General features: G+C 40.0%; 5 protein-coding genes and 1 long non-coding RNA gene across 9 annotated transcripts; 3 read left to right on the top strand and 3 right to left on the bottom strand.

Moving 5' to 3' along the window:
- Window positions 1-16783: 16783 nt before the first annotated feature.
- On the bottom strand, window positions 16784-27256 carry LOC122662478 (F-box/LRR-repeat protein 10). 4 transcript variants are annotated; one of them, XM_043858116.1, is made up of 4 exons: window positions 26984-27256; window positions 26624-26829; window positions 25204-25297; window positions 16784-18500 (listed from the first exon to the last, which is right to left on the bottom strand). In XM_043858116.1, the coding sequence occupies exons 1-4, from the start codon at window positions 27155-27157 to the stop codon at window positions 17055-17057; spliced, it is 1920 nt and encodes a 639-aa protein (XP_043714051.1). In that variant the 5' UTR covers window positions 27158-27256; the 3' UTR covers window positions 16784-17054. The 4 variants fall into 4 exon arrangements, with proteins under 4 accessions (XP_043714051.1, XP_043714054.1, XP_043714052.1 ...); XM_043858119.1 differs by lacking the exons at window positions 25204-25297; window positions 26984-27256 and having other exon boundaries at window positions 26624-26754; XM_043858117.1 differs by lacking the exons at window positions 25204-25297; window positions 26624-26829; window positions 26984-27256 and adding an exon at window positions 19099-19332 and having other exon boundaries at window positions 16784-18529.
- LOC122662480 lies at window positions 25399-25910 on the top strand. Its single transcript, XR_006333036.1, has 3 exons — window positions 25399-25518; window positions 25597-25598; window positions 25764-25910. It is a non-coding gene; the product is annotated as an uncharacterized LOC122662480 (long non-coding RNA).
- An 18069-nt stretch (window positions 27257-45325) lies between the features above and the next one.
- On the top strand, window positions 45326-79550 carry LOC122661658 (serine/threonine-protein kinase ATR). Its single transcript, XM_043857132.1, has 15 exons — window positions 45326-45590; window positions 45686-45830; window positions 48223-48335; window positions 48873-49207; window positions 49316-49440; window positions 59067-59211; window positions 59345-59911; window positions 60092-60167; window positions 60566-60878; window positions 70086-71342; window positions 71631-75024; window positions 75124-75693; window positions 75868-76491; window positions 76585-76779; window positions 79194-79550. Exons 1-15 carry the CDS (start codon window positions 45434-45436, stop codon window positions 79359-79361), a joined length of 8184 nt encoding a protein of 2727 aa, XP_043713067.1. The 5' UTR covers window positions 45326-45433; the 3' UTR covers window positions 79362-79550.
- Window positions 79551-109110: 29560 nt separating this feature from the next.
- LOC122662881 lies at window positions 109111-109554 on the bottom strand. The gene has a single exon (XM_043858588.1). The coding sequence runs from the start codon at window positions 109552-109554 to the stop codon at window positions 109111-109113; it is 444 nt and encodes a 147-aa protein (XP_043714523.1).
- A 1861-nt stretch (window positions 109555-111415) lies between these two features.
- On the top strand, window positions 111416-112761 carry LOC122662189 (ornithine decarboxylase-like). The gene has a single exon (XM_043857763.1). The coding sequence runs from the start codon at window positions 111437-111439 to the stop codon at window positions 112703-112705; it is 1269 nt and encodes a 422-aa protein (XP_043713698.1). The 5' UTR covers window positions 111416-111436; the 3' UTR covers window positions 112706-112761.
- A 1696-nt stretch (window positions 112762-114457) lies between these two features.
- LOC122662191 (serine/arginine-rich splicing factor SR45a) lies at window positions 114458-120220 on the bottom strand. Its single transcript, XM_043857764.1, has 7 exons — window positions 120104-120220; window positions 119932-119951; window positions 116014-116133; window positions 115835-115931; window positions 115605-115754; window positions 114944-115013; window positions 114458-114844 (listed from the first exon to the last, which is right to left on the bottom strand). Exons 1-7 carry the CDS (start codon window positions 120104-120106, stop codon window positions 114618-114620), a joined length of 687 nt encoding a protein of 228 aa, XP_043713699.1. The 5' UTR covers window positions 120107-120220; the 3' UTR covers window positions 114458-114617.
- Window positions 120221-144179: the final 23959 nt, after the last annotated feature.

Consider the following 144179-nt stretch of genomic DNA (forward strand, 5'->3'; position numbering starts at 1 on the left):
CGGGCAAAACCCACTAGTTTAGTAGGTGCTAGTTTTATCTTTCTATCCTTAGGTAAATCATACCAATCAAAATAGTCATCCAATGCAACTAACCAATCATAAAATACCTGGGGTTCATGATTGTCATCGAACTCCTTTAATTCCAGTTTGATCTTTTGAACATCAGCATATCTTCGACGAGGGACACCATTATCAACATTAAAATAAGACCTCATATGGTCTTCAAAACTCATATGATTCTCTAAAATTCTCTGTCGATCCATATCTTCTCTATCTTCTCTATACCATCTTCCCTGTGCTCTCTATACCTTTCTCTGTCTTCTCTGTAATCTTTATGTCTATTCATGCCTTCCCTATCTTCCCTGTGTCTTTTAGGAGGTTGGTGGACTTGGGATTGCACTTAATATTTGTCCTCTTCCATGGACAAATTGTTGTCACTTACAGAAGTAACCTGTCTTTGCTCAATTTATTGCAATCTATCATTCATAGTCTTCTGTTTAACAGAAATAGCTTTTATTTCTTCAAATATAGTCCTTTGTTCAGTAGAGAACTTTTGAAACATCTCAAGTAATGCAGCCATAGGATCGGGTGTTATTGGTAATGGTCTACCGTGTTCATCCATGCTCTGATACTACTTAATGTAGTCCAAGATTGGTAGGGGACCAACTAGGAGCCAGTAAACCAAGATCTGATCTGAGTAGGCATCTGAATAGGGCAAAATAGGGTTTAGGTCAAAGTTAGGGTTAGGGTTTGAAGTTTTGGTTATGCTAGGCAGGTGTAGGGGAGCCTATCAGTGAAGGTCTCGAGTTGTTTTAGTGGTTGGAAGTAGGTTCAATGGAATAGGCAGCAAGTTAGGTTTAAGGTTTGGGTTTTTAGAAAGTGTAAAGTGAGGGGATCTAGGGTTTAGAGTGGAAGTATAAGGGTGTTCTTTGGATCGAGTTTTCTTTTAGGGTAAAGGACTGCTCGATCTAATTTTGGCGTAGAACTGATGGCTAGTTTGGTCTGTGGATAATTTAGGATTTTGGGTTTTCATTTGGAGATAGGATCTAGGGTTTAGGAGGATAAAAAGGGGCAGAAGTATAGATTGAGTGTAGGGGATAGGCAGGGGGTGTTGTGATTTAAATTTGATGAATTTTTTATGGAGGGAAAGTCTAGACAGAATTGAGAGTTTGGAGAGAAGTGAAAACTAAAGGGGTATCCTTCAGGTTGGGACTGTGGAGGGTTATAAGAAGAAGTATGGGGTTGGGGATGCTTCCACACTTAATTGCTATGGTAGAAAGTATTCAGTAGTAACTTGTAGTTGTAAAAGCTTGAATAAAAATTGGATCTTAGACAGAACTTGATGACAAACCACCCGGGCTTCACACCGTAAGGTGTCAGTTGGTTTAGACACCAATCTCACCAGCTTTGATCATATTTTTTGGACTCAATGGAAGGAGTCCCGTTCGCGCCAAGCCTTCCATTTTTGTATTTCACACACATATCACATGTGATAATAGACTTATGGAAACTATATCAAATGCGATATGAATGGATTTTATTTATTGATATCTCTTTGTAATTCACATTCATGTCACATGTGATAATAGATATATCACATGCGATATGAATGGATCCTCTTTGTATTTTTTTCTATTCTTTCTTCATTGTAATCTTGTATATAATGCTACCGCAGTCTAATAAGATTTTTCACTGAGAATTCAACTCAACCTTCTATATTTTACATGGTATCACCTTGTAAAGCAAACTTTCATAGTGGAAGAGAAGTTGCAGCACCTTGCATTAAGTTTTTAATTTTCAAAAGTGGAGAGTGAGTTGCTCCTCGGTTTCTATTGCTTTAAATAATGGCCTAAGAGCTTTACTCCTATTCAGCCTAGGAATACTCCTAGTCGGCTACACTATTCCACCTCCTCTTCTAATTTTGTGGGAGTGTGGACCCAAAAGAAAAAGAAATACAATAAATTAAAAGGGGTGACTTAAGTCACTTAAATTGAACCATTGGTTCAACTAGGTTGGGCCGGTTTAATTTAGAAACATAAAACACTAGAGAAAAAAACTAAGTATAGAACTAGTACTACTACTGATTCTACTTGGGCACAGCTTCTTGTTCCTCTTCTTCATGTGGATGTAGTGCTTTAGCTCTGCATCACTACTTGGTTGCTTGGTTCCTGTGCCCATGCACGGGAGCACATGAAATTAACATTCAACCCTTTCTGAAATCAAAGATCTTGTACATGTTGATGCCCCTGCATTGCACGACCAATCAACAATCTTTTGCTCCCCAAAAAAAAATCCGAAGAGTTTTCTTTTATGGGGATTTTATTTAAGGGAAAAAGAACTCAGTCCAGGAGTGTGACCTACATCAACACTCCCATGGATCTATCTCTCTCTTCCTTATATGAAAAGACACCTCTGCCCCCTTGTTTTAAGCAGGACAGAGATAGACAAATGGGAGTGTTGGCGAATGCCACACTCTCGAACAGAAAACTATTTTCTTTACTTAATTAAGAACAAAGGGAGACAATATATTTTTTATGGTTGAAACTGTTAACAAGAATAGTAACACATGACAAATCATATGATTGAGATGGGTCAATCAAGAAGATAATTCATATAAAGGTGGGTAGAAACAATTATATAGAGGAACCTTTCTCCTTGTTTTCTTGTTGAAGATTGAAATAAGTCTCCTGAAAAGTATGGTATTAAGAACAGAATTACAGAGAAATAGCTTAATCGGAATTCAACTTCTAGAGAGAGATAGAAATAAAAAATTAGAAAAAGAGGGGAACAAATGGATTCTTTCTTCTTTTTAATCCCAATTTGCATAATGCTACTTATAGCGTACAATAATTCAGCTACAGCTAACTAGGGGTGTCAATGGTTCGGGCTGGGCCAGGCTTGGCCTTAACCCTAACCCAACCCTGGCAGCCTTAACCTAAACCCAAGCCCAGCCCGACCCTACTAGGGTCAAGCATACCCTCAACCCAGCCAGACCCTGGTAGGGTTTTCCCAAGCCCGGCCAGGCCCTGATTAGCCCTGAATAGTGAACAACACAATGAGCCTACTTAAAAAATAACAAAGCCCCAGCCCTCTTAACATATATATATAGCCCCATCCCACTTAACAAAGCCCATTGTACATATAATATATATGAATACATAGCCCCAACCCACTTAACAAAGCCCATTATACAGATAATATATTGTGTATACAGGGTCAAGCTGGCCCTGCTAGGGCTAAGGCCTCAACCCAGGCCCAGCCGGCCCTGCCAGGGCCAACAAAATACTAAACCCAGCACGACCCTGTCTAGAACACAGGCCCGGCCCAACCCTATCTGGGCTCGGGCAAGTTATCGGATCGGGATGGCCGGGTTTTTTTGACATCCCTATCGCTAACACCTGTACAATGTGGTCCCAACAATATGTAACAGGTTAAATACTATAACCTCTCAATGACTGACATAATCTTGGAGCCAACCAGTTGGCTTCTTTCTTCTAACAACTTGTGCCACCTCAACTTGTGTAACCTCAGCTTGCTCCACTTCTTTGATTGGCTCTTCCACTTGCTCCTCTTGTTGCTGATCGATGCCAATATTCACCTTAGAACTTGTAACACTTCCTTCCCCATCAAAAAGACCTTGTCCTTAAGGTGTAAGTATGGGTATAGAATCTGGGGTTCTTGGAAATTCTCCCAAGTAGCATCTTCCAATAACAATCCATCCCACTGCACGAGTACTTCAGGGACAAGCTTCGCATGTCACACCCCAGACTCGACACCGACAAGGGTTCGATAAGTGACCCAGATACCTGTTGTATCTAGTAACCTCTAGGATCCAGATGCAGTAAAATATACTTCACAAGCCCCGCAATAAAGATAAAGAATTAAATATGGTAAACAGAGTGCAGTGGAAGATTTCCCATTTACCCAAAAGATTGTATTTACAAGTGTTTATAGTTTTGTCTTCCCCATAACTTGAGTTACCTCCTATACGTAACCCATCAGAACTATAACTAGGACTTTACAATATTCACAGTGGACCTTACTCCACCAAAAAGAATGTTATAAAACATCAAAAAGAAAATATCCGTTACCAAGTCATATCACACAGTAGTACAGAAATCACAGGCACAATCCAGATCATGCCCCTCTAGGTCCAAACCAGCATAATCAATTCCACCATCATCTATCGCCTCAAAATAATCCTCCCCGACAACGTTATATCCACTTGCATAATCATCTAAAAGGAGGAATTCCACGGGATGAGCTCCATTAAGGCCCACACAAGCAGTTGCAAAGTATATGATTCTAGATGCATGAGATTCAATTTTAATCTTTATAAATCATCTAACATCAATGACTAAGTCCCTAGGCTTATGTTATTGTGACAACTCGGGAGGCATACTCGGCTTCTTCTTATCATCACCTTATATGCAACCTCAATTACCATTTGGAGCCCGCACAGATTATGACATCGCATACCACCCATTGGCAAAGTCAATCCTATCATGGGCAGATGACAACTCCTCAGACAATAGAAAGCTATAATTACCCAACACATAAACCCCTGTTAGTAAGGGTTGTAATATACAGGAGTGTCAAATCCTAACCACATACTTTCTATATGACATAGTATGAGTCAAGTGGTGCCATCCACATCCTATACTATAGGTCACCACACACCTCATTTCCAAGCCGATTACGACATCTAGTCTAGCATTTACATTGGCACGTTTCTTAACTCATTATGATATCCCAGCATTAATCATTAACAGTTTCATATATCTTAAACAAGAATAAAAGAATGATTAAACATATTAAACTAGACAGTATAATGTATGAGAGCATCGCACATGCATGTATGGAACTTAATATGAAATCAAAGAAACACTCCAAAATAAATTCAATGTTTATCCCCACTCACCTTGCTAAGTATGCAATCGCGTAATCGAGTTGGTTCTCAAGATAGTCGTAGATAGGGTCTCGTTGATCAATCGGTCCTATCCTACAATTAATAAGTCACATATATGTGTCAAATTATGTTTGAGTGAAGGTGGGACCCTAGGATGCTCATAGGGTTAGGTTAGATTAGGTTTAAATATAAGAATTAGCCTGACAACAACTCTGGTTGATGGGAGTGGTTGGTCCTAACCGACCTAAAACATCGACCAGAGAGTTGCTGTAGCTGAGCTAATAATTTTCCTAAGAAATCCATTCTCTAGTCGATGGGTGATCGATCGGAAACATCGACCAGAGATTTCGCAGTAGCATTTCAAAGGGGAAAAATAGGGTTTTGGGCTTGGATTTTACCAATTGACCATAGGGACAATGTTTATTTAACGTAAACTATGAAATTGATGACCTAATTTGGTCAATGGGATGGGACATTTGATGATTAGAAGATGGGTTATGAATATGTGAAATGGGTTGGGTCCAATTTGATCAAAACAGCCAAGCATGGCTGAAAATTGTTTCTAAATGCTTCAATTCAAGCATGCAAGTGAAGAATGGCTAGCAATTAGCCCAAATCAAAATTAGGGTTAGGCCTTGTGATATAGGTTTAGGCATGCATGCCATGAAATTGAATTTACAACTATAATTAACCAAATTGATTAACATGCAAATGAAATAATTGTTCAAACCTAAACTAAGATAGGATCATGATCTGAAATTAAGCTAGGAAGAGATAGAAGAAAGAGAATCTAAGTTGAATTAGGGAATTAGGCTTACCTAGAGTCGAATTAGCTAGTAGATTACTCCCATTTACAAAATTTTTGGTTTCTCTCACAAACTGAAATGGTAGCACAAGCATGATTTTAGCAAGAATTATGAAATCACAAGATAGAATGGAGGAGAGGGTGAGAGAGATGGGGAATTCTCTTACCTAAAACCAGTTTTGAAACCCAAGCTCTCCTTCCTCCTCAATCTCCTCTTCTTCTCCGCCTTCTTTTCTCTTCTCTCTTTCTCCTTCAACGATTTTTAGCTAAGAAAGGGTTTTGGAATGGCTTAGGCCCTTATATAGTGGGCCCAAAGGATCTGTTTGGCTAGGGGTTCTAATTGCCAAATTGCATTATATTTCCAATCCTAGTGTACACGGGTCAATACGTGGGTCTCGCTTATCTATATTGTCAGGGAAATACCTCCACTAGGTAATTGGGACACGGCAATGAGATCCCTGATTTACAGCATCGGGCCCCGCACTCACGGAACAATGATTTGTCAGTACAACACTTAGGTCGATAGAAGTGGTTGATCCTGCATTGACCTGAGTGATTCCTTTCCTGAATCAATGTCGAATCACCTCGGGTTGTTGGTGTTTTTGCGTATTAACTCCCCCAACATAATTCCCAAGCTTAATACATTAAGTTTACGGCTAGGGTTCCTCAGCTAGGGGTACTTACCATGAGCTGTAGATTTTGTGGTGGACTTTGCAGTTGCATGGAGTAGGTATCTGTATCCTTGTTGGTATATAAAGTTTTACCACTGAGGTTCCTTCTTCTTTATCAATTACCCAGTCAATGCACCACAAGGTACTGGTGGTTATGACCTCGGGTTTCGGACCTACATTCAAGGTTTGGGTTAAAACCGTGGCAGATGTAACATATCATGCTACCAAACCTGCCTCTTTCTATCAAATTCTATTGGCAAGACCACTGGTTGACCAACGACATTGACATTAGGCAATAGTTGAACAACAGTGGGTTTGGCCCCCTGAATATCTTTAATTGAGACACATGAAAAACAATATGAATCTTGGAGTGGAGCGGTAGCTGCAACTTGCAAGCTACAAGTCCCACCTTGTCCAAGACCTGAAATGGCCCATAATACCTTTTACTCAGCTTCTGGCAAAGCCTCGAAGACATAGATAATTTCCTATATAGTTGTAGTTTAAGCCATACCCAATTCCCAATCTCAAAACTCAGGACTTGTCTATGCAAATCGGCATTTTCCTGCATTCTTTGTTGAGCCATTAATAAATTATCCTTCAATTGTTGTAGTAGTTGTTCCCTGGCACTTAACTCCATGTCAATAGCTTCCACAAAATAAGTGCCTTCAAGATAAAAAGGAATTAAAGGAGGAGGTCTGCCATATAACGCCTGAAATGGAGACATTTAATACTAATATGATAAGTGGTGTTATACTAGTATCCCGCCCAAGCTAAGAAATTATGCCAACTCTTCGGCTGATCTGCCGCAAAACACCTCAAGTACTGCTCTACTATTCCATTAACCACCTCAATCTACCCATCATTTTGTGGGTGGTAGGCTGAACTACACTTCAAAGTAGTGCCACTAGAGCAAAAAGTTGGTAAACCAACAATAACCTTAGAGGTAAAGAAATGAGTTGGTAGCCCAGCAAAATGACAATACTTAGTGAGCCGATCGACCACCACTAAAATAGCTAAGAACCCATGAGATAACGGCAATCCAACAATAAAATCCATAGTTAGCTCATCCCAAATCTGTTGTGGTACACTCAATGGTTGTAATGTACTCGATGGTTTTTGTGTAGAGTACTTGACTTGTTGGTAGATTAGACAATTCTGAACATGCCTTTCTACATCACTCATATTTGGCCAATAGAACTTAGCTGCCAATTTCTGTAAGGTCTTCTTCACACCTCCATGATCTCCCATTATACTATTGTGAAACTCGTGCAGAAGCCCTTTTTTTAAGTATGAATCAGATGGAATTTTGAGTCTGTCTCTGTCATATACTATTCCACCTTGGTTAGAGTAATTACTGTCAGGCAAAGTGACTTGGTGGAGGTCCCTATGGATGACTATTAACTATAGATGAGACTGATTGGCGAGCTTCAGTTGATCAATGAAATCGAACTTAACTGCGATAAGCACAGACAAAATTGCTGCTCCATTTTTTGCACTTTCCTTGTCCTCTTCAATGGTCTCATAACAAGGTGGCCTTGACAGAGCATCAACAACTCCATTTTCACATTCGGATTTGTAAATAATGGATATACATAGCCCATCAACTTGCTAAGATATGATGTTGATTGGGAGTTTGCATGACATGGGTCATCAATTCCTTCAGACTTCGATGATTAGTTTTGATAATTAACCTCAGGCCAAGCAAATATTGCCTCCATTCTGAACAGCTTGGACTATAGCATACAATTCTCTGACATAATTGGAAGCACTCTGTAGATGTTTGTTGAGTTTCCTACTAAAGTAAGCAATGGGGTGATTAACCTGCATGAGCACTGCTCCAACTCCTACAAAGGATTCATCAGTTTCCAAAGCAAACATCAGGGAAAAATCAGGAAGAGCCAGAACATATAGAGTAACCATGGCCTGCTTAAGGAGATTAAATGTCTCGGTAGCAACATCAATCCAAACAAAAGAGTTATACTTCAATAAATTTGTTAAAGGAGTTGCAATCCTAGCATTATTTCTTACAAATTTTCGATAATAACCTGTGATGCCTAGAAAGCCTCTCAAAGCTTTGATATTTCCAAGTAAAGGCCACTAAACCATACATTGAATCGTATGTGGGTCTGGCTCCACTCCCTTAGCCGAAACAATGTGGCCTAGTTGCAGCATCTCTCTCAAATGAGCAACATGTTCAGTCACAGATTTATTAAAGATAAGTATATCATCAGAGAAAACCACCACAAACTTTCGAAGAAAAGGTTTGAACACTGCATTCATCTCGGCTTGAAATGTTGGAGGAGAATTTGTAAGGCTGAATGGAATGGCATTACCAAAAACTCATAATGTCCCTCATGTGTTCTAAATGCCTTCTTATGGATATCTTCCTCAGCAACTTTAATATGATGATACCTCGATCTGAGATCGATTTTCAAAAATACAATAGCTCTATGAAGTTTATTGAGCAATTCATCTATTGTGGGAATAGGAAACTTATATTTTATAGTGATGGCATTAAGAGCTATGTAATCAACACATAAGCGCCAAGATTCGTTCTTTTTCACCAAAAGTACTGGAGAAGAAAATGGACTTTAGGAGATTCGGATAATGCCACTTCTTAGATCGATCAAGGGTTTTGTCAAACCCGAATCCATCCCCATACAGTGATTTAGAACACGATTGAATAAAAAATAGTAGGAAAATAAAGTGTACCTGGCACCCACGTATGCTGATGAAGAACATATAAGAACGCACCCAATAAGAGCAACTATCCATCAGATAATGAATGCAAGTCCTCGAATAATCTCGGACAACCGCGATGGAGATCTTCTACAGTCTCCTAGACTCTCCCACAGAGTTCCCTTTCTTGTGGAGAAAAGAGAAAAGAGAATAGTATAGTGACTGTAGGGACCCCATCATTAGTATTTATAATACTCCCCAAAACCCTAACCCACTTCCACAATGGGTCAGGCCGGTCCGATCTATCTCAATAAAACATTAGCAAGCCACGTCAACCCTTCATATTTCTTGATCCCCATCAATGATCGACCCACTAATTAATTAAACCCACACGTCGTAATTTGGAAAATTTCTAACAATCTCCCATTTGGGCTAAATTAATTATAAGGTCATCATTATCAGATGTGGCCATGGAATCTCAATACAACAATAATGCTACTAAACCTTGATCCAGTTAGCAAATATATCGATGTCGAGCAACAGTAGAAAATATACCTCAACATACGACATATCACTTTCTGTCAGCTACAAACAAAGATTTACTTACTAACATGAACCGCCTTGAGATAATTTTGTACAAGAAATGTCGTACACGTCTGTGATCACATAAATATCGTCATCATTCCTTGTGGGTCCTCGAACGTATCATGAGCATCGTACGTGGATTACCTTTAAACATCGACATATTCGTTGGTAATCGAACGACTTGGTTTATCACCAATCGAACATCCATGGCTAGAAATAGTCGAACGACTTGGCTCGTCGCCAATCGAACATCCTTAGACCAAAATGGCCTATAACATATCAATCATATACATGCATGCAAATGCTATTCATCACATCAAGCATAAACATCATAATCAAAACGAAACATATATCTTTAAGTTCTCTCACTCAACAGTCATATCAATCAAAATGAGAAGAACTCACAATCCACAAACAGATCAATCGTATAAAGAAGTACTCCCACTGATCAAGAGAATCAAACAAACTAAATCGACCAAGTTTGAAAGTAAAAATTCAAACCACAAATTCTACACAAAGCAATCAAAACCATCAAACTACTGATTACTTCTTTTGTTCTCAGTTAGTTACCATTCTCAATACTCTTTCTTTCTTTCTTGTGCATAATTAGATATCAATTCTTTCAAGGGTATAATTGTAGTTTGTTAAGTGCATCAATTTCTTGATTATGTTCTTCATGATTTTTAATTCGCTCAGTCATTCTTTTCATGATTCCTTGTTCTATTTCAGTGTTTAGCCTCATCATTCCACATTATTAATATACTTTCAATCCATGCCACCGAAGTAGCTTCCGTCAAATGGCTCAAGGCCGGTTATACCCTATAGGTTACAAATTAATTTTAACATAATCTTTCATCATTTTAATTCTTATTGATGGATCATTTCGTTCATGGTTCATTATGCGCATTGGTTAACCATCAGTTACCATAATTATTCACTTATTATTTCATCTACCATAATAAGTCGTCATTCGTCAATAACATAATTTTTCCATCAACATATAGAAACAAAACATCACAATATTAAAGGTTTCTATATCTCATAAATCAACATGTTCTTTAACCATCGCGTGTCCATTCATCATTCAACCATGTATCAACATATCATCATAAAAGCAGTGGTTCTATACATTTATCATCAATACACCAAATACATGTATGCATACAATCTAAATGATAAATATCAATCAATAATACTTCTTCACAATATTACATTCTTGTCCTTTCGGGTCAAATGCATACGTCTTTATCGTACCGCAAGTACCGCGAGATAACAATAATTTTCAGAAATCTCCCTCCACCTGTGGGTGATAGAGAAACCCCTAGGTTATGCACCTCAATATCATAATATTTTATCGTACTGCAATTACCGAGAGATATCGATGACTTTCAAAAAATTTCCTCCACCTTTGGGCGGTAAGAAAACCCCTAGGCCACGCATCCCAAATTCTTTGAGTACACTATCTTTGGATGGACACACTGTCTTTCCATGAAAAGATTAGTAGTTTTCAGAAATCCTAGCACCTTTGGGCAATTGGAATCCTTAGACCACTATCCCTTCCAACCTATGTGCATATCACCTCGTCAATCTTTGGTAACATCGTCTTTGGGCTAATGTCACCTATTCCGCTGCCTTAACAGAACCATAAAAGGATTCAATGGGCCACTTTGGTGGATCACCATTTTACCATCTCATAATTTTTCAACCTGATATGCAGCAATATATGTGAAAGTAAACACATTGATCGTCCATGATGTGTTGTGATATGCACATTCAAGTGGCAACGGTCAACCCAAAATAGTCCAAATATGCTCAAAGTAGCATAATCGTTCAAAACAGATCCCTGACAGTATGAAACGTCCCAAAACCAGGTACCAGTAGGTAGGTCTTAAAATTACGAACGAAACAAGCCCTAATCAGAGCCCAATCAGATGCTCCACTCGCCCATACGTCACTCGAAGGTGACACAATCATCAGTAACAGGTCTCATAAATTCAATAAAAATATTCAAACAGGATACCCAAACGTCGACCTTGGAAAACACAAGTAAAATGGAGCATCCCAAGACAGAATCCAATTAAAACGGCATTCCAAAATAGAAAAAACAGCTTCTGGAACAATAAAAACGTTCTAGAATAGTTCGGAAAAACAAACAGTTGATTTGGTTCCCAAAACAATTGGAAAACGCAAAAACTACCAAAACTGTAGTCTCTGTTTATCCAAGATATGCCGAATTGCATATCAAAACGAAAAGCATGAAAAAACAGACACTAGAAAAAACCACGTCTCAAAATTCATCCAAACGAACCCACACAGTCCATTTGAAGTTTTCTGGCCATTTTCCCTTTTTTTTCTTGCTTTTTTTTTTTTGAAATAACCGCCGCCGGTGCGTGGATCTCACTCGCGGCTTCGACCGACGCGTCTGGCCGCCGGCGGTGACAATCCACCCACCAAAATTCTCATCTCTCCGAGCCTTTCGCACCCATATAAAAATATTTGATTTTTGCCGGTGGAAAAAACTGACAGCGGCCAAAACGTACGGTTTTACCAAAAATTCGATAAAAAATCCCTATTTTTGCCGTAAAAAACCTCGATTCAGTTTCTTAAACTGACAATCAATCGATCCTAGGTCTGTATGGTAGGCTCTGATGCCACTTGTTAGATCGATCAAGGGTTTTGTCAAACCCGAATCCATCCCCATACAGTGGATCTAGAACACGATTGAATAAAAAATACTAGGGAAATAAAGTGTACCTGGCACCCATGTATGCTGATGAAGAACAGATAAGAACGCACCCAATAGCAGCAACGATCCGTCAAATAATGAATGCAAGTCCTCGAATAATCTTGGACAACTGCGATGACGATCTTCTACAGCCTCCTAGACTCTCCCACAGAATTCCCTTTCTTGTGGAGAAAAGAGAAAAGAGAATAGTATAGTGACTGCAGGGACCCCATCATTAGTATTTATAATACTCCCCAATACCCTAACCCACTTGCACAATGGACCAGGCTAGGCCGGTCCGGTCCATCTCAATAAAATAGTAGCAAGCCACGTCAGCCCTTTGTATTTCTTGATCCCCATCAATGATCGATCCGATAATTAATTAAGCCCACATGTCGCAATTTGAAAAATTCCTAACACCACTATCCAACATCTGCTGCAACAGAACTTCAATCTCCCCTTTCTGAAATTGAGGATACCTGTAAGGCCTAACATTGACAAGATTAAACCCAGGCATTAAATGGATTCTATGTTCAAATTGACGTAAAGGTGGGAAGTGTGGATGGTTCTTGAAAAAGAGCAGAGAAATTTGCCAATACTACAACAATAGGTTGAGGATGTTGTTCGTCTTTAGATGTGCTATTGCCCTCGGTCATACTCATCATCTTGAAATGATAAAATGATGCCACCGTGCTACAAGAAGCTAATTTAGCCAACCGATGATGAGAAATTGGGTCATCTCTTCCGGTCAGTTCTCCTTTTAAGTTGAATCTTTTGATCTTCCCATTCAAAATTCATTGTTAAATGCTAGTAATAAGTTAGGATAGGATCCAATTTTTCTAGCCCTTGAATTTCAAGGACTATCTTTGCTCCCTCAATAGGTAATAAGATGAGTTCGATAGAAAAAAAAAAATGCCCCTGCAACTGAATAGCTATTGGCACACAATTCTTGGAACACAAAAGTTAATCACCATTACCATAAGCACCTTAAATTCTTTCATAAGAACAATATGAAACTGTAGCAGTTGAGCTACCCTTTCTTGTGCAAAATTGTGGGTGCTTCCACTATCAATAAGCACTTGCAATTGTTTGCTTGCATATAAACCAGTCAGTCTTATTGTAGAAGGAGCAAATTTACCTTATAAAGCATGCAAATTGACTTCAGATGTGCCTCCCATAGTTTCTTCAAACACCTCAATCTGCCCTTGTGGTTCCTCATCGTCTGTCATCAGCAATAAAAATCTAGTCTTGCATTTATGACCGGGAATATATCTTTCATCACAATTAAAACACAAACCCTTTTCCCTGCAGGATCGCATCTCAATTGGAGTTAGCCTTCGAACTGGAATCTGAGGTTGAGTAGCAGTGGCAGGTGTTGGTAAAATAGGAGGTAAATTGGATGGAGGTTTAAGCAGTCCTGAGGTAGTATTAGCCTTAGGCCATTAGGAATGTAAATCTGTGTACTTTTCCTCGTGCATATGTGCCATTGCCATGGCTTGAAGAAGATGTTGAGGTTGGGCAATTAACAATTCCCGCTTAAGCTCTAGTTTTAAACCAGAAACGAAGAAACTCAAAAGAAATTGCTCTGAAAGACCTGTTACCTTGTTAGATAACTGGTCAAACTGAGCTTGATATTCAGCAACACCTCCTGTTTGTTGAAGCTTAGCCAATGCCCCTCAATAATCATCAAAAGTAGTCAGTCAAGATCTCCTGAGCATGGCCTCCAAGAAGGGTCGCCAATTGCCTAACAAGTTATTGTTATGCATCCATTGGAACCAAGAAGAAGCAACTCCATCCATATGAAATGAAGCAATATATAACCAATCTCTGGTGCTCTGGTGTGTTATGATAGCTGAAGAATTGTTCAGCTTTGAAGACCCAATCTACAGGATTAGAAACATCAAAGCGTGGTACATCCACACAAATCGTTGATAGAGTCTGTGAAGGAAGAACCCCCGTTGGATCGGAGAGGTATGCTTGATTGTGTTGAAGATCATTGAAGCGAGGCTCCATTGTGGCCATGAACTGCTGCAGATTCTTGTTGATTTCCTTACTGCTTTGCTGCGGAAATACCAATTGTGACTATAGCTTTCTTGAAATCAAGCAATGAACAGACATTGTCCGCCATTTTTTGTGAATTAGCGTCGTTTGCCATTAAAGGAGAATGAAAGCACCAATGTTAAGAACAAAATTACAGAGAATACTTGAATCGGAATTCAACTCCTAGAGAGAGAGAGATAGACATCAAAATTCAGGCAAAGAGAGGAACAAATGAATTCTTTCTTCTTTTTAATCCCAATTTGCATAATGCTACTTATAGCGTACAAGAATTCAGCTACAACTAACTCAGTTACAGAGGTTTCAACTACAGCTAACACATGTATAATGTTGCCCCAACAATATGTAACAGGTTTATAACCTCTCAACGGCTGACATAATCTTGGAGTCAACCAAGTGGCTTCCTTCTTCTAACAACTTGTGCCACCTCAGCCTACTCCACTTGTTCAATTGACTCTTGCTCCTCTTGCTACTGATTGATGCCAATACTCACTTCAGAACTTGTAACATATGGTCGATCACCTATTGCGCCATTGGATCTTCAAATTTGTTTATGAGAAAAACATTTGGCTTAATTTCCGATGGTTTCGACTGTGTTTTTGAGTCATCCATCCAATATCCTAGCTTCCCTGATTCACTTTACGGACTTTTATTTTTGCTTGCTTATATATTTCACCGGGGCCTATTGCAGTCTGGCTCAATTAATTTTAGGCAAAGTAGTAGGCCAAAACAAAACCGAACCATTAGGGTGAAGTTTGATTTGGGTCCAATTCGAGGATTGTGATTTTCAATTGTTTTCCTGAACGGGTTCATCGATCCTCTGCTGATTTTAGTCCAATTCAATTTTCCATATATTTATATAAAAAGTATGGGAAAAGTTTCTTGTGTGGGATGCAAGGACCATGCCCACGCACAGTGGGTGACAGAATGACTGACATACCCCTCATGTGGCGGAAATTCTGCCGTGTGCACTCTCATTGGCTGGTGCGTATTGCATAGCCCCTGCGTTCCATGCAGAGAACGTCTTCCCAAAAAGTATAATGAAGAAAGCTTTTTTTCATAAAAATTTATGGTTTTTTTTTTAATTTTAGTGATTCAGTTTGATTTTTGGTTTTGGTCAATCCAGTTTCTACCGTTTCTAGAAAAACCAACTGTTAAGAGTGTGGTTTCATTTCAATTCGGATTTTCCAAACAGTTTCGGTCGGTCTAACCACTTCGGACTTGACACCCCTTCCCCTTAACCCCCTCCCCCAACCCAATCCCCCTATGTACATCTACAGGTAGGATTTAATCCCAATACCTGGCAACTACTAGCCGTGGTCCTTAGTCCTTTTACCAGTGCACTGGACTGGCCACCTTCCACATTTCATATTTTTTGAGGCAATTGAATTTCCACTTCCCAGCTCTAAAACTGGGTGCGAGCCTACTTCAGCAGAAATAAGCACATAGCACTCCCAGCATTCCCCGGAACAGACCTCTAGCACCTCATGGAGGACAGTGGGATGAGTCACTCTGAAACAGGCAGTAACAAGGCATCGGTTAGATCACCTTGCAAATTTGTAATGTCTACCCACCCCATGCATTGTCCTTAGTGCCCCTCATGCCCTTTCCCCTCATTCGGTATGGTCAAGTGTCCTACATAGGTCCCCTGCTTTTGATCCAAGCAAACTATCATTCAGAATCCATACAACTTACCTCATATGATGAATCTCCATTGGACAGCGAACTACACCAGGAACAACTTTAGGATTGGATCATTCATGCTATCAAGCATGAATGGGAATTTCATTCCAGCATTGACTGTGATCTACCATAATGACTAGCTCTGAATAACCTAAACCTTGCATTTTTATGGTGCTGGTGAAATTATTGCCTACTTGATTGGCAAGAATCCACTAATATCCTTGTTATCTGCCATTCTGCCAAAGAAAATGCCTTGTTAACTTCCAGGAGGATCATTCATGCTATTAACTATTAAAGCATTGAATCAATCAAATCAGAAACCCGAGATCACCTAAAATATTGACCAATGAAAATAAATCCCTACAGACACAGCACAATGCTTGGCCCTAGATATCATTCAATACAACTGTAGCTCTAGCTAATAAACAAAACAAATCATAACTCAATGGAAATAGCTGAGTTTTAATCTAGACTGACCAATAATACAAGTAATACAAACCCATATCAGTTAGGGAAAATGCTTCCGTCACACCAGGACCCTTCAGCCAGAAGAAATGAAGATTCAGTAAGCATTCTGTCGGATAGATTTGGTACTCCCTTGATTGGCCACTTGTCAAAGTTGCGGGCCATGTCAATTGTACGGGCAGTCCCCCCTTGACTTTTCAATGGTTCTTTTTGAGTTCTTCAAGTTAGTTTTCTAGATTTTTCAATCTTCTTAAAACATCTATATGACACAAGGCGATGTAAGGTTGTCTGAAATTTCGTCCTTGCTTAGTTGACGATATGGATAACATATTTACCAAATTTGGGCACCAAACAAATTGCTTTATGGTAGTAGTTGAGAGCATGACACCAGCCTTCTAGTTCATGGTGTGACGGAACCCTGCCCCCAACAAGCAATTAGTGGTGGAGAGTGAAGACAACTATTCTTCTTACAATCTAAACTTCCATATCTTCCTCACTCCCACCCTCTCCTATCTCTCCATCATCACTCTCAGTTTCCCCTTCCAGAAGCCACTGCTCAAGTTCATCCACTTCTTCTTGATCTTGACCATACAAAGCATCTGAATCCCAATGACCAGTTCCCAGCTCCTCCCCCTGGCATGCCACGTGCAAAAATGGCCGGTTCCGTCCCAGAGCATCTACCATATCTCTGTTCACGCTCCTCGTTACCCCCAAAAATCTTAACCTTGGAAAGTATGGCCTCTTGAACCATCGAAATGAAAGCGATGTAATGTGCCCGCAGTCGTAAAGATCCAACAACCGCAAGGTGCTTCCATGCCACCCACCCTCATCAACCTGCATTGAAGCTAATGCCATGATAGATGTGTCACCTATAAGTGGACACTCTCGCATGCGGAGTTCCGTGAGTGGAACACGACTTTTAGCCAGTAATAGAATCCCATTGTCAGAGAGATTTGGAAGGTTTGAGAGATCCAAATCTTGCAAATGCTTCCCAGAAGAGTCATCAAATATAGCAGAGATGCATTTGTCTGTAAGTCTCTTGCAACCTCGAACAGACAATGAAGCCAACGACCTCATCACACCATGTCTCAAGTACAATAATCCCATGTCACTGATGTCACAGCCATCCAACAGCAGAGTCTTCAGCTTAGGTAGCGTGCCAATGGCTAGCAGGGCCTCATCCCCAAGGTTCCGGCAATCTCTCAAGTCCAGATACCTGAGATCCAAGTTTGTCACCAAATGCACAATCGCACGATTGGTCAACAGATAACACCATGTCAAGCTTACATTTGTCAGAGAAAGCGAAGTAGCAGAGATGTCATGAAACACCAGATCTGTCAGCTGGGTCCCATGAGACACCCTAAGCTTTTGTAGGCTAGAGCAAGAATGTAAGATCGCCCTGAAACCTGTATCTGTAACACGACAAAAGCCTCCAAGAGAGATACTTTCCATATTTGAGCACTTGTCTGCCATCAAGAGGATACCGAGATCATTAACTCGTCTGAAGTATGTTTGGAGGAATTCTTGGCTTCGGATTAGTGATAGGTACTTCAATTTCCCATGCTGATTGACCTGTTGAAGACCGGGGTTGGTGAGGTCAAACGACAGCGATGGCTCTATAATGGGTGCATCTCGAAGATCCAAATGGGTCAAGGACATGAGACCTTTAGAAATCGTACCAACCAAAGTGTCGGTGATATAGTCTACTGATAGAGACAATCTCTGAATATGTGGGAACACCAACGGTCGCATATGACTAGGAGGTTGCTGTGGTCCCAAGGTTGGACTAAGCAGTTCAGTCACCATAACTGAAGAAATGTAACCAATCTCAAGAGCAGCTAGTTTGGCTGAAGCTGTCGCCCACACTTGAGCAAAATTATGGAGGAGGAAGATCGAGACATCAAACATTAGGCTCAGTGACTGCAAAAACATATATATGTATCAGTCAAACTGCAAAAAGGTTCCTTTCCAACATCACAGAGAACCTACAGCTATGTTACCTGATCCCCCCCCCCCCCCCCCGCCCCAATTAATTCTTTTCTTTTTTTCATTTTTTTTGAGGGGAGGGGGGTGGGGTAAGCAGGTTATATGATGTTAAAACAACAGAAAGTATCCATATTAGTTGAAGACAAATATAAACACCGGCATAACAAATCCTTAGAGGAGCAATGTTAGAAAAATTGAACTGAAGGTTGAACCATTTAGGCTGGTGGTTTGACAGTTCAATGGTCCGATTATCCAGTCCAAATGGTCTAGCTGTGACCAAAAAACAAAATAGTCCAAAATAAATATAGCACGTAAATTGCTATTACACAGCAAGCAAGCCTGTGTACTGGTGGTAAGGTTTTTTCCTATCTCTCACAAGGCTCAATCCTTGCTGAACTTGTTTGGCTAGTTAGTTTCTAAACTTTATATAGTTATTCCAGAAAAGCATGATCCGTGGTCCAACAGTCTGCCTGTCCAGTCTGGAAGTACAACTAGACAGTCCAAACAGTCTTTGAACAAGCCAACACATCAATGTTAGAAAGTCAAATCAATTTGATATGTTGGGTGAAATTTCATACAAGGTAGAAGGACCTTATCAAGAAGTAGACATAAGCCATAATTAGATAACAGATGAAAATTACACCCAAGTCTTCTTGAAAGTTAGTTTAACACTCTTTTTATCCTTTTAAGAGCTCTAGACACATTTAAAGTTGGCATATCCACAAGTTACCTTGTCTCTTTTCATCTTTTTTTTTCTTTTCCAATCGATTGACATAATTCAAGAATCATATTTTCTGCACTCGTCAGCTGAAGGGAAACCCAATTTACCTAAATTCAGTTTAATACAGCTGGTGTTACTAAGTTACTCAGTTGCTAATGCAGATTTATCACCAAACTAGGCTTCTTTGCTTAGGAATAAGTCTAGGGTTGGGTATACATGTTGGGCCTTTGATCCCATGGGTTTTCAATATAATAGGTCACTTTTATGGACCTAAAGTATGGGTAATTAGGTTGCATACGGGATTAGCTTCTATACTTAGTATAATTTCATGTTTTAGTGTTTTAAATTGAACCGGTCCAAAACTGTTTGAACTAGTGGTTCAATTTAAGTGATTTTAGTAGTTTTTCTTTTAAATGTAATGTAGTCCAAGATAGGTAGGAGACCTACTAGGAGCCAAACAACAGGACCAAACAGCCAAAGGGGTTGCTGGTTCGAATGGACAGCACTAGGACTTAGGTTAATTCTAGGTTTAGGCGGGGAATTTGGGAATGGGTCTTATATAGTTTTAATATGCAGGTCTAGGGGGTTATTATGGGATAAAAATAATAGGATTTGGTTAAGTTTGAAAAATCTGCAGAATTAGGGTTAGGGTTTCGGGTTTTAGGTTTTAGATTCTAGGCTGAAACTAGGGTTTTAAGATGGAAGTTTGGACTCAGGTTTCTGGTCGAGTTTTCCAATCAGGGGAAGAACACTCGATCAGAATATGGAGGGGAATTGATGGGCAGAAGTGACTGATCTGGGAATCCTAGGGTTTTGGGGTTTTAGAGGGATGAGAGGATTAGGGTTTAGAGTTGTAAGTTAGGGCTGAGATGGCAGTCGAGTGGAGGGTCTGCTGTGAGGGGGTTGTGTTTAAAGTTTTAAAGGGCTTGACTGTGAAATTTGGGCTGGACAGACTCTACATGGAGTTAGGGTTATGGGGGTCGATTAGGGTAAGCTGGAGGAAGAAGAAGAAGATTGTTAAATAGCAGAAACTATAAAATACTCACTGGGTTTTGTAGATCTGCAGCAACAATAGCTTGAAGAAGCTTGAATGAAGAAGAAGAAGAACCTCCCGGTACTGGACAGATGCAAGGAGTCGTGAGAGTCCACTCACCCTAGCACCTTGAGATCCACAAGGCAACACTCACACAAAGGGAGCAATGGCAGCAAAGCAACGAAATATTTTTTCAAAATAAACTGTGGGGGAGCCTCTCTCACGATTCTCTTATTAATAAGGGCCTAAGGGCCAAAACAGAATACAATTCAAACTCTCCTTCATCAATCGTGGATGGGAGTAGCTAGATTAAAATAACTTAAACTTTAAAGAAAAAGACTCATCTACCCCTAATAACTAAAGAGAACTTAAAACAACTTAAATAAAAGATACCCTAGGAACCAATAAGAATAAAACAATCTCAGCCAATTGGATTAAGTCCTTAAGGCATATAGAACTGAAATAAACTATCCTAAGGCTCCTACTAAAACCCTAGGTTTAGGGTGGCTTCCTCAATTCCAGGAGGCTTGGATCTACATCAACTCTCCCCGATTTAGAAAAATTCATCTCCGATGAATGGGTGAAATCCATGCAACACTCTTGCAACTTGGAGCTGAGCTTCTTGACATCATGAGTAGGAGTCCAAGTGCTATGTTGTTTGGAAGAAACCCGTCCACGAACTTTGTGACGAAGAGGGGGAAGCAACATGTGGGCAGTAGCTTTAACACTTCCCGGGCAGAATTCTGTTGAGGCTAGAACAGTAGGAATATAGTCTTCAAGTCGTGGAGCCTTTTCTTCAAAGAACCAAGGGGGCATCACAAAGTCTATGTGTTCAACCTCTATAGGGTCTTCAATGTTAACACCCTTCTCATCGAGCTCCACCTCTTCAAGAGCAGCAACTTGATCGTCATTGTCTTCTTGAGAAATGCTCCCAATTACCTCTTCACATTCAGCCACGTCATCCATGAAGACTGGAGTAATAATATGAACGCCTCGAACATCACCACCCAAATCTTCAAAGTAACCATCTAAGTCTTCATCATCATCAAGGGGTAATGCATATATATCATGCTCATCATCAGAGTTCTTCTCTTCCTTTTCAGCCACATTAACAGGTTTATGTTTTTGTGGGCATTCCTTGGCATGGTGGCCTAATTCATTGCAGTGATAACACCTGCGGGGGTCATTGCTGACCATAGGGGCTTTGCCCTTGTTGTCCACACGTGAGGAAGCTATAGGACGAGAAGTACTGCCATTTGAATAGCTTGATCGTGTAGGGCCAGCAGTAGTGTTGGTAGACTTGGGGGCTGGAAAAGAGGCTTTGGTATCTTCAGTGGAGGAACCGACTCTTCTATTCAATAACTCTTCAGCCTTTAATGCCTTCTCAAAACAGTCCCGCACATCTCTGACATCAGTTACTCCAATACCTCTGATAATGTCATCCCTTAATCCCAGTCGAAACCGAGACAACATCTGAGTATCACTTTCTCTGGTGTCAGTACGAGAAGAAAGAGCATCGAACTGCTGCATGTACTCAGCTACAGTCATAGTCCCTTGTCGTAGGGAGTTGAGTTGATCTTGCATTTGAGCTTTGTAATGTTTGGGCAAATATTTCTCCTTCAAGTCATACCTCATGTCCTCCCAATTAGTAGGTGCATCACCTTCGCGTTCCATGTCTCTCTCTGTCTTTCGCCACCATTCTCGGGCAGGGCCAATCAACTTGGTACGTGCTAGACTGCCAGTCTCATCTTTCGATCTTCAGGGAAGTCATACCAGTCAAAATAATCATCTAGGGCAGCAAGCCAGTCATAGAACACCTAGGGATCACGGTTCCCATCAAACTCCTTCAGCTCGAGTTTGACCTTTTGCATATCATACCTCTTATTAGTGGCTTCATCAGCAGTGAAATAGGACCTCATGTACTCCTCAAAGTTAGGTCTTCGAGGTTCTTCTCTAATTCTGTCCCTATCTTCTCTGTAACCACCTCTGTTATGTCTTCTTCTATCCCTGTGATCTCCACGGTTCCTGGAGTGATCTCTGTAGTCTCCATGTCCTCTGGAATGATCTCTGTGATGTCGGTTCCTTCCCAGAGTTCCATGAACTTCAGAGTGAACTTGAAACCTATCCTCCTCTACATACAGAGGGTTGTCTACAAGAGGCACAGTCTGCCTTTGTTCCATTACCAACATTCGATCTCTAAGAGCTTGCTGTTCTGTTGAAATTTTCTGTAACATTGCAGCAAGGGGATCGGGTGGGGGTGGGGGTGGCTGTGTGGGGTCCACAGCAAGGATGCCATGTTCAGCCATGGCTCTAATACCAATTAATGTAGTCCTAGATAGGTAGGAGACCTACTAGGAGCCAAACAATAGGACCAAACAGCCAAAGGGGTTGCTGGTTCGAATGGACAGCACTAGGACTTAGGTTAATTCTAGGGTTTAGGAGGGGAATTTGGGACTGGTCTTATATAGTTTTAATATGCAGGTCTATGGGGTTATTATAGGATAAAAATAATAGGATTTGGTTTAGTTTGAAAAATCTGCAGAATTAGGGTTAGGGTTTTGGGTTTTGGGTTTTAGGTTTTAGATTCTAGGCTGAAACTAGGGTTTTAAGATGGGAGTTTGGACTCAGGTTTCTGGTCGAGTTTTCCAATGAGGGGGAAGAACACTCGATCAGAATATGGAGGGGAATTGATGGGCAGAAGTGACTGATCTGGGAATCCTAGGGTTTTGGGGTTTTAAAGGGATGAGGGGATTAGGGTTTAGAGTTGTAAGTTGGGGCTGAGATGGCAGTCGAGTGGAGGATCTGCTGTGAGGGGGTTGTGTTTAAAGTTTTAAAGGGCTTGACTATGAAATTTGGGCTGGACAGACTCTACATGGAGTTAGGGTTATGGGGGTCGATTAGGGTAAGCTAGAGGAAGAAGAAGAAGATTGTTAAATAGCAGAAACTATAAAATACTCACTGGGTTTTGTAGATCTGCAGCAACAATAGCTTGAAGAAGCTTGAATGAAGAAGAAGAAGAACCTCCGGTACTGGACAGACGCAAGGAGTCGTGAGAGCCCACTCACCCTAGCACCTTGAGATCCACAAGGCAACACTCACACAAAGGGAGCAATGGCTGCAAAGCAACGAAATATTTTTTCAAAATAAACTGTGGGGGAGCCTCTCCCACGATTCTCTTATTAATAAGGGCCTAAGGGCCAAAACAGAATACAATTCAAACTCTCCATCAATCGTGGATGGGAGTAGCTAGATTAAAATAACTTAAACTTAAAAGGAAAAGACTCATCTACCCCTAATAACTTAAGACAACTTAAAACAACTTAAATAAAAGATACCCTAGGAACCAATAAGAATAAAACAATCTCAGGCAATAGGATTAAGTCCTTAAGGCTGCTAAAACAACTAAGTATAGAACTGAAATAAACTATCCTAAGGCTCCTACTAAAACTCTAGGTTTAGGGTGGCTTCCTCAATTCGAGAAGGCTTGAATCTACATCAAAATGTTTAGTTGGGCTGGTCAGGACTCTGTTTTGAGCCTTTCAGTTTCCTAGTCAGTTTAAATTACCTAATAGGTTAAGGACTGTTTTAGGCCTTTTCTTTTTAGTGTAGGAGTCTATTTTTGGGTCTTTTATATAAGGTTGTAAGGGGGGCAAGTATTGAATACGAATTTTGATTAATGAAAAACTTTTTGCTACTCTTCATCTCCATTGAAGATTTTTGTCTTGTGTGTGATCAAGGCTGGTGGGATTGGTGTTTGATCCAATCGACACCTTGCGGTGTGAAGCCCGGGTGGTTCTTTGAAACTCCTACTCAAGTTTTAGTTCATGTTTTGATTTTTATTCAAGACAATCAAACAAGCAGCTGCCAAGAGAATTCTGCAACTATAGTAAGTTTGAATCATCCCCAACCCCTACCATTCTTCTAACCTTCCATACACCCAAACCCTAAGATTCCCCCTTTTGTTTTCAATTTTTTCAAGACCCAAATTCTGCCCAGATCAAACCAGCGTGCCAAATCACACCAAACTTTGATAGAATTCTCCTCTCATATTAAGGAAAACTCGATCCAAGTGGTTCCATCATTTGACCATCATAAACCCTAAAACAAATCCATCTTCCACATTTCAAAACCCCAAAACCCTAAACTTAAATTGCTGCCAATCCAACTTTACACTCTTAAACCTATTACAACTTACCAAGACCTTCACTGATAGACTCCCCTACATCAACTTGACCTAACCCTACCTTTAAACCCTAGGTCCCATCAAACCCTAACCCTAATTTCACAATTTACACATATTTTGACCTAGCCGATTTACCTAGTTCATAGCAGATCCTGGTTATTGGCTTCTAGTTGGTCTCCTACTAATCTAGAATAATATTAGTTGCAGCTGAAGGTATCCAGATCTGCCACATAAATATGGAGTGTCAGTCACTCCTCCCTCTCCCCTCTCACCCTCTTTATTCTTCTTCCCCTCTTCTCAGTCACGTGCCTCCTCCTACTTCTCTTTCTTTCTCTTTCTTCTTTGGTCTTAGGCTTTTTTATTCCCCCCTTATCCTTTTCCTTTCCCCCCCCCCCCCCTATAAGGATCGAGATTTGGGAGGACTTGGGAGAGGCACAAGTCGGTGGCGTACCCATGGCCAAATCCGTATCCACACAGAAGGATACACAGTTCACAGGGCAACCCACGAATCCGGGGTAACATAGGCAGAAAATAACTCAAAGCAACCCCATCCCACCCCCCTGCACGCTCGCACATGGAGTTGACACCCTTTCAAGGTATAAATGATGAATCTCTGCCCTTCATTATCAAACAACACCAATAGCAACACTTAAGGTATAAAATTATTAGTTTGTGATAACTTTTAAGGTTCCATCCTTACTTCCAACTGAGCGCAACCACTGAGCAATTCCTCCAGATCAGAAGTATGGATTGCCCGCCCTCTTTTTTCAGCCACCGAACCCAAGTAGAGAGACCTGGAATGAAGTAATATTTCCAAAAAAAACTTAAATAGGAGTGAACACTACAATTAGTCAAGTCAGCAAAAACTTATTCAGAAGGAACAAACAAGATAACTTACAATGTGTCATCCGATTTCTACGTGTTTATTGATAACCCAATATGAAATTCTTTTTCTTTTAATATTTTTCACGGATCAATTTCTAATCCATAAAAAAAATACTAGTATTTCCAACTTGTTATTTTAGACTTTAGACACGTAAGGTAAAATCAAAAGGGTAGCTGACACCCAAAGAAAATAAAGCCCATAAACAAGATGTATGATCAGCAAAGCCAAACTTATACACTAATTCCATCAACAGAGGATCTACTCCTGCTTTCCCTGGAAAATACTACACCCAATTCCCCAAACTCCATCAAAGTGGAGACTAGAGAAGTATGGAACTGAGTATGTGGTCTACCAGCTTGGAACTTGAGCTGTAGCCATCCTAAGACTCCACTCTTTCCTTTCAAATCAACCGTGAATAGAAGCAGTGCTAGATATGCAAGACCTTCTCTCTTCCAACTGAGCCCAGCAGTCTATGAGCCCAAAAAGATCATCATAAAGAAACCTACAACACCCCAAATCAGCAAAGAGCAAAGACTGGTTCTCCTGAAAGAAAGAGCAATGAGCAAGCAAAAAAAAATTTCATCTTTGCAACCTGTTGGCACAAAAGCACCTCTGGACCATTTTGGTGCTCTAAACATCAGGTGATCAACTAAGAGGAACTTGTTTGCAGTTTCTAAAGGCTTCCCGGAAGAAAAAAAAATATTTGTGGGGGTATGGTGAATCCAGATAAAACAGTAAGAGTTGGGGATAAACCAGTGCCTACCAAGGATTGGAAACAGAATCTTACAGAGATAACAACCAAAAGTAATCCCCTGACCATCAAAAGGAGCATGGCTTAGGCACATCCCAATCATTCACTCTTTGTAACCTAGGATACACCTTCACTAGCCAATTCCCATCTCATAGGGTATGCAACAATAACCTCCATTTTAGAGCTAAATGAACGATAAAATGGAAAGCACTGATGAACAGTCTTCCCCACATTATTGGTTCCTCCAAAATCTGGCTCATGAAATCTTTTAGTTGCTCTAAGGAACCTCTTTCCAGAAAACAGAGCACAACTCCTTAACCCATACACTTTCCACCCAACAGACTCCATCCATATTTGTTGGCTATGAAAAAGCTAAAACTTCGATAGAAGTAAGACTACCGAGCAAACGACCCATATTTATTATGAAAATCGACAAAGAATTAAACAGAAGATCCAGCAAAGCAAAGGAGAAAAAACAAAAACCTTAGATCCCTACATCGCCCTCCCACCTCCGACAGTAACCTCCCACTAAAATCCTCGCAATTGTGCAGATAGAGCTCATGAAGAGAAGGCCGAATCAGATGCTCAATAGCCGAATCATCAAGCCGGCTACAATCAATCTTTAAGCTCCGAAGGAAAGGATTCGGCGGCAACAGAGGCCGCAGCAAATTTATTGGGGCACCAAGGTCCTGGAACAAAGATCCATCAAAAACATTTAAACTACGAAAAATTCCTTCTTGTGCTCTATAATAAATTGTATACATAAATCATTTTTCCTCTAATCAAATACGTAGAAAACCCAGCAGAAGACGCAATTTATGAATTAGCTTTATGATTACTTACTAGTAGATGGAAATTAGGAAGAAATGAGAGGATTTGAGATGCACAGGCATTTAACGTCTTGCAAGTGGATGCAACGGAGCAGATCGAAGCGACATCGAGCTTCGCCAGTATCGTTGCGAGAAGAGCAGAGGGCAAAAGCTCTAAACCCTCTGCATTTGAGGCACTGGTAGCCATCACTGTCGTCTTCCTTCTTCCTTCGGAAACGGCTATCAAAATTTGGGTCCGATCGTTACTCGAGTCAGAATCTAATGTCTGAATTTGACAGATTTTCTTGTCTCCCTTGCTATTTGCAAGTTGCGACCTTGCATCACGCCATCACAACATGTCGATTGTTGTCTGCAGGAGTAATCGGACAGAACCAAAACCCAAAACGCCGTTTGGTCAATGGTGAACAATTGACAAAAATACCCATATGATGCTTTTTCTCTCTACCTCATCTGGATTGAATCATAGACACCCAATCAAAAATCTGAAGCTTCAGAACTCGGAAGTCGGTAATGGGATTTCGATTTCCAAAGTACAAATATTACAGAATCATTGCTTATGGTTGCGGACTTGCATTCCGTGCAGCAGATCCAATGGTTGCTTAAGGGAGTGTCTAATGTCTATGGCGTACAACTTGATACCTTTTAATTTTTCTTTGTTTTATTTTAAAAGTTTTTTAAGTTAAAATTTAAAATTAAGGAAGCAGTTTTGTGTATGGGAGTGTGGCCTACACCAGCACTCCCATGTGTCTATCTCTCTCTTCTTTAAAATAAGGGGCAGATGTGTCTTTTCATATGGGGGAGAAGAGAGGTAAACTCATGGGAGTGCTGGCGTAGGCCACACTCCCAGACAGAAGTCTTTTTCCCTTAAAATTATAAAAGAGTTTTTTTAAATAATTTAAAAATGATTTATTATTGTATCATTGTTATTGATATTTTTTAAGTATATATGTGAAATGATAGTATTTATCTTCATTAGAAAATTTACAAATTTCAAATTATTTGACTCTTTTGAGGTGTCAATAAAAAAATCCTTTCTTTAAATTGATATAAAATATTTCTTATGTGCCATATGGCATGTGGCTTGTGGCTTGTGGCTTGTGGCATGTAGCATATGGTGTGTTTGTTGGGTTTTAAAGTTTATTGGACAGAGTTTTAAGGTCCAGTCAGAATCGATGGGGTATACATAGATGGGGTGCATGCTAATACATTAGAAGAGATATAATTGAAATTGAGTACAAATTTTGAAAAATGACTAATTTTGATAGGATTTTTTTGTGAATATATATTCATTATCAAAAGAGAAAGAAAACAGGGAAGCCCCCAAGGAGGGCAAAAGGAAATAAACAATGCTGAATAATTTTGATAGGATTTTTTTGTGAATATATATTCATTATCAAAAGAGAAAGAAAACAGGGAAGCCCCCAAGGAGGGCAAAAGGAAATAAACAATGCTACATACAAGGAGGAAAGCACTCAAGGTTAGGGGGGGAGGGGGGCAGGAGAACATAGGGAAGGCCTCAGGAGATAACAATATGACTATTCTTAGGAAAGGTAATACAAGAGGAGGGGGTCCTAGGAATTTTGCTTATGACAAAAAAAAAGATGAAATCATAAATCTGATGGATCCCCGTGGTGCTTACCTATTGCTGCAAAAACTGGGATGATCCTTCGTGGGGCTTGCGTGGCCTGAAAAGATGGAACACAAAGCATAAGAGAGGGCCGGAGGTGGCTCCAACAGGGACTCTGCGATGCCTAAGTAAGTTTCTTTAGCAACAGTGAGGAGAACGGGTAAAGCATTAGTGCAAGAAATGACTAGTAGTGAATTCGAGGTTTACTTGTGGAGTTTACCACATATTTAGACCTTGAATAGAGCGGTTGTGATCTTACCAAAAAAAAAAAAATAGAGCGATTGTGAGAGCGAGAGCCTGTGAGGATAATGGACATGGTAGGGAACCGCCACGTGTCCTCCACCTCATCCCTCTTTGGGAAGAAGATGGAGGTGTCTATGCATTGACATGCGTATTTGCCTACTATTTGGTCAAGGTTATGGTCAATGGGGTGTAGGCAAGTGGATTATTGCCAAAGTTGAAGTTTCTTAGGGCTTAAGAGAACCAAAATTCGGATCCAAGTTACTGAAATTAGGCTTGGAAGCGAGTGGAAGTGGAATCGGAGCTAAATATGGTAAGTCTGGATGTATTTTTAAATGAATTTGAAAAAATATTTTATGTCCAATCACCAGTTAAGAGTTAAGATTCTCTAATTTTGGTCGTTAGATGGATTGGAGTTTTTGGCTGCACCTATTTTGATACATGTAAGTCCATTATGTAGCTGTTATGTGGAGAGACTAAAACCTAATGAAAATTTCTATCTATTGGGTGTTAAATGGTTACATTTCACATAGATTGTCCTTATATGTGATAATGGACAAGTCATGAAATCACTCTTTTAGATCATACCACTTGGTGCAATTATAACTGTTAGTTTTAAAGACTTTCTGCTCGAAATATGATGGAATGAGAAATCCTAACGACTTTGATGAATTGAGAATTCATAAGAGAGCGAGAGAGAGAGTCTTCTCCATCAGGGTCTCTTCATTGAAGGAGGTTCTTCAATCAGGCCGTGACAAGTATAAGTGATGCATTCCATTTCGGGGTTTACCTTTGTGAATCTCAAGGTAATCTTAACCCTTCTCTATTATTTGAATCGATTCGAATGCTCTAATGTTCACTAGGATCAAATCTTGGAAATTCTTGTCTAGCTACTTTCGTAGCCATCAATCGGAGTAACTCGAATTAGCCTCCAAAACAGCCCCACATGGGACACTATGGATCCAATGGTCATAACTGCCACAGTACCCTTCTAATTGGTAGGACTAGGTGGGCCATCAAGCAAGGAAATTGATTGATAAACATTTTAACAATTAGGAAACTTAAGAAAGAATACTCTCTCTCTCTCTCTCTCTCTCTTTTTCTGTTGTAGGGCAGGGCTTCAAAAATCGATTTGCAATTAGGCAACCCTATATCTGATTAATGATGATTCTTGCAAACTCTTTTTGAATCGGCCATGAATGCTCTTTGATCTTCAATTTTTGTTATTTTTTCCATCTTTAAGTCAATAAAATAGCAAAAAATAAATGAAACTTATCTCTTGTGGCTAGATCTATAAGTCAGATGACTATAACATGGTGGCGGCTGGAACACATGAATCTCTATCTTTTTTAGGACAGACCCCCGTGGAGGTTGGGTGGTGTCAGCCCCGTGGGAAGCAGTGAAATTGTTGGGGTGGAACTGTCAAGGGCTGGGGAGTCCCTCGACATCATGTTCCCTAACTCATCTCCTCAAGTTGGAGCATCCACACATTGTTTTTTTTTATGGAAACCAAGTGTCGAGCTCAAACTATCGACAAAATTTGTAGACATGGTCGGTTCAAGGATAAAGTCTATGTTGATCCGATTGGAGTGTCGGGTGGCTTAGCACTACTATGGAAGGAGAACTTATCTATTAATGTGTTGTGTGCTGACTCTCGGCTTATTGATGTGGAGGTAACTGCCATAGACAATCCTCCTTTCTACCTCACATGTGTATATGGTGATCCTCAAAAGCATAAAAGACAACTTGTTTGGGATCGCATATCTTCCATTGGCGGTATGCGGTCTGGGAAATGGTTGTGTTTTGGTGACTTCAATGCCTACCTCTCATGGCATGAAAAGACAGGTGGCTCCCAACCATGTTCTCGCGATACTGTACCCTTTAGAAATTTCCTTGACTCATGCAATTTCATTGCCTTTGGTTTCCATGGCCCAGTCTAAACATGGAACAATAGGCGTGGTGGTGTTTCAAATATTAGAATTCGATTAGACCGTGCCCTTTCTAATCCAGAATGGCGTCAAAGTTTTGATAATGCTATTGTACATGTGAAGCCTACAGTCAGTTCTGATCACTCCCCTATTGTAATTGATATAGAAGGAGGGAAGTCTCATGGCAGGAAACCTTTCAGGTTTGAGTCTATGTGGTTACGCCACAGTGATTGTAGAAATGTTGCGGTGCAAGGTTGGTCGATTTCACCAACTGGGACAGCAACTGAGAAGATTATGAGGAAATTGAAACATTCCCAGGGGGTTTTCCAAAAATGGAACAGAGAAGTCTTTGGAAATATTTTTGAGAATATCAAGAATCTTAAGGCGGAGTTGGAGCACATTCAAGGCCTCCCTATTTAAACCTTCTCGCAACAACGAGAATCTGAACTTCAGAAGCTTCTTGACGATGAGCTTGCAAAGGAAGAGGAGTTATGTAGACAAAAATCCAGAATTACTTGCAAAGGAACACATGAATCCTTCTTCCATATCTCTACTGTGCAACGGCGGAATCGTAACAAAATCTTGAAGCTTAAAATGCCCTCTGGCCAATGGACATCTTCTATTGATGAGGTATTTGCTACATTGTGTAACCACTTTAATCATTTATATACTTCTGAACCTATTGATAATGAGGCCTTGCCAATATCAAAGCTATTTACTTTCCAACATCTCACTTTTTTCAGGCTTGCCTAGGTAATAAGCCCTCATGGGGTTGGCGTAGCCTATTAGAAGGGAGGAAATTACTATTACTTTGGCAGATCGAAATGGATCACTTGTGAATATTTGGTGTGATAGTTGGGTGCCCACCATCCTCATTTCAAGGTGAAGCACCCGAAACCAAATTCTTGTCCATTACACTTTGTTTCAGATATAATTGATCCTATCAATAGATCATGGAAGGTTGATTTGCTTCATCAATATTTCCATCCAGAGGATAGGGATGCAATTCTCAAAATAAAATTGAGCCTATATCCTAGTGAAGATAAATAAATTTGGGGTGCATCCAAAATAGGGGTGTTTACTGTAAAATCGGCATACAACCTCTTATCAAATCTAAACCTCAAGCGAGCTACCACGGATCCTTCTTCCTCTAGTATACATCAATGGGAGTCGTTCATGATTCGATGTGGAAACGCATATGGTCACTCCAAACTCTACCAAAAATTATATCATTTTATTGGAGAGTATGTGTTGAAGGCATTGCTACGGGTGAAGGACTACTCTCACGGCAAGTTCCTATTGATCCATCATGTCGTTGTTGTGGTGCAAATAGAGAGACTACAGATCACTTGCTCCTTGAGTGTCCATTTGCGAAGGTGGCTTGGTTTGGTAGTTCCTTAAGTTATATCCCCTCCAACAAATCAGGTACTCAAGTTCTCAGATTGGTTAAATAGTTGGGACTCATTATATCGCCAAAATAAGAAAGTCGCAAGTGAATCACTATCCCATGCTTCTTTCTTGTGTTGGTATCTTTGGAGAGCGAGGAACGATTATGTATTCAACACAAAAAATTGGACCCCACAAGAGGTGATCAGAGTGGCCAAGCGAGCCTTTCTTGAGTTCCATGTTGTATCTACTGGAGTAGGGCTGCAACAGGGTCGGGTTGGGCCGGGCTTTTTAAAACCCTAGCCCAACCCTGAGTCCCCTTAGCTGGGCCCAGGCCCGCCCTGACCCTGAAGGGCCAAGCCTAGCCCAAGCCCACCTTAATTGGCCCTGGCCCTGCAATAATAAAATTAAAATAGACTATGTAATATGTGAGAGAGGAGGCTTGAACCCGAGACCTTTTGATAGTAATTGGTTTTTACACAACACAAACTGCTAAGTGTGCTAAGCACTTGTTTGTATGAATAATAGCTTCTATTTTTTAATGATAAAGAAATTTCTTCATGGCCAAAATCAGGGTCAAAATCAGGGTTGGGCTGACCCGAGGTCTCAACCCTGACCCGACCCGACCCTGACTCAGGGCCAGGAATTTCTGGCCCTAACCCGCCCTCAAGGCTAGAAATCTTAGCCCAGGCCCTGTTCGGGCTCAGGGCAGGTTCGGGCCGACAGGGCCAAACTTGCAGCCCTATACTGGAGGCTATACATCAGCATCTGCACCTTCTAGTGCTCGAGTATCTTCTGTGCCTGGTGCACCTGATGTTCCCAATTGGATAGCTCCTCCGGTTGATTACTTTAAAGTTAATTATGATGCAGCACTAGAAAAAGGAACTTCAAAAGATGGTGTAGGCAAGGGTGTTAATTGGTCCGGTTTCGGTTAAACGGTTCGGTTCAGTCCGATTTTGACTGTTTGAGGGTAGAAATCGTAACCAGACTCATAATCAAAACCTGGACCGTTTAGTAAGCGATTTCGGTTAAACGATTTTTAAACGGTTTCGGTTAAATGGTTCTATACGGTTTTACACAGTTTTGGTTAGACGGTTATGTACACATTTTCTACTCTATTCGTTAATACTAGTTATTAGTTAATAGTTATTACTTATTACTTACTAAGTTATTAGTTTTTTTTTTGGAAAAAGGAAATCATTAATGAAGAAACATGGCTGCTTAGTAGTTGTTACTTGCTAGGTTTTGACTTTTTGTTTATTAAAAAAAACTTTTTGTTAAGTTTTTAAACGGTTGGACGGTTTGGTTATAATCGGTTTTAATTGGATTACACGATTTGAAATCGTTGGATTAATCGGCCTAAATCGAACCAAATCGATTAAATAAATGGTGTCATTTCTAAAACCATAACCGAACCATTTAACTAAACGGTATGTCGATTTCGGTTTAAACGGTTCAGTTCGATTTCAGTAAACGGTTTCGGTTTAGTTTTGACACCCTTAGGTGTAGGTTTCATTTTCAAAGATCATAGGGGTTATCGGTGAAGGCGATCTCATCTCTTCTTCACTTTAGATCGGTGATTCAAGGTGAAGCTATTGCAATTTGAAGTGCTCTTGTAGAAGTTGTGGCTGCTGGTTTCACTCGACTTCAACTGGAATCAGATTGCAAGGAGGTGATCTATTATATCCATGACCAGAACCGAATTCCACCTTATGAAATATCTATTGTAATTTCAGATATTAGGAGACTATCCTCTTCTTTTGGTTCTATTTCTTTTCAATGTATTCCATGGGCTATGAATGGTGTTTCAAATACCCTGGCTAGGAAGGCCTTGTCTATTATGTGTGTGACAATTTGGCCAAATTCTACTCCATGGCTTCATAATCTGTGTGAATCTGAAGCCTTAGGCTGTACACATTCAATCCTTTAATGAATTCTCTTTTCACCATAAGAAAAAAAAGATCTATAAGTCTTTTGAATAAAAAAACTTTAAAAAAAAACACATGATATAAATCTTTGCCTTTTCTTCTCAAATTTATATTTTAGGGTTTTAGACAATTCCAATCCGATACAAATTATAATTGATGGAGGCCGATCCCTACTTGATTCTCGGATTTTAAACCTTGTTGGCGGAGATGAATATAGGGCAATGGCACATTATATGCCTCAAAATTGACAAATCCGGTGTGACTCATCTCAATTCTAAATTTGCTACGAGACAATATATCTCAATGTACAAAGCAATATTCAACTAAGATCAAAATCTTGCATCTAAGGTGGCAAAAATATTCAACTAAGATCTATATGTTCTAAGAAGTGTCGTCTGTATGGATCCATCTTGGTCCCCTTCGAGGGTATTTATGTTGGCCCCTATAATAGGTCATTTTGTATGATTTTCGAGCTTTTGAACTTGCGCAATAAAAATTAAAAGGATTATCGCATAAATGATTTTTCCAATTTTATTATTTTTTCTTGGTAAAAAAACCTATAAAATAGATGGGAGACTGTTCTCTGTGCCGCAGCGCAAGCTGAATTTTTATTACCTGCGGTTCCCTGCCTGGTACGGTTTCCTAGTGCCTCTAATAAAGGGGGTGGGCCTCACCCGGGTAGTGTGTTCGATCAGAGGTGGAATGGTCATTTCAGCCCTCCTATGAGAGGAACCGCACAACTATACCAATCAGCAAATCTCAAGGGATGTGCCTGGCACATGGGCACCCTATGTAAAGGGCAGGGTGGTCATTACGCCCATCCCATGTACCTGCACTGCAGCACAAAGAACAGCGCCCCAAAATAGATACTATCGGTGAACATATGGGAGCAGGAAGCAGTTTTTGAAGGCACGTTTTTTTATTATTGGAAAGTGCATGACATACTAATAGAATGCTACAATATTGTAGAAGGGGAAAGGAATCTTTCTATTTTCTGTACATTATTTAGGAGTAATTGGAACTTGTGAAGTAAGACGAGCAGAAAAGGAAAATGAAATTTTTTAATTTTATTTTGGTAATTGAAAATGGAATTCAAAAAGACATAAGGTGCAGAGGAGGGCCAGGAGGCAATAAATATTGGGAGCATGCGAGGAGTATTAAAGAGGGAATCTTTGTTTACTGCAAAAATAAATTGTGCAGCCATTGTATTTAATACTCTCATTATATCAGAGCCATCAACCATTTTCCTACATTTACTTTCCTCAACAAACTCCAAAAACCACAAGATGCATCCATATGGTTAATAAATTAAAGGGAAAGAGAACGCCAGTTAGTCAGGCAGCGTACACCACCCTGCGCCATACACAGGGGTGGAAAATGACTATTGCACCCCTAGTCATTTCCTTCTTTCTAAGGGATGAGGTAGTCATTATGTGTGACATAGGGGCGGTGTGTGTTGCATGACCAAGTGGTTTTCTTTCTCCCTAAATTGAAAAAATGGAAAAAGGTTCTTGTCAAGCTCCGTGCAACACGTGATATGATCGTCTTACCACTTTAAAATGAAAAAATCTCATTCATATTGATGTTCTTGCGCACACTCTCATTGGCCCTCTGTTTGTGCAAAGGCCACATAGCTTGACAATGATCTTTTGGCCAAAAAAGTAAAAAGGGGGAAAGAGTTATTCACATGGGCAAGGCCACATGTTTGGCAACAATCTTTTATCCAAAAAAATTGGAAAAGAATCAACATGCCGCACCAATGGATGTTTTGAAAAAAATATTTTTTGGAGTGTGAGAAAACTGTAGGAAGGAATTTACATGAAACACCAATGGATGTGTTTTTTAAAAATTTATCACCTAAATGGGACTCATATTTTCAGAGCAAGTGAGAGAAATTAATAACAAAAATTATGTACGAGGGAAACTTAACACTAGATAACAATATTTTTTTAAAAATAGTAATAAGTGTTAAATAAATAAATTAACAAAGACATGACTCATTAAAAAAAAGTTGTGTTTTTGCCTTTGTAGTAAGTACAAGTTGTCTCAAGAATGTCAATAAAAAAGTGGGCAAAGTGCTAGTTTTAAAATTAATAATAAATGCTAAATAAATAAATTGACTGAAAAAGAGTTGTACTTTCCCATTGTAATAAATATGAGTTGTCTCAGTAAATTTAATAAAAAAGTGGAAAAGGGGTGGGCACACTCTCCACACAATATTGCAAAGGAGTGAAGGACCGAGTTTCCTTCCACCCAAGTTGGATGGAATCCCATTCACCGAGGAGTGGGAATGGGTATCGAGAGGATATTTTGAAACATACTAGAATCTTTGTGAACCCTAGGATGATGGGTGAACCGTCCCCTATCGGTGGAGCAAAACTTTGTCCATATAGCAAATGCCATGAAATTGCATGAGCATCGCATAGGAGTTATCGACCATAGCTGGAAACCCTGTTTTGGTGGGTTAACCGTCAACCCTAAGCCGGTTGGCCCTGTCCCTACTTCACAAAATGGCTGAATATTCTTTCTGGCGACACAATTCATCCACAGATGATCTTAAACCGGGTCCAATCTAACTTGGTTGAATCGTGTCCAATACAAAATTACAAACCCGCATTTACCCATATCAAAGCATAAACATATACCTTTTTCTTACCGATAATATAAATTAAAAATAAATGAATAAATAAATAAAATCAATAATTCCCAAACAAGAACCACACAACAATCTGAACGAAAAAGACGAATATCCCATTAAAGGAAAGAGGAGAAGGAGAGAAGAGAAATGGAAAGATTCCACATCTATATGAAACATGAATCATTCTTTACCCATACAAATCTGCTTTCTATTTGAGACTATAAAACATAAGAAAATACAAACCTTGTAAGTGGATTGAGAGCGATCGTTCGAAAAGAGAAGGGAATGGAAAATGAAAGAGTACTAAGATATTGGCACGGCTCAATCAGAACCAAACCAAACCAAATCCAACACAACCCAACCCAAGTAGTTGTCTGAATGAACCGAGCCAACATCACAGTAACTATTTCAATGGTATAACCAGCACGTCTCCTTCTATCGAACCTTCAATCGTCCGGGCAAATAACCAGAAAGAAAGTTTTAAAGATCAAACCGAAAGATGAAAAACTATCTTGGATAAAAGAACAACAAAAAGAGAGAGAGAGAGAGAGAAGAAGAAGAAGAAGAAGTTTAGAGGGGAGTAGTGGAAAGAGAGGAGAATATTGAGTGAATTTAAGAAGGTTGAGGGCCTAGGAAGCATTTAAAACTCTCGACTACCAAACCAGAAAAAGGGCCAGAGCATTAATAAGGAACCTGCCATGATATTCCTCTCTGCGCGTGAGAGAGAGAGAGAGAGAGAGAGAGGGAGAGAGAGAGCGTTTTGATTTCAGATGAAACAAAGATGGAGTAATCATCTCTGTATCCCTGTAGCCTCCGAAGAAAATCCCATCCTCTTCGAGTTACTGTGAATGGGACTCCATTTCGTTGTCGCAAGTTGATCATTTGAAGAGATTAATAGTCCTCCTTTGTAGTATTATAGGGTCCTCCTTTGTAGTATTATAGGATCTGCATCGTGTGCTGCCTCGATAAAACGCTTTAAAATTGATGGAACGCGTTAAATCAAGCTCTTTAACCTATTCTAGGTTAGACTGGTCTAATCTAACACTCATACATTAGATTAGGACCAGGATCCTCTGCAGTACCGTCGGATGTGTGGTGTACATCCTGCGGCACAACAGAGGCCACATGACACATATGACACACATGGCCTCTACTGTGCTGCATGATGTATACTGCACACCCGACGGTATTGTAGAGAGTTTTAATTCCATTAGATTGAGGGACCTGATTTTCCTCCAACCATAGTGGGAGCTGGAAGATCCAACCCAACCAAAAGAGAGGTATTTGGATCATTTCACAAGTGGATTGAGCCCCATTAGGTATATAATACACCCGCACTTGGTGTTAGGGCTTCCTTCATGTAGTGTCTATATGTCCCTATCAAAAACAAAAAATACATATAGTATATGTTAGGTCATCAGCCGAATATGTGGGGTTAGGCCCCCTTCTATATCAGCTCTAGTGACTTGGTAGAAAAGCGAGTGGGTCCCAATCATAGCTTGCCTTCAAGCTTTTTAGATGGACTAGCAATTGGCTACCAATTTGACGGTCCTAGCTGATCCAATCATTCGGTGTATGTGGACTTTCTTTATCTTTTCTTTTTGTCCATTTTTTTAATTTGATTTGATGTTAGTTATGGTTGGAATTGAGTGGTGGAACTCATCAAATTCATCTATTCCAATCCAACCGTGAACAAGGGCGGTCTCAACTCTCAAGAGAGCATTCCACGCCAATCGAACAAACCAAAGTGCGACGACAGAGGAGACAAGTCGGTGCTCTGGGACTGGTGAGTGTGCTCCATAAATTGCTGTACTGCTAGTCTGCTACTGCATTGACTGCAATGCCCACCAAATACATTCCTCCCAGTCCCAGCTCCAACGGAGGATCTTTTTCTTCTCCAAGGGCCTCTCGCTCTCTCTCTCTTTTTGCCTATGCGTATTTCCATTTCCATCTGACTCACTTTTTATTTTTTTAACACATACGATTATAGGTTAATTTCTCAAGGCCACGGAGGCATAAAAATGACAATGTTAAGATGAATGTACGAAAAAATTAGCAAGGAATGAGTGCATTAGAGTTCTACCCAAAAAAAAAAAAAAAAAAAGAGGCTTAGAGATGCCCCATAAGGAGGAGTGATATATATGATCCTAATTGAAGGAGTTAAAAGAGTTAGGGACATGTCTAAAATGACCATAGGAGAAATTGTGAGGAAGGACATATATAGTCTAGGTTTTATTTCATATATGTTCTCGTGTAGAGCTTATTGGAGGGAAGGGTTTCATGTAACAGACCCCATATAGTTGAGATTCTCCTAACTTGTCGGACTGTGCCTTGTTCTTCTTACACCCATTTTTCACTTTTCTTTCTAGTTCTCCATCTTTCTTTTGTCATTTTACATTTTTCTTTTTCCATCTCATGTACCATCTCTCCCTATTTTGTTTTGTTTAGATCCATGTAACCAACCCCATTAAATTGGGATAAGGCTAAGTTTGTTGTTGTTGTTGTTGTATAGGGTTATAGAGAAGCCTATGAGGTGCAATAAAATGAATTGACACATTAATGCTGATGTACCCTACACTAATGGCTCAAAGACCCTTTTCCCTTTCTCAAGCATCCTTATTGGCACCTTCTTTTGGCATCGAGATCAATGGTCAACAATGAGGTTTAATGGGCCCAATTGCTATGTCTCGCCATTTGACTTATCTGATTATCTAGTATTTATTTGAAAATGTGGCAAAGAATTTGTGTTGCCTCCTCTAAAAGAGGGGGGGGGGGGGGGAAGAAATTTCATGAGAAGGAAAAAAATCATAAATCATGTTTTTTTTTTTGTCTTTCATATGTACTCTCTTCTATTAGAGGCAAGGATTTGTGTAGCTAACCCTATATAATTGAGATAAGGCTGAGTTGTTATTGTGTATGTACTCTCTCCTGTTATCTTGGCATTTTTTGTAACACAGAGAATGTCTAATAAAAAAAAAAGTTTCCTCATAACCATAACTAACTCTTGTGCTTATATAGAGTTTGAAATATAAATATCGAAACCTATTTACTTTGCAAAAAACACAATAAACAAAAAGAAGAAACAATCACAATGCAATGATTTATGTGGTTTGGCAAACTGCCTACGACCATAGAGAGATGGGAGCAGTTTCACTAACAATGGAGAAAGGTTTACACACTCTCTTCCTCACGCCTCTCTATGTTTACAAAGCAATTCTTGTAACTCGCCTCTCTATGTTTACAAAGCAATTCTTGTAACTCTAATAGCCCACATCACAACAATTTATAGGGAAACAAAGAGATGCTAATTTACTGAATTACCCACATGTAAACCCTACAATTTTTTCTTTGAGAGTTGTCGCCTCGAATCCCCAAGTTGGTATAGCCCAAAAAATGAAGATAAACACTATGGTAGGCCAACTCCGGGATTTTAACGGCTCTTCGGAGGCATCCCACAAACACAATATACAGAATACAAGTCATCAACCATCAACATGATATTTGCTAGTTTTAGGCGGACTTTTGAATTCAATCGTGGGAATTCCAACCAAATAAACAACCAAGTGGCTAACTAGTGTAATGCTTGATTGATCAAAATTATAACTTTCCTCGTAGTTTTGGATTGCCAATAATCCAGGATGGACCTTACGAATGGGTCATATGTAAGATTAAATACATGGACAAATTAATGGCCAACTTAAATAATTTGCCATGTCTATAGTTATTTCCGCAATCTAGGCATATGCTATATTTGGTATGATTTCTATTTCAATCTCGGATTGATTTCATGAAATAGTTAACAAATAAAGTTTTGGTCGAGAAATTGAAATTGTTTTGGTTGTATCAATATGTAATATTTCAAGAATAAAAAAAATCCATTTGATAGTTCAATTTATGAGAATATATTCTCTATATTTCATTGGGAAGGGTGGTGGTGGTGGTGGTGGCGGTGGTAGGGGCGGGGCTGGGAAGGGGTGGTGGTGATGGTGGTGGCAGCAGGGTAATGACGGTGGTGGTGGTGGTGGTAGTGGTGACAGTGGTGGGTGGTGGTGGCAATGGTGGCGGTAGGGTGGTGTCATGGTGGTGGTGAGAGACCATTAGAAGAAGAAGAAGAAGGGTGGTGTTTTATTTTTAACATGAAATTACTACTTTGACCATCAAATTAAGAATGTGCTTGTTAAAAAGCAAGAGTGAAATCAAATGTGATCTAAATTTTGAACTAGCTCCTCAGTTATTTTAGAATTTCTATTTCCCTGAAATAAAGTGTAAAAATCAAGCCAAACAATTTCCGAAATAGAAATCACCTCACTAAATTGAAATAGAAATCATATCAAATCAGCCGTAAATTCAAACCACTTCAGCGACAGACCGCCATGATGGGTTACAATTCTATAAAGTGGGATTGAAATGGGAACATATTGGGATTCTTCAAATTTGGAAAATTTTATGAAATATTCCAAGCTATGGGCTGTGCTTTTTTAGGAAAGGCCCAACGTGGAGTAGGAATGGGCTGGGCATTGGATCATTCCCAGCCCATTAGTCGATGATCTGGTTGATCCAATCAATTAGCCAACATTTTTTCTGACCAGAAATATTCCCCAAGAACCATGCACCATTGGGTTTTGATCCAAATGCTGTTTAAAACAAGGGTCCTTTAAACAATACCTCTTTGTATTTGTTGTTAGAATAAATAATAGGATCAATATGACGGATCAAAGAATACAAATAATAATACTAGTAGAGATTTGATTGGAACCATACCCGGATCAATATCATTTGTCAAAGAACTCCTCGAACGCTTGCTTTTCTCCTTGTTAGTCTTGTCTACTCCCCTCTCTATGTAAATTGTCAGTAGTAACAACTAATGGGCGTTGCTTCCTTTATATAGATGGAGAACAATGACTAACCTTGAAACAAAATACAATTGGGATTCTCCCATAATAAGACCCAATTGTAAATAGACTCACTTTAGTATTTACATATTAAGACGCTTACCTGAAACCCATTATCCATTAAGGAGACCACCTCATGTACGTGCTGGGTCACATTCAACCAAGACTTTCAATCAACACTCATCCACTAATGCAAACCCATACAATGACTAGGTGCTAGCCCATACATGTTGAAAATATTACATTCTCCCATTTGGGTAGCAGAAAGTCATTGCGCCAACCTTGGATTAGATAAATTGTGATCACATATAGGTAGTGTTGAAAATAGCTCACCTTAAAACATTACACCCTTGGTCCAAACAATAACACAAACACCCAATCGTAAGCATTGTCACATCTTAAGTCAACATGGGACCCTACACATCAAAGTGCATGCACCTTCACCGCTTTTGGGCTACACAAGCGTAAAACAGTGGTATGAAAGTTGCATGCCATAGTGTTTGAACTTGTCAAATCCAAAGTTCTGACTTCCAACTAAAGTTACTAGCTACTCCATCACTTGGAGCTCACTGGAATCATTATTCACATAGCAAAATGCCACTAGAACTACCAAAATTAGCTACCTCATACTGAAGTTCACCATAGTTACTTCATTTAATGAGACTCACTAGGACTGGATCCTTGTGTCCCAAAAAATGCACTATCTCAAGTTCTCAGTATGACTCTACTAGTGTCCACAGTACCTCTACTATCATTCAAGATTGCTATTATTATCATTCAAAGCAAATAACAAGAGCATGCACAAATAACATAGATAATATGACCATAAATATCAAGCAACATTAATAAAACATAAAAGCAATATATTATTAAAATCAACACATAACAAACACTGTTGGTATCAGTAAAACTGTACTACCACTAACATAATACATCAAAGGATGTAACTAACCCTTTTGTTAGTGAATCTTCCATGACAGAACACCTCCAATCATCATGAAAATATATCACTAACATAAAATGAGAAAGATAAATTTACTCCCACTGATCTTGATAATATACACTGATTAATAACATTTTCCTTGAAACCAAAAGGTGAAAACCTCATCGAATTTCAAATTCCATTATCTGACAAGTCTACTCTAACCTCTCAAAATAATCAATAAAATATCCACCAATGGTCCTGGGATCTGTGGGTTATGGGTCTAGCACACTTCCGATGTGCATCCCTAAACTTGTAGGTGTCTTTCGAGTTTATTCTCAGCCTTCAAAAAAAAAAAAAAAAAAAAAAAAAAAAAAACTTTAAATGGATACAGGAGTTCTGTTTTTTTTTATGCAAAAGATGAACATAAATGTGTAAATCTATAAAAGGTCATCAAATAATGAAGCTGAAACAATTAAGTGGAATCCAAACTCTTATACTATTAATAATGTTAAAATGAAAAGAGTTGTCATCTTAATAATGGTATGTAGTCAACAATGTTCAACTTCAAAACAAAATCAACAGACAAAAATAAGTACTTCTTCGTAATCTACTGTGATCCTCTTGCCATTTCCTACATAGATGTGCAGTCTTCCCATCACTTGGTCTCTTTCTGATTTTGAAGTTCTTTCAATACTTCCTGAAGTTGAGTACAAACCGTTACAGCCTCCTTTTCCTTCATGTTGATTAAACTGTAACAATCAGCCTTTTTATGACCGATCTTCTTGCAATAGTTGTACTTGCCTTGACAACCCTTAGACCCTTGACCTTTGAAGCTATCTTGCTTAGGTTTATCTAATGTTCTTGTATTTTTTACAATCCTCTCTAGGTTTCTTGCCTATTTGATCAAACTTGTAAGTATTATTAGTTTCTTGAGTGACCAACTGCACAATGTTGCCTTTCTTCTTATTTGATTCCTCATCTTGAACAAGGATGGAGGTCATATGCTCTATATTCCATTCCAGATTGTTTGCATTGTAAGATGTTTTAAGGGCATAAAATTGACTGGGGAGAGATTTTATAATTTGCTATACTAGAAAAGGATAATAAATCTTTATTTCCATAGCAGGCAACTTGTTCGCATTCTTGGACATTTTCAGAATATGATTATGAACTCCACTAGCACCATCATATCGAGTGGTTGTGAACAAATGCAGATATGTTCTCTTTTCTGTCTTATCCAGTTTCTCAAACTTCTTACCAACTACTGCCTGATATCCTTATGTATTTTTCAATTCAACTATACTGTCTCTGATAGACTTGTCAATGGGGTGCTTTATTACCAGGAAAAATTGCCGGTTTGATTCCTCCCATCCTTAGAAAGAGCCTTGGCTTCAGGAATACTTTCAGCTGTGGGTTTGGGAGGCTCATCATTCAACAAAGTAAAGTCCAAACGCATGATTACGAGCGTCTTAGTTAGGGATTCAAGCCACTCCTCACAATTAGTGTCGTTGAGTGTCTTAATTGACGCAAGGTGGAATTAATGTCAAAGTTGGTAAACATAAATGTTAGTTTACCCAAATAATACGCATAATCAAGCATATATTACAATAATGCTACTAATAACAATAATAAATCTGACCAAGTGGGCAAATGACCAAATTTTTACCAGTCTCGTTCTCATAACAAAATAATATGAAAAACCCAAAAGAACTGAGTGAAAGGTCCTATATCATTGGGGTCACACCTGTGGTGGCAAGATCGCCCAATATGCGGTGGACTCTTTCTGAGCTAAGCGAGATGCTTGAAGCAACACTTTCTCGGAAATCCTATCACATGTGTTGGCAAAAAAAGACTCCTGATTCCATGAGGCTCACATCACCCTCACTCGATCGAGCGGGACTGACCAAATGAAGACTCACCTATGGTGGCAAGAGCACAACGTTCATCAAATGGTCTCCTCGAGAGCAATCTGTAACACTGTCGGTGGCAGTCCCATACCCTCATAACCTAGCCTATTGGACGGAAGCATCATCACTCAAGTCATGGAATCCCGACAACAAGATTGCAAACAAGGCCCATGGGTTCAGTCTTGAGTGCAACAGAACACTATGAACTATTTCAACCTCTTACATGGAAACATTCCAAGCCTAAGTTCATATAAGCAACTCACTATGATAGTCCCCATAAATAAATATCACATGACACATACCAAATTTGCAATCATGAAGGGTAAAGAAATGTATAAACATTGTAGGAACAATGTAAATATACTATGGTAGTTAATTTATCGTTTACATGGTATTGTCTAATGCATAAATAGGCTATTTACATTTAGATTCATATCATAAAATAGATAAAACAATGTTCTGTTTGTATTTATATAAATCAGATGCATAAATAGTGGTAGAATAAAAAGAAGGAAAGGACGAAGGGATAAGAAGGAGAAGAGGAGTGGTTGAGTAGAGGTGGGGAGAATTTTTATCCTATGTTGTAACTGCACGGTGCTGTACTGCATCGTACGATAGTTGCAGTGGTCATGTACACCATGTGGGGTCCACTGTGCCACATGGCCTCTGCAGCACCGTACGATGCAGTACAGCCCCGTGCTGTAACAATAGAGGATAACGATTCAGGTGGGAAGGGATAAGAAGAAGAAGAGTGGTCGAGTGGGGGTGGGGAGGGGTGGGAGCTGGGAGGGAGAACAGGGTAAGACGGGGAAACTAGTGACATTGCGCGCGTGTGTTTTTAATTATTTTCAAAGAAAAAGGGGGACGTGGGGGGGCGGGGGCAGGAACCGGGGAAGACGGGAAATAGTGACTTGACAGAAAAAAAAGTGCGTGACTAATTGAAGTGGCGGTGCCGTGGTTGTCGTTTTCGAAATCGAGAGGGAAATACTATCATGGCGAACCTGTCCAGCCTCATTCACGAGCTCCGCGAGCGCATCGCTGCTTCATCCTCCTCGCCTCCGAGCAACGGCGACAATGATCCCCTGGAATCCAGATTTCGTGCAGTTCTTCCTAATCTCCTTCAAACTTACGTTGTCCCTTCTTCCAAAGGTCGTCTTCTTCTCTCTTTCTCTGTCTCTGACTGATATCGTGCTCTGTGCGATTGATTTCTTTATCCATTTTACAATCTCTGTGCTCTACTGCAGCCAGCGAGAGAGAAGTCATTGCAGTACTTAAGCTCCTGTCTCAGACCACACGGAATTTCCCTGGTGTCTTTTTCCATGGGAAGGCAGCTGCTGTTCTCCCGGTCATTGGCCGTGTTTTGCCCTTTTTTGCTGAACCTGCATTTCGGTGAGCATCTGTCTCTCTCTCTCTAATCTCCTGTTATTCACGAAGACTTTGAAATGTGTTTTGTTTGTTCGGCCTTTATTGGCCCTAATAGTCTGAGCACACTCTTATGCATTTGCTTGCTTGAATTTTGGTTCCTGAGTTCTTATAAACTCATCCTGCCCGAGCTCAAATAGTATCATTATTGCCAATGATGGTTCTGTATATCATCATCCCCTGATAGACCTGATTTGTTCCCCCTTAATATGTCCTAATTCTCTTACCACTCCCATGGTAGATGGTGATTCTAAATATTCTAATAGTTAGAAGTTCTGTGCGCGGAGACTTGAGAATGTTAAACTTATTTTATCTGTCTTTTTTGTTTTTTCACCGGAAATCATCTTCTTCATTAGAAAATCTGAAAAACAAATTAGATTTCTAATAGATATGGAATGAAGGCTAAGCTACATGTTGAAGTTGACTTGTAGTTATATTTTAAATGAAGTTTTTGTCAAAGTTTTTAGCTGGTTCTTGGATTGGCTGATTCACCCTGGGGGGGGAGAAAAAGGGAAAAAAAGTGATATCCCATTTGTGTTATTTCAGATAGCTGGATATACATATATTGCACAATTTAGATTTGGCATTTGGTCAGCAGTTGGAGCTTGGAAACTTGTAGCCTTTTGGATCCATTGAGTGTAAGTGGTCCTTGTTTCTGCATTTCAAGAGGTAACCATGTTCAACACTCTGCCTCGAGGTTGAAACATGACATTGTCCATGCATCATCAAAGTTTAGTTATTGAGTACCTGTGTTTTGTATAGTACTTATTAATTGGTCGTAGATCAGCTCAAAACCATGATAGAGTGGTCAGTCAATTGATTGTAACTTTTACCCTAGAGGTGATTCAATGCAACTATCTAATCCATGAGAAATAAATTCCCCACCTAAACTCAAGCTATTTATTCATTATGGGTGAAAGGTTGCATGAATGGTGTCCAAATGTCTTCTCTATACTTTTCTCAAGCTAAAGGTCTTTGGGACTGATAGCATCTCCATTTGTAGGCAGGACAACATGCAGTCATGTCATTGTTTGGTCCTCCATTAAAATCTTTCTTCCCTGCAGATGGTTGGAATTTGGGGAACAAAAACGATGTGAGCCAGTTACATATGGCTTCTGTATAGATTTTTCTCAAGCGTAGGTCTTTGGATTGATATTATCTCCATTGGAGGCAAGACAGCCTGCACTTGCAGTCGTGTCCTTCTTCTTTGGCCAACCATCGAAACCCGTTTTTCCTACAGATGGCTGGAAATTGTGGCACAAAAAACTGTGAGCTAGAGTCAGGGCTGCAAACAGTAGACATCCAAGTTTGGCTCGGACAATGAGCTGGTGCAATGTCCCAGATTTTGGATGTAGACCTCTTCCTGTGTCTGACCTTGTTTTAATCCTGGTTTGCCATCTCCAATCTGGTTTGTCCTATATTAGGAGAATTAATTCTTAAAAGTGTTATTATAGTTTAAATTAACTTATGCCAAAAAAAGACCTTCCTATGGTGTAAACCAAATAATTACAACTTTCATTTCTAAATCACTACGCTAATGATCTGCTTAGTACTCATGAATTAAATCCACCATTACCATAATCTATTTTTAATATTCCTTGATTCAGAGAAATTGAGTTTTTGTTGGTAAATAATTCAGGCAAATAGAGTTGAGTAGCCTTAACGTTCAATCCTGGACCCAACCAGTTCTTTAATCCTGGAAAATTTAACCTTTAGGAGTCAGGATATTGGTTATGGAGTATGGACAGGACATTCTTATCTGTACGTGGCTAAAATGTGTTGCTTCAAAACAGTAAAACAGTTTGGATGGGTTGGACAGTAGTGCCACCCCTTGCTAAAGGTGTATAATCTGCCTTTTCCTTTGCCAACTGTTTTTTTTGGGTGAATGGAAAATATATTAAGGAAAAAGAGCAGATAACAATACAAATGCCAAAATGGCAAGCCTGGGGGGGGGGGGACCCTAAACACTATACTAAAACAACTATTTAAAGGATGATACATCAAAGCCAGAGGGCAAAACAACTAACCAAAGGATGATACAACAAGAAAACAAGGGGAGAGGGGGTGGAAACAAATGCAAAGGATGATACATCAAGAAGTTGGGGTGTGGGTGGGAGAAAGTAGTGGAAGGTGAGAAGGTCCCAACATAAGGCCATGACTGTCTCAGTTATTTCTCTTATAGCTCCTTTTGTACCAAAACAGTGACCAGCTCTACATTCTAACTTTAACCAATATGATGCTGCTCCCTATGATTTCAGTTCTTTCTTTTTTAATGTTTTGTTTTTGTTTAGAATGCATGGTAGAGCATTTCTTGCCTTTCATATCGTCCAGAGGAGATTAATTCAATTTGATCTTCCAGCTCACGCCATGGAGTGATTTTTGAGGCAGTTGGATCCCTTCTATCCTTGCTCCGTACAGGAGAACGAGAAGCATACCGCCAGTTCTTCTACGATGCCATGTTGGTGGTTGAAGGTACGCACTGGCACACTGCTCTGCACATTCTTCTCAGGGTGTCAAAAGAAAAAGAAAATAATTAGAATTTCAGCAAGGCCTAATTTTACTAAAGGGTAGTGTTTTGCGTCCTTCAAGGATCACGAGGGCTGCCTGTTTGAAATTTTTACATTACTCACTGGAGAATCTGAGTTGTTCTGTGTGCCACCTCTCGGATGGAGCTCTAGATAGTCATGCAGTCTGAACCACCTTAATATTTCTAATCATCCAAAAATGGTGTCTTTTAAGATAACTTTCTTTTTTCTCACTTTCTCCCCCCTCCCCTCTGTTCATGGATGGATGGTAAAAAGATAACTGATTCTTGGGTTGTGTGGTCCATCCAGGAGATGGCCCAACAGTTGGATACTTTGAACCAGTTCTCTGCCGATCTGTATGTACATGAAGGCACAAAGTTGTTTTGCCCAACAAGAACGCAAAATTGTTACCTTTTTTTCTGGTTAATTCCTCAAATTCCTGATGCCATAGTCCAAATTTTAATTTGGCCTTTCTTGCATACAGACCTTTTATATATCGCACTGGCCTATTCTGAAAAGTTAGGCACCACAGCTTCCACTAGAGTGTCTTTGAAGTGTTTCTGTGAGTCCTTTAGAGGAATTTCCGGAGTTCCATATCTCTTAAGTGACCTTCCTACTTGTTGCAAAGCTACGGATGGCCCTGGTATCTTGATTGACCTGACAGATAAATCAAGGTGGCAATCTTTTGCAACTTGGACCGTCAAGCTTCTCAGCAAATGCCTAACTGATGGAACTCTCTATGTGGAAGGGCTCATCAGTGCATCATTTGTTTCTGCTGCATGTAATCTTCTATGTTATGGGGATGATGCTATGCATATGGTGAGTAGTATCTTGAGTTCTTAACCAACAACTGCTGTTTTTTCATTTGTAGCGAGGCCAATTTTATTCATATATATATATATATTTGACATTTACACTCTGTGAAAGGCATGTTTTGACTTTGCACGTATCACAACGTTGGTTATGGATGCTGAAATTGTTCCTAGTGAGAAATTTATTCGGTCAATATCCTCCATACTAGGTGAAGATGACAGTGAACTTCCAGCATTCAGGTATGTATTCTGACAGTTGAGATATTTCTTTCACTGCTGGTAGGATCTCTCTTTATTAAGCTTTGGATGTTGTGCTTTTAACTGGCTACGCAAGTGGAAAAACTTGAGATAGCTTTATCTGTGTATGTCAATGTTGTTAAAATGCCTTCGTAAGCCTAGCCAATGATCTAGTTGGCGAAGTGTCTAGGATTGGTATTGGGCAGCATTCAGAAAGCTGGTTTTAAGAGACATTTCAACTCTCAAACCTGAAGCAAGTAGACAATGGAGGGTAATGGGGAGAGAAATAGAGGCGAGTATGCCATTGCTAGTAGGTGATATCCAAAAATGATTTTTTTAAAAATCAGTTTTCGGTTTCTTAAATTAGAAAGGTTAAAACCACAGATCTGAAATGCAAATATGTTTTTTCTGACATTAGAGAGGGTGAAATGATTTTCTGAAACCCTTTTTGATTTTTGAATCCCAGATCCTCACGAAAAGGGATGGGATACCCCAGATCAAAAGTTGCAGTTGTCAATGGATGTGGGACTCTCAGTTTCTCTCTCTCTCTGAATGCTAATCTCTGAACCAATTTGACACCTGCAACTCTCCAACCTCTCCGTTGATCCAACAAAGCAGCCCGGTCTCCCTCTAATTTCTCATCTCTCTCTCTCTCTGCTCTCAACCTTTGTCTCTGTCACTCTTTTGTGCGTAGGTCAACAAGAAGCACAACGAGGTTTCTTAGTCAGAGACCTTTCTCTCTCTCATTTGCCATTTTTTATTATTTCATTTTTCTACCGTTGCAACTTTCCCTCAACTTCCCCAGCAAAATTCCATCAAAACAATAGACCAAGCTTATATATGTCACATGTAAAATGTTCATACAATGTGAAGGAGCTTTGGTTGTCTTATGTGACTTGACACCTTTCAAATAATTAAATTATTTTTGAATAGCAATGAAATGGTGAGTTGGTGGGATTCTCATGTTTGATTGCAATACGTATTGTTGACAGAAATAAAGGACTTTTTTTTTGGCGTTGGCGAAAGTCATGTTTTGGTTGATTTAGCTGAAATAATATGACATGTGTTGAATCTTGAACCAAAATTTTGTTATAATTGTACAGAAGTAGAAGTTTTTGTCATTCTCTGTGAGCTCGACCAACATATGTCGATATTTAGAATCATTATTGCAATCCTTCATTCATTTGGGTTCCAGCTTCTTTTGCATTTCTTGTCTAGAGCATCCATCCTTATGGCATGCTCCCACTTCCTGTATACTTTCAGGAAATTTCATTCTCCATGCAGGTCCTTTGATGGTTATTCTTTTGGAAGTTTTTGGTTATTGATATTTGTGATATGTACCGCAGTGCATTAGTTGTTCGTAGTTAGTCACGATAGTGGGGGGTGTCCCTATCGTGATATAGGTTAGCTTAGTTACTAGTTTATTGTTAGTTAGTGTAATTCTTACTTTTGTACCTCTTGTAATTAGACATTGACTCTTAGTAGGATTTCTACTAAGAGTCTAATTGCTATGTTATAAATAAAGCTGCAGGGTACCATGATAGACTAAGCTGAGACCATCATGGTTCAGCAATCTTCTCCCTTCATCTCTCCATCTCCTTCTTCTTCTCTAGCCTTCAAGCTTGATTACTGACTGGTTATTGATCTTTCCTCTGTGACAAGATTCGTATGAGCTTTATCTGGGATTCCCTACTATCCCTTATGTATTTATTATTTCCTCAAGATCCTAGACCAGTACTTTTCTTTCAGTTTTCTTATGGAGCTATCTTCTAGTATCTCATTTTTTTTCTTAGTTTCTAATTTATTCCTTTTTCGTTGATTTTTTTTTTCAACGAGTACATGTACCACTAAACTTGTGACCAAGGATTGAAGTATCGGTATCGCGTACTGTATTGGCGGGGTGATTTTAAGAGACATATTGTATCGTAACGGAGATACACAAGATATGCTAAAGATACTCATAGAAATGGTCAAGATAAGTATGGAAATACTTATAAGTAAGCAATATATAACATATATCATGTGTACACTTAAATGGAGAACTACATATCATGAGACAACTGCATTCAATTGAAATTGTTGTAAAGGATGAGGTTTCATACGTTTTCTGTGGAGTTCTTCAATCTGAGATTTATGAATGTTGATTCAACCAAAGTGAAGTTTGTTTGCTTGATTTGATTCGTTTTTCAGCAAGGAATCAAGGCCCCAACTCACCGATTTGAAAGAAGAGGAAGAAGAGGGGATAAAAGTCAAATTTTTGGGTGAAAAAGAGCCCACCAGGCACTGTGTTCTGTTCTCTGATTCACGAACTGAAGCTAATGGGGGACAGAATAGGAGAGGGGAAATCTAAGAAGAAATCAGAGTGGGGGTGAGAAGAAGCCGTGCGAAGAAGAAGAAAGGGGGGGGGTTGTGCACACGCACAAACTCACTTTTCTTTTAATTCATTCTTGCATATCAATACCGTGGATTACAGCCCAATTTAAAGAAAATAAAATCCTAATTATATGGAAATTAACTAACAAAGAAACTGGAAACACAATCTTATCTCCCTAACCAAAATAAAAGATAACTACTAAAATAGATCCTAGCGCTAAGACCGGATTTGCGCAAAAGAAAACTAAAAATCCAAACTGTCCTGTGGGCCCCACATACAGCTGTAGAAGCAATCCAAATCTGGAGGATCTTCCGCAATCCACAGGAAAATAAGGCTGATTGAATGCATCTCCAAGGACTAGCCCATCTCGGTCGAGATTGCTAAGAGGATCAACCCGGTTCAGCACTTGTCCTGCATCAGAAGCTCATTTGGGTTTTAATGGTGCTGGATATGTATCGCACAGTAGCGCACTATATCATGGTGTATCGGTCAATATGATGCGATACGCATCGATACTTAATTTTTTAAGCCCTTAAATGGACGCATCAATAGTATCGTACCGTATTGAGCCGTACCGGCCAATACAGTATGATACCTAACCATACCTATTTAAAAAAAAAAAAAAGATATGTATCGGCCTGTTTCGTATCAATACCTGTCGATACCATTACGTATCGGCCGATACGGTACAATACAGTGTGATACTTTAATCCATGCTTGTGATCCATAACAAACTAAGAAGATCTATTTCATTACACTTAACACAAGCTATGGGGTTTATATGCTTTTGTTTTAGTTCAGAAGCTTTTCAACTTCATGTTATTATTTTTGTTTGGTTTATATGGATCAGTTTAACTTTGAAAGCCGGATTTGTTAACTCTAGCAGAAAGACTTGTTATTGGAAGATGGAGGGTTTATGGAATTGAAATTCCTGCAAAAAATTTGGGTATTGAAGCTCATGCTTTTCTTTAGGATAAAAAATTGGACTGCAGACCTCAGGAAATGGGTTTATTGATTTTTGTGTCCAGTTCTTTTATATTATGTTGGATGGTCGCAATCTTGAAAGTGGTAACAATATGACTTGGAGCAACTGAACAGTTAAAAAATAGAACAATGATATACGTGGAAATCTAAGTTATTTATGGTATGGGGAGGACACAAACAAGCAATTGCAAAGAGAAGCATGGGGTACTCATGTAGGGACATAAGATAACGGGAACACACTATTTCAACATCTTGTAGGGTCCTTAATGAAAACCTATGATCCCTGCATTCTATGCTGCTCTCCTCTCCTAGGTTGAGGGGGACAATTAATTAGATGGTTACTAGCCCTGGCATGCTTTATGAAGCAAATTATCAGTTAACAAGTAAACAAGAAAAACACAACAGAAAATGTGCATAGCAAAGTTGTATATGTTTGTGTGATGAGGTGAGAAAGAACCGGGTCAGAAAAGAATGTGTTCAATAGGTAAAGATGAAGAAAAATTGATTGAGATGGTTCGGAAAAGAATTACAGTGCCCTTATGCCGAATGAGGTCCCAGGTAGATTTTGAGGAGAAGAGAGAAGGACTGTTTGCCAACCAGTTTACATAGTCCTGCCTGCCCAAAGGCCTTCTGATGATGGAGGAGAGGTCATTCCAGATGATGGCAAGGTCCGGAGAGGAATTAGGAGGGGGAGCCCAGCCAGACTGATCTAGAATGTCAGCCACCAAAGAGAGCCTGTGGAGGCCCGAAGCATAAATGATCCGGGGGGTAATCAGAGGGAGGAGGATTTCCTTTGGGTGCCAGTGATGCAGCCAAAGATAGGAAGAGAGACCATCCCCAATCTGAGATTTGATGACATGGATGACCAAGTGACAGGAGCCTAAGATTTTGCGCCAAACCCAAGAAGAATCAGCCAACGGGGAAGCCGTCCAAATGGAATCATGCCGAAGGGGCCCCAAGTAGATCCAGTCTACCCAAATGCTCTTGTGCTTTGAAGCAATCTTCCAGATTAACTTGAAGATACCAGCCGAGTTCACATCTTTGATTCTTCTGATGCCCAAGCCTCCTTTCTTCGGCAGACACACTGCAGCCTAGGGAAGAGGATGAAGGAATCTGGAAGTATCATTACCCTTCCAAAGGAAAGAAGCCAATAGAGGTTCTAAAGACTTTATAGTAGCTGGGGGCAGCCCGTAGCTGCCAGACCAGTAGATATAAGAAGATTCCAAGACTGATCTGATAAGAACCAACCTGCCAGCATAAGAGAGAAGCTTGCCTTTCCATAACTGAAGCCTTTTCCGAATGAGATCAAGCATTGGGGTGCAGTGGTGGGCTGGAAGCCTGGCAGGGATCAAAGGAAGACCCAAATACTTAATAGGCAAGTGACCTTCTTGGAATCCAGATCTCTCTAGCAAAGGAGACTTGTCCAGCTCAGAAACCCCCGCAAAGAACAAGAGAGACTTTGAAGGGTTGATGCGAAGGCCCGATAGCTCGTGAAAGTGCTACAAGCAAAGCATAATAGAATCCAGAGAGGCAATGGAAGCCTTTGAGAAGATCATCAGGTCATCCGCAAAGGCCAAGTGAGATAAGTTGAGAGCTTTACACTTAGGCATAGGCGCAATAAACTGTTGGTCAGTGCAAATTTGGATTTCCCTGGAGAGAGCTTCCAAAGCCAAAGTGAATAAATAAGGGGAGAGAGGGCTGCCTTGTCTAATTCCCATAGAGGCATCAAAGTAACCTGCCGGGCTGCCGTTTACTAGCATAGAAAACTTTGGTGAAGAGATGCAAGCCTGAACCCAGTTGACAAAGATAAAGGGAAATCCCATCTTAGTCATCACCTGACTTTGAAGTCCCACCTTAAAGAATTAAAGGCCTTGTGGATGTCAATCTTCAGGAGAACAGCAGGGTAAGGATTTTTCCTCTCAAATCCTCTGACAATGTCATGACAAATAAGGATGTTGTCCGAGATGTGTCTTCTAGGGATGAAAGCCGATTGGTCGTCATTGACAAGAATATCCACAACACTTTTGAGCCGCCTAGCAAGGATCTTGGCAATGAATTTGTACAGGAGGTTGCAGAGAGCGATGGGCCTGAAATCATTCATAGCAGATGCACCATCCTTTTTTGGGGATGAGGCAAAGAAAAGTGTGATTAATACCTTTGACCTGATAAGGGTTGTAGAAGAAGTTGACAATGGTAGCAATAAGGTTTAGCTTGATGATGTCCCAGGCAGCTAAAAAGAAACCCATACTGAAACCATCCGGGCTAAGAGCTCCCGATACCTTGAGAGAGTGGATGGCAGCCACAATCTCATCTTCATTTGGAATGGAGCTTAAAGAGTCAAGGAGAGCCGAGGGAATGAATTTGTTGAGCAGGCCATTCGGGATGGGAGGAGAGGTTAACTGAGAGCTGCTAAAGATACCCTTGAAATGCTGAACAGCCAAGTCTTTGATATCTTTAACTGTGGAGACAATAGAACCATCCTGGGCTGTAAGGTGAACAATGGAGTTTGCATTGACTTTGGCCTTCAGAGATCTGTGAAAATAGGCAGAGTTTGAGTCCCCCAGCTCTAACCACTTGATTCTAGATTTTTGCTTCAGAAAGCTCTCTTCTCGAGCTAGTAAGGAAGAGAGCTCAAGAGAAGTAACTTTTTCTTCATCTACTAAAGCACCATTGCAATGATCCGATTGCAGCCGAAGCTAAATAGAGCCAAGTCTGTCCTTGCAGTCCAAAACCTGCTGAGATATGTTGCCAAAAGTAGTGGAATTCCAATCCTTGAGAGCAGCCTTGACATTTTTGAGCTTTCTGGAGAAAGCAATGAGAGGGGAAGAGAAAGCAGTGACAGGTTTTTCCCAAGCTTCTAGAACTGTGGTTAAAAAGGAGGGATGAGAGGACCACATGTCGAAGTATTTGAAGGGTTTGGGCCAAAGGAAGGGAAGGGCTGAATAGTTAGAGAGATGGGGGAGTGGTCTGAAATGTCCGGGTTGTCAAAATTTGCATGAGAAGAAGGGAAGGCTGAAAGCCATTCCTCATTGACCATAACCTTGTCCAGTTTACAAGAGATCCGATTTGAACCTGCTCTTTTGTTGCACCAAGTTAGAGGGAACCCAGTCCATCTAAGATCATTTACACCCATGTCCTCAATACACTCATTAAAAGAGTTAATTGCTTCCAAATCCAAATGATCACCTCCCAACTTTTCATGACTGAATCTAATCACATTGAAATCTCCTCCCAAGCCCCAAGGGTGAGACCCATGCTGTTTAGCATTGGAAAGAAGATCAGACCACAGAGGAATTCTCAAAGAATGACTATTGTGGGCATAGACCACAGTGAAGAAGAAAGAGAAGTGGCCCAGGTAGTCAGAGAAAGAAACATGGACAAAATGGGAGGAAGAAGACAGCAGAGATAAAGAGATTTTTGAAGGGTCCCAAAGAATCCAGATTCTACCATTTGGGTGATGGGTGTAATTAGAGAGGAAAGACCATTCATTTGGAAAGGGAGGGAAGGGGCAGCAATGGCTCACAGAGCCTGGACAAGACAGACCTTGATCGGTTTCACTGCGGTGACGCCGGTGGTAGGAGCAATGGAGGGGGGAAGCATGATTGTTTAAAGGCAAAAGAGAACTTCGAGGAAGTGGAGAGAGGAGGGCGGACTTGTTGGGTGGAGGAGACGAAGTACCAAGTGGGTTGGGAGGTGCGGGTTGGTTTGAGACCCGTGAACCCGAGAGAGAAGAAGATGGGTCACTTAAGGAGAAGGGGCTGAGCCAAGAGGCAGAACGGTTCGAGCCTGAAGGGAGGATTTGACCAGGGGGACCACGTGGGGTCACAAGAGCCAAAGGAGGAGGGGCCCACAGATGGAAGGCATAAAGCAGTCTTCGTCAAGCTAACATCCAAAGGCAAAGCTGTCACAGGGGTACCTTGAGACGAAAGCGAAGGCAGGGGGCCAGTCATGGTTGCAGAGCAAAATGCCAAGGTTGATGACATCAGAGCAGCTATAGAGGCAGAAGCGCCAGGAGAGCCAGAAAAGGAAGGTTCTTGGGGGGAATCTTGTGACATCCTCGATCTGCTTCTGGAGATAACATCAAAGGAGAGCTTTTCGGGGCACGAGTCAGGGACAGAAGCTTCTGCATCATCGTCAGCGGCAAGCACACTGAATCTATTCAAGTCAGTGGAGAAAGCCTGCTGGCTCGGTTGAATCAACTGGCCATTCTCTTTCTGACGAAGATTCCGATGACGGAGCCTGTTTTAGGTCTTCCTCGGGTTGCCGAGCGGAAAGTCCTTACACCTGATTGAGCTCCTGGCACCACACCGACGGCAGTAGGGGGAGACTGGTTCGAAGGCCCTCCAGCAACGGCAGAGGGAGGAGGGCCAGATGGCTCACCTTCGATAGTAGCAGGAGCTGGGAAAGAGGGCTGGCCCAAGGGAGTGCAGAGCTGAGAGCCGTGGCCAAACATCTTGGAGACCTCGTAATGTGGAGGCTTCCATTCATAATGGAGCTCTTGTTCAAAGGAGAAATCCTCTCCCTCCTTAACCGTGATAAAAGAAGGGAGGGGTTCAGCAGCTGAAACCTCTACACAAATCCGAGCCTAGGCAAGTCTGTCTTTGCGCCGAGTTCTCATCGGAGAAGAGAGGAGTGCCCAAGACAGAGCCAACAAACTGAGACCATCAGTGCACCAGTAATGCAGGGGAAGTCTCGGAAGAGTTACCCAGAGTGGGATGGAGGTAGGATCAACTTGCCGGAGATGGAGGTGACGATGCCACTGGCGCAAGAAGATAGGTTTCTACCAACAAGCCAAGGCCCACCCTCAAGGGCACGAGTCTTATCAGAGTCAGCAGAAAATTTGAAGATGAAGAAGCCGTTATCCAAAAGGAAGGACTCTAGGGAACCCTGCGGCCTCCATTGCTTGGAGAGGGACAGCTTAACAGTGTGAAACGGAGGTCTGGAACCAAGGAAGTGACCAACCAGACAGTTCTTCCAGAGCTTTGCTTCAGAAGCGAGAAGATCAGGCGAGCAGAGAGCAACCTTAGAAGAGCCAACAGAGGCAGGAGCAACGAAATGGAGAGGGAGACCATCGGGCTGAGAACCAGCCACCGGAGCAACCAGAGAACTCCATGAAGCAGGCTGCAGAGGCAAGGGAATAGCAGGTGGAGGGGGAGATGGCATGGAAGAAGAAGACGGCATGACAGAGGAAGGGAAAGGGATCAAAACAGCAGGTTTGGCCGGAGCCGAAGAGGAGAACTCATCGTAGCTGGAGCGTTTAATACGGCATTTAACCAATCAACGAGCTCTCATAATTACTCCCATCGATTCTAGTTTGAGAGTCCCTCATGTACTTAGTTTTTTCTGGACCTCCTGATCTTAATAGATGCAAGGAGTCAATCGGAGCCCACCAATCCCTTCCACCTTGATATGACTCACAAGGTCTTCTTGATATTGCCCACAAGGAATACTCACAAAGGAGCTAAACAGCAGCAGCCATGGCAGCAAAGCTGAAACAGAATTTTTGCAAACTTCTGCCTTCCCAATTATTAATGCTTGCGCTGCCTTCACATTTGTGTTCAATGTCTTGGAAAGAACTTAGTTTCATTAAAAGCTTTGTTTATATATTCACTCAGATTAAGTACTAACTATTAAGTAGGTTCTGCTGTTCAGATTCTTGTCACATTATTCTGGCCCTTTAATTTAGTTTTATATGCCTTTCTTCTTAACATATGATTGATTGTTATTCCTGATCAGAACCCTAATTTTCTATTTAGTCCAGCTTGAGTTCATCTCCCACTTAAATCATTGGGGCCATCACCTGCAGTCTTTACCAATTAGTGCTCCAATGAGGAGAGATGGTGCAAGTTGAAGTTGTTAAAAGGAGGGAAGGGCCAAAATGACTTCAGTTGAAGTAATGAGAGAAGTCTGCTCATGATTTAATGTAAGAAATGACACTGAGTAGAGGTGCAGAACTAAATTGCGTAGCTAACCCCAATTGATCAGGATAAGGCTTAGTTGAGTTCTATGTCTTTCTCCTGTTATCTGATCGTCCTTAAGAGATTTTATAAATCAGATGATTATAATTGTCTAATGGGACAAAGATTTCACTTGGGAGATGTATCTATTGGTACCTGTTGTGTGGTGGGTCCCTCTATGGTCTGTTTTTCCTGTTGTTATACTGCTGTGGCGATATACTTATGTGCCGCTAGTGCTTACAAAAAGTATTTTAATGGAGCTAGTTTGTCTTTCCATTTTCCCTTTCCATGTCACTAATGGGCTAAAGTTGCAGAAGCATCGTTTATGATTCCTCCATGGGCACTTGCCTTCATGCACTGCACTCTAGTTGTCCGGATGATGTTGTTGAGTTCACAGCTGGAGATATAATCAGTGTTTTTCCTAAATCAATACAGAGCACTGACAGCCCTGAACTTAGGGTAAGTGGGCACATTGTTTGTATATTAGAGAAATGTTTTTTAACATAGCACATTTCTGTCTGCTCCTGTGTAGTTGATCCAAGTTGAGAAATCAGTTCCTTGAGGAGGTTAATGATTGCTTTGATTTTTGCAGGTTGCAATGTGTAGTGCATATATAAGGATAGCCAAAACCTGCCCCCCTCATATATGGAGGCCAGAAACCCTAGTCAACATGCTCTGTTTTGCAGAACCTTGCTTGGCTTTGATAGATTGCATACGAGTAGCCATAGGTATACTTGGTCCTGATCGAGTTGGTGGAGTGATTAATAATGGTAGTGTGGGGGCTCCAAGTGGAGGAATTGAGAGCTCAAGGGTTGGAGAGAAGAGGCCTGCTAAGGGCCTGGAAAATTTGAAGGTTAAGTGCCAAAAAATAGACGAGGGAACACTGGTTTGCAATGCTAATGTTCTGACATCAGATGAGCCTACTTCTATATTTACTTGTGAAGGAAACAAAGAGTTTGCAGATTATATGCAGGGATCACTTCTTTCATATGTTGACCTTCTAAAACCTAACAGCACTAAAACTAACTGTTTGAGACCAGAAATTGCAATTACAAGTCTTAGCATGCTTTGCCTTGCCTTTTGCAACTTCCCACATACCAGTCTTTCACTTTGCATCTTTCAGCAAATGTCTGCTTGGATTCCTTGGATATTTAAGCAGGTTAAGAAGGTTTGCTGTTATTCTTTAATATATTGTTATTTTTTTTTAATTTCTAAGTGAATTTTTTTTTTGTGGGTTTGGTATAAAATAAGTATGTTAATGTCCTCACCTTCTATTTCTTGATGATGAAGAATTTGTTCCACTTTTATTTTTCATTAAATTGGTAAACTTTTCTTGCAGACAAAGGAAAGAAGTTCAGTTACGTTTGATTTATCCATTTATTTGGAAGCAGTACATAGCATATTGCTTTTGCAAAGTAAGACTAACCCTTCATTTTGTTCCTAGATGACTTGAAGTTGTCGGGATGCAGTTAACGACTCATTCTTTTAATTAAAACTCTGAAACCATCTTGTTATTTTTCAACAATCCCTAGACCTTTTATTTTGAATTTTCAAAAAATGAAAAATAAATAGGAAAATATTTATTTTTGTTCCAAAAAATGATATTTAAGCAATTTCTTCCTCCCCCCTCCCTCTTTTTTCTAAACATCAAATGAGAGTTTCTCAAGATTAGACTCTTAATTAGTTATAAGGGTTACAATAATAAGGGAAAACTTGTTTTGATGATCATGATATTAATACAATAACGATGATGATGATGCTGATAATGGACTGCTTTCTGAAGTCCTTTTTTTTTTAAAAAAAATTTGTTAAGGTTCCCTCCCGTTGGAGAATAAGCTTTTCAGAAACACAGGGCTTGATGTGGATCTTACAAATGTGCTAAAGCTTCCATGGACCCATTCTCATGTCGTTGCACAAGCTCATCATCTTTGGAAGACAAAGTGTTTTTCTATTCAAGTTCTTTCCAAAATTGGAATTAGATTAAATTGTGAAAGAGATCTTGAGGTCTTGGATTTGGCTCTTCATGATGAAGTTGAAGAGGTTAGAGTTGAAGCTGTTATTTCTATGCCAATGATTGTCATCTGGTCAGGTCTTGGTCTCCTGGCTGATATCTTCAGAAGGCTAGAGTAAGTGAATCATTATAATACACGATCCTTGGTCAAGATTCAAGATTAAATCAAGAAGAATTACTAGGAAGCTATTAATAATATGTTGTATGCTTTGAAAGTAAAATTCTGAGATTGAAAATTGTACTTGTTATTGAATTTCTTTTTTGTATTTACCATGCAGACAGTGGTAATTGAAGTTCCAAAACTGCACAATTAACTTGAAAGCATCTATGAAAATGTATCATTGAAAAGGATAGAAGAGGATTGTTGGCAAAAGCAAATCATTATCTTCTACTTCTATTTAGAATTACTTGACCTTTTTGTTCTATTTATCTTTCAATCTGCCTCTAGGCAAGGTAAAACAGATAAATAGTGAAAAGCCTCGATATTTTAGTCTGACATGGCATTTTCTATGTTATTTGTCTCCTTCAGTCACTCATTTACTGAGTTCCTTCCAGGTAGCAGTTAGCACAATAGCAGAGCCCCAAAAAACAAAATGTTTGATCTTCCAATCAGTCTCCACCTTACCTTTCTGTTAGAGTTGTTAGAATATCTTGTATAAGGGTAGTTCTGTCATTGTCCTGTTATAAGACATGACCAAGTTGTATTTTTTCTTTTCTTGTTTTATTTCTCTTTACCTCCCTAGGGAGGTCTGTGTAATTTGGAAGACTTTATTAATGAAGTAATATGTGTGTTGAGAACAACTCAACTCACACAATCGATTCTCCCATCCTCTTCTCTTCCCTCTTACTAGATTCGATCTATCTTTAGGTTCCAACTTGGTATTAGAGCGGTTCTTTCACTGGTTTGAGAGTCGACTAAGATTTGGCTGTCCTCTCCACCTCTTCTTGGAACCCTAGAAAGGTAGAGGGTTCCATTGGAGGTTATACTATGTGAAAAATCACACATACTACATTCTTTGGAGCTGTATCCTTCAACTCAACAACAATGGAGAGACATTCCTAGCTCGCAAAGTGTATTTGAAGCCCTAGAAGCTGGACAGAGCATTACCGCCAGCCTGTAGACCATTCTGCTCATCTCTCTCTCTCATCTCTTCACTATTTGTGATGAGGACGGAGGCATTTGAATCGCCTGCAGGCCTTCTTGCAGACCCCCAACAGCTTGGTTATTGAAAGGAGCAGATTGAGGAGCTTAGCTCAACTCATCGGTGCTTCCCAGGTATTGACAGATTCTGGTTTCTCTTCTTGTTGAGTTTTTATTGGCTGTAATGGGAGAGATGGTTCCTATTAATTGCTGATGTCTTTGGCTATTGTGGAATGGAACCAAAGTCTTTTTTGAGTGTTAGTTGTATTTTTTCATCAAGGATGTGCTTTCGGGTTACTTGTTAGCTGGGCTGCTACTTGTTGTTTCCCGTTGTTGGCAGCCAACACATTGGATGGTTATGAGATGCACTCAAGGTATTTGATTTAAGTTCTCCTTCAGGATTTACCTGCTTGGGCAGTGTATTGCTTCCTTTGTTTGCTGGTTTTCTTGCTTGTGTGTGGGTAGAGGTTACTCCCCAGTTGTGCAAGACACCAATCTGTTTTGTTGAGTATTTTGGTACCATGTCTACTATGTTTGGGGCTGATTCTGAAACCAGTGGACCACTTCCGGCTAGTGGTGTCCCCACTATGGCTTCCTTTGACAATCCCAACGCTCAAATGTCTGTTGTGAAATTGGATAATACCAACTACTTGGATTGGTCCCGTTCTGTGAAGTTGTTCCTACGCAGTAGGGGAAAGTTGGGATACATTACTGGGTCTATCACAGCTCCTGCTATAACTGATCCAGGCTATCTCAAGTGGGAGACTGAGAACTCCACTGTTATGTCTTGGCTGATTTTCTCCATGAAACCTGAGATAGGTAGAAGGTTTATGAGTAATGAGACTGCCAAAGATATCTGGGACAGTGTCTCCAAGGTTTTTGATAGAGTTGGTGATGCAACAAAAGTGTATCAAATCCTCCAAAAAATCATCCATATGTAACAGGGTGATAGGAGTATATCTGACTACTACAACACTGTAATCAGCTTGTGGGAGGAATATGATCACTATAAAAACCTCTAACTATCCAATTCTGATGATGAGGCAAAGGTCTACAGGAGCCACGAAAAGGAAAGGATCCTTATTTTGCTTGGTGGTATTAACCTAGAATATGAGCCTCTTCGCTTGCTAATCTTCGGGAGATCTCCCTTTCCATATCTGTATGAAGTGTGCAGCTACTTGCAAAGTGAGGAAACTGTTGGAACCGCTTCCTCTGAAAGGCCGACCATGTAGTATATCATACATGAGCTCTAACACGGCGGACTATCCAAAGGTGGACACAGGTGGATAAATGCATTTTTTAATACCTGCCCGCTCCCAGGGGGACTCAATACCGTGACCCCTGCCTGCTCTGATACCATGTTGGCAGAATCGTGGGTTAGAAAGAGAGAATGAGAGAATGGAATGACTTAGATTCATTGATAGGTAAGCCCCTCTATTTATAATAGAGGGGGAATTACAAAAGGACTGAAATAGGCGATGTGGGACTAAAACCCACATAACCGACTTAAACTTAATAACATATGAATAAAATTACCCCAAAAGGATCAGAATACCCCCACAGTATTCTAGATTACATATTTCAACATTCCCCCTCAAGCTGGATTATACAAATAAGTACAGAAAGAAGATCCAGCTTGAACTAAAAAGAAAAAAAGAACTCCATAATAATGCAAACACTGCTCCTCAAGTTGGCGCATACAAGGTACTAATGCCCAACTTGAACAAAATGGAAAGAAACTAAGTTACAGCAGAATCCAGCTTGACAGATGAATGCAAGCTCCCAAATAAACCTTCAAGAACCTGAAAAATAGATCTTCAAAACTTGGGCAGACTTGATCAGCAAACTTTCACCAATCTTCAACAGCTGTCTAGTGATGAATCTCTGACTGATAGTTTTGAAGATAAGCAACTAGGACAGCAAACAGCGGAAACAAATAAATCAAGCAGCAGAAATGATCAACCCAACTGTAGAACCTCATATAGGCAGGCAATAACCAAACATCTTCAATACTTTAATACTTCAATCTCCCCCTTACGGCAAACTCAACCCAATAACAAAGGAGTTACCCAATGGCAATGGTGGAAACTCTGATCTTCTATATTTTGCACCAAGTGTTCCTACAAGTTCTGCTTCTACAATGTCTGCAGGTGTACTGTACATAATCTCCCCCTCACGTGTAGTAGTACACGTGGACATAACAGAGATGATGTAAGTGATAGGGCAAAAGCATAATATCCAAAATTTTCCAAAAAAGGTGCTAAGGGTAATGGAAAAGGAAGAAATGGCCTATTAGAGAATACCATTATCGTCCAAAGTGGTTATGGGTATATGCCAAAGGTATGATTTGGGTGGATAAATGCATTTTTTAACAAAAACCAAGAGAACAACTATGGATATTGCACCATCAACAGAGAGATCTACTCTTGTTTGTAGTTCCCACAGAGACTGGAAAAGTGGGGGAAAAGGCCAAGGGCCAACTCGTGGAGATCACCGTGAGAGGTTTAAATGTGATTACTGTGGAAAGCTTGGACACACCAAGGACAGGTGTTGGGATCTTCATAGGCAGCCCCCTGGTATGCGTGGTGGTTCATCTAGTGCCCGTGGAGGCAAGCGAGGGGGAGCTAGGGCTCACTCAATGACATCTGAGTTTGAGACATCTGGACCTAAGCCTGCTCCTGACTCCATCTCACAAGATGATATTGCAGCCCTCCGTCAGCTGATGTCTCATCTTGGAGGGTCAGCTATTGGTTCTACCTCTGGAGGGTCAGCTACTTCTGCCTCAGCTCTGCAGGTCTCGTCTGCTTCTTCTACTGCACCTACCTGGATTATTGACTCTGGAGCCTTTGATCACATGACTGGTATGTCACGGTATTCTGATTCCTACTCCATTTGCTCTGGCCGGGACAAGGTAAGGGTTGCTGATGGTTCCCTTTCTTCTGTCTCTGGTAAGGGTAATGTGAGAGTTATTCCTTCTATTTCCCTTAAGTCTGCCCTTTGTGTTCCTGATTTTGCTATTAACCTATTATCAGTAAGTCACCTAACCAAATCCTTAAATTGTTGTGTCACCTTCTTTCCTTCCTATTGTCTTTTTCAGAATTTGGAGATAAAGAGGGTTATTGGCAGTGGGATTGAAAAATGAGGACTCTACCTTCTTGAACCACGGTTACCTAATCAATCTACTGCTGTAGCTTATGTTTGTGATCGGAGTGACCATAGTACTTTGGAGTCTGTAATGCTTTGGCATCAATGTTTGGGTCATCCCTCTTTTGTTGTTATGATGAGACAGTTACCCTACTTGTTTATTTCTTTTCCTTCTTATGTTTTTCAGTGTGAATCTTATATTTTTGCCAAACATTGTCGCACAACTTATCCTTATCATGTTAATAGATCTACTGCACCTTTTCCTCTTGTCCATGCTGATGTTTGGGGGCCTTCTCCTACTACTTCTTTGTTTGGATTTCGTTACTTTATTTCATTTGTGGATGACTATTCTAGGTCTACTTGGATTGTTTTGTTGAAACAAAAGAGTGATGTTTGTGATGCTTTTAAGGATTTTTATCAACGTATCAGTACTCAGTTCGGTATTCGAATCCAAATTGTCAGATCTGATAAGGGGGGTGAGTACATGTATGGGGGGCTCCACCAGTTCTTTACTAATCATGGCATAATCAACCAATTGGCATGTGTTGACACCCCTCAATAAAATGGGGTGGCTGAGAGAAAAAACCGCCACTTGTTGGAAATCACCAGGGGTCTTCTTTTTGGTATGCATGTGCCTAAGACTTTTTGGTCTGATGCACTTCTTACCGCTGCCTTTTTCATTAACCGGATGCCAACTCCACTCCTTGGCTCCAAATCTCCCCTGGCTCTTCTTTCTCCTTAATCCTCAGTCTTCTCCTTGCCTCCAAAAGTCTTTGGCTGTGTTTGTTATGTTCATATCAACAAATCAGGCCGCACCAAGCTTGATCCCAAAGCTCTCAAGTGCATCTTCTTGGGCTACTCTGATTCAACCAAAAGGTATAAGTACTACCATCCCCCTTCTCGAAGATGACATCTCTCCAAAGATGTCACCTTCTTTGACTCTATCCCTTACTTTTCTTCCCCTCAACATCCTGTTCAGGGGGAGAGTACTCGCAGTGACTTGGACCTTTATCGCCTACGGTTACCTGCTCGGTACAGTTCCTACAATTCTCTAACAAGGGGGGCGAAATGACCATTCTACCCCCTGATCGAACACTATGCCCGGGTGGGGTCCACCCCCCTCTTGTTAGAGGACTGTAGGAACCGTACCGGGCAGGGAATCATAGACGATAAAAATTCGTGAACAGGATACTGATGTCATTCCTTTTTTATCTCCCTTGCTTACCTCCACTTTCTCATTCCTATTTGATATTGGAAAGTACAAAGAAGTGGATGTTGTTGATGCTGCTGATGCTGATGGTGTTGTTGATATTGATGCTAGTAGTGGTGGTGATGCTAGCAGAAAAAAAGAATACTAGGGAATAAGATTCAAAGATGTTGTATTCATAAGAGGAGAATGCTTGTTGAAGGGAAAAGGAAAGCAACCATGGTATGAGTTGAAGTGAAAGCAACCCTACCAAAACCCCTGTTTGGATCCACATCCTCAGTCTCATCCTCCTTAGTCAGGTAATACTTCTCCTTCTGAATTAGATCTTCCCATTGCTATGAGAAAGGGGAAGAAAGCCTGTACTAACCCCATAGCCCAGTTTGTTTCCTATGACTCTATTTCTCCTACAAGTATTTTCTTTTCCACTACCCTTGAGTCTTCTTTCATTTCCAAAAATGTCACAGAGGCCTTATCCGATCCAAAATGGATGCAAGTAATGTCTGAGGAAATGGTGGCTCTGGTGAAGAACAATACTTGGACACTAGTTGATTTTCCCAGGGGGAGAACTCTAGTTGGATGCAGATGGGTTTATACAATCAAGTATAGATCCGATGGTACAGTGGAAAGATACAAAGCTAGGCTGGTTGCAAAAGGGTATAGTCAGGTGTATGGCATTGACTACCAGGAGACTTTTGCCCTTGTAGCCAAGTATAACTCAATCAGGGTTCTTCTTTCGGATCTATACTTGATTGTATAAACCCATCTGCATCCAATTGGAGCTCTCCCCCTGGGAAGATCAACTAGTGTCCAAGTATTGTTCTTCTCCAGAGCCACCATTTCCTCAGACATTGCTTGCATCTGGCCAATGTACCAATTAGATGTGAAGAATGCATTTCTTCATGGAGATTTAGCAGAAGAAGTGTACATGCAGCCCCCACCTGGTTTTAAGTGTCCCTTAGTTGAAGGGAAAGTGTGTCTCTTGAAGAAAGCTCTCTATGGCCTCAAGCAGTCTCCTAAGGCCTGGTTTGAGAGATTTAGACAAGCCATCCTAAAGAATGGGTATTATCAGAGTCAAGCTGACCACACCTTGTTTATCAGGAGAGGTAATGGTACAGTTACAACTCTCATTGTCTATGTTGATGACATTGTGGTAACTGGGAATGATGTTGCTGAGATAAACAGATTGAAGTCTTATCTGGCTAAATAGTTTGAGATCAAAGACCTTGGACTCTTGAAATACTTCTTGGGTATTGAAGTATCTAGATCAAGGAAAGGAATCAACATTTGCCAAAGGAAATTTGTCTTGGATCTTCTGAAAGAGACAGGGATGATGGGGTGCAAACCAGCCACTTCCCCCATTGATCCGAATCATAAACTTGGTGATGAATGTGGTTTTTCTCTTATAGATGCAAGCAAGTCTCTCCTTGACTCGACCAGACATCTCCTATGCAGTTGGGGTGGTGAGTCAGTTCATGCATGCTCCTAGGAGTAGACATCTGTATGCAATGTATCACATCATTAGATACTTGAAATCCTGTCCAGGAAAAGGTCTTCTATTTGCCAGGCATAACCATTTGAAGATTGAAGGCTACATAGATGCTGATTGGGCTGGTTCAGTCTCTGATAGGAGATCCACTTCTGGATACTGTACCTTTGTGGGTGGTAATCTAGTTACCTGGAGGAGTAAGAAACAACCAATTGTAGCGAGATCCAGTGCAGAGGTTGAGTTTAGGGCCATGGCTCATGGAGTGTGTGAGCTTATATGGCTAAAGAGACTTCTTCAAGACTTTAGTTTTGAAACTGAAGGGCCAATGAGACTTTCTTGTGTCATCAAAGCTGCTATAAGCATTGCCCATAATCCGGTTCAACATGATCGAACCAAGCATATTGAGGTTGATCGTCACTTCATCAAAGAGAAGCTGGATTCTGGGTGCATTTGTACTCCTTTTGTGAAGACAGGTGATCAAGTAGCAGATATCTTCACTAAGGGTCTCACTCCTAGTCTATATAGTACCTTATTGTGCAAGCTGGGAATGTATGACATTTATTCTCCAGCTTGAGGGGGAGTGTTAGAGTTGTTGGAATATCGTGTATAAGGGTAGTTCTGTCATTGTCCTGTTATAAGACATGACCAAGTTGTATTTTTCCTTTTCTTGTTTTATTTCTCTTTCACCTCCCTAGGGACATCTGTGTAATTTGGAAGACTTTATTAATGAAGTAATATGTATGTTGAGAACAGCTCAACACACAATCGATTCTCCCATCCTCTTCTCTTCTCGTCTCTCCTTCTTCTTCTTGCTGTAAATCTCTTCTCTCTTACTAGATTCGATCTATCTTAAGTTCCAACTCTTTCTCCCGAAATGACTCCTCTTTTGCCTTAAAACAAATAACATTAAATATTGAAGTTCTTTTCTTCATATCCATTAAGATGGTGTTTATTATGACGTTGTTTATGGCCTCAGGCTATGAAAAGGATGATCATTTAAGGACAAGCATTTCACTCAGTAATTGAACATTGACATATAAGAACTCTATAGGTGTATTCTTGAATGTCAAACCGTTAACGGTAGGAAGAGTTGATCCTTATCAGGTGTGCAACTGAGGTACATTGAATTAGGTTTTGAAAAACTAGTTCAGCTTGAGGTCTTGAACTGCCAACCCTAGCTAGTGTCGGATTAGTTAGTGAAGGCAGTCTGGGTATAAACAGGTAAATTGTATATGGGGGCAGTAACATAGTTTACAAGGGTAAACATATAATTTTTTTATTTTTCTTAGTCAGTAATAAATAAAGGAGAGGATAACTTCTCTCCAACTCTTTTCTCCCTCCATTGTTTCTGCTTCACTTCTTTCTTTTTTGGTTCTACTTTCATCTCTCTCTAAAGTCTGTTCCAACTTGGTATTAGAGCCATCAGGCCCACTATGTTAATAATGCATCAGTGTATGGCAACTCAAGACAAGGGCCACACATGCCAAGTATGCTGCCACCCAAAACTGGGGCAACACGTGAGAGGGAGTGTTGGGAATAATCCCACATTGGAAAAATCTGGGACCTTGATCGACTTCATATACTGGTTGGGCTCCTCCACCTAATAGCTTAAGCCTTTGGGTTGGACACTTCAACAACTGTTGCTTTGGCGGGGAAATCCCAGCCCATCTAGGCTCATCACCGCCCAGACCCAGACCAAGACCAAAATGCTGTCTGGGTCTGGGTAGTCAGCCTACCGTGTACTTATGTATATAACTCAGTTAAAAAACAATTGTGTGACCAGGGTAGAAGACTCGAAGTGAAGCCTTCACAGAAGCTTGTGAGAAACTTAACTACTGCACCACAACCCCAATTTTCATTTATTAACTAATAATAATATTGGGGAGGGCAAGGGCTGCGTGCCTGTGGCAGCCAATGAGAGCGCAAGTGCTGGCATCTCAGGGGGCAGGATTTTCGTCTTTCATGGGGACTGGGGCAGTCATTTCGCCCCCACTGTGTCTGGGCATGGCCTGCGCCCCCCTCCCCCCACAGAGAACATTTTCCCAAATAATATATTATACATATATTACAGTAGGCATACCTTCACTCTTCAGCTACATGATAGTCAGGCTCATTGAGGCTTGGCTCAACCTGAGGCCTCAGCTTAAACCCAGCCCAGTCTGACTTCGGCCTGGCATTTCTCAGCTGAAGCCCAACCCATGGTCTGGAAATCCATCCCAGGCCCAGAAAAAATCAGGTGGACCCAATTCGGTCTCGGTTTGGCCTCATTGAAGATGCAACCTAATCCTGATTTATCTTTGTACATGGATTTTGTTCTAATTTATTTTTGTGGATCAATTTGCAGGTTACTAGTGGAAGAAAGGCATGACCAAGTGAATAAGATCATTCCCTTGTCAATCGGATACTTGGCATGCCTTTATGGATCTTATAATGACATTGATGATGTGGACAGAGTTGGATGCAGATTGATCTTAAGTGGTGACAGTTGGAGAGAGCATCAGACACAGGATAATCTCTTGCAAGGATTTTGTTGCCCGAAGTGTGACAAAAGAGTAACGTGTGGTCATGAGAGAGATCTTAAAATTATTTATCTGCCTGACTTGCGTAGCATAGAGGCTGGTTTTGGCTGCAATTTTGTGAATATACAGTCTCTTTTTTTTAAACTTCTGTTCGATGAGTCATCTGAAGAAGTTCAAGTTGCTTGTGTGGGAATCCTTCCACGGATCCTCATGCATGGAACAAGAGATATTCTACTTCAAACAAGGTCTCAATGGATTCAGTGTATTGAGGTTCTGCTACTTCATAGAAAGAAGGCTGTAAGAGAAGCATTCTGTGGGCAGATTTGTTGCTTCCTTGAGGGCTCTATCTTGAACTGTTTATTTGTGGATGGGGAGGCATCAAATAAAACAAAAGAACAGAAATTTTTGGACAAAATAAAACATGCTTTGGTGGAAGCCGAAGATGCTCAGCTATTTGAGACGCTTTTGGAATCAACTGCAGAAATTATGAATGCAGTTGATGTCCACATGCAACTTTTCTTTTTCGCTCTTATTCTATTGGTTGATCAGCTTGATAATCCACATTTGACTGTGAGAATAACTGCAGCAAAGTTAATACAGAGATCTTGCCACTTCCATCTCAAAGGAGGATTTGAACTGCTACTTTCTAAAGTAGTTCATATTCGGAATGTGCTGTTTGATTATTTATGTGCTCGACTGTTGAGCCGCCCAATAATGGTCAGAGAATTTGCAGAAACTGTTGTTGGTGTTGAGACTCAAGAACTGGTCAAGAAAATGGTTCCTGTTGTTCTTCCAAAGCTAGTGGTCACTCAGCAGGATAATGATGAAGCAGTTCTTATCTTACATGAATTGGCTAAGCATTTGAACATGGATATGGTGCCACTGATAGTTAATTGGCTACCAAAAGTGCTTGCCTTTGCTCTTCTTTATGCTGATGGACGAGAGTTATCCTCTGCTATGCAGTTTTACCATGTTCAGACTGGATCTGACAACCAAGAAATTTTTGCAGCTGCATTACCTGCACTGCTTGATGAACTCGTGTGCTTTCTTGGTGATGGTGATTCAGACGAGACGAACAAAAGGTAGAGCACGCATTACTGATAAGGCAATATCTAAGATGGAACTTGCTCAGTGGACTATCAAGAGTTATTTATTTTTTGCTCTGCACTGGATCTCTTTGCAGATACATGCATATATAAACATACAATCTGAACATGTCAGGCTCGATTATGTTGATTGTTATTTCTTGCTGTGGAAATCTTGATTGTTAATATATAAACATACAATCTCAATATGTCAGGCTCGGTTATATTGATTGTTATTTTTTTCTGCAGAAATGTTGATTTTTGTTTTTCTGTTTCTGATTACAGGTTAAAAAGAGTCCCTCAGATGATACAAGAGGTTGCTAGAGTTCTTACAGGCTCTGATGATCTTCCTGGGTTTTTAAGGAATCATTTTGTTGGCCTTCTTAACAGCATTGATAGGAAGATGCTTCATGCAGAAGATCTATTGCTGCAGAAGCAGGCCTTGAAACGCATAGAAATGCTGATTGAAATGATGGGTTCTCATGTAAATACTTATGTGCCAAAAGTCATGGTTCTTCTTACGCATGCTGTTGAAAAAGAAATGCTCCACAGCGAGGGTCTCTCGGTCTTGCATTATTTCATCAAGCAGTTGATACAGGTATCTCCATCTAGCATTAAACATGTAATCTCTCAGGTCTTTGCAGCCCTTATTCCTTTCTTGGAGCGATATAAAGAAAATCCTTCTTTACAATTGAATAAAGTCGTCGAGATCTTGGAAGAACTTGTGGTTGAGAACAGGGTTCTCCAAAAGCAGCATCTCCGGGAGCTTCCTCTGTTGCCAAGCATTCCTGTCCTAGCTGAAGTAAATAAAGTTATACAAGAAGCACGGGGTTCAATGACATTGAAGGATCAACTCCGAGATCTTGTTGATGGTCTGAACCATGAGAGCTTAAATGTGAGGTATATGGTGGCCTGCGAATTGAGCAAACTGTTGAACCTAAGATGGGCAGATGTCGCAGCCATCATCGCTGGGGAAGTTGGTTCAGATCTGGATGTTCTGAGCTCTTTAATTGCGTCATTACTTAAAGGGTGTGCAGAAGAATCAAGGACTGCAGTGGGCCAGAGGCTGAAGTTGGTCTGTGCTGATTGTTTGGGAGCACTTGGTGCTGTGGACCCTGCAAAAGTGAAGGGGTTTCCACCCCAACGCATGAGGATTGAATGCTCAGATGATGACCTTATCTTTGAATTGATCCACAAGCATCTAGCTAGAGCATTTAGGGCTGCATCTGATACAATTGTCCAAGACTCTTCTGCATTGGCCATACAGGAACTGCTAAAGATTGCAGGTTGCGAGCCATCACTTGATGAGAATGTTGCAGCTTCTACATCACAAACACGGAAGGGAAAGGAACCTCTGAAGCTCCCCTTATCTGGCATTAGGATCACAAATGCCAGCAACGAGATGAATAAGAGGGGTCAGAGATTATGGGACCGTTTTTCTAACTATGTTAAAGAGATTATTGCTCCATGCCTGACCTCAAGATTTCAACTGCCAAATGTATCTGATTCCTCATCTCTGGGCCCAATCTACCGGCCTTCAATGTCATTCAGAAGATGGATATTCTTTTGGATCAGAAAGTTGACTGCACATGCAACTTCTCGTGCAAGTATTTTTAATGCATGCCGAGGTATTGTACGACATGATATGCAAACAGCGATGTACCTGCTGCCCTATTTGGTTCTCAATGTTGTTTGCCACGGTACTGAGGAGGCACGCCATGGTATAACAGAGGAAATACTTTCTGTCCTTAATGCCGCAGCTTCAGAAAGCAGTGGGGCTGTGGTCCATGGAATCATTGGTGGACAAAATGAAGTTTGCATTCAAGCTGTGTTCACTCTTCTTGATAATCTTGGGCAGTGGGTTGATGATGTCAAACAGGAAATTGCTCTTTCTCAGTCTCTTCATTCTTCTGTTTCTAAGCAACAAGCAGTCAAAGCAAATGGTCAAACTACGGATCCTTTGAGACTTCCAGATCAACTCTTGATTCAGTGTAATAATGTCTTGGAACTGTTGGGTGCAATTCCGAAGGTTACCCTTGCCAGGGCTTCTTTTAGATGTCAAGCTTATGCCAGGTCTTTAATGTACTTTGAGTCTCATGTACGGGGAAAGTCAGGCTCTTTCAATCCAGCAGCTCAGGGAAGTGGTGACTTTGAGGATGAAGATGTGTCGTTTCTGATGGAGATATATAGTGGCTTGGATGAGCCTGATGGCCTATCTGGCTTGGCACATCTTCGGAAATCATCAAGCTTATATGACCAGCTCTTAATCAACAAAAAGGCAGGCAACTGGGCAGAAGTCTTAACTTCCTGTGAGCAGGCTTTACGAATGGAACCCATTTCAGCACAGAGGCATTCAGATGTGCTTAACTGTTTGCTAAACATGTGCCACCTTCAGGCCATGGTTACTCATGTAGATGGCTTAATTTCAAGGATTCCTCAGTACAAAAAGACTTGGTGCATGCAAGGGGTGCAGGCAGCTTGGAGGCTTGGCAGGTGGGACCTGATGGAAGAATACCTTTTTGGGGCTGATGGAGAAGGTTTACTCTGTAGCGGTGCTGAGAATAATGCTTCCTTTGACATGGATGTTGCCAAGATCCTCCAGGCAATGATGAAGAAAGACCAGTTCTCTGTTGCTGAGAAAGTTGCCCAGTCTAAACAAACTTTACTTGCACCTCTGGCTGCTGCTGGCATGGACTCCTACATGCGAGCATACCCATTTGCAGTGAAGCTGCACTTGCTACATGAACTGGAAGACTTCCATGCTCTCCTTTTCAATGAATCTTTCTTGGAGAGATCATTCCATTTAGATGACTCAAGATTCTCAAAAATGGTAGAAGACTGGGATAATCGGCTCAGATTAACACAACCATCTCTGTGGGCAAGAGAGCCACTATTGGCTTTCAGGAGGCTGGTTTTTGGTGCTAGTGGCCTCAGCACAAATGTTGGAAGCTGCTGGTTACAATATGCAAAGTTATGTCGTTCTGCTGGTCATTATGAGACAGCCAATCGGGCAATTTTAGAAGCCCACACTTCAGGTGCACCCAATGTGCACATGGAGAAGGCTAAGCTTCTTTGGGACACCAGACGATCTGATGGTGCCATTGCAGAGCTGCAGCAATCCCTTTTAAACATGCCTATTGATGTTGTTGGTTCTGCTGCAAGTTCATCAATTAGTAGCCTTTCACTGGTCCCACTGAACCAAGCTTCTGCTTCTACTATTCAAGCTTCAAGTGATACCGAAGTTGTTGCCAAGACCCTCCTCTTATATTCAAGATGGATCCATTACACTGGCCAGAAGCAGAAAGAAGACGTGATAAGCCTATACACCAGAGTGAGGGAACTGCAGCCGAAGTGGGAGAAGGGATACTTCTATATTGCTAAGTATTATGAAGATGTGCTTGCTGATGCCAGAAAAAGGCAGGAAGAGAACCTTGAAACAGGTTCAAGAATTGGTGTACCAACTTCTGTGGTTGCAGCTAATGTAAATTCAAGTACTGAGAAGGCTTGGTGGTCTTACCTCCCTGATGTGATGCTATTTTATGCCAAGGGGCTTCATAGGGGCCACAGAAATCTCTTTCAAGCACTTCCAAGGTTGTTAACCCTGTGGTTTGACTTTGGGAGCAAATATCCCAGAGCTGGGTCATCATCTAATAAAGATTTGAAAACGGTCCATGGGAAGGTAAAATTTCACTGCCATGATGTTTTTATTTTATTTCTGTAGTATCTGAACCAGGATTTCATTTGTTCTTTATTTATCTATTCAATTATCTTATTTCAGGTTATGAGCATCATGCGAGGCTGCTTTAAGGATTTGCCAACATATCAATGGTTAACAGCTCTGTCTCAGTTGGTTTCTAGAATTTGTCATCAGAATGAAGAAATTGTGCGGCTTGTCAAACTTATTATCACCTCTGTTCTCCGCGAATATCCACAACAAGCTCTTTGGATTATGGCAGCAGTTTCAAAGTCGACAGTTCCTGCAAGGCGAGAAGCAGCTGCTGAGATCATGCAAGCTGCACGTAAGGGGTCACATCAAGGAAATGATGGAAGCAACTTGTTTGTTCAGTTTGGTAGCCTGATTGATCATCTCATTAGATTATGCTTCCATGCGGGTCAGCCAAAGGCAAGGACCATCAACCTCTCAACTGAGTTTAGTGCCTTGAAGCGGATGATGCCACTGGGAATCATAATGCCCATCCAGGAAGCTCTTACTGTCACTCTACCAACATATGATACAAATCTTACTGACGAACTAAAGTTTGGTATATTCTCAGCCACACATATTCCTACCATATCAGGAATAGCTGATGAGGCGGAAATCCTTTCATCTCTTCAGAAGCCCAAGAAGGTAAATCTTATTAATATTACTTAATAGTTTATATTCATTTCTTTACATACTTGTTCTCATATTTTTGTTGGTTCACATGCTTGGGAAGACAGAAGCACCCCTTACTGATGCAACATTATAATACTTCCAATTTCTTATTTATTCCAACTGTTTTACTTCTTTTTGTTTTCTCAGGTTATTTTTCTTGGTAGTGATGGTGTTGAACGTCCTTTCCTCTGCAAACCAAAGGATGACCTCAGGAAAGATGCACGCATGATGGAATTCACTGCAATGATCAACCGTCTACTATCCAAATACCCTGAGAGCCGCCGCAGGAAGCTCTACATCCGCACGTTTGCTGTAATCCCACTAACAGAAGACTGTGGTATGGTAGAGTGGGTGCCACACACTAGTGGACTGCGACATATACTTCAGGACATCTATATAACATGTGGGAAATTTGATAGGCAGAAGACAAACCCTCTGATTAAGCGGACATATGACCAGTGTCAGGGTAAGATGTCAGAAGATGAGATGCTGAAAACCAAAATCCTCCCAATGTTCCCTCCGGTCTTCCACAAGTGGTTCTTGACCACGTTTTCTGAGCCAGCTGCTTGGTTCAGGGCACGGGTTGCTTTTGCACATACTACTGCTGTTTGGTCCATGGTTGGGCATATCGTGGGTTTGGGCGACAGACATGGTGAGAACATCCTCTTTGATTCCACAACTGGTGATTGCGTTCATGTTGATTTCAGTTGTTTGTTCGACAAAGGCTTGCAGTTGGAGAAGCCTGAGCTGGTCCCATTCAGGCTAACCCAGGTAAAAAAAACGTAAACGCTATGCCTGTTCCAGAATCTGAATGTATAACATGGTGCAATGCAGCATTTTTATGAGCAATGTTTGATTGTACAGAACATGATTGATGGCTTGGGAATTACGGGATACAAGGGTATTTTCTTGAGGGTCTGCGAGATCACGCTTTCAGTTCTCAGGACGCACAGGGAGACACTAATGAGTATTCTTGAAACTTTTATTCATGATCCCCTTGTAGAGTGGACAAAGTCTCACAAGTCCAGTGGAGTAGAAGTTCAGAATCCCCATGCTCAGGTTTCAATCCTCATTTTTTGTCCTCTATCTTTATTATTATTGAACTGGAACAGCCTCTCTATCCATCACTCGTGCTTTGCTGATGATCTTCTCATGCTCTGCCATGGTGATTTGGATTCAGTTAATGTGCTTGTGAGGCTTTAGAACAATTTCACCCTTTAGCTGGGTTGATTATCAATAAGGAATAGAGTCAGGTCTCTCTATCCGGGGTTGATGAAATTGTGAATGAGGATATTATCAATAGGACAGGGTTTATTAGGGGCTCTCAACCCGGTAGATACCTTCGTCTTCCTTTGATTTCAACTAAGCTCAAGGCAGAGGATTGCAAGAGCCTAGTTTAAAAAATAACCCTCAAGGTGAGGTCTTGGATCAACAAGAGTTTTTCCTATACTGGAAGGCTTCAGCTAATTAAGGCTGTGCTTTGTAGCATACAGGTCTACTGGGCTTGGTATGTTTATCCTGCCTAAGAACGTTGTTAGACAAGTGAATGATGTGCTTAGGAAGTTTCTGTGGTCTGGGGCTGATCTCAAAAGCTCAGGGGCTAAGGTGGCTTGGCACCTTTTCAATGAAAAGAATGATTCCATTTGGGCTCAATGAATCAAAGTTCACTTACTTAGGGGAAGAAGTTTTTGGGAAGTTGGTATCTCTCAGGATTGCTCTTGAGCTGGAGGAAAATAATTGGTTTTATAGAAAGTATAAGATCTAGGTTGAAACATAACATAGGTAATGGCTGCAGTACTTTCTTGTGGCATGATAATTGGCACCCTGATGGTCCTATTCTACCTAGGTTTGGTGAGAGATAGCATGAACCATAATTGGAAAACTGAGAGTCATTTCATGACTTATCAATGCCTTTTTTAGGCCTACTGTCTGAACCTCCAAGTAATTAAATAGTCTTTTGTGCACATTTGCCAAGAATTAAGGCATGAGTTGATTCTGTATTTGTGGCAAACAACCTTGGGCCCGCTATAATTATTACTTGCATACAGGTGGCAGTTAATGAAAATGTGTTGTTCGCTGTGTTGCAACAACTGTGACTAGGTGGTGGTTGGCTGGTTGCCCTTGTCATGGGGTTTAGGCTACAACCACTTAGTGGTGTGATACACATTCTACAACCACTTACTGATGTTATACACGTTCTGCAACCACTTAGTGATGTGATACATTTAACATGGAATACTTCTCTTGGTGATTGTATGGAGCGGTGGGAGTGTGTTACACACTTTAGTTCTCACAAAGTCCTTGGACTTGGACTGAATTGAACTTACATGTCATATTTAGGTAGGCTTAGCCATTGTTTATTCAAGTAACATGTGTCTATGAGCTAACCCAAGCTAGATACTTGCTTTGCATGTTTAAAGGCCAGCCAACCATACAATGGAGGGTACATTGTGCTCATTGTTGTGTGCCTGAGTGGATGTATGATACTAGTATACTTGCATTTTCCATATGTGGAAGCACTATGGGATGAGTCCTTGCATATGTGTCTCTCCCTCGAGTTAGGACAAAACTACATATGGGAGACTTGGTGGTGGTAATGCATGGAGTGCTAAAAGAAAAGGCTTTGTGATGCCTACCGAATGGGATGGTTGGTAACTTGGCTTTGTTGAAATGTATCCATTGTAAGTTGTGCAATTTTTGGATGATTCATATGGCTCCCATGTTGACTAGGACTCCCAAGGTTTAGCATTGCAACGGAAGTGTATAAAGTGAGCTACGTTTTTTCATTTTTATTTTTAAATATAGGATTTAAAAGCCAGACCAGAGGCACTGTTTTATCCTAGCAGCCAGTAATTGGGCGGTCTGAATATTCCAGACAAGAAACGGCTTAGAGTCATGAGTAGACACAAGCATACATTTATATTGATGGCAAAGTTTTCTGCCAAATGAAGGTTTAGAGCTTCAAGTCTTCCTAGATTCCAATTTCCTAAATATTTTTTGCTCACTCGGGGTCCATTTTCTGATGGTCTGACTTCCTGCTTTGCATGGACCAATGATACAACAGTTAATTAGATGGTCCAACCTGTCAATGGGTATTTACCCATGCGGGTGTTGTTGCCTAGGGGCTTGATAGTTGGCACAGCTATTGATGATGTGAATGGTCCCTTCCCCACCCACCACCACCTCCACCTCCTAGTCCAACTGTCTCTAACATTGAAGATTTTCTTTTTGTGTGGCTTGAAGCAAGAATCAACTTCCAACTTTTTCTGAAACCATTGAAGATTTTCTTTTTATGTGACTTGAAGCAAGAATCAACTTTTACATTTATCAAGAAATTAAATTATATATTTGAGCATATCAATTCGGCATGCTGAAATTTTATATATTGAAGAATTGGCTTTCCAACCTCTTCATTAATGGTTAAATTATGAGCAATGTATTTCTGTTACCTAACTGGTGTTTGTAAATTACAGAGGGCTATCAGCAACATTGAAGCACGGCTGCAAGGAGTTGTGGTTGGTGTTGGTGCTGCACCATCCTTGCCTTTAGCTGTAGAAGGTCAGGCTCATCGTTTGATTGCTGAAGCTGTATCCCACAAAAACCTTGGGAAGATGTACATATGGTGGATGCCTTGGTTCTAGTAATTTATATGTGCTGATAAGGTTTTCAATGTCCTAATCAGGCAATAGGTATGTTGTATTATTCCATATCTTCATTCATGTTTATGGCTGTTTGCTTCCCAGTGCCACCACCAAAGAATTATTTGTAGCCTTATGAGTGGACTGAGGGAAGTTGTCAAGTTTATTCCATTGATCAATTAGGTCAATCTTTTTTACATTTTTAATAGTCTATAAAAACAAATCTCTTAAAAGAAAGAATGGACACGGAAGACAGAGAGACCTACTTGAAATTTCTCAAATTAGTTTTCCTATAAATACTAGCTGGAGGCAGTAGCCTGGGTATTCCAAACCCGATACTCAGGGTGTAATGCTTTAAGCAACCTTGTACTTAAACCCTAAACCCTAACAAAACTTACATATATCTGTCAATTATGAATGAGAAAATTACATACAATATAAAAAAAACTCTAGAATACCAAAACTACTTGAGCTATTAGGTGGAGAAGCCCAACTGGGACATGAAGTCTTCCAAGGTTCTAGACTTGGTCAATGTGGAAGTATTCCCAAACACACCTCTCACGTGTTTCCCATCACGAATGGTGGTATATGTGGTATGTGTGACCCCTTATAACTTGGTAATTGGTATAATAGGGAGTCGAGAGGGGTTGATGCGGATCTTTATCTCCTCCAGTTCCTTGCTTGGCCCAGTTCCCCAGTTTTTCTAACAAGGGGGTTGAAATGACCACCCTACCCCTGCCCAAACACTCTGCCCAGGTGGGGTCTACCACTCCCTATTAGAGGAACTGGGGAACTGGGCTGGGCAGGGAACTGGAGGAGATAATTTTCAGGGTTGATGCTCTAACTATAGTCTCCCGAATTATCTTCTTTTCTCATCTCTTCTGTTTCTTTTATCTTCTTTTGGTTCAACCCAACCACAACAACTGTAACTTGGTATAATATCTCTTGGTCGACCGGTTTGAGAGTTGACCTTGGTAGCTGATTCTGTTCCCTTTCTCAGTTTGGAACCCTAAATGTAACAGAGGTTCAAGGGAAGAGAGTACCACGTAAGAATTAAAAATGAGGATCTAAAGTTCCCGTAGGAGATCTTAGTGGGATTTGGAGATCCAAAGTATAAATCCATGGCCAAGCTGAGCATATTAGAGTACTGCCAGCTCTAGGGACAAGTTTTTAAATTTTTTTAAAAAAAATACAGGAACTTATCTGGGTATCCTGGTCGGACCTTAGATTTTATTAGTAAAAAAAAGATAATTTAGAAAACAAAGGGAGGTGGGGAGGGGGGGGGGGGGAGGGGGGATGTAGGGAGGTAGTCTTATCCCTTGCTTAGCCTAAACAATAACAACAACAACAACTCGGCCTTATCCCAACTAAAGGGGTCGGTTACATGAATCCTTAAGAAGGTGAAATATTAAAAATTAAAGTAAAGAAAATGAACACAATAACATCAACTAAAAATCAGTCTTACACAAACTACTTGGGGTCAGTTACATGGATCTTTGCCCTCCAATAAGCTCTAGACCTAAACTCTGCATGTCTTTCCTCACCATTTCTCCTAAGATCATTTTAGGCCTAACCCTAGCTCTTCTAGAGCCTTCAATCTCAATTAAGTCACTCCTCCTTTGAACATGGCCATGCCACCTCAGACTATTTTCTTGTAGCTTATCTTGAATCTGGGCTACTCCCAAATCAACTCTAGCATGATCATTTATTATTTTTTCCTTTTTGGTTTTGCCACTCATCCATCTCAACATCCTCATCTCCGCTACGCTTAGCTTATTATATGACGTTTTTTAATTGCTCAACACTCTTCGACATATATCATAGTTGGTCTTATGGTTGTCCTGTAAACTTTCCGTTAAGCTATGTAAATAATAAATAAAAGGAAAAAGGAGAAGACGAGATTACTGTAACCTTGAAAGACACAACCTTGAGGTTGGGACTGCCCATTTCTTTCAATATGAATAGAATTAGGGTACAATAGTAAGGAAACAAGAAAAATGACACAAAAGACATAAAAGCCCCTAAGGGGGGAATTGATTAGCACCAGACGCTAATCACGATTTTCCCTCCCCCTTATTTGACGACTTCTAACACTCTCCCTCAAGATGGAGCATAAATAAATATTAAACATGCCCAACTTGTTATAGATATAATCAACTCTACCACTCCCAAGAGACTTGGTAAAAATATCTGCAAGTTGTTCTCTCGTGCGAACATGACCTAAAGATATAGTTCCCTGTTGTTTTTATCTATTTTATGTTCATTTATTCTTGATTGAATTTTGGTTAGGTAGTCAACTATTTGCATATTACTGTTCGTCTATGTTTGTCGTTTGTTGTTTTTACCTATTTCCTGTTCATCTATTTTGGATTGCATCTTGTTTAGGTAGTCAATTTGTCAATTTGGTAACTCTCTTCCTTATCTGCTAGATATATTATCTATTTGCCCATTCTACTAGATTTGGTTATATCTCTATCTGCTATTGTAAGTAGAATTGGTTATTTTCATTGATTGTCATCTGTTGGTCGTGTTGCTATTTCGTGTACCTGGATACCTGCTGCTGTAATTTTTTGTCTTTGTTTTAGCTCTGCATTGTATGCATGTTTCATACCTCTGATGCTTGCTACTGGTTTAGGTGAAGCTCCTTGTGTTTTTGTTATTGTTCACCCTAGTAAACTTAATATCCTTTGTGGTTGATTTGGCTTAGATCTTTGCTGGATGTTATTTATTTAGAACTGATTTGGCTAACATCTTTGCTCCATATATCTGTGAGGGACATCTCTACCTCTCTATATTCTATAGTATTTATCCTATATTGGTGCGTCAAATAGGCAGCCGACACTATAATATACCCAGCCAATCCCTTTTGCATGGATCCTATTATTTTGTTTTGACTATTTTTATATATTATTTTTTTTTCTTTCCCTGTGTTTCATGTCGTTTAATACTAATCTTGTTTGTAAGCATAGGATTAGATTTGCATCCTAGAACATCGAATCTTTGATGGGTAAGAGTTTGGAGTTGATAGATGTTTTGCGGAGAAGAAAGATTAATGTTGCATGTATTTAAGAAACAAGATGGAAGGGTCAAAAAGCCAAGGCGTTAGATGACTTCAAACTATGGTACTTGGGAAACGAAAGTTGGAGAGGAGTGGGCATAGTTGTGGACAGAGACCTTAAGAACGAAGTAGTGGACGTTAAAAGATTTGGAGATAGGATCTTATCTATCAAGCTGGTGATAGACAACGAGGTTATCAACATAGCTAGCGCGTATGCACCCCAGGCAGGATTAGATGAGAATATTAAATTAAAATTCTGGGAATACATGGATGATGTAGCGCAAGGTTTTGGTCAGGGAGTTATTGGTGGTGACCTTAACGGACATGTGGGTAGAGATCGTAGAGGCTACGATGAGAGGTTCATGGAGGATATAGAGTTGGGGAGAGGAATGAAGAGGGGGTCTCAATGCTTGACTTTGCAATAGCGTTTGATCTGTGCATTGCAAATATTTTTTTAAAAAGAGAGATGAACATTTAGTTACCTACAAGAGTGGGCAACATGCAAACCAAATAGATTTCTTCCTAACTGGAAGGTCTGACAGGCCATTATGTAAGGATTGTAAGGTTATACCAGGAGAGAGCTTAACCACCCAACATAGACTGGTGGTCTTGGATAAGTACCTCGTTACGAGGCAACGTATGTTAAATCCGTGTCCAAAACCCGATTTGAAACCCGATCTGACCACCGGTCTGGTTTGAACCTTTTGTGTAGAACCGGGAGCGGAGTACACTCGTGAACTGTGGGTCATAATACTCAAGCCATCACACAAGATTGTCGACCGCGAAACAGGGGAAGTCCTCGAGGAAAGATCCACCATCAGAGACAGGGGGAAAATCGTCCACGAAAGCATATTCTTGGAATTCCCTTATGATGGGGATCCGCGGGGCCTGCACTTGAATCGCCTTTATCCACTTAGCGATGACTGGGAGTAAGTCACTATCCGAATAATTCATGCCTATGCATGACCATTAATAAGCATAAGAACTAGAATGGGCTTGGGCTTAGGAGCTTAGCCTCTTTCTATTTGTAACTAGAACTTAGGACATGGGCCCAAGTGGATCCAATGGCCCAATGACTTAAACTAGACCTTGGGCTTATACCTAACCAAACAAGCTCCTAAGCAAATGGACCTAAGGACTTGAGACTAACCAAACAAGACCTAATGCCTAGATGGGTTATTAAAGACCCAAAACTACTATTCACTTCACATTACAATCCTAAATCGTGGAGAGGAGAGGAGAAAAAGAAAGAAGAAGAGGAGAAGAAGAAAGAAGAAGAAAGAAGAAGAGGAAGAAAGAAGGAGAAGGGAGAAGTATGGTGGAGCACAAGCTATCATCATCAACCCTTGGTGAGTCTCTTTCTCTCTCTCTCTCTCTCCATCTCTCTTTCCCTAATTCTATTACCTAGGGTTTGAATCGGTTGAGCACACCTTGAGTGCTCCATCTACTCAATTGGAAGGCCATTAATGGCTGACCTTGTGTCTCGTGGGGGTACCTAACCTCACATTGAGCCTCTCTCCCTCTACATCTATTCCTATTAACTAGGGTTTTGGGAATGAACTACCATTGATGGATCATTACTTACCTAAGTAAAGAAGCCATGAATGGATAGTATCATTCTTAAGTAATGAGAGCCAATGAACCCTTATGATTTCTATTTCACCTTAAACCCTTCCCCATTGATAAGCCCTAAGTGGAGTTTTACCTCCATTTATGGGTTTCACCAACCATTTATGGAAAACCCTAGGTGTGAGGTAGAAATCAATGAGTTTTCTTAACAAGGAAAACCCATCTAAGCGTTGGATTCATAAACCCATGTGGGGGATGGTACCTTTAATGGAGTGGAACTCATAGCCAAGAACCCCTAAATAACCCTAAGAATATCCCATTTTACCCCAAGGTAAAACCATTCTCAGAATGGCATGAACAGAGGGACAGGCACATGGACATGCACATGCAAGTGCCAGTCCCTGAGAAACTAGATCTGCCGGTGGGAAGTTCGAGAGGGACAGGCACATGGACATGCACATGCAAGTGCCAGTCCCTAAGAAACTAGATCTGCCGGTGGGAAGTCCGAGAGGGACAGGCACATGGACATGCACATGCAAGTGCCAGTCCCTAAGAAACTAGATCTGTCGGTCCCTGAGAGGGACAGGCACATGGACAGGCACATGCAAGTGCCAGTCCCTGAGAACCTAGATCTACCGGTGGGAAGTCCGAGAGGGACAGACACATAGACAGGCACATGGACAGGCACATGATATAGCCTTGCTGTATGTGCCGACCCCCTATTTCAGCCTTGTTTGATAACTTATGGGGCCCAACTCTTCTAGCCCTAAGGCACTAATCTCTCCCCACGTTGTACACTCTCTTTAGGTTGACTGACCCGGCTCGGGGGCGTATTAGTATGTGGGACAATGTACTTGGCATCGAACGCAAATTTGAAGAACTCCGTACTGACGATTGACTGAGAATCAAGGTGAGTGAGTTAAGCAAACGTCTTAATTTATGGAATGTTTGTGTGTTGTGTCTTGCGAATGCCATTCATACATGTGTGCTATAATATATAATTATTGGTAAGATATAGGATGATAAGATATAAGACGATATAAATGTTTAGATGTTGATAGGACTTTACATTCTTATCTTGCGATATTATTTATTTTATTGCACTATGGTACGAATGGTATTGGATTTAGTTATGGGACTCGGGTGCCGGTTGGTGCTGGACCTGGGGATTCCATAATATGGACTCACTCATGGCATGTAGATCTAGGGCTTCGGAAGTGGGATCAAGTGCCGGTGGGTGCTGGGCTTGAGATTGCCGTACTTGAAATTGCATTAGGTGGAAACGGGATGGTGACCGACCGACTACCTTCGGTATTCACATCTCATACTTGTATACGTACGTATGGGCTCGAGGGACGAGAGGATAGCCGACCGACCGTATTTCGGTATCTATGGACTCGGCCTCTGGCCTATGCGCATGCGTACCTCACTCATACAATAGGTGAATGCTGGCTAGGATAAATGTTTGCCCAGTTTTATGACCCTTACCGACAGGGGGTTAGGTGTCGGTCAAATCCGTGGGTTCCGACCGTTATTCGGGTATACACACCCGGGAAGTTCGGGCACCAACCGTATTTTAGGCCGAACGCCAGGATGGGATTTGACTTGGGGGTTTGCATATATCTCTTGGTGGAGACCGGTACGGCAGGCTTCCAGTGCAACTCGGGTTTGTCATCGCCGGTATACCATCCGTTTATGGTACCGATGTCGGGGATGCTACCTAAGGTGTTGCTATAGTACTATACCTGACTTAGTTGTGTGTTAGGTGGATAACAATAAAACTATACATCATCATTCATTCATGTAGCATGATTGTAAATTGTATGTGATGTACGGTCTACCTTGGTGGTATGGGACACCTTGGTATCCGTCCATCATGTATTGTTTGTAGTCAACCCCATTCATTATTATTATTGTATATGCTTGTGTGGCTTAGCCACTCATTGGGCTCAGTTGGAGCTCACTCCTCGAGAAAATATATTTTTAGTTGATGCAGGTACATTCGAGCAGGACGGCGCAGAGTTCAAGATTCCTAAAGAAGGTCATGAAGAGTGGTGGACTCTGGAGTATGAGGATTATGGACCGGAGTGCTACTGTGAGATGTGTCCACGAGGGAACAGTGATTCTTGGCTAGTGGCCATCTTTTGTTACACTTTGATAAACTAACTTTTGTTTCAAAGGTGTATTCTTTTTATTCCTTTCTTGATAGGTGTATTTATTATATAGTGATAATACATAGATCATGATTAGAACGAATTGTACTTGAAAGGGTAAACTTGAATAGACAATATTTTATATGCTATCACCTAGCTTCTGCTAACTCTAATGTTAGTAATATTAATCATTTCCTTTTACCTATTATTTTTCGTTGTGAATGAGTTAGTCCTGGATATTGTATCAGTGATTCTGGTGGTTGGAGAGCGTAGTTGTATGCTCTGATTGCATTTCCCGTGGTTCAGGGATGGGGGTGTGACAACGTAAGAAGGCGAAACAGATTTGTCCTAAGATAAGATGGGGCGACTATAAGGAGCTCTCTTAGAGTCATTTACCGATAAAGTGGTTTTACAAGGAAAATGGGATTTTGAGGGAAATACCCACGAGATGTGGATTGAGATGACGATTTGTATTAAGAAGGTTGCTAAGGAAGTCCTACGGGTTTCCAAGGGTATCCGTTTGGGCCCTAGAGAGACTTGGTGGTGGGATGACGAGGTCCAAGCAACCATTAAGACTAAGAAAGATCATTTTAAAACCTGGCAAAGGACTAACAAGGCAGTGGATAAAACGAGATATTATGCAGCCAGAAAAGAAGCTCGAAAGATTGTGGGGAAAGCAAGGGTGAAGAAATATGATGACCTTTATGAAAAACTTAATACAAAGGAAGGGAAAAATACAATCTATCGGATATCTAAAATAAGAGAAAGGAAGAGCAGAGATTTGGACCATGTTAGATGCATTAAGAACGAGGATGATAGAGTACTAATACGGGATGTAGACATTTTGGAAAGATGTGGTGAATATTTTTACAATTTACTAAATGGAGCTACCTCGCCTGATAGGTTGGATTCAAAAGTGGATAGGAATAGTCTTGAAGCCAACACACGTCATGGACTTTTACAACAAGTTGGTGAGGTCGAAGTTAAAGAGGCCCTATGAAAGATGAAGGTAGGAAAAACACCGGGACTGGATGAGATCCCAATTGAAGTGTGGAAGAGCTTAGGAGTATATGGGGTATCTTGGCTAACCAAGTTGTTTAACAGAATTTTGAGTACAAGGAAAATGCCAGATGATTGGAGGAGAAACATTGTAGTTCCAATTTATAAGAACAAATGTGATATCCAGAACTGCAATAACTATAGAGGCATTAAACTAATGAGTCATACCATGAAACTATGGGAGAAAATCATTGAAGCTCACCTAAGAAGAGAAACTGATATATTAGAGAACCAATTTGATTTTATGCCAGAAAGATCCACAACTGAAGCTATTTACCTCCTAAGGAGTCTTATAGAAATTTTTAGAGCTTACAAAAGGAATCTCTATATGGTTTTCATCAACCTAGAAAAGGTCTATGATAGAGTTCCTAGAGAGCTCATTTGACATGTCCTAGGGAAGAGAAGGAGCTCAAGTAAATATATAGATATAATTAAGGACATGTATGAGGGTGTGGTGACTAGTGTCAGAATTGCAGAGGGCCAAAGTAGTGAATTCCCAATTACAATTGGGTTACACCAAGGATCAGCTCTAAGTCCTTATTTGTTTGCACTCATCATGGATGATTTAACCAGGCACATCCAAGATGAGGCCCCTTGGTGTATGCTTTTTGTTGATGATATTATTTTGATAGGCAAGACAGTGGAAGGGATTAATGCGAAGCTAGAGTTATGGAGATTTTGCTTGGAATCAAAAGGTTTTAAGTTAAGAAGAACAAAGACAGAATATATGATGTGTAACTTCAGTCAAACCAGGAGAGGTGATGAAGTGGTGACACTCGAGGAACGAGAGCTACCACATAATGAATGTTTTAGGTACCTGGGGTCAACTTTTAACAAAGAGGGTGATATTTCCCACAAAATTAATGTAGGATGGATGAAATGGAAAGGTGCATCAAGACTTTTATGTGACAAACACATGCCTATTAAGCTTAAGGGAAAATTTTACAAGACATTAATAAGACCAGCAAAGATTTATGGGGCGGAATGTTGGGCCGTTAAGAAAAGTAATATAGATAAGATGAGCGTGGCGGCATAGTTCAAAATCTCGTGAAATTTTGCGAAATTTCGTATATCTCGAGCTGTCCGAGATACGATACCAATCCGAAATGGAAAAATACCATATCTCGACGATATCTTGTGAGATATCGACGAAATATCGTGGACTCACGATACATCGCGAGATATTGAAAAAGTCACGTGCAATATTTCGAATATTTCAGAAATTTCGGTCATCTCGTTTCGAAAATTTTGGAAATTTCAGTAATTTCGGTAATCTCGTTTCGAAAATTTCAGAAATCTTGGTCATTTTGGCATTTTACACCCACAGAAAAATACCATATTTCGACGAAATTTCGTCGAAGTTTCGATATCTCAGAAATTTCGGTCAGACCAAAATACCGAAGCCAAACGAGATTTAGTACCATGCGTGGCGGAGATGAGGATGTTGCAAAGGATGTGTGGTAAGACCAGGAGAGATAGAGTAAGGAATGATTGTATTAGAACCAAATTGGGAGTTGCACCAATCCAGGACAAGGTGAGAGCCGCTTGAAGTTGAGTTTTAGATTAGGTAAACAAGTAATAGAAGAGGAAGGTGGAGAAGGAAGAAGAAGGGAGAATGAGAAGTTTGGAAGCAAGAGGAAGAGAAGGAGAATGTTTGAGTTATAATGTGTTGTGTGTGAGAGAGATCTCTCCACACTTATATTGCTTCACTAATAGAAATAACAGAATTACATACACCTCCCTAAGGAGGTAAAGAGTAAAAAGGTAAAAAGATAGAAATTACATATTAGAGCAACTAGTCAACAAGCTAGTTCTCAAACTACCCTTAGAACATAACTTCTAATAACTCTAACACTCCCCCTCAAGCTAGAGAATATATATCATGCATTCCCAGCTTGCTTAAGAGAGTACTAAACTGAGGAAAAGCAAGAGCCTTGGTGAAGATGTCTGCCAGCTGATCACCAGTCTATACAAATGGAGTACAAATGTAGCCAGAGTCTATCTTCTCCTTGATGAAGTGCCTATCAACCTCAATGTGCTTAGTTCGGTCATGTTGGACTGGATTGTGGGCAATACTGATGACAACCTTGTTGTCACAGTAGAGTCTCATAGGGCCTTCAGTATCAAATTCCAGCTCCTGAACAAGTCTCTTCAGCCATATGAGTTCACAAACACAATAAGCCATAGCTCAAAATTCTGCCTCTGCACTGGATCTAGCTATAACATGTTGTTTTTTGCTTCTCCATGTAACCAAGTTACCTCCCACAAAGGTACAATAGCCGAAGGTAGATCTCCTGTCTGTAATGAAGCCGGCCCAATCAGCATCAGTGAAGCCCTCCACTCTCAAGTGATTGTGTCTGGCATACAACAGTCCTTTCCCTGGAGAAGACTTCAAATACCTAAGAATGCGATACACAGCATCCAAGTGGCCACTCTTGGGAGCATGCATGAATTGGCTCACAATTCCCACTGCATATGAGATATCTGGGCGTGTCATAGCAAGATAGATAAGCTTCCCCACTAGTCTTTGGTACTTTTCCGCATCAACCAAAGGAGAACCGCAATCTTCTCCTAGTTTATGATTCTGCTCAATGGGAGAATTTGCTAGTTTGCAACCTAACATCCCTGTCTCTGTCAACAAATCAAGAACAAATTTTCGTTGACATATGTTAATTCCTTTCTTGGTCCTTGATACTTCAATTCCTAAGAAGTACTTCAAGGGGCCTAGATCTTTGATCTCAAACTGCTGTGCCAGGTAGCTTTTCAGTTTACCTATCTCAGTTATATCATCCCCTGTGACCACAATATCATCAACATAGACAATGAAGGCTGTGATGGTACCATTGCCCCGCTTGGTAAAGAGAGTGTGATCAGATTGACTCTGGGAATACCCATTCTTCAGAATAGCCTGTCGGAAGCGTTCAAACCATGTCTTTGGTGACTGTTTGAGACCATATAGTGCCTTCTTGAGGAGGCACACCTTCCCTTCAGTTGAAGGCATTTTGAAGCCTAGAGAGGTTTGCATGTACACTTCTTCTTCCAAGTCACCGTGAAGAAAAGCATTCTTCACATCCAACTGATATAATGGCCAATCATTATTGGCAGCCAAAGATAAGAGGACTCTTATAGAATTGTGCTTGGCCACAGGTGCAAATGTCTCCTGATAGTCAATCCCATAGACTTGACTGTACCCCTTGGCAACCAACCTTGCTTTATATCTTTCAATATTGCCATTAGATTTATACTTGATTGTATAGACCCATCTGCATCCAACTGGGACACGTCCCTTGGGAAGGTCCACCAATTGCCAAGTACCATTCTTCTCAAGGGCCATCATCTCCTCAGACATAACTTGCCTCCACTTGGGGTCAGGCATAGCATCAGTAACATTCCTGGGAATAGAAGCTGTAAAGAGAGCAGTAATAAAGGCAGTACTTATGGGAGAAAGAGCACCATAGGAGACAAACTGGGCTATGGGATTAGTACAAGCTCTTTTCCCCTTTCTAACAGCAATAGGAAGATCTAAGTCAGATGGAGGAGAAGGGATATCACCTGATTGAGAAGGATGAATCTCAAGATGTGGATCTGGATCCAAAGAGGACTCTTGGTAGGTCTGCTTTCCTTGGTTATGTATCCCTTCACCCTTTTTGTATGTAATGTGGTAATCTTTCTCCTTACTAACCACCAATTCTGTATTCACAATGGATTGATCACCGGTATTAACCACATCCACAGTCTTGTGTGTACCAATGTCAAACATAAAAGGAGAGATAGGGAGAGAAGAATGAAGGAAATCAGCAGCCTGTTCACTTCCACACTTCTCCCCCTGAAGAGGATGCTGAGAAGGGGCAAAGAAAGGAACCGATTCAAGGAAGGTGACATCCTTGGAGATAAGTCACCGACGAGAAGAAGGGTGGTAGCACTTGTAACCCTTGGTAGTAGAAGAGTATCCAATGAAGAGACACTTTAGGGCTTTGGGATCAAGCTTAGTGTGTGCAGATTTGTTTACATGCACATAACAAACGCAACCAAAGACTTTAGCAGGAAGAGAGAAAGCAGAAACCTTGGGAGATAAGATGTCCAAGGGAGAGCTGAAACCAAGAAGTTTGGTAGGCATTTGATTGATGAGAAAAGAGGCAGTGAGAAGAGCAGCTGACCAAAAAGTCTTGGGGACATGCATACTAAACAAGAGACTACGGGTGACTTCCAATAAATGGCGATTCTTCCTCTCAGCAACCCCATTTTGTTGGAGTGTGTCAACACACGCTAGCTGATGGAGAATGCCATGATCAGTAAAGAAGGTTTGGAGGCCACCAAACATGTATTCCCCCCCCCCTTTATCAGATCGAACAATTTTGATCCGAGTGTCAAACTGAGTAAGAATCATCTGATAAAAGGTTTTAAATGCATCACAAACATCACTTTTATGTTTCATAAGAACAGTCCAAGTAGCATGAGAAAAATCATCAACAAAGGACACAAAGTAACGATAACAAAATAAAGAGGCAGTAGGGGAAGGTCCCCAAACATCAATATATACAATATGGAAAGGAGCAGCAGTTCTATTACCATGATATGGATAAGAAAAACGGCAATGTTTGGCAAACATACATGGTTCACATTGAAAAACATGGAAGAAGCAACAGAAGAAAATAAGTGAGGTAACTGTTTCCTCATTACAACAAAAGATGGATGGCCAAGACAACGATGCCATAACATAACAGACTCCACAGAACTACTATTAGTACTTCCACACACAAAAGACTGAGCTGTGGGCAAATAAGGGTAAAAAAGGTAAAGGCCTTGCTCTTCACGTCCACTACCAATAATTCTCTTCGTCACCAAATCCTGAAAAAGACAGTGAGAAGGGAAAAATGTGACACAGCAGTTCAGAGATTTAGTCAGGTGACTCGCAGATAAAAGATTAACTGCAAGATTAGGGACATGAAGAACTGAAGTAAGAGAAATAGAAGAGGTGACAGGAATGCTACCCTTACCAGATATGAAGGATAGGGAGCCATCAGCTATCCTAACCTTATCCTTACCAGAGCAAATGGTATAGGTATCATAATTATGAGACGTACCAGTCATGTGGTCAGTGGCACCAGAGTCAATGACCCAAGACTGGGCTGCAGTAGGGACTGAGGTGGAGACCTGTAAGGCTGAGGATGATGAGGAGCTAACTGCAGTAGGTATAGGAGATGTGCTAAGCCGTGACATGACCCTGCGGACCACTGTATCCATAAAGAGGGAGTCATCCTGTGTAGTATCTGCCTCTGTCATCACTGAATGAGCTCGAGCTCCCCCTCTACGGCCACCACGACCATGTGTGCTAGGATGACAGCCATGAAGAGACCAACACCTATCCTTGGTATGTCCAGTTCTCCCACAATGATCACATTTAAACCTGTTCCTACCAACTCCACTGGCACCAATTGTCTCCACTGTGTTGGCTACCTCACGGTTAGGCCTTGGGCCTCTACCACCTCCACGGGTGTCTCTGGAAGAACTAGAGTGGAGAGCAGATCTCTCAAGAGAGGATACTGGAGCTGGTTCCATAGCAACACGCCGAGTCTCCTCACTCTGTAAGTAACTACACACCTCACTAAGAGATGGAAAGGGAGATCGGCCTAAGATCTGAAGCCTGATGGGCTCATAGTCAGGGTTCAGGCCACCAAGCAGAGTGAAGATATGCTCTTTTTCAAGAGTCTGGTATACCTTAGCTTCATCCTCTGGATCCTTCAAGTGGAGATCCCTGTAGTGGTCATATTCTTCCAACAAGGTAAGAAAGGCATTGTAGTATTCAGAAATTCTCTTGTCACCCTGCCTCATGGAGTTAATCTTCTGGTGAAGCTGATAAACCTTAGCAGAGTCACCCACTCTATCAAGTCTGGGAGACATTGTCCCAAATTGCCTTGGCAGTTTTCTTTCTGATAAACCTTTTTCCAATCTCAAGAGTCATGGAGAAGATTAACCATGTCATGACTGTAGAATTGTCGGCCTCCCATTGATCATAGGTAGGTGAACCAGGCTCTGGAGCTGTGATGGTGCCTGTAATGTATCCCAGTTTTCTTTTACTCTTGAGTGACAACCTCACAGAGTGTGACCAGTCCAAGTAGTTGGTACCATCAAGCCTCACAATGGAGATCTGGGTAGGTAGGTATGTTCTCATAAACAACTAGAGGAGGTGTGGGAAGGGGCTGTGAAGCAGCCGAACCAATATCAGATGTGGGTGTATCAGCCATATTATATGGGAAAGAGCACTTGACCATAAAACAGATAACAAACAGCAGTTGGGGAGTACACACTCAACCCAAATAGAAGAGTCCAATACCAAACAGAAAGTCCAGCAAGGAAAAACACAGATATAGGCTGGTCCTTAATACTTTCCAAGAAGTAATAAAAGCTTAAAAAAGCTCCAAGATCTCAAACAAGATGGCCATTATCATTCTTCAACCAAGAAATCAACATAGGGCAGCCCAAATACAAAAAAACACAGAGGAAGTGCAGTTTCAATTTACCTGGGCAGAGAGATTTCATAAAAGCTGAGAGAGTTCCAATAGAAACTTCAAGCTACAAGGAGGGACTTAAGGTGCCTGATAAGCACTCTTGGGCGATTCCAAGGAGCCATTCCAAGGCTGAAACACATCTGAAATGAGAGAGAAACAAGAGCTGCAACTTCTGGCTGGCGAAAATTTTTGTAGTAGCTGTAAGAGCTACAAAGACATAAGGGAGCTGCAACAGAGTTCAAACAGCAGCTTCAACCACACAAATAGGTCAAATTGAACCTATTCCATGCTCTTTCAGCAAGCTTTTACATAGGGGTTTTCTCCTTGAACCCCTTTATATCCTAGGGTTTCAAAGAGAAGAAAAAGAATAGGAGAGAGGAGCTAGAACACGACTCTCAAACCTGCTCTAATACCAAGTTGAGTTTTAGATTAGGTAAACAAGTAATAGAAGAGGAAGAAGGTGGAGAAGGAAGAAGAAGGGAGAAGGAGAAGTTTGGAGGCAAGAGGAAGAGAAGGAGAATGTTTGAGTTGTAATGTGTTGTGTGTGAGAGAGATCTCTCCACACCTATATTGCTTCACTAATAGAAATAACAGAACTATATACACCTCCCTAAGGAGGTAAAGAGTAAAAAGGTAAAAAGATAGAAATTATATATTAGAGCAACTAGTCAACAGGCTAGTTCCCAAACTACCCTTAGAACATAACTTCTAATGACTCTAACACTTGAGGTGGTATGGTCATGTCCAACGGAGACCCATGGATGCACCAGTAAGGAAGAGTAACCAAATTCAGTTTGAAGGAGTTAAAAGAGGTAGGGGCAGGCTTAAAATGACTATTGGAGAAGTGGTAATAAAGGATATGCATGTGGTAGGGCTCGATTCTAATATGACCGCGGATAGAGTTGTTTGGAGGACAAGGACTGGTGTAGCCGACCCCTTGTAGGGGGATGTTCCTGGGATGCTGCTTTGACTACTGCTTAGACTTTTCCCTTTAGTAATTTTATTCTATCTCTTTTTTACTTCCTGTTACTCCCCCCCCCCCCCTTTTTTAATGACCTCTTTGGATCCATGTAGTCGACCCCATTTAGTTGGGATAAGGTTATGGTTGTTGTTGTAACTATTCCCAAACAACGTGACAGTTGACTTCTACATGTTTTGTTCTCTCATGGAACACTGCATTCGAGGCAATATGAATAGCAGTTTGGTTATCACACCACAACTGCAAGGGAGACACTTTCAAACCCAAGTTCAGTCAACAACTACTTCACCCACATCAATTCACAGGTGACATGTGTCATAGCTTGATATTAAGCCCCTGCGATAGATCTAGCCACAACAGTTTGTTTCTTGCTCTTTCAAGACATAATGTTCCCTCCAACAAAAGTGCAGTAGCCAGTAGTTGATCGCCTATTAACAGGAGATCCAGCCCAATTAACATCACAAAAATCTTCAATACGTCTGTGTCCATCCTACTCCCCAGTAGCCCATATGAATCTGGTGACTATTGGTATGTCTAGTCGGGTGGCGGCCGTTAGGTCACCTATTTTGAGTTATGGACATGATCAGAGTATATTAGACCACGACCTTGAGCTTTCTTGAGATACCTCAAAATGCGAACAATAGCATCCCAGTGGGATGCACAAGGAGGACAAAAATTTACTCACAACACTGACAGGAAAGGCTATATCAGGTCGAGTCACAGTCAATAATTCAATTTTCCAACCAACCTCCGATACTTCTCAAGATCACCTAGAATATCACCACTTTTAGCTGTAAGCTTCACAGTAGGATCCATATGAGTATTTAGAGTCTTGGACCCTAACATCCCTATTTCTGTAAGCAAATCTAGAACATACTTCCACTGAGAAAGTGAAATTCCTTTCCTTGACTGAGCAATTTCAGTACCCAAAATATACTTAAATCTTCCCAGATCCTTAGTTTGAAACTTTTGTTGCAAGTTTGTCTTCAAACTTTGGATACCTTCAACAACATCTCCAGTGATGACAATATCATCAATATAAACAATAAGGAATATCCCCCCTAAACCAGATCGTTGATAAAATACAGAGTGATCACTATCACACCGTGATAGTCCAAACTCAAGAACCACTTCAGTGAATTGGCCAAACAATGCCTGAGGAGACTGCTTCAAACTATATAGATACTTCTTAAGCATGCATACCATACCAGACTCCCTTTGAACAACAAAACCTAGATTGTCATACCCTATCCCAAGAAAAGCATTTTAATTTTTTAGTTCTATTTGTGATTAGCCATAGACAGGTTCATTTTAATGGATTCCGATTCAAATCAGCTCAACAAAGCAGATTTGACAATAATGGTAAATGTGAACTTTCATCATGTTACAACTATTAAACAAGTTAGAATGACCCTATGTGATTGTGGACCCTATTCAAAGAGAAAATGATAGAAATTGTATTGTTTCGGGTGAAGTATTGATTTCACGTGGGTTTTAGAGGACCTTAGAGTCAGAATTTGGGAAATTCCAAAACACGAAAAACGTAGGAAATTGAGTCAACTTTCAAGAGCAAAAAGAATAAGGTAATTCCGAGGTGTGTCGGCCGAGTTATGATCAAAACAATGAGCAGAGGTCAAGCAAAACAGTGGAACTGGCCCAACCAATTGGCTCCAGTAGCCAACCGGACGAACAACCCGTCTGACAACAACTAGGCTGATTGGTCAGCCAATCAGACCGGTTGCCGCAAAATCAGCACTTTAAGTTCGATTCTATGCTCATTTCTGAAACAGAAAAGACAGAGAAGAGAGAGCAAATAGAGGAAAATCAAAGGAGAAAGAAGATTGAACGACTTTTAGCCGTTGAATTGAGTTGCAAGCGAAGGGGAATCGTTGCTTACGTTGATAGGATAAAGGATTTGGGATTTTGTTAGGGTTTCAAGCTTGGAAAAGGTAAACCTTAAGTCCTTTTTTAGTGTATTAAGTTCTATTTGATGTTTTGGTGTATTGAGTTCTATTTGAGGATAAAGGATTTGGGATTTTGTTAGTGTTGTGATGTTAGAGAAATGGATGTCATGCAAAGTGGATAAGTTTCCCCAAAGTTCTGTGGAAAAAAGCAATAAAAACCCTAGTTTTGGGTTTAGGATTTATAGTTTTGGCCATTGGTTCAACTGTTGAATTGTCCAATGTTACCTAGATGCCCAAGTAGGGTTGTAGGGATAAGTTCAGTTAAGTTTGGTGGGGGGAGATCATTTCCACTATTTTAATATTATAAAAGTGAAGCCTAATGCTTATGAAATGTCATGTAGATGTTCATTTGGATCTGAAGAATGACAAAGGATTATTCAAAATACTATTGAGAATCAAAGATAGAGTTTATTACTCAGTGGCAGAGATAGGTGAGGGGAATCCTATCATATCTAGCATGTTTTCCCAGTATTGTTTACTTTATCATTGCCCCTAAAATTCTATTGTTTTATAGAAAGGAAAATGTATGTTTTATGATTTGAAAGCTTAGTGTGGCATGATAAGTAATAGTAAGATACAAAAAAGACTGAATTTGAAGGTTGCTACTATCTGTTTCAACAAAAGGAAAGAGAGGGATAGTATAGAGTCCCTTAATGACCATTAAGGGATAGTAGGGGTTCTATCAATGTCCTATCCATCCTAGAGTTGCTACAGGTATTGTGAACCAGAAGTGGAGGTTGGTAAAGAACAGCAGAGGAGCATTAGTGCTCGAGTAAAGTACGGTAAAGAAAGTAAAGGAGCACCAGTGCTTGAGTAAAGTAAAGTAAAGAATAGCAAAGGAGCCCTAGTGGTTCAAGAACAGAAAGTAAAGAAAGAATAGAATAATAAGATTCTATGACTGCCAACCCTTTCCAGTAGGGTTTAAGTACTGGATGAGGCATAGATAGGTCTCCCTTCCAGCATATGACAGCGATACGTAATGGTATGATGGGGGCGTGCAACGGGAATACGTAACGAAAAGAGTGAGACGTGTCTTCAATGTACGACGGTGATACGTAACGATACACTGATAACAAGATAGAGGCCTCAAAGTTATGAGTTATAGAATGGTTGGTCACTGAGAACAACTGGCTAGACTTAGAAATAAAGTAAAAGATAAGCCAAGTAAAAGAAATAGTATAGAGTGCATTGTTTTAAATGCGAGCATGATAATTATATGATCAGATATCATATTTCAGATTACAGATTACAGTTATCATAGTGGCATGCCATTGCATGAGTTACCAGTACATCATGATTTACCAGTAAAGCATGTTTGTTTACATTCATGAGTATGATATGAACTGTGTTTTTTCTCACTGAGCTAGTTGAGCTCACCCCACAGATGTGAATATTTTTACAGAGCATGTGCACGTAGAGTGAAAGTATGCAGATTACACAAGGAGAGCCAGGGGAACGAATGTTAGACCCTCTGAGTAGTTGATCATAGAAAGATTACAGACCAGAGACTTTTGGTATAGTTACACTTTTGTGTTAGATGTAGTTTAATGATGTCTTTTGATGTAATTGACAGTAGAATTCAGAAGTGATGTAATAGATGATATTGGGTGCAGTTTGAGATGGCTAATGCTAGGTTTTACAGTTATTGAGATGTTTATAGTGTTTCCGCTACAATATTCTGATGTCTTTGATTCATGTTTATAGTTTCCACACATAGTAGTTCATAGATTCAACCGTTATTTAAAGGTGGTCCATGAGGGTCTACACCATATCCTTAACCCAGATTTGGGCCGTTACATAGAGGTTGCTCCATATAAACCTTGGGAGAAGAAGAAAAGAGAAGAGAGATGATCGTAACCTTGGGAGTCACAACCTTGAGGTTGGGATTACCTACTTCATTCTGTATAAATAGAATTAGGGTACAATAGTAAGGAAACAAGAAAAAGGACACAAAAGACATAAAAGCCCCTAAGGGGGGAAATCGAGATTAACGCCAGGCACTAATCACGATTACCCCTCCCCCTTATTTGACGACTTCTAACAAGCTTTAAAGGGATTCACCGATCACATAATACTCCAGATGCACCTCTCCACTTTTTCCATCATATTTTAATCCTTTATGAGACATCATCATCAATATCACCTTCCTAATTGATGATTGATCATAGATACCTAAAATGGTCACTTTGCGTAATATCCACCTCATCAATTTTCACCCCCTCATTATTTGTCCCAAAATTGCAAAAGCGTTGGCCCTCACAGGCCGTCATGTGATAACGGATGGTTTCTTGACTCTCACTTACATACTACAACGGAAAAACTAAATCATTGCAAATACTTGGCGGCTTTTAACAATTTACAGGATTAAAGTCTTATATTGCATAGGATCAAAGTTATCACATTCTAACTTTCCTAATTGCACAAATATACATTCAATTCCATCATTATATCTCCCCCATAATAATTTCCCCCAAATACATCAAAAGTAATCCCTGTCAAATTCATCATATTACATCTGTAATGTACTATCCATCTGTTTCACATGTTAACTCAAAAATAACTACCAAAAGATCTATGCAATCTCTATCCCATGAGCTCCTACTCAGAGGGTAGTATATCACTCCCTCGACCTCCAAAGTTACACTCTACTCATCGACAATGCACATGATCTATCTCTGAAACAATGTCATACCATTAAAATAAATCATGCATACAATAGGAAATCACACTACAAACATGCTTCTTTCATGAATAAATAAATCTGGGATATAGTATATCTCTGATCATATATAAATTTTCATGCATAAGCATTTAAAACTCACAATGAAATCATTGTGCATCTTTTAAATCCTGAGGTAAGTCATTTTATGATATGAACTACCCTATGCATCATAAAGAAAGGGCACACCGCTGATCAACATGGATGTCTGTCCTTTAGTCCTTTCACGAGACCCTCGAGTCGTTTGATGGGGTTGTCCTGCAACTCCTTTCACTAACTCCTTTTACTCCCAACTCCTTTGATGGAAGCCCAAGGTCTTTGATGGACATCCCGAGTCCTTTGATAAGATGGACTTGCCCTCATTCGGCACTTAAACCCCTACTGAAAAATGTGGTAGTCATATGGGATTTCTACTATTCATTTCATTTCTTTGCTTTCCCTCTAGTTCATGTCATCCCTTCCAAGTCCTTGATGTGTACCCTAAGTCTTTTGACAAAGCGGACATCCATGAATTTTCAGGTTCATTTCATTCTCTCATTCATTCATAGGCTTAACATTCTTAAACATTCATGAGGTCCATACCTTTCTTTAGAAATCATACAATGATAGCATTTTATTCATAACATATACATGTATCATGCTAAGACATGGAATTCATATAGTTCAGTCCTCAAAATTATGTAAAATGAATAAATAAAACATGCCACAACATAAGTACCAGGAAAACTTCGGTGATATAACAAAATTTCAGACAAAATTTCACTCACCTTTACTCTCATGGGCAACTAAAACTTCCAATGTCCAAAATTACTTGAATTACAAGATTCCTATATAATAATTCGTATTCATTAGGGTTTTCCATAAGTGATCCTAGCCTACTTGGAAAAACTCCACAATTCTCATTCATATTTAACCTCAACACAACCCTTTTTGGTTATTTGGATGAAGTGTCGGTCGACCGATTCCTGGGAAAACTCTGCTCATGAGAGCAGTTCCATAAATTTTTTCCAATATTTTCAATGGGGTCTCCTCTCCTTCCATTCAGAACTAGAGTAACTCATCCTTAGATCATCATTAGTTCATCCTAGGGTTCCATATAAACTCAAATGTGTATAGAATACTAAAAGGATAGATATTTTTGGGAGATAGAAACCTACCTTTGAATGCTAAAACCCTTCTTCGAAACTTGTCTTTCGATCTCTTTGATCCAAGAATCTTGCCCCTTTGATTGAAACTCCATATCCCAAGCCCCTTTGTGCTAGGATATCTCTCTCTCTCTCTCTCTCTCTCTCTCTCTCATTGTTGTTTTGAAAATGAGGAAATGAGTCCAAAAATCCACTTAAAAGCCCTAATTCGAGTCCTTCCGGTCAACCGCCTCGAGCAACTGGTCAATTGGTTCAGGCACTACCACAGGTACTATCATCTGCTCTCTCTCTCTCTCTCTCTCTCTCTCTCTCTCTCTCTCTCTATATATATATATATATATATATATATATATATATATATATATATATATATAAAATTGTTACTTTGAAAATGAGAAAATAAGCCCAAAAATCTACTTAAAAGCCCCAATTCGAGTCTATCCGGTCGATCGCCTTGAGCAACCAGTCGACTGGTTGAGGCACTACTACAGGTATTGTCATATGGACTCTCTCTCTCTCTCTCTCCCTATATAATTGTTGGTTTGGAAATGAAGAAATGAGCCCAAAAATCAATTTAAAAGCCCCAATTCGAGTCCATCCAGTCGACCACCTTGAGCAACCAGTCAACTGCTTGAGCATCCATTTGATGCCGCTAGCTTTTGGGAAGTCCTAACTGTGGTCATCCGGTTGACCACCACTACTAATTGGTCGGCTGAACCCTGTCTTAAGATTATGTTCTTTACCGACTCAAACCCTCATATCTCTCTCATTGAACTCCGTTTTCCCAATTCTTCTTTCGTTGGAAAGCTAACTCAATGATATTCATTTCTTATGTTTTGGGCTTCCCCAAATTCTAGCCAAAGATATCTTAAAAATCTCATGAAGTCACAACTTCCACACAAATTGTCTCATTGTCAAATCTATCACTGTGATGTGAACTCTATTGATGGAAAGCTAACTCAATGAAATTCATTTCTTTTGTGTAAGATGTAGTTTAATTATGTTTTTTATGTAATTGACAGTAGAATATAGAAGTGATGTAATAGATGACACTGGGTGCAGTTTATGTTGGCTAATGCCAGGTTTTATAGTTATTGAGATGTTTATTGTATTTTCGCTACAATATTCTCATGTTTATAGTTTTCACACATAGTAGTTCATAGATTCAACCGTTATTTAACGACAGTCCATGAGGGTCTACATCATATGCTTAACCCAGATTTTGGTCGTTACATAGAGGTTGCTCCATATAAACCTTGGGAGAAGAAGAAAAGAGAAGAAAGATGATTGTAACCTTGGGAGTCACAACCTTGAGGCTAGGACTGCCCACTTCATTCTATATAAATAGAATTAGGGTACAATAGTAAGGAAACAAAAAAAAAAAAAGACACGAAAGACATAAAAGCCCTTAAGGGGGGAATCTAGATTAACGTCAGGTGCTAATCACAATTATCCCTCCCCCTTATTTGATGACTTCTAACAAGCTTTAAAGGGATTCACTGATCACATAATACTCCAGATGCACCTCTCCACTTTATCCATCCTATTTTAATCCTTTATGAGACATCATCATCAATATCACCTTCCTTATTGATGATTGATCATAGATACCTAAAATGGTCACTTTACGTAATATCCACCTCATCAACTTTCACCCCCTCATTATTTGTCGCAAAATTGCTAAAGCATTGGCCCTCACAGGCCGTCATGTTATAACGGATGGTTTCTTGCCTCTCACTTACATACTACAATGGAAAAATTAAATCATTGCAAATACTTGACGGCTTTTAACAATTTACAGGATTAAAGTCTTACATTGCACAGGATCAAAGTTATCACATTCTAACTTTCCTAATTGCACAAATATACATTTCAATTCCATCATTATATCTCCCCCATAATAATTTCTCCCAAATACATCAAAAGTAATCCCTGTCAATTTCATCATATTATATCCTTAATGTACTATTCATCGATTTCACTCGTTAACTCAAAAATCACTAACAAAAGATCTATGCAATCTCTATCCCATGAGCTCCTACTCAGAGGGTAGTATATCACTCCCTCAACCTCCAAAATTACACTCTGCACATCGACAATGCACATGATCCAGCTCTGAAACAATGTCATACCGTTAAAATAAATCATGCATACAAGAGGAAATCTCACTACAAACATGCTTTTTTCATGAATAAATAAATCTGGGATATAATATATCTTTGATCGTATATAAATTTTCATGCATAAGCATTTAAAATTCACAATGAAAACATTGTGCATCTTTTAAATCCTGTGGTAAGTCATTTTATGATATGAACTACCCTACGCATCATAAAGTAAGGGCACGTCGCTGATCAACATGGATGCCTGTACTTAGTTCTTTCACGAGTCTTTTGACAAAGCAGACATCCATGAATTTTCAAATTCATTTCATTCTTTCTCATTCATTCATAGGCTTAACATTCTTAAACATTCATGAGGTCCATACCTTTCTTTAGAAATCATACAATGATAGCATCTTATTCATAACATATACATATATCATGCTAAAACATGGAATTCATACAGTTCAGTCCTCAAAATTATGTAAACATGAATACATAAAACATGCCACAACATAAGTGCCGGGAAAACTTCGGCGATATGATAAAATTTCATTCATCTTTACTCTCTAGGGCAACTAAAACTTCCAATGTCCAAAATTACTTGAATTACAATATTCCTACATAATAATTCATATTCATTAGGGTTTTCCATAAGTGATCCTAGCCTACTTGGAAAAACCCCACAATTCTCGTTCATATTTAACCTCAGAACAACCCTTTTTGGTCATTTGGATGAAGTATAGATCGATCGATTCCTGGGAAAACTCTGCTCATGAGAGCAGTTCCATAATTTTTTCCCAATGTTTTCAATGGGGTTTCCTCTCCCATTCAAAATCAGATTAACTCATCCTTAGGTCATCATTAGCTCATCCTAGGGTTCCATATAAACTCAAATGTGTATAGAAAACTAAAATGATATATTTTTTGAGAGATAAAAACCTACCTTTGAATGCTAAAACCCTTCTTCGAAACTTGTTTTTCGATCTCTTTGATCCAAGAACCTTGCCCCTTTGATTGAAACTCCATATCTCAAGCCCCTTTGTGCTAGGATCTCTCTCTCTCTCTCTCTCTCTCTCTCATTGTTGTTTTGGAAATGAGAAAATGAGCCAAAAAATCTCCTTAAAAGCCCCAATTCGAGTCTATCCGGTCGACCGCCTTGAGTAACCAGTCGATTGGTTGAGGCACTACCGCAGGTAATGTCATCTGGACTCTCTCTCTCTCTCTCTCTCTCTCTATCTATCTATCTATCTATCTATCTATCTGTAATTGTTGGTTAGAAAATGAGCCCAAAAATCTACTTAAAAGCCCCAATTCGAGTCCATCCGGTTGACGGCCTTGAGCAACCGGTCGACTGGTTGAGCATCCATTTGATGCCGCTAGCTCTTGGGAGGTCCTGACTGTGGTCATTCGGTTGACCGCCACTACTAATTGGTCAGCTGAACCCTGTCTTAAGATCATGTCCTTTACCTACTCAAACCCTCATATCTCCCTCGTTGAACTCCGATTATCCCAATTCTTCTTTCGTTGGAAAGCTAACTCAATGATATTCATTTCTTATGTTTTGGGCTTCCCCAAATTCTAACCAAAAGATATCTTAAAAATCTCATGAAGTCACAACTTCCACACAAGTTGTCTCATTGTCAGATCTATCATTGTGATGTGAACTCTATTGATGGTCCAAGCTAGTCCTAGGTTAAATTTAATTCATTTCAAGTCTTAGACATCATGTTGGTTTCTCAGTCATATGGCACTACAATAATCTTATCAAACTTACATGTCCCAATGCAATCCAAATATAGGCCATACTTAACTTTAGGTGTTAACATCCCTCAATTGCACCAAATAAGCTGGAGTTCACCATAAGAATTCCGCCAAGTACCTTTTAACAATATACATCCTTAATTTAATCCTTATCTGGGTACGGGGTATAGCAATCCCATCTGTACATAGGTGATATATATGCTCTAGGTGATATATATGCTCTAGCTTGAGGGGGAGTGTTAAGATTATATTTGTTTTATTTAATATAATCGAAGGAGGTAGTTTGGATATTCAATCATGTGATTAAGGGGTCTTATGTGTAATAGTGGTTATATCATGGGTATACTCGTCCCTATTTTACTTTATTAATATAAATATAATATGATGCATTACTAGAACAATTGGCACCCCATTACCCATTAATCCATCCATGAATGTACGATTGGATTTACTCTATGTGAGGGTTTTGTCGATTAAATTGGTGTAGGTGGGCCTTGGTGCAATGGTAGGGTTGCTCCATTGTGACCAAGTGGTCATAGGTTTGATTTTGGGAACAACTTCTTTGCGAAAGCAGGGATAAAACTATGCAGTATATTATGATCCTCCCCAGACCCCGCAGTGATGCGAGCCTCGTGCATTAGGGTACGTACACCCTCTTTTTTTTGTCGATTAAATTGGTATCCCAAGATAACATGTGATAAAGTGATTATGAAAAAATAATAATAATAATAATAATAGAAAAAAAGATAACAAATTTCATAATATGATTTTATATTATAAGCATATTGTTCTTCTTTTAGAACAATTGATTGAGTCAAGATAGAGTCAAGATATCTGACTTCCTTCTCTGCCAAACAAGAAGAAATAGAAAGCAACTTTTTTGGCAGCCAAATATAGCACCAGAAACTTTTTGTTCTGGTAATGCTTCGAAAGGGGAGGCTGAAGTTGAGTCGTTGACTTTCAAGTAAAAAAACAAAAAAATAGCTTTCTGATTGTTGATTTGTTGGTCATTGCTCATTAGATATAGTTGGCCCTTCAATGAGGAATATCCATTGAGGTAGTAGTCCCTAATAATTAATGAGCCAGTTTAGTTATAGTTCATGAGTCATATTTAATTATTAGAATCCTATAGACAATGTTATGATATGATGGTTTTTTAATATTTAAGCCTAACTGTTCTTGCTACTGACAATTTAAATTGTATATACTTGTCTGGAGAAATACTTGTACAATCACTTGAAACTATTTTATAGTTTACTGGTCAACTTTTGTAAGAATAACTATCTGGAACTCATTTTGCAGAAGTAACCTTCTTAAGAATTGGAAAAAAAATCCAATATTTGATTGGTAGTTGATTAAAGCACTTCAAAACTTTTTGCCCAGTGGACTAGAAAATTTCACAGAATGAAATCAGAATATGTAATAAGGTTAGACCTTCCAAAGTCTTGTAAAATCATGAGTTTTATGTTTGTCTCATTAATCCTTGTTTAGCCTCATCATACTATACTTTCATTCCACCATGATCTTTTTAAAAAAAGAAAAAAAAGAATTGGGGGCTAAAGTATCATTCCATTATGACTACCAGTTATTAAGAGGTAAATATTATTGGAGGATTTCTCACTGTTTTAGAAAGCTCAATTCGGTGGTAGATGCTATGGCTAAGAATAGTGTCTCACTTCAAGTCTCTTTTACTGGTGTCTAAGGTTTGTTACTCATTACATTCTTTGGGATTCTCATGGCAAACCCCGTTTCTGTTTTAAATGATGATGTTTTCTTGTCTCGAGTTTCTACTGATGGCAATGCCGAAGGTGGATTCTCGAGACAATTTGCTTGTCTTATGGTCTGCTGATGGCTCTGGCGTAGGTGGTATCATAAGTCTTGGATGTATTTTCTTTTGTCCATTTTGGGATTTTGCAATGATGTAATCTTTGTATATCTTTTTTTTATTTTAATATATTTTCTGTTGATCTTTAGCCAAAAAAAAATATTATTTGAGAAAAAAAGAGACATGAACATCCTATTATTTATTTTTGGGGTGGGGTTGGACATACATGTACTATGCATGATTTTCTTATAAAATATTAATACTTTTAACATCTTTTTATTTTGGTGAATGGCTAATACTCAACAATAAGCAATAGATTTCTCTACAAGAAATGGCCTCTAGATCCTGTTTGTCAACATGAAATTGTTGCTAGAAGTTTAAGTGTGTCATATAATAATAAGTTGGGTAGAAGATCGCTGCCAAGCTGCGTGGCACTTGCACAAACACGGGGTCAGTGAAAGCACCACATAATGAAATCAGAATATGTAATCAGGTTAAATTCTTCCAAAGTCAAGTAAATTCATGAGTTTCATGGTTGTATCATTAACCCTTGTTTAGCCTCATCCTATTTTACTTCCACTCCATAAACTTTGTAAACAAAAACAAAAAAAAAATGGAGGGCTAAACTATCATTCCATTATGATTATCAATTATTAAGAGGTAAATATTCTCACCCAAAAAAAATAAATTAAGAGGTAAATATTATTGGAGGATTTCTCGTCGTTTTAGAGAGCTCAATTCGGTGGTCGATGCTTTGGCTAAGAATAGACCTCTCTTCAAGCCTCTTTTACTTGGGCATCGATCCCAAGGTTTGTTACTCATTACATTCTTTGGGATTCTTAAGAGAGAGCCCATTTCCGTTTTGAATCATGATGTTTTCTTTTGTCTCAAGTTTCTATTGATGGTAATGCCGAAGGTGGATTTTTAAGACAATCAATCTACTAGTCTTGTGCTCTACCGATGGCTCTATCGTAGGCGATATCACAAATCTTAAATGAATTTTCTTTTTTCCATTTTCAATGATGTAATCTTTGTATATCTTTTTTTATTTAATATATTTTTTTGCTGACCTTTAGCAAAAAAAAAAAGAGACATGAACAACCTTTTATTTATTATTATTTTTTTTTGGGTTGGGTTGGGTTGGGTTGGGTGGGGTGGGGTGGGGTGGACATTCATTTACTTTTAACGTCTTTTTATTTAGGTGAATGGCCTATACTCAACAATAAACAATAGATTTTTCTACAAGAAATAGCTTCTAGATCCTGTTTGTCAACAAGCAATTGTTGTTAGAAGTTATAAGTGTATCATATAATAATCAGTGGGGCAGAAGATTGGTACCAAGCTATGTGGCCCTTGCACAAGCACAAGTCAATGAAAACACGGTCATGTGTCTAGGCGCAGGCTACACACAACCTGACAGGGATCTTTTCCCTTGATAAGTTGGGAGTATACTTGAAACTTCAAAGACCCCCTAGATTCTAGAAAACCCAAGATCCCCAATGGAACAAGAAAAGGGAAAGAAGGAACAAAGAGTTGAGTTTCTTTACACGTACATTAACATGCATGTACCATGTATGAATTAGGTGTCAACACATGTCCCATTTGCTGCCATTTAAAAAATGAAAAAGTATTCATAGAAACAAATGTGACATGAGTTGGCATCTCACACGTACGTGCAAAGGAACTGAACTAAGAAAAGAAGGAAAGGATCAAGTAAAATACAGCATTATAGTGATCTCTCGGAAGAAACAAAAAAAGTTAAAGCATGTTAGTTGTTATCTTTAGCGAATAAAGAGAGAGATGAGGGAAAGGAACAATTGTTTTGCCTTGTCCTTAAGCAACTTAAAAAACAGAAACCCAATTCCTTCCATTCAATAACTTTGATGTTGGAATACTGGTAGTCCTACAATTTGATTAGGTTCTTTATAAAAATTTATTCAATAGTTATGTGTAGGAGGTGCTGACATGAACAACACGTGTTTAATTCCAAATGATAGAGGCTTCAAAAGCTCATTGCAGATAATAGAATCTCTACCCAGAGGCGAAAAGGGTCGAGAGAAAGATATATATAAAGAATGGAATATTGCTCTCTAGTGTTTATATTACATAGATTCTACCATAAAATGAGAATATTATCCTGGTCCGCAAGTAGAGCATTGGTTTGGCTAGAAGTCTAGAAGCTGATAATTAGATTCTGTTCTTCTCAGTTACTAACCCTTTTGACCTCAATAGGATTTTAACTTGAACCATTATATATTGAAGTCGGTTCGAGATTTTATTTTGGGAAAAAGACCTCTAGTTGGTGGTGTTACTTACGCCCTCTCACAAGACACTGTGAGATGACATATCTGCCCCTTGGGTAGATACCCCAGGTGTGCTCACCCACAATTTGGATCTTTTATGGCCAAGCAAATAGCGACCTTGGTGCTGCCCACACACAAACAGGGGTGTGGACCCCACCCGAGTAGGGTGCTCGAGCAGTGTGTAGGGTGGTCATTTCACCCATGTCTGGGTGTGGGCAGCACCAAAGCTGCTACCTGTCCGGTTGTAGAGGATCAGAATCTGCTCACCCATTGACCCAGACGCTTGTGTAGACCATGCGACCAAGTAGAGATCTCTTGCCTATTTATTTAGGGAAATTTACACATACCACCCCTGAGGTTTGACTAAAGGATATTTTCACCCCCCAGTTTTGGAAAATTTTGCGTACCCCTCTGAGGTTTGCAAACGGTAACAAATAAGCCCATTCCGTCAATTCATGACTAACATTGTTAAAAATAAGAGGTGAAATGACAAAATTACCCTTGCCAGAAAAAAAAAAAAAAAGAACTTGCAACTCATCTTCCCCAAATCGATTGGGGAAGATGAGTTGCAGGTTTTATGGAGAATAAGTTTAAAAAGATCTTTTAATTCATGGATAAATGGGGAAAAACAAAGAAATTAAAGAAAGGCACAAGAGTTGTGATCCGGACTCCATCTTCACCATCTAGTTTGGCAATATTGGACTCCATCTTCGCTATCTTGGTCGTCTCCTTCTCCACCTTCGTCAGCATCTTAGCCAGTTTTGTTGTTTCCTCCTCCACATTCGCCAACTTAGCCACTACACTCGTCGTCTCCGTCTTCGCCACCTCTACCAAATCCTTTGGAGCCTCCAAAACCGACTTTGAAGCTTCCACCGCCGCCTTTACCACCTCAGCAACCGCTGTCTTCACCGCCTCAGCATAATCCGTCTTCACAAGAAAGTTAAACTCAATCTGATTCGACCTCAATGACACATCTACTGTTTCCGCAGGGGTTTTTGGTGCTTCTAATGCTGATTTTGCAGCCTCTGCCGCTGAGGTTGAAGGCATCTTCTCAAAAAAGATAATTTGAAGATGAATCTGAAGCTATATACGGAAGCTTCTATTCAAATGACTCTTTATATCTCGAAAAAATAACATCGGAGAAAAAAAAGAATTTTGAAACGATTTTGTGAATCAAACAGAGGAAGAGATGTAAACAGGTTGGAGAAATTACCTCAACTGCCATCTCAACGGCCTAGGGCCATGAACCACATGGTTGAAGCCACCGAGTCGCCGAGGTTTAGGGCAAACAACCGCATCTTTCCAATCGGAGATGGAAACAACACTCCTAATCTCTTCGCATCCATCTTTCCGTCGTCGTTCTCGTCGAACACCTTGAATGCCTCCATTAGATCTACATCCTCCTGCGATGACGATTCTGCTTCTGCTGCTTCCCCATCGTCCTCGCCACCACGTCGACGATTCTTCTGGGATGAGAACGGGATGAGGATATTGACAAATCCGACAGCATTTATACTTGTACAAGGTTGTCATGGATGTTCTTCCTTCCAGATTGAACCAGAGATTTTCATCTTTGCTCCATCTAACCTGCAACTCTTCAATCAACCGATCCGAAACCCTAATGTCAACTTGATGAACATGTCCTTCCATCCTTTCCCTTCTTCTATCATTCCTGTAACTCTCCTTAACCAGTCTCTCTCTCAGGTGTTCTTTCGGCAACTCATCTCGGCATCCATGGTGTTCCCTACTAAGGATACCTGCATCTCATCTTCCCCAATTGATTGGGGAAGATGAGTTGCAAGTGTTTTTTCTTTTTTTTTCTTTTTCTTTTTTTTTTTTCTTGTAAGGGCAATTCCGTCAGTTCAAGTCTAATTTTTAACAGTGTTAGTCATGAACTGACGAACCTCAGGTGGGTACGCAGATTTTTCAAAACTAGGGGGTGAAATAATCCTTTAGTCAAACCTCAGGGGTGGTATGTGTAAATTTTCCTTTATTTTATGGAGCAAATATTCTCTGCCTGAGAGTGCAAGGTGCGTCCAAACACTTTCACCAAAAAAAAAAAAGAAAAAAAAGATGCGTTCAAACACATGGGGTAGTCAATTCCGCCTTCTAAGGGGGCGGGACGATCATTTCGCCCACACATGGAGAACATTTGGCCTAATTTTGTATGATATTATAAGAATCATTACTTGTTACTTTCGATTCGAACCAATCGAACAGCATTCAATCTCACCTTTTTTCAAATATTGGATAGGAAAAAGCCAGAACCGAATCAAGTTATCGTCACACATGACACACACCCTCTCACCTTCTCATTCGCAGTTTCCACGCCGTGCACCCGCTTGGAAGATGGGAAGAAAGAAGGAATCGTTGAATTTTGAATTTTCTCTGCAACTAGTCTCACTTTTACTTTGAATGGAAGCCAATCACATTTTTAATAGATACTTAGCTTAGATCCACGCTTTCTTTGAAACTGCCGGAATGCTATAAAGGATGGGTCCCACAACGGCCACAAGTAACATTTGAACGTGAAACCTTTCTCCATTAGACTTGTGTCTCATGAAGGAAACGAAAAGAAGCTCTAGCCATGAACTCTCTGAGAAGTGGCAAAAAGGTTCTCTCATACACTCACACAGCTGTTAAACACTGAATCGATCTGGGTATTTTCTGCAACGGCAAAATTCGAATTTTATAGGGCTTCCAATCCGATTTGTTTCTGGAACATCAAAAAGAACTTCAAATCATAGACCTCCTTTTAGGATTTTAGACCTTTTAATTTAACTACCACTGCCCCTTCTTTCTATAAATATAATAGACACACTTCAAGGAAATTAGAAGTAGAACAGCTTCCAAAATCCAAAGTGTTCTGATCATTCTTCTCTTTAGTGTTTTTTAGTGTTTGCTCTCTTGATCCTTTTGCCCTTTTTCTATGGCTACAGAGCAAATCCGAGCTGTGGGTACAAGCCACAAGATCCTCAGGTCAGTCTTAGCTGCACCTGGGGTGAAAGGGAAGAGGGTAACCAGTTTATCACCTGATGGTCTAACCGATTTGATACAATCCATCATCTCCAAGAAACAAGAACAGAAAGACCCTTTCTATGTACTCGACCTTGGAGTGGTAATCAGCCTTATGGAAAAATGGAACCGTTCCCTTCCCAATGTTCACCCCTTCTATGCTGTCAAGTGTAATCCTGAACCAGCACTCCTTGGAGCACTTGCAGCTCTCGGAGCTGGCTTTGACTGTGCTAGCCGTGGCGAGATCGAAGCCGTGCTAGCACTTGGAGTCTCCCCAGATCGCATTATCTATGCCAATCCATGTAAAGCAGAGTCTCATATCAAATACGCCGCTAGCGTTGGCGTTAACCTCACAACTTTTGATTCTCGAGACGAAATCGAGAAGATTCAAAAGTGGCACCCAACGTGTTCTCTGATGCTGCGACTTAAGGCTCCGGAAGACAGCGGTGCAAGGTGCCCGTTAGGCCCCAAGTACGGTGCATTGCCGGAAGAGGTTACGCCACTCCTCGAAGCTTGTCATGCTGCAGGGATGGCTGTCGTTGGGATCTCATTCCATGTGGGTAGCGGCGCTTCACATTCACGCGCCTACCATGGTGCCATAGCTGCCGCTAAAGAAGCCTTCGATACGGCGGCGAGGCTTGGTATGCCTCGGATGCACATCCTCAATGTCGGCGGCGGGTTCACGAATGGTTCCAACTTCAATGATGCTACTGTTACCATTAAGACAGCTCTGGAGACCTACTTCTCAAATGAACCGGATCTGACAATTATGTCCGAACCGGGTCGGTTTTTTGCGGAAAACGCATTTACTCTGACTGTCAACATTATAGGGAAGCGTGTACGTGGTAATCTGAGGGAATACTGGATCAACGATGGGATTTATGGTTCCATGAATTGTCTACTGTACGATCATGCGACTGTAACAGCGATGCCGTTGGCTTGGCCATCAAACCGGGACAACCCAATATGTGAAGGAGCGAAGACCTATCCGTCGACGGTGTTTGGCCCCACATGTGATGCTCTAGATACGGTTCTGACGGGCCATCAACTACCGGAGCTTCAGGTAAACGATTGGCTTGTGTTCCCTAACATGGGTGCTTATACGACGGCTGCTGGGTCCAACTTCAATGGCTTTAACACTTCAGCCATTGGTATGTACCTTACCTGTTCGAACCCAAGTTAAGATCATGCGTCCACAACAAGATGCTAAGATTCAAGAACAGCCCTACACTTTACCTATGGACTCTAGGCTAAGGAGTTTTTTTTTGGGGGGGGGGGGGTGTTTGAGTAGCTTTCGGTTTCTTTTTATCAGTTTCTATAGGGAAAGAAAATCCTTTATTTGAATGGAACAGTTCTTTTTCTGGTATAATATTTTGTCCAAAGGGTTTTTGTAATTTTATTTTTTGTCTTTTTAATATGACATAAAAGTTTTTAACAATGACATCTTTTGATTTTGATAATGACATAATGACATATCCTTTTCAATTCTCTTTTTATATTTAATACCTAAAATGACAAGACTTTCCTTACATTAAAATAACAAAAAAACATAAAACTACAATCATAAAGTATTCAAAGTTTTACTTTTTATTTTTCCATTGGCACCCACGTACCGCATCCTATCCCTCTCCCATATTCTGCTTAAATTACGAACTACTCCTGAGCTTGAATAGCCAACTAAAGTAGAGCAAATGGACTTCCAAATTAAAATATGGACAAGAGTACCAGTCGTGCGTTAACATTTGGGTATCAAGGACTTCCAAGCCTAATTAACCTAAGAGTTATGCAGGAACAAGACTCCCTGGTGACCATTTCGATTTCAGTCCAAATAAATACCCTTCTTTTCTGGGAGCTTGCTTAGTCTAGTCTAACATGTAATTGCGTAGTTCTCTTCTTGGGGGAGGGAGGGTTTAGGGGTGATGATTTGGCATATCGTCTGGCCAGATTAAGTCGTTGACATTTAGAATCCAATCGATTGGTTAACATCTAAATGAAAGTAGATTCTTCTCAAATTATAAAATTTCCGAGGCAACCAATCATTATGAGTTCCGTTAACTTCCATTACTTGGAGAAATCGTAAGGCATTCTGAGGCCCGAACCCTTTCCCCTTCCACATTACTAACTGAAGACATAATAATTACTCTCCTCGAAACCTTTTGAATGTCCAAACCCTCATTCACCCTCGTCCACAAGACCCTATTCGTTTCCTCGAGCATTCCATCTCCACTTCCCCACCCCCCCCCCCGGCAGCTTCTTTCAAGGCTACTGCTTTTCAAGCTTTCTACGCCGTCTGCAAGGCAGTTAACAAGCTGCTTTCATGGAACAAAATTGTGTTTCATATCACCATCTCACTTCACCAGCTAATTGACCACCTCCCGATAGGCAATAGTATAACTAATGGTGGAGGTGAGACTGAAGTCCTAGCACCCACTCGCCAGAACTGGATGATGCCAATGGATTACGAGTGTGGAACACTGCAAGAAAATGAGTAATGGCTATACTTCTGAAGTTCAAAACAGAACCTAACTAAATAGCTAATGTTTGTAAGGACCTTCAGCGAGTCAACCACCTTCAATGCAAACTCGCCCCCAATATTGAAACAGTCAAATTCTACGTCTAAGCACACAATCATCATTTACAGAGCTTTCAGAAAATATTAATATCATACATAGGGATAAAAGTTTTCTGTAGAATACATGGGCCACGCCCAGAAACTGGGGGCAAAATGACCGCCTCAACCCCATGAAAGGCAGAAATCCCACCCTATGATGCCAGCACGCACTCTAATTATATGCCGTGCATGGCCCCTACGCTCCCCCACAAGGAGCACTCTCCATATATAGGTTATCTTATTGTCACCCCTCAAGGTGTCTACTATATATATATATATATGATTTTCTTATTACCGAATAGGAGAACCACCAGAAAACAGAAGTTGAAATAAGGTGGCAATGGGGCTCATCTACTAAAACAAACAAATAATCAGATTTATCCAATATCTCCAATATACCAAATTCAGGACAGTAAAAATGATAATTTGCCAAAGGATCTCTATCTGACCTCTAAGCAGGACTATTTGGTCTAAGAACCATCTCTTACCTTGGATATACATTAGCCCTACGCCCATAGCCCCTTTCTGGGCTACCATATGGAGAGTAAGTAAGCGACCTAGACCGTTCTCTTCTTGGTCTACCACCATAAGGAGAGCGCCTAGGAGAATAATCACGGCCCCCTCGATAAGGTGAGCGCCTAGGAGACCTCCGGTATCCATAATCATCACGGCCATAGCCACCACGGTACCGACCACGATCACCACGATAACCTGCTGCCACACAGAAATGGAGCACAAAGATCATATTATTATGCCTGTATAAGAGAACCCAAGATAAGCCACTTAAATCCTTAAAAGTAAGAAACTCACTCGACTCCCTGGAACTTTTCATTCCAAGATAGTTTCCAGGTGTAGGTGTCCTCGGGCGTTTCCTCCTTGACTGAAATGTGACAAAAGCACCTCAATTCTTGAATAATAAATCTCAAGTTTGGAGAAGCACGTGAATAGTGAAGAAATAAAAGCAACAGCTAAATATACCACAGGCCACCAATATTCCATGTTCCATGTTAAGTCAGGCGGAAAGATAAACAACTATGAATCACTTAACCCCAAGAGAAAAGCCCAGGGGAAAAAATGGTTAAGAAATGGAAAGGGAAAATAACACTGCCACACAACTAACAGCGCCATCAAATGAATGTCAGGTATGAGGTACCATAAATGCCTGATTAGAGAGTTGTTGGTAATGTCCGTTGATTAGTTGATAATGTTGAAGGTGAATGCTGAGGTTGTTTAGTAGTTGGGCTATTGCCTATGTTTAGTTGATCAGATGCATGAGAAAAGCTGTTAAGCTGGCCACTGATCAAGCCTGTGTGGCTTAAGTTGAGATGGATGAACTCATCATCTTTGATTGCTGCCAACATAGCTGACGCAATGTTTTCTGAATAATCAAAAACCTCGAAGTCAAGACAGGATGACAAATTAAAAAAACATCCCCACTTCACCTCAGCACCAAAGGGGACAAAGAAATTACCTTCTCCACAGTTATATACCGGCCTTCCAGAACTGACTGATTAAGATGCTTGATGCAGCGTTCAGCATCCTCTAAGGTGGCCATGGTCACAAAAGCAAAACCCCGAGATATGCGTGTCCGAGGCTCCACAACCAGTCGACATGAAATTACCTAACACAACAAGAGTCAACATTAATACATCTATGAAGGGACAAGTGGGAGTGGCATCCAAACCAAACTGCAAAACTAACCTTTCCTTCCCTAGAGAAATGATCTTCAAGATCCGTTTCTGTGACTCTAGTAGACAGACCAGTTACATAGAGTGTATTTCCAGGATTTGCAGCATCCCTGCCATAACCAAGGGTAAGACAAGATGACTATTGAAAAGATGCATACACTTAAAGACAGCACCCTCAGAACTGTTACAAACCTGACAAGACTCCCAGACCTTGACCTAGAGCGGGATGGGGACCTGGGTCTTGATCTGGACCTGGACCTGGATCTAGATCTGGTGGAATTTCCTTGCCAAGGGGAAGGAGAACGTGAAGACCTGATTTTTTTTAGCATACATAAATATGAGAAGAAGCACAGTTAGGATGGGAAAAGAAAGAAATTAAGAACAAATATACTAGGAAAGATGACAAAAGATACTGTTAAAGGAAAATGCATATGGCTTCATAAAGTGAAAGTAACGTGAGCAAGTCCTCTACAGGTATGAAAAGGATTGTAAATGGCCCGAGACTGTGCACATGCACGTCCGTGCATGAAAACTCTTGCCAGAACAAAAATAAATTAATAAATCACATTAATACTGTGTATGTTATTTACTCGTGGAGCACTTACTATGACTGATGTAGGCACCCAAGTACTTATCTGAATGTTTTTGCACAGATTGCAAAACAACAAATGCCTAAGCTTATTGTTCATCATATTCAATAAGCTTGAGCGTTTGTGGTTCAGGGAGTCAATACCTAGATAAAAGAAGTTGATTGTGGACAGTAATACAATTTTGTAAGCAGAAAACAAAAATGTTTTAGAAATAGTTTTCTCCATTAGAGGGAAAATAGGCATAATCCACTATCTCCAGCCAACACTTCTGCAAACTGCACTTCAATAAAACAAATATTTGCATGGTCGTCTTCCTCAATCTTTGGTTCTGCAACTCCTCCAACTATCCGTCTGCATAATGAAATGCTTCAGTTGACCAAAGGAAACTAACGCAAATCTCGTCACCACTAACACAAATCTTTCTATGGATGGCAAGAAGACTCTGCACAACAGGCACACATGCCACCTTCTCCAATGCTCCGGAAACCAAACAGGAGTCCCAGCCCGAAGCACCATAAATACCACCAGCACCACCATTTGGCAGACTACAGCATCCCCCATTGGTCAGTAGCATATTCAGCAAACATCAACTGGATTTGGAAGAAACTTGTTCTCCACCACTCCATCACTACTGAATTTGAGCAATCCAGTTGGCTATGGCCAATCCACTGTAAGTCACTCATCTGATTAATTGTAATTGCACCTTGTCGTTGCATTCTCATGAAGGGAATTGGATGGGATTGAGGCTGAGCAGTTTCAGTGGATTGGTAGTTTTGTTTGGAGCAGCCACTGTCTCCGACGCCTTCCTCTTGCTAGAGCAAGGGTTAGGGTTGGGATTAGAAATGGCATTAGAAGAGGGGTGGCTTTGACCGGGACGCCAGCAGCAGTGGTGACAGTGTAGAGGAGAGAAAGGGCTTTGGTTTGATTGTCGACGAGAATTCTGAAATCATTGAGGGAAATGCGAGGAGTTGGCATTAGCCATTGGCAGAGAACATTGGGAACCCTGTGAAGGTTCCCCCTGTAAAGCAAGATAGCCACCATCTCTGATCTCTCCTTCGTTCCAACCTTAAAGCGGTATGGCTGAATGTGGCGAAGGAAGAAGAAGATCATAAACAAAAAGAATCCATTCTCAAAAATGGATTATCAAACGGATTTCTTGTTCTTGAACTTATTTTCCAATAATGCAAAAAAACTATTTCAATTTCTTGACCAAAAACCAATTTATTGACTTAATTCAAGAAATCAATAGAAATTGAAATAGAAATCATACCAAAGAGGGCCTAAGCACTGACAACAGAGGCTCAATTCTCAAGCTCCTATATTAAAACTTAAGCTTCTGTTCAAATTGACCATATTAGATATATAATCTAGATAAACTAATTAAAAGTACATATGTGTACTGAGTGTGTGTGTGTGTGCGGGCACGCACGTGTGTTTATCATTTATGTATGTACAGAAGCATGGGAAAAGAATGTGTTTGTGATTCAACCATTAGACAGCAGAAAATGAAATTAGACAGTAATAACTAACAAAAGTTATCTTTTTCGTTAGTTTATAAGTTTAGAATTGATGTTCGCTATGAGCTCCATAACTAACAAAAGTTATCTTTTTCGCTAGTTTATAAGTTTAGAATTGATGTTTGCTATGAGCTCCTAGCATGGTTTAATGACAACCAACTTTGGAATTATTGAATTTTGGCAAATAACTCAACAGTCGCTTACATTACAATCTAATGGCTTTGAAACCCCTTATAACATATAGAAGAAATATTTACTGCAAGATGTAGTTTCAACAAATTCAATTTTTTCTTTCTTTTGGGGGGTGATAACTTATAAGTAAACCTCAAGACATATTTAATAATTATCTCAAAAACAAAAAATGAAAATTCTGGTTTAGAAGAAGAAAGTTGCATAAGTTCCTAATCCTGAACCCTGTTATTCTTTTCCAATAGGACATATACAAACCAGCAAAAAACAAGATTACGTCCACAATGTGCGTGAGTTTTGCACTTTGTGTCCGGTACCTCAAAGGATTTGAACAACCAAAAGGCACCAGAGAAATTTTCCATGAACCTCGTATCAAAGCAAGCTTCAGCCCCAAAGGTGTTGGCCTCACAAGTCTTGCAACATGTAGCTTTACACACACAAAAGTTCAACATGGGTAATCAAAACTGTGTTGCTGGTCTCAATTTTCAAAAAAAATGTTGCGGCAACAGGATTTGAACCCGTGACTTCAAGGACGGTGATTCAAATCAAGATTTTTCTGGTACCCTATCTCAAATCACAAAAATCAAATAGAGGCCAAAAATACTTTTCCAAAACCCTTTTGCATTTTTCATGATCAGAATGTGCTCTTCTTTCCCTGCCAAGACCAAGGGTGCCAGACTGCCAGTAACTACACAAACTGCACGATCAATCTTTCAAGTCCCTCAAAACTAAAGAATGATCAGAGTATACCCTCCTCGACAAAGAACACAGGTGCTACTGACTACATTAGATCTTTCAAATACCTCATTCTTTCAAGTCCCTGGAAACTAAAGAATGATCAGGGTATACTTTCCACGATAAGGAACGTAAGTGCTACTGACTGCATAAGATCTTTCAAATATCTCATAACTTAAGGAAGCTACGTCTCTAGACTCTCCACCATATATCCCAATAACCATACTTCATAAGAGATACTGGTTTTAAATCATCTCCAATACCGTACATATATTAACAAAAATCAACACCGAGACTATATGAATTATAACTAAGAGCTTGCAAGCTGGAACTATTGAATTCAATTTTTGCGGGTAACTGGAGAAATAGGAAAAATTGGATAAGATTCAGTGTATACAAGTGTTTCCATCTCCACCATTTATATATTGGTGTACTAGAGTTTAACAAGAAGATAGTTCACAAATTTTACTTTGTACAAATAGTAAAAAAAAAAAATCCAATTAAACGAGAATCTAAAGATTTTTGCCTAAACTAAAGAATAGTTATGCCATGGAAACTCCACTGGTTTGATAAAATAGCATGGTCAAAGCCTTGCATAAACAAGTTTATTTTACTGCATAATAAGCCAAGAGCTTCTCCAACAATGTCGACCAGCACCTTGTCCACTCTATTGGAGAAAAACAATACATAGTATTAAGTTAATTATTATATGAATGGTTCAGCTAAAGTATCGGATATTTCACATGTTATAGAACAATGAGATCGAAAGAGAACACAACTGTATAAGTTTCATGGATGGAGGAAAAGGGACACCAATAAAACCACCGATCTGCTTAAAGATACCCGGGGAAGGGGGTGGGGGGGGGGGGGGAGGAGGAAATTCATTTAACATTCTCCCCCTCCCCCATGCCGATCTGCTAAATGATACAAAAAAATTCATCTTCTTCCTCTTTTCTCGTTTTCTTCCCCCTGCCCTGTGAGTTTCGGGTGGTTTTGCATATCAAAAGCATCTCTAAGGAACCAAAAGCTGATCGAAACAAAATTTAGGTTTACCAGACATGAAGCTATCAAGATTTTACCTTCTACGAGGAGAATCCGCCTGCGTCAAAGGAACAAAAAAAGAGAGATTAAGAATAATCAACACATCTATTTACAACGATCATGGGGAGAAAGGTGGAGGGGACGGAAAAACTGCACAAATACTGAAGAAGTATCGAGTAATAGACATGGAAAATGAGTAAGGTAGCTTGCCATTCTAAAACAAACGCGATGAACCTAGACGACGATTGCAGAGACTAGGGTTTCCAGTTTTCCTGCTCCGGTCGCTGTGGTCTTTTGCATTCCTAATTGTAATTCGCTACGACCAGATTATATAGGGAAGCGGAGGATTGCTGACTCGTTTAAAGAATACAGGATTGGGATCTTTTTTCTTTCCGGTAATGATAGATGGGTAGTGTATTCTAGCAACGGCTAACGTCGGTTGGATTGGGATCACGAGGTCATTTTACGTTATAAAGTAAGTACTTCTGCTTGGCCTTGGGGGTTTTTTTTTTTGGGTAAATTACACGTCATCCTATGATTTTTAGACGAAACTTAGATCACCCCTTCTATAGTAACGGTGTAAGTCTACTGTTAGTTATTAGTATGAAAGGACTATTTTATCCTTGTACTAAAACATAGAATTAAATTTACAATACTATCCTTCCTTCATCTTCAACATTGGTCAAGGATAGTTTAAGGATTTAAATTGATTTAACCGGCTGACATCATCACTTAACAGCATTAAACTAATGGTAGGGATTAATTTGTCATATTGGGGTCTAAACCAAGGGGTGATTTGAGTTTTTTCAAACATCAGGGGTGATCTAAGTTTCGTTTGAAAACTGGGGGGTGACTTGTAATTTACCCTCTTTTTTTTAGTACAAAGCCTTGGGGTTTATGTACTCTTCTTCCTTGTGAGGGTAACCAAAAACCTATAATTGGCCCTCAAATCTGAAAACCTATCGGCTGACCAAGATCTATCAAGATCGATTTCAATACAAATTAATCAATTCCAATTCTAATTTGTGAAACAATGCTCCTTTCTACCCGATTGATGACCATCTTGCTCCCAACTCCATGATTTTGGATGGAATTTATTTTTTGGGATTCCATGATTTCTTAGAATAAAACTTGGTAAACATGGGTTTTAAATTTTAATCCTCTCAAATTCCTAGAAGTGTGCAGTGTGGTAGTGCTAGGTGGAGATGTCAACACCTGGCAGCACAAACATTCAACTGTCCGAACTCAACAGAAGTCAATGAGCTCGGACCGTTGGATGTCCAAACTGCCAGGTATTGACATCTCAACCTAGCACTACCGCACACTTTTAGGGAATTGAAGAGAATTATTTTCCTGATAAACATAATTGGAATTGATTCCAGAATAAAATGGTAGCAAAATCAGCATTTGGTATAAAATTGATAGAATCACTCTAATTCCTAAATTGATATTAATAAAAAGGAAAATTTACAAAAAAAAAACCCTATAGTTTGAAAAAATTACACTAATTCCTCTCAAAATTACATCTACCTCCCCTTTGGAGGGGTAGGCATAATTTTGAAAGGGATCAATATAATTTTTTCAAACTATTCAGGTGGTAAATGTAATTTTCCCTAAATAAAAATGTCATTTAAATAAGGTAAACGTCATTCTTTAGGGTTGTGGGGAAATTTACACATACCTCCCCAAAGATAAGGCCTAATTATAAATCTATCTATGAGTTTTGGATATTTATGCATTCCTCCCTTGCTTTCTAAAATAATTAATAAATAAACCCACTCCATTAACATGAGACTGAAAACGTTAGGATTGATCATTTGTTGATCAAATTGCCCTTCATGCTAAAATAAACTTATTTCTTCCATTACGGACCTTCCTGATTCTCATCTCCTCTTCTGAACTTTCATAAAGGATAAAGTAAATGGAGACGAGCTATGGAGTTCATTCAACTATGTCCGCAGCCTGGCCCATCCGCGAATCACATCAACAGGTTCTGGATTTCTCCACAGTTAGATTCAACTCTTAAACAACACTTGATTCTTCTCTGCTAAATCCACCATTCCAAAAAACAGCAAGATAACTTGGATTTACGAGAGATTCAAATGGCGTCAATGGTTCATAGACTTAGCATTAGCGGCCAGCTGGAATCCTGGAATGGAGGGCAAAGTTGAGATCGGCAGCCATGGATATGATTGGGGTTTAAGAACTTTGAAAATGGTTAGAAGGGTTTTGGGAAGAAGAAACGGAAATAATCAAAGGGATTGGGTGTGTCTCCTGCGTCTGTTTCTCCTACCTTCTATTCTTCTTCAACTTCTTTTTCCCCTCCTCTGATTTTTTTCTTCTTTATTTTATTTTCTATCTGAAATCATGGACTGAACCATTTTTCTCCTTTTGATTATTTTCTTCCAAAATCCCAAACAAAAACCCATTTCTACATTCATCTCTCCTTCTTCCCCATTACCCTAATGAATCTACCCAGTCTTGAAACACACCATGATTTCTATTTAAACTTTGTAGAGCCAAGGGCTCCTCACGATTTATTGAATTGAAGCTTGAAGTTTTGGAATACTGCTGTGGGAATCAGTCAGCCATGGTGGGAAGCCAGGACAGAGGGAGTCTGCGCCTGTGGGTGGGAAACCTGTTCTATATTTTTATCTTTCTTCTTGCTTTGTTTTTACTCCAAACCAGGTACTGATTTTATCTCCAATCAATTAGTTTTCTGTTCTGAGTTTCGTACTCTGGTTTGTTTAGATTCCTCATTAGATATGGTTAATGATATTAGAGATCAATCCATGTTATTACAAGTCTCATAAATCTCAGATTTAACCATTGGCAGCACCCCTGATTTGACTCAGTTTTCAGCTAACTTTGTTATTGCACCTGAGAACCCTTTTCCCTTTCATCTCCCTTCTCTGTGACCGGGCTCCCTTCCATTTCCTTCCATCTCCTCCATCATCACTCCTCCAGGGACGGGTTAAGTTGTATTCGAAGATGGTAAATAAGTGTACAATCTTACCGCAAGCGCGAGAGGACGCTTAGGTTCTCGAGTACAAGCTCACCTCGAAGTCATAGCAGGGAAGATGAGTTGCAGTGGTTCTTTGGGTGAAAGGCATATATTTACCCTATGGAGGGTATATTGATCATAAAATGATTAAAACACTCTTATCATTCGCAGCTAAGGGGACAACTAACGGAGTGGGTTTATTTATTAATTATTTTAGAAATAGAAAAGATATGCGTAATTATCTAAAATTTATGGATGAATCTGTAATTAGGTCTTATCTCAAGGAGATACGTATAAAAATCCCTTAGGTTTTTAACCTCCATACTATTTGCAAAAATACCATAACCATTATCCAATTAAAGTAGCATTCAAAACTACAAAAATCTTATAAGCGTACCAGTACAACAAAAAATTCTGATAATTTTAATTGTATCAAGAGGGAGCGTCTCATAATTCATAAGTAAAGGACCCACATACTACCTGTTTGTCATGCTACTAATCTTTTTTTCGTTTCTTTTTATGTATCGTGTTTTTTCTGTTGGTGTTGGGCACGCGTGAATAAATAGCCCTGTTATCTACCCAAAAAAAAAATCATAAGTAAAAGACCCACATAATGAGATAAAAGAGAGAATTGCAGTTCGCGATTTATACACATGACCCACATGATCAGGAATGAGAGAAACAGTGAAAACGAATTCAAAACCTCAGTAAAGCTAATTCCACAATCTAGCTTGAACAAGTATTGAAAATAAATCTCACACTCTCTCTCACACACGCACACAATATGGTGCTAGACTGCTAGTTCATGCACTTGATGCACATAACCACTGAGAAACCGTGTCTTTCCCTAATAAACTCATAATTCATGCATGAGAGCCATTCAAACGAAACGTGATGGATGAATGATGATGGATGACTACGGGCGTCAATTGGGACGGTTCCCGGTATTTGGGACGGGTCCACATCGGTACTATCCCATTTAGTAAACGGGACCAAACCTAAGTCCCAGTCCCGATTATTAACGGGACGGGACGGTACCGGTTCCTAAATGGTTCTAAGCCCGACAAAAAAGGGAGAAGAACTTTAATGGTTCCGAGATGGTTCTATTATTAGAAAGCAACTTAGAGAACAAATCCAAGATGAATTTCATGGTTTTACTTCTTCAAACTCCCTAAGATCACATGTAAATTTTCGAAAACGAAGTCTAAGAATTAGTGAGGACAAACTACTGCCATATACCTTCAATACAATAATATGAAATAGACCCTTTGAAAGAGTACAAATGGTTTCGGTACCTACTCGGTATTTCGGTACTGGTACCATTGGGAATCCCGTCCCAGAACCGTCCTGTCTCATTTATTATTCGGTACCAAAATCAGATCCCAATACCGTTCCGTTTATTAATGGGATGGTCCGATACCGGGTTTTAGCGGGACGGTTCTTGATTCTAGGCCCAAATTGACACCCTTAGATGGATCACTCTCCATTTTATATTTCTTATATTTTCTAAGATTTTTATTTTTTTTTTAAAATTAATAAGTTCCAAAGGTTAGGATCCTCAGGACCACAACTTCCTTCTTTGCACTACTCTCTCTTCTAATGGTCCCGTTTTAATGGGCCCCGTGATACAAATTTTTTGTTTTGGTAAACAAATCTTTATTTAGAATAAGACATGCAAATCTCATGGCGGCAGTGAGAAACACAACTCACGCAGCCATGGAGTGGAAAGGGGCTAATCAGTCACGTATGTTAACGACAAAGCCCTCCTAGCTAAGGAATCAGCCACGCTGTTAATCTCCTGTGGAATAAAAAAGAAACAACAAGATACACAAGAAGAAGAGGGGTGAATGATATCGTCCACCAGCGCCCGAATGTGCAAAGGATGTAATTAGATTCATATTGTCAGACTCTATCATAACCCGCTCAAATCCATTTGTGATCATCTCCATCATCGCCAGCCGAACTGCAATAGCCTCACCAACTAAAATATCTGAAAAGGAAGATGGACTTGAGATAGCAATCAAACGCAGACCATTGTGATCTCTACAAATAAATCCAACGGCTGACTTGTTTAAATTTGCAGAATACCTAGCATCATAGTTGCTATTCACATAATCTATTGTAGGTGCTATCCATTGTTGTGGCAAAGCAACCGTTGATGGAGGATAAGAAATAACATCAGATGGAATAGCATTAAATTCTTGGAAAGCCTTATTTTCCGTTGCCGAAATCACTTCTATAGGTTGTCATACCTTGCGTCCAAAAACTAAATCATTCCTTGATAACCATATATGCCAACAAACAAAGCTACATAAAGTTATCAATGATCTTGATTCCTTCTTTCCCATATTAGAAAATAATTTTCAAGCTGAAATCGAATCTAAAAAATGTTGAGTACCACATTGAACACACAATGGATTCACCACATGAACATTCAGCATGAACATTACGCCGTGTTAGAGCATCACCAGTCACAAGGCCAGAGACACAAGCACGCCATAAAGAGCGTTGAATCTTCGGTATAGTTCTACAACTCCAGATTGATTACAAACAACAACATCTTTATATCTCATGCCCATCTCTTCCCCCCCCCCCCCCCCCTCTGTCATAATTAAAATTTTATTTTCTTTGACATTTTATTGGTTGGAGAATTAAAAGTTAATATTAAATTCTGAAAAAAAAGAGAAATTGACCCGCCATTACTCTACACATCCTCTGGAAATTTCCCCCCAACGTCCACTTATAGCATATAGAATTAAGAAGATGTCATCAAGAAAAGCTAAATCTGAAAGGGACATTATGGTAATTGTCTAGTGATTCTTCCCAAAAACACATCTGATATGCCTCGTGGGTGGCGGGCATATTGGGTTGCTTTGCATGTGACCCCACACCATTTAGATCATTAAAAATGCTTACAACAATATTTTCAAGAAATAACTCACAGTTTTACCAGAATGGCGGGATCTTTCGAACTATTTTCTATGCCCACCTTTTGCTTGAATTATCTGGAGGAACAATTTTTTTTGTTCATCAAGTCTGATGTAATGGTTGCCTTTTAATCATTTTTTTTCCGGTAATATGGTTGTCTTTCAATCATCCACGACTTTTCATTAGGTTACATAAATTTTGAAAAACATTATGTTCCTTCATCATAACATAATGTCTACTCATAATCTCAACCACCCATTCAACACCTATAAATCTATTATCCTACATGGCTCTTTATAATAGATATCTTCTATAAAATGTTGTAATACTACCATCTCCATCAAATACCATTAATCATCTTCCTCCTCACAAGAGGAGTTACAAACTTTTCGATTCAAGTGTTTATTCGACATCATTGTTGCATATCCAAAAAAAAAGTTTCATAATTACAATTATTTTTATATGAACATGCCTATTGAATCAACAGAAAAAGTAATTCACCATAAGTTTAAAAAATGCAACCATCCACCAAAGTAAACATTCAAGTATTCAATAAACTAAGAACCCTTATCATGGTGTGTTGCCAACTTAATCATTTTTCTCCTCCTCTCTGGAGTGAATAGGGTGTACAGCTTCGACTTTTTTTTCTGGTGTCGTATCTATGGATGGTACCCCACCTCCACTACCCCCACCACCCCCGGTGTTTATTGATCCGGGAGGGACCTCCGTTGAGTCTGATGGATCTGAGGAAGAGGATACTTTCACCGTTGACGATGAGTTGGAAGATAAGATTGCATACAATGAATCGCTCACGCTGGCAAGTTACATCTTCCCTGGGAGGCGTTATAGGAAGCAGGTGGTGACAGAGGCTCTTATCAACGTGTGGAATACTTCTTCTCCGGTTCAAGTCTCCTCCCTTCGTACTGATACGTACATATTCAAATTCGGATATGGTATGGATCTCTTGAACGTGCTGAATGAAACACCTTGGATGGTTGCTGGTAATTTGATCGTGCTGGAGAGGTGGAAAGCTAGGAAAGACTGGGCGTTCTCCTTCACCCAGATGTGGGTTCAGATTCATGAGCTTCCTGAGGAGTTATTTGACCACGGGCTGGTGGCAAGGTTAGTGACTAAGGTGGGCGATGTTTCAAAGCTTATGTTCATTAATGGTGTTCGAGGAGGTCAGAGGATCTACTACTATCGTGCTCGTATAAACGTCAATATTATTAAACCTCTGAAGAGCAGTCTGAAAATTAAAAGGAGGAATGGTATTGATCAAAGGGTTGTGATCAGATATGAGCGACTCCCACTTTTCTGTTACTATTGTGGGAGGATTGGTCATGATGCAGTGAGGTGTCGTGTCTCTTTCGAGGATGAAGTAATCCATCGGCAGAACCATAGGTGTGATGGGATGGCTTCCTGCCCGGAGTTCGTGAAGGTTCACTTCCCTGCTAGTCTCAGATGTTCTAGCCCTGACGCCCGTCTGGTTGAAGATGCTCTTGTAGTCCTCCCAAAGCAGCATCCTGGCGGTGATTCCTCTCCGGCTCAGGGCCTTCACCGCCGGCAGTTCACGTCCTCTCCGACAGATAGCGGCAGATCTGGAGTGCCCACGGATTCTCCGCAATCTTCCAGGACCGTGGCGTTGAATCAGGCTCAATCCCACCCTTCTCGCCTTACATATATCCAATCTCAACCAGTTATCACCTCGAACTCGGGTATTGCTCAATCTACCTCTCACTTTCCAACTTCAGCCAATACCTATACCTTTTTAAACCCCCAGCATGATATTTCCTTTCATTCTTACAATCACGTGGAAACCACCAACACACCTACCTTAAATATCCAACCTCTTAATACCATTATTCCTTCCATTTCCACTTCGTCCCATGTGTACCCATCTGATCCTTCTAATAACCAACTTATGTCCTATCTTTCCACCCTTCCCCATACCCCGGAATTGGCTCATGCGTTATCGAAGCTTCTCCCCCTCATGTCGGATTGCCCATTTTCAAATCCTAACCCAAATACCCACTGGCCCAGTTCATTACCCAGTCCCTCTGTGTCAACTGACCAACCTACCCATATCAATACCCATATACCTGGCCCGTCTTTATCCTTCTCGGCTGATTCTTCGTCGAAAGGTTTGAGCATACAACTGGCAAAGAGACAGAGAAGCAGTGATTTAGCTTTGGCTGGTAACCATGATACTGTTATGATGGTGAATGATTCTGAGACTGTTGAGCCTTTTTTAGGGGCTGCACCCGTGGATGCTGGAGATTTTTGGCACCACGGGGGGCAATGAAGTTCCTTGGATGGAACTGTCAAGGGCTGGGGAGACCCTCGACAGTCCGTTCTTTGTTTCATCTCCTCAAGATGGAAAGCCCAGAGGTCTTGTTTCTTATGGAAACTAAGAGTAGAAGAAAGGTTATTGATAATATTAAGAAAAAAGGAAAGTTTCAGAATTGTACTATTGTTGAGCCCATTGGTACTTCCGGAGGCCTCGCCTTAAATGTGAATCTCTCAACTCTTTCGACCGATACAAATTTTATTGATGCGGAGGTTGGTATGAAGGAAATTCCTTCGTTTTATGTTACCTATGTGTATGGGGACCCAGTCAAGCACAAACGGAAGAATGTGTGGGGATCGTATTGCTGCTCTTAATCATCAGGGTAGCAAATGGGTTTGCTTTGGGGATTTTAATTCCTATCTTGCTTGGCATGAGAAGGAGGGAGGTTCTAAGAGTTCGGCACATGATGGTGAGCTTTTCAGCGATTTCCTTCAGGCTTGTGGTTTTATGGATATGGGTTTCAATGGTCCCCATTTTACTTGGAACAATAAAAGGCAGGGTGCAGCAAATATTCGGATCAGGCTTGACCGCTCTCTTTGTAATTCGGCTTGGAGGCAAGCTTTTGAAAATGCCTCGGTCCTTATAAAACCTATAATTAGTTCGGACCATTGCCCTATTATGGTGGATACTGAAGGTGGTAGGGTGCAAGGAAGAAGGCCTTTTCGCTTTGAGTCCATGTGGACTTTTCATGGGGATTTTCGTAATGTGGCTAGTAAAGCTTGGTCTATTCCAACCACAGGTCCGATCGTGAAATAGGTGATGAGAAGAACCAGGCATTGTCGTGAGGTTTTCAAAAAATGGAATGCTGAGGTCTTTGGAAATATTTTTGAAAATATTGAGGCTTTGAAAGCCCAGTTGGAGCAGGTGCAAGACCTTCCGCATTCTATATATTCTCAGGAGAAGGAATCTGAGTTGAGGAGCCTTTTAGAAGTCGAGTTAAAGAAGGAGGAAGAGCTGTGGTGCCAAAAGTCCAGGGTAGATTGGTTGAAAGGGGGTGATAAAAATACCTCTTTTTTTCATGTGACTACTCTCCGAAGAAGGCATCGCAACAGGATTTTAAAATTAAAGACTTCCACTGGTGGGTGGTCTTCTTCTGAGAGGGAGGTAACTGATATTCTTTGTAATCATTTCCAGTCCCTGTACTCTTCTGAACCTATAAATAATAATGCTTTGGATTTGGTCTTGGGTGCGGTTCAACCAATTGGTAGTGAGGACCTCAATAATATTTTGTGCTCGGTTTCGCAAATGGAAGAAGTTAGGGATGCGCTTTTCAAAATGGCTCCTCTTAAGTCTCCTGGCCCTGATGGTCTCTCTCCAGTCTTTTATCAGAAATACTGGGATTTGGTGAAAGATGATTTGCTTGCTCTTGTTGTGGAGTTTTTCACCACTGGGGTGATTCCGAGAGAGTTAAATAAGACTTTTATTTGTCTTATTCCAAAAGTGGATTCCCCAGAGAGTGCCGATCAACTCAGACCTATCAGTTTGTGTAATATTACTTTCAAGATCATAACCAAACTCATTGCTGATCGGTTAAGTGGGGCTCTGAACCAGATTATTTCTCCTGCTCAGTCAGCCTTCATCCCAGACAGACTTATTTCTGACAACATTCTGGTTGCCCACGAGTTATTCCACTATATCAAGAAGCAGAAGAAAGGTAAAGGGAAGTTTCTAGCTTTAAAACTTGATATGCGCAAGGCGTATGATAGACTTGAGTGGCACTTTATTGAAGGTATGTTGCTTAAGTTGGGCTTTAGGAGTACGTGGGTCAGGTTGGTTATGGCTTGTATTACCTCTGTGTCTTATAATCTGCTTGTGAATGGCTGTGTTAAGGGAGCGATCTCCCCTTCTAGGGGGATAAGGCAGGGGAACCCGATCTCTCCAGCTATCTTCATTCTCTGTTCTCAGGCCTCGACTGCTGTAATTGATCAGGCCAAGAGTGCTGGTTTGCTCAAGGGGGTGAGAGTGCGTAACAGAGGTGATCCTATTACTCACCTCCTCTTTGCTGATGACTGCCTTCTTTTTGCTAAAGTTGATTTGCAGGAAATTAATTACTTGAAGGAATGCTTGGATTTGTATTGTAAAGCTACTGGGCAGGCTATTAATTTGCAAAAATCCAGCCTTACTTTCAGCCCCAATACACATGACAGAATTAAAAGGTGGTTTTCTAGGATTTTGAAGGTCAAGCATGGAGATGGGCCGACTAAATATTTGGGGCTGCCGACTCATTTTGGGGTGTCCAAAAAAGATGTGTTTAATGATATTAAGGAAAAGACTTTGAGTAAACTGCAAGGGTGGAAGGAGAAGCTCCTATCTCATGCAGGAAAGGAGGTGTTACTGAAGGCGGCGGTTGCCCCTATGGCAAATTATGCTAGTTCCCATTTCAAACTCCCAGTTTCTTTCCATGACTCGATCAGAAAGGCCTCTTCTAGGTTCTTTTGGGGAGGTGAGGAGGAGACTCAGAAGATACACTGGATGTCTTGGCAGCGTCTATGTAGACCAAAGTCTAGAGGAGGGCTGGGACTCAAGGACTCAAAAATTCATAATAGAGCTTTGCTTGCAAAAGTGGCTTGGCGGTTATGGACGTCCCCAGATGCGAATTGGGCGAAATTTATTAAGTCTATATATTTTCCTCACTACAATTTTTTGTAGGCAAAAGTGGGAAACCGCCCATCTTGGGGGTGGAGGAGTATTATTGTGGGCCGTGAGGTGCTTTTGGAAGGCTTAGTGTGAAAAATTGGAGATGGTTCGAGTATTAATATTTGGGAGGATAGATGGGTCCCATCCCTTCCAAATTTCAAACTGCAGTCTTCTAAGCCCAGTGATTGTACCCTTTCTGTTGTTGGAGATCTTATTGAATCAATTTCTCAAACTTGGAGGTCAGATTTACTCAATTCGGTATTGCAACCAGATGAAGTGAAGGCCATTTCTCAAATTCCTCTCTCTTTGTTTGTTGGTGAGGATAAGCAATGTTGGGCAGCTTCTAAGAATGGTTTTTTTCTGTTAAATCGGCTTACTGCATGTTGGCTAGGAAAGAGGAGGAAGCTAGTTGGGCAAAGGCTTCTTCTTCTAGGTCTCGGTCTTGGGAGCATATTGATGATTCAGTTTGGAACAGGATCTGGTCTATCCATACTATGCCAAAAGTTAGGAGGTTTCTTTGGAGAGCGACTAATGAAGCTTTGGCCACGGGTTTTAGTCTTCATGCCAGACAGGTTCGAGCCGATCCAAGCTGTGGGAGGTGTGGTGCCCCTAGTGAATCAGGTGATCATATTCTGTTCGACTGCCCATTTGCTAGATCTGTGTGGTTTGGATCTCCTCTTTAGTTCTCCCCCCGTAGTGTTGATCCAAGACTGGTTGATTGGTTAAAAGGGTGGGAAACCTGGGTTCGACAGGACAAGAAGGTGGCCTGCGATTTCCTGTCCAAGGCGTCCTTCATCTGCTGGTACTTGTGGCGAGCCCGTAATGACTTAATTTTTAGTGGGAAGGAGCGGACTCCGTTGGAAGTTATCCAAGCAGCGAATAAGGCTTTTTTAGAGTTCTCCTCTGCTAACCCGGTGCTCAGTAGCAGTCCTTTTGGTGGTTCGGTTGGCCTCTCTCGCCTTGGCACTTGGGTCCCCCCTCCGGTGGGAGTCATTAAGGTAAATAGCGATGCTGCTCTGCCTGCTGATAAGTCTAAAGGAGGGGTTGGCGTGGTTTTCAGAGATCATTCGGGCTCCCCTTGCTTGGCTCGCTCCATCCCTTCTAATTTTGGCTGCAGTATTCAGGGTGAACTTCTGACTATCCGATATGCCTTGACTTCAGCATTAGAATTGGGAATTGATGATCTTATGGTCGAGACAGACAATATGGATGCATTTCTCATGGTTGAAGGAAAGAAGATCCCTTCGTGGGAGGTGGCTGACTTGGTTGTTGATGTGGAGCGGCTAGTCCCATCCTTTCCCTCAGTTGTTTTTTCTTGTGTTCTGAGGGCTCTGAATATGGTTGCAGATGCCCTAGCCAGGAAGGCCCTGTCACTTGTGTGTGTGACGGATTGGCCATACTCCATTCAATGGCTTCATGAGCTGTGTGCAAATGAAGCCACTAGTACTACACACTCCCCCCCCCCTCAATAAATTTCCCCTTAACCAAAAAAAAAAAAAAAAGTATTCAATAAACTAAAGGGGTTCAATGTGGCAGCGGTAATCAATGACATTAGGCATCAATGTGCTTCTTTTGCATCAATTTCATTCTCTTGTATTCCACGAGCTCTGAACGGTATTGCAAATGCCCTGGCAAGGAAGGCCCTGTCTATCATGTGTACAACAGATTGGCCAAATTCCATTCCTTAGCTTCATAGACTTTGTCTATCTGAAACTAATGGCTTTACACATGGTTCTCAATTTCAGTAAATCTTTTTTTCACAAAAAAAAAACAGTATTCAATAAACTAAAGTAACCCACTGTCCATAAGTTATTAAAAAAAAAAGATTCTCTACATAGGTTAACTTCAAATGACTGTTAACGGGTACTGAAGTCAATTAATACTTGTTTTTAAACACGACAAAACAAAAAATCATCCAACAAAGTAACACAGAAATACATATAGAGCCCGTTTGGTAACGATTTCGTTATGGGAACATCGTTCTTCAACAAAATGATCTTTTGTTGTTTTTCCATTGAAATATCATTCTTTACCTACTGTGGGCATTTGATAAACCTGTGTTAGAACTGTTCTTGGAGTCATTCCTGAACCAATTGGTGTTTGGTAAAACATGGTCTGGAACAAAATTTTAATACTATTGCCAATATTTACATAAAAGCCATTGTGTATATTAGTGGCCATAAGGTTTGGACTATTTTTATCAATATCCATTTGACCCCATAACAAAAAGTTACAAAAATTTAAAGTTTTACATTACCAGTGTCCTAATAGTTAACATATTACATCATAAAGACAATAAAACTCAAAGTTTCATTAAATTAAAAGGAGATGTCAATTCTTCAAGAGGTAATATTAATCTCCACCTTTGTTCAGGTCAAGTTTGGTATTGGCAACAAAGACGTCTCTCAGAATCCTTGTATGAGACTCTGAATTTGTAATGACTCCTTCTAAAAACCCTTTTACAAAATAGTGTGAAGAATCAGGAGATGCAGATGTAGAAGGTATGGGATGAATAGATGAAGTTGAAGCTTTGTTAGAATAAATCGATCCGAATAGGGACAAAATCCCAAAAGTCAGGATCTCCATAAGGCGTTCAAGAACACAATCAAATAAATAATAGAAAATAGGGATAGAACCACCAACCTTGTTTCTCATTCATAGTGATGATGATTGCAGCGAAAAATAAAGAACAAAGATCTAGGTGCTTCCCCTCTATTCCCAAAGTAACTGGTCTGATGAGAATACCGAATGCACAGGGACGACGAACACTGAATGTCTCCCTCTCTTTCAAGAATGCACTCCTCAATAGCAATTGAGAATAATAAGTTGTGATGGGTAGAGGGAGGACCTAGCTTTCCTTATATAGTAATTCCTATAGGGTCTGACTCATCACAGTCCCAATAGAAATCTATCTAGCCCACACTAAGCCAGTCTACATTAGACTTCTAATATAACTTAATGACCCTACTTTATTAGACCAAAATCATAATTAACCTGGTTTAGGGATTTAATTATGTCCATATAGAATTTTATTAGAACTAAAATTCTAACATGATGGGTAGTAGAACAATCTATTTCTTCATCTACCCATTTGAAAAATCACAGCCAGTATTCTCAATCTGCATCCCAATGAAATATGATTGTTAAAACCCAATGCAACATATCTTATTACAGAAAAAATAAGGAAACACAAGTTTGTTTGACATACTCCAATAGAATGTGGGCAACACCAAAATTGTTGACCTTTGCTCCACTCTTTTTTTGATATTCTGATCTTACATTGACCTCTGCTACATTACATTCTCTCCACTGATCCACCCACATGAAAAAAATACAATTAGGTGTTAAACACTTGTAAAAACTTTGTCCAATATTTTTACAAATAGAAGAGAAAAACTGATCATTCATTTTATTCACCTAGGTTTGAAGGAATCCACTTTCAAGGATTGCACTAGAGAATGGCGCAAAGAGATGAAAGGCAAGCAAGCTAAAATGGTACAAAGGCATCTAGTAATACCTTAGTCATCCATACTAGTTGGGAGATCACTTGGATAATAATTACAATTCCAAAAATCAAGTTCAACATCCAATCATTTCATAACAGTCTCCTACGTCCTAGAATCTGTTTACACCATTTCACACTCACTCTCTCACATCTATTTGAAAATGAAAAGCAAAGAAGCTAATAAGACCCACAGAACCATTAAGAGACAAATTTAAACCTGATTGTGTGAAGAAATAGAAGGTGGGTTTGAGTTTCTATGGTTATCCTCATGTAAACCCAAAAACTCTAAAGCTTTGCTCCCAAAATCCACTGTACTAACTGCCCAAATTCACAAAACCCAGAAGAAAAAACAGTCAAAATCCAATGAATTCAGTAGGAAAGAACTTTGAAAAAAACTCTATTTCCTCTTTTACCTATTCTCCAGATTTTCATCTACATACCATGATAAGATGAGTTCGGTCTTTAAGCGCCTCTCAATCAGTTTTCTATCTATGAGGCTGTCATCAATTGCTAAAACATGAAATTAAGCTTTTGCTGCCATCCCCATCTCAATGATAAAGAGATCCACATAACATAGAATCAAGGAAGAATAGGGGCAGAATAAGATGAAGAGGAAGAAAATAGGCTTGATTGATTGGCTGTGGGATCTGTTTTAGGACAGAAGTAAAGAACCTATTTGTGTTGAAATACAACCCACCAAAAATCCACAGGGTCTTGAGCATGGCTATTGAGTCACTGTAGTCAATTGGCAACAAGGTCTTAAGCAGTCTAGAGTTAGTAGTAGGACCCAACCACTTAAAAGACTAGGATGCAAAGCACAAGCATCAACAGAGGGTGTTTTGACAGATTACGGTGTTTCTGAAAGCACTGTGGAGGACCTCTGCATAAAAAAACAATCAAAGTTTACTTTCTTTTATATATCATGTATTCTCTCAAAGACTTGAAATAAATTACTTCATAAAAAATAAAAAAAAACTTAAAATAGATTCACCTTCTAATTACCATCACGTTTATATATCAATACTTATTGTTTAATGTAACTATTGCACAATGATATAAAATAACAACACTGTAGATTTTGCTTGTTTTAGTTACCCTTGAATAGTATAAAAACTCTTGACATACATTCATCTGGAGAAAGTAATTAATCTAATAATTTAAACCGAAAACCTGATTAGGGATTGGATTAACAAATTCATTCACAGAATTAAGCCATTTATTTGTTAGTTTAAAAAAAAAATATCAGACGCTTCTTTTTGGATGATCACGTTAGTAAATGATTGTATAAAAGAGGATTGGCGAGGGAGAACATGAGGTTGGAAAAATGGAGTGCAAAAAAAAAAAAAGGACCTATCAAGAAGAAATTTTATTTTAGTGAACCATTTGAAGTACATAATACCCATGAACTTCGTTGAATCACAGAAGTACACAATACCTATGAACTTCATTGAAGGTTTGGATTTTTAAACATGGCTTGATGGGACCTGAAAAAAAGGGAAAAATGCTAAATCTTTCTTCAACATAATGTAGAATAAGAAGTAGAAAGAGAATTAAAAATAAGAGGAAGAAGAAGAAGAATTACCCTGCCAGATTATGAGAAGGTCAGAAAATCATATTCACATAGGATTGGAATCATTACAAACAAAGGGCTGCGAAAAAAAAACTGTTAAGGCTTTCTTTATTTCCTGATGTAGTTTTCGAATTTAAAAATAAGAGAAAGAAGAAGAAGAGGAAGGCGAACGCAACACGAACATAAGCTTGCATCCAAGTAAAATGTATCTCCATAGGTTGAAGACGAAGTTCAACTTGATTCGATTGAGATTTGGTTCAATGGAGAGTGCGGCATTCTTTCCTCCAATTCTCTTGGATGTTTTATCGTGAGAGGGCATAATAGATTTCTTCGGGTTTTCACGAATGAATTTGCCCTAAAAATGGTATTGGGAGTGAGGAACATGAGTAACGATATTTCTTTAAAGTCATCCTTAGATGATTTTTAGGACCCAGGTCGTTCTTGGGCACAAAAATTTGATCCATGATTGCCAAATGTTTTATTCCTTTTTTATGGTCCCAAATGGAATAAAGAACAGGAAAACGTTCTCTGGAGCGTTACCAAGCGGACTCATAAAGTTTGTTAATCTAGCTTTTCTAATAGTCATATCTTCTTTTTCATTAGAACAAAAATAAAGGCCTATCTCCATTGTGAGGTTTTCAATCATCTTCGTAATAGCCTTCACGTTCAAATCCTTATCAACATCTCTCAAGCACTATAACACATTGATTTGTATTGTAGTCTATATTCCTAAATTGAGGAGATTTAGATGAGGTGGTGGTGTACCTCTCTAGTCTGGCCTAAGATACCTCACACATGGTTTGTATGGGCCATTTGAGATCTATAGACCTCCTCCTCTTCCTAATTGTATTAGGAGTCCTATCAAGTTGATGGGTACTAGTTAGGGTATATCCTTCATTCCTACCATCAGATACACCCAACTCCCAAGCTGTAGGAATATATGGAAGAGATGAATCAAACTTCTAGGCCATCGCTATGATTTAAGTTAGGATGATCCTCAAGATTTCTAACTGCTCCACCATCACTTGCGGTAGAATCACCAAATATCATCTGCAATTCAAGTCACTAGGGTAGACAAAATTTTTAAACGTTTGTCTATGTTGGGTTTTCCTAAAAAGAATTTAAATGACTTGATATAAAAAAATAATATTTTTCATTTTATTTGAAACAATACTAAAACAGAAGATGCTATTGCAAATGATATGTATGCAATAAATGATGTAAGTTAGCCACCAAAGTTAACATACAAAAGCATACAATAAAATACACATGGGCATCGAATCGTATACGTAATACATCATATTTCACATGTAAAACACACATACAACATGCATACAATCTTGGGGCATGGTGAAGACATGCGTGAACCATTATTGAGACCGCGGTAGAACTACACTAACACACAACAGATCATAAGAAAAGCTATATTACAATAATAACAATATAACAGATGAGAAGGAATTGTAACCATTGTTAAGAAAAATGGGATCACAACCAATGGAATACATGTTACCTGGAGAGGTAGTATCACATGCACCTTGCTCGTGCACTAACAAAAGAAAAGAACAAAACGTCAATGAATGGAATAAAGCAAACAAAAAGAAAATTCACCTATTCAAAGGATGAACGTTGAGAAGAAGTTGTTGGAGACTACTTTGATCTAAGAGATAAACCAAACACACAGCCAAATCACCCATTGCTTAGAACTTCAAAAGCTCTTTCCTGGTAATTATAGATTTTAGGAGTACATACTTTTAAACTCATCGGTGGATCAAAAGATCCATCCTAATCGTTTGTAGGGAATCTTCCTGGGTAGTTCTGCATCAAGGGTATACATTTTTCCAACGATCTTAACCAATAGGGTTAAGCCATGAAGATTTTATCTAAAATAGGTTTCTTGGGCTTAATAGTGTCCATACACGGGCTCCAAGCTCCCAAATTGGTTCATAGTCATCAAAAGAATTAAGAACTCAACAAATATGATAATTTAATATCCCGTGGATTTGCAGAATATTGTAGGGACAATGCATATCATTATCTCTATTTAAGAAACAACGATATAGACAAATGTGTAGGATCACCTAATAGGATTCCACCACTTGCCAAGTTGTATGGTATAGAGTTGTTAGCATCCCTAAATATATAAATATTAAAACAGCAAGGAGAATAGAAAAGACCTTCTTACCAAATTAATAACCTATCTCCCTCTCTCTCCCTCTCCCTCTATTCACTCTTTTGTGAATTAGGGTTTTGAACCCTATTGAGTATAAAGTGTATAATTTCACTATGCATTCTGTGCAAATATTGTTTGAGAGATTGTTGATCAACCTATGTCACTAGCTTAATCAAGTGTTGATTTCTTTAGGGGTTACTATGTTTGTGTCTTATAAAAAAAATATTGTGATTGTGGTACAATAGGTAACTCTAGGTCTCTCCTACAATAGTCTGAATCCCCTAAGGTTGCATGAAGTAAGATTCATGGCTATAAAAGTTTTATTTGACATCCCTATCAATCAATAATAACTCTCTTAATCCAATCCCTCTCATGCTATCCCTCCGGTGCCACCACAAGTACCACCTTATTGGCTCTCATTAACTCTTGGCATCTGGTGATTTGTTACAATGGTGGCAACAATGACAAATCAAAGGATCACACCGTGTGATAAGACTGGAGAACGAAGATGAAGTCAAGTAGCTACAATGCAAGCATATATTTTATTGAGTGCCATAGTCCACGATGGGCCCCACATGCCACGATACTGTTCGCTTTGGTTAAGGTTCGTCGCACGACTTTAAAACACATCTTAAGTGTATCAGAGTACACAACCACAATATTGCCTGGTGCAACCACATTTCAACCCGCTTGGGTTTGTTCTTGAGGCCCATTTTCAGACCCAGAACGCGTTGTATCATGTGAAGGTCGGCTACCACTTACATGGACATTCCATAGCCAAGACACAATCGATGTGAGATTATATTATGTGGCACTAACATCCATGCTTCCACTATAGAATTATATCGCATTCCCCCACAACCTGTCTCTGATACCAATGAAGTGCCACAGTCTATGGCGGGACGCCGCATGCCATAATACTGTCCGCTTTGGTTAAGATTCACCGCATGACTTTAAAATACATCGTTGATGTATTGGAGTACGCAACCATGATATTGTCCGGTGCAACCATATTTAGCCCATCCGATTTTATTTCTGAGGCCCATTTTCAAACCCATAATGCGTTATATCATGTGAAGGTTGGCCAATGCACAACCGATGTGGGGCTAAATTTCATAGCACAACATTTATAAAGATTGTTTGGATGAATGGTTGGAGAGAAAACATGTGACATGACTACTATGCAAGAGGTTTTTTCTATCTAAGGAGGTTGGGTTCGAACACAAGCAATTGAAGAGAGAAGATGAGTTACATAGGGGAAGCTAAGGGTAAGGTGGGCTTTAGGAGGACCTACAAAGGGAATCAGAGATAAATCTAGAAATTTTGAATTATTACGTAAAAAATAAAGGTAAAAGTTTTTTTTGTTTTGTTTTACGAAAATTACATAAATTGGAGTATGGGGAAAAGAACTTTGTCAAAGAGCATGAGTGTTGCGCCTAGACACTGAATGACTGCCCCAACCCCATGAAAGGCGAAAATGCCGCCCTTGTTGATGTTTCTGCATGCTTCCATTAGTCCTATCTATGTAGGGGCCACACTCGTAGACAATAAACACTTCTCCTTTGATAAACAATTGGAGAAATTTTAAACCAAGTGAGTAGGGGTGGCAACCGGTTGAGCTCGGTCAGTCTTGTTCGGGCCTAATCAAGCTTGAAACCTGCATTGTGATCGCCCATTTAGATAATCGGGCAGGGCCTGGTCGGGCTCAGTTAGGCTTCGGGCTATAATCGGGTACTAGAATTGGGCCTTAATTGGGCTTTGGACTTGTTTAAATCTAAACAGGTTTTAAACGGTGCAACCCTAAAAAAAATTGAAAAAAGAAGACTAATTTACATTATCCGATTACACCATAGAAAAATTTATTGGATCATCAGCATATTTACATCATTGGATATATGGGGATTGTTTCAATTGGTCCAAGTGGGTTGGGCCTAGATTGGGCAATCATACATATATTTTGAAACCAAATTGAGCATAAGGCCATACATTTTAAAATTGGGCTCAATTTTGAAACTCATTGAGTTGTGCCTGGGCTTGAGGGTCATCGAGTGGGTGCCACATGATGACCATAGATGATATGAGTTCAGCCATGAATTTGTCTCTTTGCCTACATTTACGAGGTGGTATGGGCAAAGAAGGAAGAATATATTGTCAAGTGGTGGAGATATGGACGTAGTAAAGGTGGGCCATGAGGTTGATGAAGGTCTAGCCGTATGAATTGTTAAAATCCATTCATGCACTATTGGAACAAACAAAAAAAAAGAAATGTGGAGGGAAGGGGAGGAGAAGTTTACAAGTTCAAGGGTCGGGCTAGGTCGAACCTGGAATTGGTCGGTTCAATCGGGCGCCCGAAGGGCTAAGACCCCACATCGGGACCGCTTGATTACTAAACGTGTCAAGCTTAGCCGGATCGACTCGGTCGAGCCGGGCCTGGAATTGACACCGCTACAAGTTGGAGAAATTTCCCGAAGAAGGTAATGCCTAGTTTAGACCACTCTCTCTCTCTCTCTCTCTCTCTATTTTTGTGTGGTTTTTAGCCACCGTTTGGTAACGTTACACATGTTTCTATTCCGTTTTTCATCAAAAACGTATTTTGGTGTTTTTGTTTGCAGAATAACGTTTCTGGGTTGCAAAAGGGTGTTTGATAAACCTGTTACAGGAACGTATGCAGAACACTTTTGTAATGCAAAGGTGTTTGATAAAACCTGTTTCTCCAACAGTTTTGTAATGTTTACTATAAATTATAGAAATGCCATTAATATTATAATCCATATAAAGTCAATGATGTTAGGACATTAAAAATTATTAAAAATTCATATAAAGTGTATATTAAGGCTTCGTTTGACAACATTATAAATAGACTGTTTCTTTGCCAGTAACGTTACCAGAACACAAATGAAACAAAAAAACCGTTTGATAAATCCGTTTTGTTTCACTTGTTTTTTATAACAAAAATCAAAATTTATAACAATTTATGCCTAAAATAACGTTTTTGACATAACAACTATTTGTTGTTATTACCACTTGCGATCCAAAATCCAAAAGTGTTACCCGTGTTTTAAAGAAAGGGAGCCGAAGAAAGGTCTCCTCCCTCAACTCTCGCTCGACCCTTCCCTGAAAGCACTCCTCTCTCAACCTCCATGGAAATACGGGGAAGGAGACAAAGAACCTGCAACTCGTCGTTACCAGCGCTGATTTCTCCAGCCTATACAAGAACCTCAAGCTCTCATGTTCCAGCGCTGACTTCTCCAACCTCAAGCTTGCCCGCTCGAGATCTCCTACCGCCTACAACTCGTCGTCACCATCTAGGGTTAGTTCTATTGTTTTCTTCTGCTTCTTCTTCTTTTTCACTGCACAATCCCTAATCTCTGCATCTTCGAAATCCCTTAAATTTGTTTTGAAAACAAAAACCAATTAGAGTCAGAATCAGGATAGGGGTTTTGCAGAATTGCGTAGAGGTATCTTCGAAATCCCTTCTTCGTTTTTTTTTCTTTTCTGGTAAATAAACCCATCCTGGTGTTCTTAAATTTTTTTTAATAGTTGTTGTCCCTCAATTCTGCCTTACTTTTGCTGTGTGATGTGAATATGGTCCATTTTCTCTTTGCAAAAATTCGCCCTCCTCATGGTACAGAACTCCCCAAAGAAATTAGAGCCAGGGGAATAAGGAAGAAAACAGAGAGAGAGAGAGAGAGAGAGAGAGAGAGTCATTAGAATGGCAAGAATCAGCCCGAGTTGTGATTCCTATTTTCCCTAATTTGTTGGTTTTGTTTTCCTCTCTCAAATAGATATTTGTTATTCTCTTGCAGCCAATGCGTTTTCATGGCAGTCATTGTTATTGTTCGTCATTTTTACCTCATTTTTTTGCTCGATGCACAATCTATGCTTTAAAGGCTTCCTTGAATTTTCTTTGAAGATTTCCTAGGTGTGGTTTAATTGGAGAGGTTTCTCACTGTGTGTGGTACAGAGAAGACAGAGACTTTTCCAAGTTATTTGAAAAGTCATGGAAGGACACAACAGCCACTAGAAGCTTTTCTTTTTCGTATCTTTGTGCCTTTATTACTATTGGTGACCCATGGATGACACTGCAGAAGAAAGGTATGATTAACCACCTAAATTTGTTCCTTCAAATACATCAGAGGACTCCAAGGTTTGAGTTCTGGTTTATGGGATTTTGAAATTATCTGAAAGCTTTCAAGTATCTTCAGTGGACAAAAACTAGGAATATATGGTGTTCTGTTGAGTATAGAAGAAGACAATGCCAATGTATACAAATTCAAACGGTTTAATTTGGCTACACTTGATGATCTACTGTTTGATTCTTTGGAATTTATAGGTTTGGATCTTGCTGTCCATTAGAAGATTAATGTACTTCCATCTTTTCTATTGTAATCTTATGTACATGATTGGATCTCGATGTCCATTAGGAGATTAGTATACTTCTTTCTTCTATGTTGCATCCTTGAATACATATTTGGATCTTGCTGTCCATTAGAAGATTAGTATACTTCTACTCTCCTCTGTTGCATTCTCTTATACATGCTTGATTCTGGTTGTCCATGAGTATACCTCTATTCTCTTCTAATGCATCCTTAAATACATGCTTGGGTTTTGCTGTTTACGTGAAGATTAATATGCTTCTATATCTCTTGATGCATTATCATATACCTTGCAGTCCATAATATGATTGATACCTCCATGTCTTCTCTTGATAAAAGTGTTTATTTGGAACCCAATGCACTTCTGTTTAGTTCTTTATAGTTGGATTGATGCTACCATGGCCTGCCTATTAAACCAGTACATTCAAGTACAACATCCTTGAATGTTAATGAGGTGACCAATTCTCAATTAGTTTAACGTCTAGGATGTTAATGAGGTGCTTCATTTTGAAAATTGGTTGAAAGCCACAGAGCAGCTTAGATCTTTGGGTTCTTGATTTGTCAAAGAAAGTGGAGTATATCCAAAGGCACCAACTTGTTTTGTTCAATACATGTGAGAACATTAGGAAGGGTTGTGGCAAGGTCCCAATTGGGTATTATCATTGAAGCATGGTTTGTGGCATGATCTCATGGTTACTTGTAAATTTCAAACTTTACTTGTTGGGTCTTTAGCTCAAATTGGTAGAGCACTTGGAACATGAGGATGTGTCAAGCATGTTCCAAGGGGATGGTGGTTCGAATCCACCATGGCCCTTTTTATTCAACTGTTCATAGAAGATAGTCATGAGCATCATACAATGTCAATTTTTCTGTATTTATTTTTTGTTGATAGTTTGAATGAATTTTGTTGCTTCTCTGGTTTTGAAGATGAAAAAACGAATGAGACATTTCCTGTTTGTATTTTTTAAAACTTTTGTATGTCTAATCGATCCATAAACTTTTGTAATTTATAATGTTAATGGTATTTTTGTAATTTATAGTAACCTATTAGTGCATCTCTATCTTTTTTTTTAATATAAACTTTATTTAGATTTTTAATAAATTTTAATGTCCTAACATCATTGATTTTATATGTATTTTGCTATTAATGGTAATTTTGTAATTTATATTAATCAATACAAAACTGTTTTTGGAAGAGGTTTATCAAACACCTTTCAGGAAGTCAGTAACGTTATTCTGGTAACAGTAACACCAAAATACGTTTTTAGTCAGAAACAACACAGAAACAATAGTAACGTTGTCAAACGGTGCCTAAATAACAGAGATGCACTAATAGGTTACTATAATTTACAGAAATGCTATTGACACAATAAATTACAAAAGTTTATGGATCGATTAGACGTACAACAATTTTAAAGAATACAAATAGGAAATGTCTCATTCGTTTTTGCATCTTCAAAACCAGAGAAGCAACAAAATTCATTCATACTATCAACAAAAAAAGAAAGAAAGAAAAAAAAAAATACGGAGAAGCAAACATTGTATGATGCTCATGAGTGTCTTCTATGAACAGTTGAATAAAAATGATCTTGGTGGATTCGAACCACCATCCCCTTGGAACATACTTGAGACATCCTCATGTTCCAAATGCTTTACCAATTTGAGCTAAAGACCCAACAAATAAAGTTTGAAATTTACAAGTAACCATGAGACCATGCCACAAACCATGCTTCAATGATTATACCC

This window comes from Telopea speciosissima, chromosome 5 (assembly GCF_018873765.1).
Source record: "Telopea speciosissima isolate NSW1024214 ecotype Mountain lineage chromosome 5, Tspe_v1, whole genome shotgun sequence".
In the NCBI taxonomy this organism is placed as follows: Eukaryota; Viridiplantae; Streptophyta; class Magnoliopsida; order Proteales; family Proteaceae; genus Telopea; species Telopea speciosissima.

Bases quoted from the DNA above. Each gene is read 5' to 3' on its own strand.
- LOC122662478 (XM_043858116.1), bottom strand. From the start codon at position 27,157: ATGGCTACCAGTGCCTCAAATGCAGAGGGTTTAGAGCTTTTGCCCTCT. The intron at 26,830-26,983 runs GTAAGTAATCAT...TCTTTGTTCCAG, and splicing joins TTCCTAATTTCCATCTACTA to GACCTTGGTGCCCCAATAAA. The intron at 25,298-26,623 runs GTTTTTGTTTTT...ACTTCATTCCAG, and splicing joins GGGCGATGTAGGGATCTAAG to GTCTCTCTACTTGGGTTCGG.
- LOC122661658 (XM_043857132.1), top strand. From the start codon at position 45,434: ATGGCGAACCTGTCCAGCCTCATTCACGAGCTCCGCGAGCGCATCGCT. The intron at 49,208-49,315 runs GTGAGTAGTATC...ACTCTGTGAAAG, and splicing joins GGGATGATGCTATGCATATG to GCATGTTTTGACTTTGCACG. The intron at 60,168-60,565 runs GTAAGACTAACC...AAATTTGTTAAG, and splicing joins TAGCATATTGCTTTTGCAAA to GTTCCCTCCCGTTGGAGAAT.
- LOC122662881 (XM_043858588.1), bottom strand. From the start codon at position 109,554: ATGCCTTCAACCTCAGCGGCAGAGGCTGCAAAATCAGCATTAGAAGCA.
- LOC122662189 (XM_043857763.1), top strand. From the start codon at position 111,437: ATGGCTACAGAGCAAATCCGAGCTGTGGGTACAAGCCACAAGATCCTC.
- LOC122662191 (XM_043857764.1), bottom strand. The intron at 116,134-119,931 runs GTAAAATCTTGA...AAAAAAAATCAG, and splicing joins GCGGATTCTCCTCGTAGAAG to GTCTTCACGTTCTCCTTCCC. The intron at 114,845-114,943 runs GTGAGTTTCTTA...GTGTGGCAGCAG, and splicing joins GAAAAGTTCCAGGGAGTCGA to GTTATCGTGGTGATCGTGGT.